This window comes from Solanum dulcamara, chromosome 3 (assembly GCF_947179165.1).
Source record: "Solanum dulcamara chromosome 3, daSolDulc1.2, whole genome shotgun sequence".
In the NCBI taxonomy this organism is placed as follows: Eukaryota; Viridiplantae; Streptophyta; class Magnoliopsida; order Solanales; family Solanaceae; genus Solanum; species Solanum dulcamara.
The window spans coordinates 47,624,939-47,769,117 of record NC_077239.1 but is presented as its reverse complement, the minus strand read 5'-3'; positions in this window follow the sequence as shown (position 1 = coordinate 47,769,117).

Below are 144,179 nucleotides of genomic sequence, written 5' to 3'. Positions count from 1 at the left end.
AACGACAAGATTATGGTTACAGGAAGACCCAACAAGTAAACTTGGGTAAAGGCAATCGAAGATTTTAGTAAGAACATGCATATAAAATTGGGTTAGACCTTTGGAAGTGGTTGATTTTATGATAGAGGTGAAGGGGGTGAAGCCAGATAGCTTCGCTATAGAGCCCATTGTTATGCTTTCCCTGGTATGTCAGAGGTAGAGACATTCGATGCTGTTATCACAGGTACTCTTCTGGTCTGCGATAGCTTGGCCTTCATATTATTTGATCCTGGATCCACATTTTCTTATGTATCTTCCACGTTTGTCGATGGACTCGATTTACATTGTGACTTACTTGACATGCCTATTCGTGTTTCTACTCCTGTTGGTGAGTCTGTGCTAGTTGAGAAAGTGTATAGGTCTTGCCTTGTGACTTTTGTGGGGAGCAGAACTTATGTAGATTTAATTATTTTAGAGATGATTGACTTTAATATAATCTTGGGTATGACTTGGCTCTCTCCAAATTTTGCTATATTAGATTGCAATGCTAAGACTGTGACATTAGCCAAGCCTGGGATGGATCAGTTGGTGTGGAAGGGTGACTATCTTCCCGCTCCAGTTTGGATTATCTCTTTTCTTCGTGCTAAGAGGTTGGTGAGTAAGGGTTGTTTAGCCTTCCTGGCACATCTCAGGGATGACAGTTCTTGAGTGCCATCGATTGAGTCTATTTCGATAGTGCGCGAGTTTATGGATGTTTTCCCCACAGACTTACCTGGTATGCCACCTGATAGGGATATAGATTTTTATATCGACCTGGAGCCCGGCACTCGCCCTATTTCCATTCCACCTTATAGAATGGCCCCGGCTGAGTTGAGGGAGTTGAAGGCCCAACTTCAGGAGTTGTTGGGTAAAGAATTTATTAGACCGAGTGCCTCTCCTTGGGGTGCTCCAATTTTATTTGTGAAGAAGAAGGATGGTAGCCTTCGTATATGCATAGACTACAAGCAGCTGAACAAAGTGACTATTAAAAATAGGTATCCTCTTCCTCGCATTGATGACTTATTCGATCAGTTGGAGGGTGCTTATGTTTTCTCAAAAATTGATTTGAGGTCTGGTTACCATCAGCTGGAAATACGGGCAGCAGATGTACCGAAGACTGCTTTTAGAACCAGGTATGGACACTATGAATTCTTGGTAATGTCTTTTGGGCTTACAAATGCGCCTGCTACTTTCATGAGTCTGATGAATGGAATCTTTAAGCCATATTTGGACCTCTTTGTTATTATCTTTATTGATGATATATTGATCTACTCAAAGAGCAGAGAAGAACATGAAGAGCATCTGAGGATTGTTCTGGGATTATTAAGGGAGAAAAGGCTATATGCCAAATTCTCTAAGTGTGAGTTCTGGCTTGATTCAGTATCCTTCTTAGGGCACGTTGTTTCTAAGGATGGAGTGATGGTGGATCCCCAGAAGATTGAAGTAGTGAAGAGTTGGGCAAAGCCCACTAATGTCTTAGAGGTAAGGAGCTTTGTTGGTTTGGCTAGCTACTATTGCCGGTTCGTTAAAGGATTTGCTTCCATTGCTTCCCAGCTGACTAATCTGACCAAGCAGAAAGTTCCATTTGTGTGGTCATATGAGTGTGAAGAGAGTTTTTTGAAACTCAAGACTTTATTGACTACTGCACTGATTCTTGCCCCGCTAATAGAAGGTAAGAATTTCATTGTTTATTAGGATGTATCATATTCTGGCTTAGGTGCAGTGCTAATGCAGAAAAAGAAGGTAATTGCCTATGCTTCAAGGCAATTGAAGGTGCATGAACGTAATTACCCCACTCGTGATTTGGAGTTAGCTGCGATTGTATTTGCATTGAAGCAGTGGAGACATTATCTATATGGGGTGAAGTGTGAAGTGTATACAGATCATCGCAGCTTGCAACATGTGTTCACTCAGAGAGACTTGAATTTGAGGCAGAGGAGGTGGATGGAATTGTTAAAGGACTATGATATCACTATTCTTTATCACCCGGGAAAAGCTAATGTAGTGGCTGATGCCTTAAGCAGAAAAGCAAGGAGCATAGGAAGTTTAGCTCATTTGCAGGTTTCTAGACGTACGTTGGCTAGAGAGGTTCAAACTCTGGCTAATAACTTTATGAGGTTGGAAGTAACTGACAAAGGAAGGTTTTTGGCCTATGTGGAGGCAAGATCTTCCTTCCTTGACAAGATTAAAGAAAAGCAGTTTGATGATGAGAAGCTGAGCAGGATTCGTGATATGGTCTTGCAGGGAGAGGCCAAAGAGGCTGTGATCGATGAAGAAGGCGTCTTGAGGATTAAGGGGTGGGTATATGTGCCCCGTATTGATAATTTGATTCAGACTATTCTTGCAGAGGCTCACAGTTCGAGGTACTCTATACGTCCTGGTGCAACCAAGATGTATCGCGATCTGAGACAACATTATTAGTGGAGCAAAATGAAGCGTGACATTGTGGATTTTGTTGCCCATTGTCCAAATTGTCAGCAGGTAAAATATGAGCACCAAAGGCCTGGAGGGACACTTCAAAGAATGCCCATTCCTGAATGGAAGTGGGAAAGGATTGCAATGGATTTTGTGGTCAGCCTTCCAAAGACCTTGGGTAAGTTTGATTCGATATGGGTAATTGTTGATAGGTTAACTAAGTCTGCTCATTTCATTCCAGTCAAGGTGACTTATGATGCTGGAAAGTTAGCCAAACTCTATATCCACACGATTGTTCGACTACATGGAGTTCCGATTTCTATCATATCAGATAGAGGTACATAATTTACTTCTAACTTTTGGAGGACCTTGCATGCTGAGTTAGGTACTAGTTTGGATCTAAGTACTGCATTTCACCCTCAGACTGATGGGCAGTCTGAGAAGAAAATTTAAGTGCTAGAGGATATGCTTCGTGCATGCGTGATAGATTTTGGTGGTCATTGGGATCAATTTCTACCCCTGGCAGAGTTTTCGTATAATAATAGCTATCACTCGAGTATTGATATGGCTCCATTTGAGGCATTGTATGGGAGGAGATGTAGGTCTCCTATTGGTTGGTTCGATGCGTTTGAAGTGAGACCTTGGGGAATTGATCTTTTGAGGGAATCACTAGAGAAGGTGAAATTTATTCAGTAGAAGCTTCTAGCAGCTCAGAGTAGGCAGAAGGAATATGCAAACAGAAAGGTCAGGGGACATGGACATTATGGAGGGAGAGCAAGTATTGTTGAAGGTTTCACCTATGAAGGGTGTGCTGAGATTTGGTAAGCGAGGTAAGCTCAGCCCGAGGTATATTGGGCTATTTGAAGTCCTTAAGCGTGTTGGAGAGGTGGCCTATGAATTGGCTTTGCCTTCAGGTTTATCTGGAGTGCACCCAGTGTTTCATGTGTCTATGCTAAAGAAATATCATGGTGATGGAAACTATATTATTCGTTGGGATTTGGTCTTGCTTGATGAGAATTTATCTTATGAGGAGGAGCCTGTAGCTATTCTTGATAGGAAGGTCCGCAAGTTGAGGTCAAGGGAGATTGCATCTGTGAAGGTCCAGTGGAGGAATCGTCCTGTTGAGGAGTCCACTTGGGAGATTGAGGCTGATATGCGTGGGAGATATCCGCATTTGTTCGTCGAGTCAGGTACCCATTTCTATCCTTGCTCTTCTTTTGACCGTTCGAGGACGAACGGTGGGTAAATTGGTATCTATTGTAACGACCCATTAGGTCGTTTTGAGAACTAAAACTTTTTATTTCATAAAGGACTCACCCCGTAAATTTTTAATGGGTACTTTGGACTAATTGATAACTAAGGTTATTTAATTGAGGGGTAACTTTAGATATTTAATTTAATTGGTGGGTTAAATTTATAATTTAATTAATACACTGTACCACTTATTCCATATTTATTAAAATAAGTTAGTAGGGTTATAACTTTTAAATACCTAATTAATAAGAAAGGAAAAGAAAAAGAAAAAGAACCTTACCTGCGGCGGAAGAGGGCAAACGGAGAGGAGCACCATGTAAGAATACCTTTATTCTTTCATTAAGTACTTAGCATTAAATGATAGTAGGTATATGTGGTTTAAAGAGTTGTAATATATTATAATATATAGATTAGATAGGAAGAATTGACTTGGAAGGTGATAGTGTGTGCAGGTGGTGATTTTAGGATATATATATAAGCATAAACAATTATTATACGTTGGTGTGTAAATAATTGGTTTTCAAATTGGTTGAAAATTGTGTCTTTTCAACCTATGGGAGGAGACTAACTTTTAGTATTCATTATTGGTAGTGATGTCAATGAGTGGCATTTGATTTGGTAGTAATTGGAAATTATATACGTAATAGATTTACAATAGGTTCATGTTTGTATATTATTTTCGTAGTTGCAGTTTCTAGATATGTTTTGAGTTTCGGTTATGGGAATCTCTTGTGCTTATTATATTATATTTTAAGTTTTGAGATATGTAATTAAATATTAGGAGTAGTGCTTATATGAAATCCATCAAATTTATATTATTTAGAGGAATTACCTCTTAACCCTAGGCTTGAGTTTTAGGGAATTGATAATAAATTTGAGTGAGTTGTTGGGTTTAGGTTAAACATATATATATATATATATATATATATATATATATATATATATATAGTATGGATATCCACGAACTCGTCTACTTATGAATATTGTATATTTGATAGATTGGAAAAGTCCTGAGGCATTGAAGAAAGGAAAAGTGTTGGTCAATTAGCTTGCTTGATTTTGGTTCTTCGATTGAGGTAGGTTATGGTTTTATTCTATATCATAGATAGACTCTTAACAGTGATTGATATTCATTGAGTAATATGTGTGAAGTTTACTACGCATTTAATTGTTGTGGTTTGGATGGTTGATATGTTGTTGTGATTGGTCTAAAATCCCGAGGCCATGAAATCCATAATCTTGAACTTGTCCTATCAAAAATGGTGCCTTGAATAAAGAAGGCTTGATGAAATATTGTTAATGAAGTGGAATGTAATCATAAGGAATGATAAATTAATTATATTTGGATCGGGTGTCACGTTCCGACACGGTATATTTGGATCGGGTGTCACGTTCCGGCATGGTAATATTAAACAAAAATAAATTAAAATTACTTAATACTACCCAATCTCCAAAAACTCATATTTCAAAAGAGTGTGATGTGGAGGCTTGAGTCCTTATGTGTGATCTTGATATTGTTGACTGGTTATGTAATTGTTCATTGGTTGCCACCTGTTAAGTGTTGTTGTTGATTTTCCACTATTATTTTATGTATATTAATTTCTATTTTGAGTCGGCCGATGATACCTACTCAGTACATGTTGTCCTGTACTGACCCCTACTTGTATCTTTTCTTGTTTTATTTTTTGGAGTGCAGCGAGTGTTCCACAGACTTCGACTCGACCTCAGCTCTAGTCCATCTCAAGTTCATCGGATTTAAGGGTGAGCTATCCTTCTAGCTCGTGATGGATTCTCTTAGTCATGACATGATGTCCTAGTGTTCGAACACGAACTATGTCACTTATTTTATTTTAGTGTTTGACATTCTAGACTTAGTATTTAGAATTATATGTCCTTGATGTGATGACTTTCAGATTTTGGGGAACGTTATGTAGTAAACTCTTGTGGATTGTTATTTCTTACTTTATAAGTTTGAGCTTCCGCGTTATTATTATACTTTATAAGTTGGGGTTCACATCGTTGGTTCTCCCACCTAGGAGGTTAAGTGTGGGTTCCACTCATGGCCCATTTTGGGTTGTGACATTATTTAGTTGTATAATTCTTCTAAATTTATCATTTCTTCGATATCTTCATCGATTTCTATTTTCTTTTTATTATTAGCAAATATTTTTGGGCATCTATTGGCATAGTATCCTATATCTTTGCAGTAGTAACATCTGTATTTTTTTGAATTTTTTCTATTACTATTCCTTTTGTAAAAAGGTTTTTAATATTGTGTATATCCTTTCTTTTTGTAATGTCTAGCCTCTCTTTTTAAAATATTTTTTCTTAAAAAGTTTCTTTTTCTTATATTTTCTTTTAATCTTTTTGTAATAATAGGGACTTTCACATCCAATCATTATAGGCATGTTAGGATTATCACAACATAGGCTTACTTTCTTTCTTAATTCTTTTGTTGATTTAGCTAATATGGCATTTGCACACCATGTACTAAGCCTATCTTTTAAATGAGTTATTCTTTTTCCTAAAGTATCGGCTATTCCGGGATTATAAGTATCTATTAACTTTTTACCCCAAGGGTCTGGTATCTTAGTGAAAAACATAGGTAAATACATTTCTGTATTTTTAACTCTGTTATAAACATAGTAATAATAATCTTGAAAGACACAAATATATTTATCTATTTCACACATATCACATAATTGTAATCTTAACAAAGCAATTTCGTATTTTTTAATCGTTGCAGGGTCTTTTAAAATATTACCTTCTCCGGCAAATTCTAATCTTATAGCTTCAGTAGCTCTTGTAATTAAATTAGAAATATTATCATCGGCACCAAAAATATCATTTCAAGTGGCATCATTTAAGTTTTACCAAAATCTTAACACACTATTTAATAGACTTTGTTCTATAAAATGTTTAGTGGTGTCATAATCCATTTTGTTTACTGTTACTGTTATCCTTAAAGTAGTTTCCCATTTATCTATAGCTTCATCAATATTATTAATACAATCTAAATCCAGATATATTCCAAACGGATTAATCGCTTCAGTTTTCATTGATCCTATGGGTGTGTGACTATCTTTTGTTCTTAATACAACATTTATACCTGCATAAGCCCTAGTGGGTTTATTAAAACTTATTCGGCTGGTTCCAGCCTGCGTAGAGAGATCAGTAATATTAGGATTAAAATCTACTTCTTCTAGTTTGATGGTATCTATTTTTAAATTAATCATATCGCCTTCATTTTTAACTGGGTTCCTTTTATATTTATTACAAGATTATCTAGTTCTAAATTTTCTGAATTGGAACTTACCATTTTAGATTATTTCCTCCATATCCTTCAGGTATTTTTATTTTTGAAATATGGGATCCTATGATATCTAAGGTTTTATTTATAGGTTCTTTATCAACATTTATTTCATTTTGATTTAGTATATCTTTCAAAGTTTGAATTTCTTTAACTATTATATTTCCAAAGTAAATTATTGGTTTTTGTATTTCGTACAAATCTTGTTTTACTTTTAGAGGATCTTCTTCATTAAGTAATTTTATAATTAGATTTATTTTCCATTTTATCCTAGACTAGCTATCTGAGTTTTGAAATAATAGTTTTTTAGTGAGTTAGTTATCCTAATAATAGAATCTTTTGTTTCTTCGTTATTATCTTTTAACCTTAAACATAACAATCTTTCGCATTTTTCTTTACCTTTTGGGGTATCTTTTAAGTGTTTTCTAAACTTTCATAAATAATTATTATCTATTTTTACATCTGCAAAAGTAGGATGTCTTTTCATTCTATACTTATATCATTAAAATTTTCATCGCACCTTAGCGAGTTAGTTATTCTATCAAATTTATCTTCACTGCTTTCTTGTCTAATCTTTATCTCGAAAGTTGACATATTTTGTGTAATATCTACTTCCACATCTTTAACATCTATCATGGCTCTGATACTAATGGGGAGAGGGGGTCCAGAAAATTGCTGGTTCGATAAGTCAAGTATCTGGATAGGTATATTTTCATATCTAATAATATTATCATCTTGTTTAACAAGTAAAATAAAGCCTCCTGAGGAGGAATATGTTATGTCTAAAATTAACATAATAATTAAAGTTGAGTAACTTTCAAGAGCATGGTAATATTATAACAGTATAATACTTTAACTTAAATAAAAAGAAAATGGTCCAACACGCTTCCATACATGTCCCGCTTTGATCAAAATTACACCAGGTATCCGATGATACTTTTATCAGACATCGCAATCCCAACCTGAAAACAGGTAACTTTTACCGCCCCAGCAGTGTTCTAAAGCATCCGTTTCTAAGACTAAATTATCACTATCTTTTGGTAATTGTAACTTGGGCAATATGTTACAAATGGATTTAATATCTTTAACTTTTTTCATTAAAACTTCATTAAACTCAAAGCTCTTATTTTTTTTTAATAATTCTTGAAATGGCTTTTTTAGTTCAGCCAAATTTTGAATATAATCCAAAGCATAGTTAAGTATTCTTAAAAAGCTTTGTACTTGCTTTTTATTGACTAATTTATCTGGAAAAATAGATATCTTTTCGATGATATGACTTTGTAATTTTATACCATTTCTGTCAATTATCATTCCTAAAAATTTTATCTCATTTTTTAATAAGCTTGCTTTTTTTTAGAAAGTGCTAATCCATTTTTTAAGCATAAGTTAGTAAACTTATTTAGGTGTATCAGGTGTTCTTCAAGAGTATCAGACAAAACTATAATATCATCAACATAGACAAATATATAGTCATAGTCTTTAAAGATATTATCCATCTTTCTTTAAAATATCTGCGGGGCATTTTTTAATCCAAATGGCATAACTAACCATTCATATTGCCCTTATAGTGTAGAGAATGCAGTATAATAAATACCATCTTTATTCATTTTTATTTGCCAAAATCCGCTTTTACAATCAAACTTAGAAAATATCTTTTTGTTAGTAGTTCTATTCATTAGGCTTTCTTTATATGGTAGGAAATATCCATCAAATAATTATAATAATAATAGTAATAATAATAATAATAATAATAATAATAATAATAATAGTAATAATATTAATAATAATATTAATAATAATCATAATAATAATAATAATAATAATAATAATGATAATAATAATAATAATAATAATAATAATAATAATAATAATAATAATGATAATAATAGTAATAATAATAATAATAATAGTAATAATAATCATAATAATAATAATAATAATAGTAATAGTAATAATAATAGTAATTATAAGATATGAGGGAAGTTACTAGATCTTATTATTCTAAGACTTAATAATTCCTTAAATATAATAATATTAATAATAATAATAATAATAATAATAGTAATAATAATAATAATAATAGTAATAATAATAATATTAATAATAATAATAATAATAGTAATAGTAATAATAATAATAATAATAATAATAGTAATAATAATAATAGTAATAGTAATAATAATAATAATAATAATAATAATAATAATAATAATAATAGTAATAACAGTAATAATAGTAATAGTAATAATAGTAATAATAATAATAGTAATAATAGTAATACTAATAATAGTAATAATAATAATAATAATAATAGAAATAATAGCAATAATAATAATAGTAATAATAGTAATAATAGTAATACTAATAATAGGAATAATAGTAATAATAGAAATAATAGTAATAATATTATTATTATTATTATTAATATTATTAATAATAATAATAAATATAATAATAATAATAATAATAATAATCGTAATAATACTAATAATAATAGTAATAATAATAATAATAATAGTAATACTAATAATAATAATAGTAATAGTAATAATAATAATAATAATAGTAGTAGTAGTAATAATAATAATAGTAATACTAATAATAATACTAATAATAATAGTAATACTACTACTACTAATAATAATAATAGTAATAATAATAGTAATAGTAATAATAATAATAATAATAATAATAATAATAATAATATATACCAATTGGAATAACGTAAAAAGATTATAAAGCATAATATTTTATTTCCTATATAGACAATAGATTGAAAAAATATTGCTGCAAGCTAGAAATATTTCCCAAAGAGTACCATCAATATTTACCTATTACCAGAGAAAGAGATATATCAAATAACATTGTAACAATGTCTAGAGGAATTGCTCAACTGATTATACTATTAGGATATTTTTTAATAAAATGTCCTCCATTTTATTTTTATAATGCCGGACAAGATGTCCTCCATTATACTTGGTCATCTGGGTTGTATCTCATTATCCTATACTTGAAGGATGAGTTTCAATCTCAATTTTAATAAGTTTTATATTATCCGTTAGCCCTTTTATGACATCGTCGTAATCTTCTAAAATTTGTTTTGTCCTAATAATAGAATCTTTTGTTTCTTCGTTATTATCTTTTAACATTAAACGTAACAATCTTTCGCATTTTTTTTACCTACTTGGGTATCTTTTAAGTGTTTTCTAAACTTCCATAAATAATTATTATCTATTTTTATATCTGGAAAAGTAGGATGTCTTTTCATTCTATATCTATATCATTAAAATTTTCATCGCACCTTAGTGAGTTAGTTATTCTATCAAATTTATCTTCACTACTTTCTTGTCTAATCATTATATCTAAAGTTGACATATTTTGTATAATATCTACTTTCACGTCTTTAACATCTATCATGGCTCTGATACCAATGGGGAGAGAGGGTCCAGAAAATCGCTGGTTCGATAAGTCAAGTATCTGTGTGGGTATATTTTCATATCTAACAACATTATCATCTTGTTTAACAAGTAAAATAAAGCCTCCTGAGGAGGAATATATTATGTCTAAAGTAAACATAACTTTTTGAATTAGAGTAACATTCAAGAGTAGTGTAATATTATAACAATATAATATTTCAACTTAAATAAAAAGATAAGGGTCCAACACGCTTCCATACCTGTCCCATTTTGACCAAAATTATATCGGGTATCCGATGAGACTTTTATCGGACATCACAGTCCCAACCTGCAAACAGGTAACTTCTCTGTCGTTCCTTCAGTATAACTCAGCACAACCTTAGTTCATTTTCTACTCTAAGGCGTAAGGGTGATATGGAAGGGAAGACTTGTCTTTTTATAAAAGGAAAAAGATTATAACAGTAATAATAATATTTGCTCAAGAAAGTAACTCAAAAACTTCTTAGTTTTTATTCATAACTGGTAAACTGGGATATATTACAAAGAGCGAGGTTTCAAGAATCGATTTTTTAATAGATGTTTTTCGATTGATTCCTTCGTTTACAGACTACTGCCTCTTATATAGACTGAGGCTACGACGGACTTCAAGACTTACATTTCAACATGTTTAAATAAACTTGAAAGTGACCTTTACCTAATACTTGAAAGTGACTCTACCTAATACTTTACAATAGAAAAAGAAAAGAAACTTACATACGTTTCTTTCTTTCATTATTAGAAAAAACAAGCTAGATGGGCCCCTCTTTCTTTACATTATTAAAACATGAAAAAAGGGGTCATTATCTCATGTCTCTATCATCTTCTTTATCCTTATTTTTTTGCTTCTTCTCTTATCTTCTACGTTTTCCCTTCAGCCTTATCTTCTACATCTTAATCCTTATCTCTTTTCCACACGTCAGAACTTTATTCGGATGATGTGGACATGGCATCTTCAATTATCTTTTCCTTTCTCGGAGAGCAGAATTCACACGTCTCTTTGGAGTGCTTTTGCATCTCACATAATCGTTGTTGTGCCTGCGGACTTGATCTAATAATTCCCTTATTAATCAGGTCTATTTTGGTTTGCATATATCTTTTTGCTGATGGTGGTGTAGTTTTAGCAGGGGCAATCATAATGGAGGAGTGTATTTTCGTTCCTCCGTAGGTCCTGAATCCTCTTTTGAAACTATGTTCCATGTTTTGAAGAACTATCCTTAAACCGATTGCTCATCGGTAATGAACATCTTTTTCTGCGAAGCGTACAAAAGATCTTTCTTGATAATTATTAATAATATTAAAATCATCGACTTTGCCAATTTACATAAAGTGATATACAGGGTATCTTTCTTCTTTATAATAATCAGGTCCAGACGAAAAAACTTAAGGACCAGTATATCTTTCACCGTAATCATGGAATTATTCAAATAACAATCTTTTACGCCATCTTGAACCCAAGATGGTAATCGGCTAATTTCGGGAAAGTTAGGAGTTGTTAAATAAATGGAATTAACAACTCCGAAATCATATCAATATCTAATCTCCTGAGGAGAAGAATCTTGTAGATAATTAATTCTGGAGTATATTCCAGTATAATCAATGTATCGATTTGGTATCATTTTAAGAGAAAATAAATCTCGCATTATCTTTTCCTGGTTTTCACCATCAAAGGGGAGTAATTTATCAAACTTCTCTTTCATTGTTCCCAATGTAATTCCTTTTTGAGGTTTCTGGGGTCTGAAACATATTTTATTATACTTATCTGTTTGTGTCTCTACTGTAGAGGTATCATCTTTTTGAATTTTTATCAAATTTGGCATAGTATCATGTGCATCACTACAGTGACCTATCCTGAAAGTTATTCGAGCACATATGCTGAGTAATTTATCAGCAATCAGTTATTCGCAATCAAAATTGGCTATTTCGATTTTATTAGAAACAACGATTTGTATATTTGAGAAGCCTTTATCAATTTCTTGGAGATGGGTTTTTATTTCTTCCATCTCTGGTAAGAAAATCTGCTGCAATATTTTTGTCAGTACGAATAATTTTAATATCAAAAGAATATTCGGACAAAAGTATTTGTCATCTAATAAATCGTTTATATTCTGGTTTTGACAAAAGATTGTTATGAACAAAAGCCTTTACTTGAGTATTATCAATTCTAAGAGTAAATCTTCTTGGTAGTAAAAAGTAATATAATTTTGACAACTTTTTACTATGGCTAACAATTCTTTTTTATTAATATGATATCTAGTTTGTATATCTGAAAAAGTTTCGGAACAATATCTAAATAGACTTTCTCCTATCTTAATTTTATTAAGATCATAATCTATTTTTTTAATAATCCGCTCCAGCACTGTTCCGAAGCATCTGTTTCTAAAATTAAGTCATCACTATCTTTTGGTAATTGTAATTTTGGTAAGTTTTTACAAATAGATTTAATATCATTTACTTTTTTTATTAAGACTTCGTTAAATTCAAAGCTCTTATTCTTTTTTAATAATTCTTGAAATGGCTTTCTTAGTTCAGCCAAATTTTGAATATAATCCGAAGCATAGTTAAGTATTCCTAAAAACCTTTGTACTTGCTTTTTATCGACTAATTTATCTGGGAAACCAGATATCTTTTTGATTATATGGCTTTGTAATTTTATACCATTTCTTTCAATTATCATTCCTAAAAATTCTATCTCATTTTTTAATAAGTTTGGTTTCTTTTTAGAAAGTGCTAATCCATTTTCTAAGCATAAGTTAGTAAACTTATTTAGGTGTATCAGGTGTTCTTCAAAACTATCAGACAAAACTAAAATATCATCAACGTAGACAAATATATAGTCATAGTCTTTAAAGATATTATCCATCTTTCTTTGAAATATCTGCGGGGTATTTTTTAATCCAAATGGCATAACTAACCATTCATATTGCCCTTGCGGGGTAGAGAATGCAGTATAATGAATACAATCTTTATTCATTTTTATTTGCCAAAATCCGCTTTTACAATCAAACTTAGAAAATATCCTTTTGTCAGTAGTTCTATTAATTAGGCTTTCTTTATGTGGTAAGAAATATCCATCTAGTATAGTATTATTATTTAATTTTTTATAGTTAATAACCATCCTTGGTTTATTTCGTACTATATCTGCATGGTTTCTAACCATAAAGGCTGGTGAACTATGAGGAGAGTTACTAGGTCTTATTATTCTAAGACTTAATAATTTCTTAATCTATTTTTGGAACTCTTCTTGGTCATCTGGGTTGTATCTCATTGGTTTTACTCTAATAACTTTATCTTTATCCTTCATTTCTAACAAGGCTTCTATCTTATTTTTATCCCAAAATTCTAAAGGATTTTCTGAAAAATATTGTTCTAGCTTTTGTTTAATCATGTCTAAACTTTCTTCTAATTTATTAATAGTTATTTGATATTCTAACAAGTTGTTAGATTGTTTATTTATGGTTTGAAGGTTGTTTCAATCCGTATCGTATTGAAGTAAAGGAGTACTTTTTGGAAAAATCGATTTATTTGGATATCTTATATCATCACGCAGGGCTGTGCGGGGTTTAAAGTGAATAGGTAATCTTTTGGAGTAAGAAGTTTTAAATAATTTTACCACAATAATATGTTGCCAAGGAGTTTTGAATTTTATTTGAAATAAAACTCTATCATATAAAACAGTATGAAACATTTCTAAAAAGTTATTTCCTAATAAAATATCTTGTCCGGTATTATGGAAATAAAATGGAAGATATTTTATTAGAAAATATCTTAGTAGTATAATCGGTTGAGCAATGCCTTTAGACATTGTTACGATATTATTGGATATATCTTTTCCCTTAGTAATGGGTAATCCTTGATGGTATTCTTTGGGGAATACTTCTGGTCTACAATAATACATTTCTAATCCGTTATCTATATAAGCAGCAAAATATTCTGCTTTGTAATCTTTATAAGTTATTCCTATTGGTATATAAATACTATATGGACTTGTCATTTTGATATAAAAATTATCTTATCATCGTAAGTAATCTTGATACCATGATCAAGTATATCATATGGTTTTACACTATCTAGGAAAGTGGTTCCTAGCAGTATTTCTAACATATCATTATTTCCTTCTGGTTCAACCAATAGTCTTACAGGTATAGTGTTATCTTTAAATTTTAAAATGGTTTCTATCATGTTTGTTATTTCATGTCTTTTTCCATTAAAATCAGTATAAAGATGATTATCTTTTAGCTTATATTGTTGGAGATGGTTACATAACCTAAGGCTAATGTAATTTCCACTATCTCCTGTATCTAATAGGATGTTAATGAAAACAAATTGTATACCATTAAAATATTCTCCTTTTATCTTATAATTTTTTATTTCATCATTTTTTGCTTTTAAGATAGGTTGTCTAACTCTTTCCGATTGTGTTCTTCTTATCATCACTTTAGGATTTAGGACTCCAGTTTCCTCAAAGGATAATCGAGATGTGGAATCTTGTTGATTGTACAAAGGTTTAGATTGTAAATCTAAATCTAATGGTGTATCTTTTATTTCTTGTATCTGTATTATACTAGGCATTTGTATCTGACTAACTTCTTCAAATAGATGGAAATAATCTATTGTCTCTTTTATGGCAAAGCAATCAGAATGATGTGTATTAGAAATAGCATATGAGATTACATATGTTATCGAATAGGGTCTATTGTATTTATAAAAGAAATCTTTTCTTTTAAAATCTTGTATTAAGCTTAAAGTTTTATCAAAGTCTTTATCTAGAAGATGGTATGAAATTCTAGGATAAACATTAAATTTAATCTTTCCGTATTGTAAATTTCCTCGTAGTATTCCTAAGCAGGCTTTTTCCTGTTTATTATCCTATTATCTATAATAGTTAAATCTATTGGGGTATCTAGCCCTTCTCTAAATGTGGATTTTATTATTATTTGGATTGCTCCTATATGTATCCATCCTAGAGTATTTCGAATTTCTGCTTTTATTTTTCATAATTTATCTTGAATATCTTTTTTGGATAATAAATGAATCATTATTTTATTAGAAGTAACTGAAATTTCTAACGCTCTTTCTTGGATATTTAATCCATAAAATAAATGATGTTGGCTTTTTCTTAATCCGAATCTATCAAGTATATTTACGTTAAATCCTGAGTAGTTGGTTAAAGAAAACTTTTCTTTTTGTATTTGTTTTAATTTTCTTTTATCAATAAACATAATTTGTTTATATTCTCCAACTTGTTCTGTCGTTTCTTCTATTATATCAATTTCTATTTCATTATTCATTTTGATTGTCTTCTTCTGACGAAGAATAATAATCAGTATCAGTTAATGTAAATATTGTATCATCTGATTCAACTTCTTCAAAATTATTTAGTTGTATAAATTCTTCTAAATTTATCATTTTTTCAATATCTTCATCCATTTCTATTTTGTTGTTATTATTAGCAAATTTCTTTGGACATCTATTGGCATAGTGTCATATCTCTTTACAGTAGTAACATCTGCATTCTTTAGGATTTTTCCTTTTATTATTTCTTTTATAAAAAGGTTTTTGTTATTGAGTATATCCTTTCTTTTTATAATATCTAGCTTTTCTCTTTTTAAAATATTTCTTTTTAAAGAGTTTCTTTTTCTTATATTTTCTCTTTATCTTTTTGTAATAATAGGGACTTTCACATCCAATCATTATAGGCATTTTAGGATTATCACAACATAGGCTTACTTTCTTTCTTAATCCTTTTGTTGCTTTAGCTAATATGGTATCTGCACACCATGTACTAAGCTTATCTTTTAGATGAGTTATTCTTTTTCCTAAAGTATCGGCTGTTCCGGGATTATAAGTATCTATTAACTTTTTACCCCAAGGATGGTTATTAACTATAAAAAATTAAATAATAATACTATATTTGATGGATATTTCTTACCACATAAAAAATCCTAATTAATAGAACTACTAACAAAAAGATATTTTCTAACTTTAATTGTAAAAGCGGATTTGGGCAAATAAAAATGAATAAAAATAGTATTCATTATACTGCATTCTCTACCCCGCAAGGGCAATATAAATGGCTAGTTATGTCATTTGGATTAAAAAATGCCCCACAGATATTTTAAAGAAAGATGGATAACATCTTTAAAGATTATGACTATATATTTGTCTACGTTGATGACATTTTAGTTTTGTCTGATAGTCTTGAAGAACACCTGATACACCTAAATAAGTTTACTAACTTATGCTTAGAAAATGGATTAGCACTTTCTAAAAAGAAATCAAGCTTATTAAAAAATGAGATAGAATTTTTAGGAATGATAATTGACAGAAATGGTATAAAATTACAAAGCCATATCATCAAAAATATATCTGTTTTCCCAGATAAATTAGTTGATAAAAATCAAGTACAAAGCTTTTTAGGAATACTTAACTATGCTTCGGATTATATTCAAAATTTGGCTGAACTAAGAAAGCCATTACAAGAATTATTAAAAAAGGATAAGAGCTTCGAATTTAACGAAGTCTTAATGAAAAAAGTAAATGATATTAAATCTATTTGTAAAAACTTACCAAAATTATGATTACCAAAAGATAGTGATGATTTAATTTTAGAAACAGATGCTTCGGAACAGTGCTGGAGCGGAGTATTAACAATTTATCAGATGTCAAATGCTTTTGTTTGAATATAAACAATTTATCAGATGGCAAATGCTTTTGTTTGAATATTCCTTTGATATTGAAATTATTCGCTCTAATAAAAATCTTGCAGCAGATTTTTTCACCAGAGATGGAAAGAATTAAAGACCATCTTCTAGATATAGATAAAGAATTTAAAGATATTCAAAAGGTAGTTTCAGATATTATCGAAATTGCTAATTTCGATTGTGAACAACTGATTGCTGACAAATTAATCAGCGTATGTGCCTAGATAACGTCCAAAATTGGACAATGCAGTGATTCTTATGATATTGTTAATAGCTTGATAAAAGCTCAAAAAGATGATAATACCTCGACAAATACGGAGGAAAAACATAAGTATGAAAAAATATCTTTTAGACCCCAATTGCCTCAAAAAGGAATTACTTTGGGATATAAAGAAAAATTCGATAAGATACTTCAAGCCATTGGAGATCAAGAACAGATAATGAGAGATTTATTTTCTCTTAAAATTACTCCCAACAGGTACATCGATTTTACAGGGATATATCCTCGAATCAATTACTTGCAAGATTCATCCCCCCAAGAAATTAGATACTGATATGATTTTGGAGCGATAAATTCTATTTATCTTACTTCTCCAATTTTTCCAGAAATTAGTAGGTTACCGTCATGGGTACAAGACGGAGTTAAAAATTGTTATCTCAATAACCCAACGATTACCATAAAAGATATTTTGGTCCTTAAGTTTTTTATTTCTACCGGACCAGATTTCTACAAAGAAGAAAGATATCATGCCTACAATTTTATGCAAATTGGAAAAGACGACGATTTTAATATTGTAAATAATTTTTAAGAAAAGATATTTCAAAGATTCACCAACAAAGATGTCCATTATAGACGTGCTATTGGATTAAGAATTGTGTTGCAAAATATGGAACACTGTTTCAAAAAAGGATTTAGAATTTATGGAGGAACCAAAATACATTCCTCTATTTTGATTGTCCCGGCAAAGAACACTCCGTCGACAGTTAAAATATATATGGAAACAAAGATAGATTTAATTAATAAATTTATTATTAAATCCAGCCCACAGGCTCAGCAATAATTATGCGAAATGAGGAAGTACGCCAAAGGCACATGCGAATTTTGCTCCCCAAAAAAGAAGATAATTGAGGATGCCATGTCCACATCATCTGAATAGGAGCAAGACAAATGGACGAAGGATAGAGAAAGATAGGGAACGAAGAGTTGATAGAAGAAAGAAAAAGATGAAAGCGACTGATATCTAACTTTTGTCATGAAGATAGAAGAATTGGAAGAAGATAAGAAGATGAAAGTGACTGATAGCTAATTTTGTCATTTTGTAATAAGATATGATAATGACTAATAGCTAACATTTTTGTCTTTTTGTTTAGGAAGATAAGTATGCGTAGAAGATAAAGTTGACATTTTTGTCTCTTGTAGAAAAGTTATATTTCTTAAATATTTAGATATAAAGTCATTGTCAAGTACTATTAGACATGTAAATGTAAATTTTAAGTCCGTCACTTGAAGTCCATCTCCTTCGTCTATAAAAGGAGACAGTCTGTAAACGAATAGGGCATCGAGAAATCATCAGCCTTCTTTTTCTTTGTACAAACAAAATCATTATGAATAATAACTAAAAAGTTTGTGAGTATTTTCTGGAGCAAGATTTTATTATTTCTGTTATAATTACTTTTCTTTCATAAAAAGAATAGTCTCCCCTTCCATATCACCCTTACGCCTTAGAGTAAAAAATAAACTAAGGTTATGCTGAGTTATGCTGAAGGAACGTCAGAGAAGTTACCTATTTTCAAGTTGGGATTGCAATATCCGGTAAAAGTCTCGATGGCTACCCGATGTAATTTTGGTCAAAACGGGACAGGTATGGAAGCGTGTTGGACCCTTATCTTTTTATTCAAGTTAAGATATTATACTGTTATAATATCTTGTTGCTCTGGAAAATTACTCTAATTCAAAAAATTATATTTACTTTAGACATAACATATTCCTCCTCAGGAAGCTTAATTTTACTTGTTAAACAAGATGATAATGTTGTTAGATATTAAAATATACCCACACGGATACTTGACTTATCGAATCAGCGATTTTCTGGACCCTTGTCCCTGTTGCAATATTTCTAACTGGGTTCCTTTTAAATTTATTATAATGCTATCTATTTCTGAATTTTCTGAATCGGAGCTTACCAGTTTAGATTATTTCCTTTATATCCTTCTGGTATTTTTATTTTCGAAATATGGGATCCTATAATATCTAAGGTTTTATTTATAGGTTCTTTATCACCAATTATTTCTTTTTGATTTAGTATATCTTTTAAAGTTTGAATTTCTTTAACTATTAAATTTTCAAAGTAAATTATCATTTTTTGTATTTCGTACAAATCTTGTTCTATTTTTAGAGGATCTTCTTCATTAAGTAATTTATAATTGGATTTATTATCCATTTTATCCTAAACTAGCTATCTGACTTTTGAAATAATAGTTTCTTAGTAAATTTATATTATATTTTTCATTTATTATATCTTTATTATTAGCAAGTATTTTTTCTTGTACTCTCTTTATCTGTTCGGGCATAGTAGGATCTAATCTTTGTGAATATCTTTTAAGAGCCTCATCTTTTATCTTAACATTTTTTAAATTTCTTTGAGATGTCCAATATAATCGGTTATCTATCCTTATCTCTACGAAGGAGGGTTGTCGTTTCATTATCCTATACTTGAAGGATGAGTTTCAATCTCAATTTTAATAAGTTTTATATTATCCGTTAGTCCTTTAATGACATCGTCGTAATCTTCTAAAATTTGTTTTGTCCTAATAATAGAATTTTTTGTTTCTTCATTGTTATCTTTTAACATTAAACGTATCAATCTTTTGCATTTTTCTTTACCTTTTTGGGTATCTTTTAAGTGTTTTCTAAACTTCCATAAATAATTATTATCTATTTTTATATTTGCAAAAGTAGGATGTCTTTTCATTCTATATCTATATCATTAAAATTTTCATAGCACCTTAGTGAGTTAGTTATTCTATCAAATTTATCTTTACTACTTTCTTGTCTAATCTTTATATCTAAAGTTGATATATTTTGTGTAATATCTACTTTCACGTCTTTAACATCTATCATGGCTCTGATACCAACGGGGAGAGGGGGTCCAGAAAATCGCTGGTTTGATAAGTCAAGTATCTTGGTAGGTATATTTTCATATCTAATAATATTATCATTCAAGCCTTGGAAACAGCCTCTGGCAGAAATGCAAGGTAAGGCTGCGTACAATAGACCCTTGTGGTCAGGCCCTTCCCCGGACCCTGCGCATAGCGGGAGCCTTAGTGCACCGGGCTGCCCTTTAATAATATTATCATAATGTTTAACAAGTAAAATTAAGCCTCCTGAGGAAGAATATGTTATGCCTAAAATTAACATAATTTTTTGAATTAGAGTAATTTTCCAGAGCAACAAGATATTATAACAGTATAATATCTTAACTTGAATAAAAAAATAAGGGTCCAACACGCTTCCATACCTGTCTCGTTTTGACCAAAATTACACCGGATAGCCGTCAAGACTTTTATTGGATATTGCAATCCCAACTTGAAAACAGGTAACTTTTCTGACGTTCCTTCAGCATAATTCAGCACAACCTTAGTTTATTTTCTACTCTATGGCATAAGGGTGATATGGAAGGGGAGACTATTCTTTTTATGAAAGAAAAGTAATTATAACAGAAATAATAAAATTTTGCTCCAGAAAATACTCACAAACTTTTTAGTTATTATTCATAATGATTTTGTTTGTACAAAGAAAAAGAAGGCTGATGATTTCTCGATGCCTTATTCGTTTACAGACTATCTCCTTTTATAGACGAAGGAGATGGACTTCAAGTGACGGACTTAAAATTTACATTTACATGTCTAATAGTACTTGACAATGACTTTATATCTAAATATTTAAGAAATATGACTTTTCTACAAAAGACAAAAATGTCATCTTTATCTTCTACGCATACTTATCTTTGTAACGACCCATTAGGTCGTTTTGAGTATTAGAAATTTTTAGTTCATAAAAGACTCATCCCGTAAATTTTTAATTGGGTATTTTAGACTTTTCGATAATTACAGTTATTTAGTTGAGGGCAAAACTTTGATAATATATTTAATTAGTGGGTTAAAGTGTTAATTTAATTAATACTCTACACCAATTATTAAAGAAAAAGGATAGGGTTTATAAATTTTTATACGTAATTAGTTGGAGAAAAACGAAAGAAAAAAAATGAAGAGAACAGAGACAAGAACAGAACGCAGAAACTGGGGGAAAAAAATACGGAGGAAGAAAGAAAAGAAAGGGGAAAAGAAAAATAAAGGAGAAGAGAAAAATAAGGATTTTCATTCCAAAGCATCAAGGTAATTATTCTCATCCTTTCCATTAAATTTTTATGCGATTATGAACATATTTTTAGGGTATATTAGTGGAGAAATAATGCTAAAATAAGGAAATATGACCCTAGGGTTCTTCACATAAAATCTTGATTTGGGGGTCGAATAACGATCCGTTTTAGCTGAAATTTGACATGTGAATTTATTTTATCATGAGTGAACATAATCAGAAAGAAAATTTCATATTTGACTTCAATGACTCGGGATGACTTTTTGATCCAATTTTTTTATCCGAAAATAAATATAGCTATATGGGTGTCATTGGATTTGTATTCTTATAAAGATTATGTATTTGAACATATTTTGATCATTCGGAAGCGTTACGAGAGGCTCACGTTTTAAAGTGATTATTTAATTTAATTGAGGTTTAACCCTAGTTTTGAAATTCATAAAATATGGGAGTTGACATGTTAAGTGTCATCAAGATTAGGAACGTGTTTATAGAATTGAGTGACTTATTGGGGCTAGGTTAAACATATATATATAATATTGGTGTTTACAGATTAGTTTACTTATAAATATTATATATTTGATAGATTGAGATTGGTCTGAGGCATTGAAGAAGGGGAAAGACATTGGTGGATTAGCTTGCTTTACTTCGGTTCTTTGGTTGAGGTAGGTTATTGTTTTTATTCTATATCATAGATAAACTCTTAATAGTGATTGATATTCATTGGGTAATGTGTGAAGTTTACTACGCATTTAATTATTGTGGTTTGGATGGTTGATATGTTGTTGTGATTGGTCTGAAATCCCGAGGCCATGAAATCCATAATCTTGAACTTGCCCTATCAAAAATGGTGCCTTGAATAAAGAAGGCTTGATGAAATATTGTTAATGAAGTGGAATGTAATCATGAAGAATGATAAATTAATTATATTTGGATCGGGTGTCATGTTCCGACATGGTATATTTGGAACGGGTGTCACATTATGACACAATATATTTGGATCGGGTGTCATATTCCGACATGATATATTTAGATCAGGTGTCACGTTCCGACACGGTATGTTTGGATTGGGTGTCACGTTCCGGCACGGTAATTTTAAAGGAAAAAAAAATTAAAATGACTTAATACTACCCAATCTCCAATAACTCATTTTCCAAAAGAGTGTGATATGGAGGCTTGAGTCCTCATGTGTGATCTTAATATTGTTGATTGGTTATGAAATTGTTCATTGTGTTGTCACTTGATCTTGATCTTGTTGGTTGCCACCTGTTAAGTGCTACGGTTGATTTATCTCTATTACTTATTGCATATTGATTCCTATTTTGAGCTGGCTGATGATACCTACTCAGTACATATTGTCCTGTACTGACCCCTACTTGTATCTTTTTTTGTTTTATTTTATGGGGTGTAGCGAGTGTTCCACCGACTTTGACTCGACCTCAGATCTAGTCAGTCTCCAATTCATAAGATTTCAGGGTGAGCTATCCTTCTAGCTGGCGATGGAATTTCTTGTCATGGCATGGTGTTCGTAGTTTTCGGTTACGTTATGTTATTTATTTATTTAGTGTTTGATAATTCGAGACTCAGTTTTAGAATTCAGATGTCCTTCATGTGATGACTTTCAGGTTTTGGGGAAAATATATTTATTTGAGCTTCCGCATTATTGTTATATTTATTAGTTGGGGTTTGTATCGTTGGTTCTCCCACCTAGGAGGTTAAGTGTGGGTGCCACTCATGACCCAATTTGGGTCGTGACAAACTTGGTATCATAGCTTTAGGTTCGGTGATCTCATCACACAAGGACATGTCTAGTAGAGTCTTGCGGAATGGTATGGGGACGCCTTTACTTTTCTTTGAGAAGCTACCGGACTTTAGGAAAACTCCATTCCTTCTTTCTTTCGTGTTACTTGAATCCAATTGGTATCTATGTGATACAAATTGGTAACTGACCTTCTTCACTCTATTTTTGTAAATGTTCAGAACTAAAATAAGAACATCGCATGAGCCAGCCATTAGGGCTATAGCTAGAGGGGGTTAGTGATGAGAGATCATGGTAGAGGTCACAGGAGAAAGCCCACCAGGGGCAAAGATCAGGCAGCTAGGCAACGTCTTCTGACTTCTTCATAGAAAAGTATATCCCCCGGACCTAGAGGGATAATAGGGGAGATGAGTTCTAAAATATAGAGCAAGGAAAGATATTCGTTATAGCCTGTGAGACCAGGTTTCGTGCCTTATCCAAATATGCTAACAACTTTGCTTTAGTCCAGAAGAGCGGATTTTGCCACTTTGTGAAAGGATTGTGGTTAGAATCTCTACTACAGTTTCATAGATTGAGTGTATATCAAAGAGGGTCAACATATTACTACTATAATGATATCAATGCTTACTTGGTTAGATTATGGATTGTGTTACTTCTGATAGCAACCTGACCTACGAAAAAATATATATCGCTTGGGATAGAGATAGAATGAATTGAATTTGGTAATGTTTTGTAATTATTCAATGGGTAAGAAGGTGCGGGTCATTTGGGGTACAGTTTTCTCGATAGGTATAATATGTTCTAGGGGTATATCTTAGATACGATTAATGCATTTAGGTTGTTGAGTATATTTCAAACATTCTAAATAAGTATCGGTGACTTTATCGTAAGCTCCAAGAGAGTGAATCGATATAGGAATGACAAGATTATGGGTACAGGAAGACCCACCAAGTAAACTTGGGGAAAGACAATCAAAGATTTTAGAAAGAACATGCATATAAAATTGGATTAGACCTTTGAAAGTGGATGATTTTGTGATAGAGGTAGAGGGGGGTGAAGCCAGATAGCTTCGTAATAGAGCCCATTGTTATGCTTTCCTCGGGAGGTCAGAGGGAGAGACAGTCGATGCTATTATCACATGTACTCTTATAGTCTGCGATAACTTGGCTTTCGTATTATTTGATCCTGGATTCACATTTTCTTATGTATCTTCCGCATTTGCTGATGGACTCGATTTACATTGTGACTTACTTAACATGCCTATTCATGTTTCTACTACTGTTGGTAAGTCTGTGCTAGTTGAGAAAGTGTATAGGTCTTGCCTTGTGACTTTTTTGGGGAGAAGAACTTATGTAGATTTGATTATTTTAGAGATGGTTGACTTTGATGTAATCTTGGGTATGACTTGGCTCTCTCCAAATTTTGCTATCTTAGATTGTAATGCTAAGATTGTGACATTAGCCAAGCCTGGGATGGATCAGTTGGTGTGGGAGGGTGACTATCTTCCCGCCCCAGTTTGGATTATCTATTTTCTTCGTGCTAAGAGGTTGGTGAGTAAGGGTTGTTTAGCCTTCCTAGCATATCTTAGGGATAACAGTTCTGAAATGTCATTGATTGAGTCTATTTCGATAGTGCATGAGCTTATGGATGTTTTCCCCACAGACTTATCTGGTATGCCACCTGATGGGGATATAGATTTTTGTATCGACCTGGAGCCCGGCACTTGCCCTATTTCCATTCCACTTTATAGAATGGCCCCGGCTGAGTTGAGAGAGTTGAAGTCCCAACTTCAAGAGTTGTCGGGTAAAGGTTTTATTAGACCAAGTGCCTCTCCTTGGGGTGCTCCAGTTTTATTTGTGTAGAAGAAGGATGGTAGCCTTCATATGTGCATAGACTATAGGCAGCTAAACAAGGTAACTATTAAAAATATGTATCCCCTTCCTCACATTGATGACTTATTCGATCAGTTGGAAGGTTCTTGTGTTTTCTCAAAAAATGATTTGAGGTCCGGTTACCATCTGCTGAAAATACGGGCAACAAATGTACTGAAGACTGCTTTTCAAACCAGGTATGGACACTATGAATTTTTGGTAATGTCTTTTGGGCTTATAAATGTGCCTGCTGCTTTCATGAGTCTGATGAATGGAATTTTTAAGCCATATTTGGACCTTTTTGTTATTGTTTTTATTGATTATATATTGATCTACTCAAAGAGCAGAAAAGAACAAGAAGAGCATCTGAGAATTGTTCTGGGATTGTTAAGGGAGAAAAGGTTATATGCCAAATTCTCCAAGTGTGAGTTCTGACTTGATTCAGTGTCTTTCTTAGGGCATGTGGTTTCTAAGGAGGGAGTGATAGTGGATTCCCAGAAGATTGAAGCAGTGAAGAGTTGGTCAAGACTCACTAATGTCTCAGAGGTAAGGAGCTTTATTGGTTTGGCTAGTTACTACTGTCGGTTTGTCAAGGGATTTGCTTCTATTGCTTTCGAGCTGACCAATCTAACCAAGCAGAAAGTTCCATTTGTGTGGTTGGATGAGTGTGAAGAGATATTTCTGAAACTCAAGACCTTATTGACTACTGCACCAGCTTTCTGAAACTCAAGACCTTATTGACTACTGCACCAATTCTTTCCCTACTGGTAAAAGGTAAGAATTTCATTATTTATTGTGATGCATCATATTCTGGTTTAGGTGCAGTACTAATGCAGGAGAAGAATGTGATTGCCTATGCTTCGAGACAATTGAAGGTGCATGAACGTAATTACCCCACTCACGATTTAGAGTTGGTTGCGGTTGTATTTGCATTAAAGCAGTGGAGACATTATCTATATAGGGTAAAGTGTGAAGTGTATACAGATCATCACAGCTTACAATATGTGTTCACTCAGAGAGACTTGAATTTGAGGCAGAGGAGGTGGATGGAATTGCTAAAGGACTATGATATTACTATTCTTTATCATTCGGGAAAAGCTAATATAGTGGCCGATGCCTTGAGCAGAAAAGTAGGGAGCATGGGAAGTTTAGCTCATTTGCAGGTTTCCAAATGTCCATTGGCTAGACAGGTTTAAACTCTGGCTAATGACTTATGATGCTGTGAGATTATTCGATTACATGGAGTTCCGGTTTCTATCATTTTAGATAGAGGTACGCAATTTACTTCTAACTTTTGGAGGACCTTTCATGGTGAGTTAGGTACTAGATTGGATCTTAGTACTTCATTTCACCCTCAGACCGATGGGCAGTCTGAGAAGACAATTCAAGTGCTGGAGGATATGCTTCGTACGTGTGTAATAGATTTTGGTGGTCATTGGGATCAGTTCCTACCCTTAGCAGAGTTTTCGTATAATAATAGCTATCCCTCGAGTATTGATATGTCTCCATTTGAGTCATTGTCTGGGAGGATATGTAGGTCTCCTATTGGTTGGTTTGATGCGTTTGAGGTGAGATCTTGAGAAACTGATCTTTTGAGGGAATCATTAGAGAAGGTGAAATTCATTTAGGAGAAGCTTCTAGTAGCTCAGAGAAGGCAGAAAGAGTATGCAGAAAGAAAGGTCAGGGACATGGAGTTTATGGAGGGAGAACAAGTGTTGTTGAAGGTTTTACCCATGAAGGGTGTTGTGAGATTCGGTAAGCGAGGTAAGCTCAGTCCAAGGTATGTTGGGCCGTTTGAAGTCCTTAAGCGTGTTGGAGAGGTGGCCTATGAATTGGCTTTACCTCTGGGTTTATTTGGAGTACACCCAGTGTTTCATGTTTCTATGCTAAAAAAATATCATGGTGATGGAAATTATATTATTAGCGGGGATTCGGTCTTGCTTGATGAGAATTTATCTTATCAGGGGGAGCCTGTAGCTATTCTTGATAGAGAGGTCTGCAAGTTGAGGTCAAGGGAAATTACGTCTGTGAAGGTCTAGTGGAGGAATCGTCCGGTTGAGGAGTCCACTTGGGAGACTGAGGTGGATATGCGTGGAAGATATCCACATATGTTCGTCGAGTCAGGTACTCTTTTCAACCCTCGCTCTTCTTTTGACCGTTCGGGGACGAACGGTGGGTAAATTGGTATCTTTTGTAATGACCCATTAGGTCGTTTTGAGTATTAGGAATTTTTAGTTCATAAAAGACTCATCCCGTAAATGTTTAATTGGGTATTTTGGACTTTTCGATAATTACGGTTATTTAGTTGAGGGCAAAACTTCGATAATTTATTTAATTAGTGGGTTAAAGTGTTAATTTAATTAATACTCTATATCAATTATTAAAGGAAAAGGATAGGGTTTATAAATTTTTATACATAATTAGATGTAGCAAAAACAAAGAAAAAAAAATGAAGAGAACAGCGACAAGAGCAGAATGCAGAAACTGGGGAAAAAAATACGGAGGAAGAAAGAAAAGAAAGGGAAAAAGAAAAATAAAGGAGAAGAGAAAAATAAGGATTTTCATTCCAAAGCATCAAGGTAATTATGCTCATGCTTTTCATTAAATATTTATGCGATTATGAACATATTTTTAGGGTATATTGGTGGAGAAATAATGCTAAAATAAGGAAATATGACCCTAGGGTTCTTCACATAAAATCTTGATTTGAGGGTCAAATAATGATCCGTTTTAGCTGAAATTTGACATGTGAATTTATTTTATCATGAGTGAACATAATCAAAAAGAAAATTTTAGATTTGACTTCAATGACTCGGGATGACTTTTTGACCCAATTTTTTTATCTGAAAATAAATATAGCTATATGGGTGTCATTGGATTCGTATTCTTATGAAGATTATGTATTTGAACATATTTTGATCATTCGGAAGCGTTACGAGAGGCTCAAGTTTTAAAGTAATTATTTAATTTAATTGAGGTGTGACCCAATCTTATCTTCTTCTAATTCTTCTATCTTCATGACAAAAGTTAGATATCAATCGCTTTCATCTTTTTCTTTCTTCTATCAACTCTTCGTTCCCTATGTTTCTCTATTCTTCGTCCATTTGTCTTGCTCCTATTCGAATGATGTGGACATGGCATCCTCAATTATCTTCTTTTTTGGGGAGTAAAATTCGCACGTGCCTTTGGCGTGCTTTCTCATTTCGCACAATCGTTGCTGAGCCTGTGGGCTGGACTTAATAATACCTTTATTAATTAAATCTATCTTTTTTTCTATATATCTTTTAGTTGTCGGCGGAGTGTTCTTTGCCCGGACAATCAAAATAAAGGAATGTATTTTGGTTCCTCCATAAGTTCTAAATCTTTTTTTGAAACTGTGTTTCATATTTTGCAACACAATTCTTAATCCAATAGCACGTCTATAATGGACATATTTATTGGTGAATCTTTGAAATATCTTTTCTTGAAAATTATTTACAATATTAAAATCGTCGGCCTTTCCAATTTGCATAAAATGGTAGGCAGGATATCTTTCTTTTTTGTAGAAATCTGGTCCGGCAGAAATAAACTTAAGGACCAAAATATCTTTTATGGTAATCGTTGGGTTATTGCGATAACAATCTTTAACTCCGTCTTGTACCCATGACGGTAATCTACTAATTTATTGAAAATTTGGAGAAGTAAGATAAATAGAATTTATCGCTCCAAAATCATACCAGTATCTAATTTCTTGGGGGGATGAATCTTGCAAGTAATTGATTCGAGGATATATCCCCGTAAAATCGATGTACTTGTTGGGAGTAATTTTAAGAGAAAATAAATCTCTCATTATCTGTTCTTGATCTCCAATGGCTTGAAGTATCTTATCGAATTTTTCTTTATATCCCAAAGTAATTCCTTTTTGAGGCAATTGGGGTCTAAAAGATATTTTTTCATACTTATCTTTTTCCTCCGTATTTGTCGAGGTATTATCATCTTTTTGATTTTTTATCAAGCTATTAACAATATCATAAGAATCGCTGCATTGTCCAATTTTGGACATTATCTGGACATACGCTGATTAATTTGTCAGCAATCAATTGTTCACAATCGAAATTAGCAATTTTGATAATATCTGAAACTGCCTTTTGAATATCTTTAAATCTTTTATCAATATCTTGAAGATGGTCTTTAATTCTTTCCATCTCTGGAGAGAAAATCTGCTGCAAGATTTTTATTAGAGCGAATAATTTCAATATCAAAGGAATATTCAGACAAAAGCATTTGCCATCTGATAAATCATTTATATTCCGATTTCGACGGAAGATTATTATGAACAAAAGCCTTTACTTGAGTATTATCAGTTCTAAGAGTAAATCGTTTTGATAGTAACATACAAATCTATCCAATCGTTCCTCCATTCATTTAACAAATCAATTGGGACTCACCACAAATCCAAGGTTTTAAATCAACAATTCAAGATAAACAACATATTTAAGAAAATTAGCATTTTTGTCATAATTCACATAGTTAAGAAAAATCAATGAAGCATGTTTAACAACTCATCTTCATCGACTCATGCTGACAAGAAGATTTTAGAAATTTCTTAGCTCAACAACATCAACATAACAAGAATCACATTAATGGATGACAAGACTCCTTTGGGCATAGGATTATCAAGAAACTCTATTCTTATGAACATTTAACCTCAAAGAAAGTGTAGGGCACATGGGTGGACTCAACCCATGTTTTGAGAAGCCTTACATACCTTAGAGAAGAATTGAAGAAAACCTTGTTGTTGGGTCTTCAATGGAAAGCTTGAATCTTGAAGCTCTTGGAGGCACTTCTTGTTGGAGAAGGATTTGGAGAAGAAGAAGAAGAAGAGAGGGAAATTTTCTAGGGATTTTAGAGAGAGAGAGAGGCTGAAAATATGGTCCAAAAATGTTCAAGGCTTGATACATATATAATTTGGCATAATTCCCAAATTGCCCTTTCTCCAAATTCTGAAAAATAGGCTAAAAATGCTCTTGGCGCGATAGTGGCGCATCGCGCCATTGCAGCGCCAGGTCGATTAGGCCTAAAACCTGCACACCTGTTAGTGGCGCGCCGCGCCAAGGACCAAACTACTGAGGCATGTTCTTGGCGCGATAGTGGCGTGTCACGCCACTGCAGCGCCAAGCCCAGATTTCCATGCACCCCAGGCCTGAAATTCCTGCCGTGCCAGTTCATCTTAGGATCATCTGATCTTTTGACTCTGAACTCAAAAAATTACATTCTTGGTGGCATTGGAAAGAAGACTCGACGACCTTTAATTTGGTAGGTCGTGGGCCACCCAGATTGTCGTCTTTCAAAAGGTAGGGTGATTAGAAGTTGACCTCTTATAAAAACTCATCCTAAAACTTAGCCACGACGAACCTTTTTGACTTAGCTTAGTCCTAGGGGTCCTTTGTGACCCCACATCACCTCAAAAACTCTTCAATTACTCAGGCACTGATCTTAACTCAAGCATATACTTAACAATAAATGAGTTCGACCCTGCACGTATACAAGAAAGGTCCGAATCTTAGGGAAACATTTGGGGGGGGTGTTACAATATCTCCCCCTTGGGATCATTCATCCTCGAATGACGAGTAAACCACGAATGGAAATCGAGGTACAAATCACAATCAGAATTCAGTCATTCAACCAATCAAATTCTCAAACAAATTACCAATCAAGCTTAAAATGCACAAACGAATTCAAGTCAAGAAAATGGACATTACCTTCAACATTCTCATCGGTAGGCACGAATAGATGTGGATATTTAGATTTCATGTCTTCCTCCGCTTCCCATGTGGCTTCCTCAACAAATTGATTTCTCCACAGGACTTTGACTGAGGTAATCTCTTTGTTCCTCAATTTGTGAATTTGGCGATCAAGAATTTGGATCAGAACCTCTTCATAGGACAAGCTATCCTTAACTCCAATACTATCAATGGGGACTACCAACAAGGGATTGCCCAAGCATTTATTCAACATCAAAACATGAAATACTGGATGAATGACAGCTAGATCTGAGGGTAACTCCAGTTCATAAGCGACACTTTCTATCTGCCTCACAATCTGGTAAGGACCAATGTATCGAGGACTAAGCTTTCCCTTCCTTCCAAACCTCATGACACCCTTCATGGGTGACACTTTCAAATACACCTAATCATCCACCTCAAACTCTAAGTCTCTCTTCCTCACATCGGTGTAAGATTTGTGGTGGCTTTGGGCTGTCTTTAGCCTATGTTGAATAACACTCACCTTCTCCATGGCTTGGTGAACAAAATCAGGCCCAATCAACTCAACTTCACCAACTTCAAACCATCCAATTGGCGATCTACACCTCCTCCCATACAAAGCTTCATAAGGAGCCATTTGAATGCTTGCATGATAGCTATTATTATATGCAAACTCCATGAGAGGTAAGTGATCATCCCAATTTACCTTGAAGTCAAGCACACATTCACTCAATATATCTTCCAATATCTGGATAGTGCGCTCTGCTTGGCCATTTTTCTGGGGATAGAAGGCCGTACTCAGGTTCACCTTCGAACCTAATCCCTTCTGAAAGGATTTCCAAAATTGGGAAGTGAATTGAGCTCCTTTGTCTGAGATGATAGACAAGGGAACCCCATGCAATCTGACGATCTCTTGAATGTATAACCTTGCATAATCTTCTGCGGTGTCAGTAGTCTTAACTGCCAAGAAGTGGGCTGATTTCGTCATTCTATCCATAGTCACCCAAATCGAATCATGTTGTTTTCGGGACCTCGGCAAACCCGTAATAAAGTCCATGTTGATCATCTCCCACTTCTACTCCGAAATTTCTATATTTTGAGCCAAGCCACATGGTCGTTGATGCTCAACTTTCACCTGTTGGTAATTCGGGCACTTGGAGACAAATTCCGCAATATCTCTCTTCATCCCACTCCACTAATAGATTTCCCTCAAGTCATGGTACATTTTTGTAGAGCCAAGATGAATAGAGTATCTGGAACTATGCGCTTCTGTCACGCCCCGAGAGGGTACCCTAGGCGTTGCCGGCACTCAGAAACCATCTCTGGCTTCCGAGAGAACCACTTGGTCTCATTACTCATTTGTTCATTAGCGGAAAACTTAAGAATACTAATTTGGGCTTATCATCATCAACATCAAAGAAAAAATAGATAATTCTTAGAAAAAGTAGTTTCTAAGGAGAACTACTCCGATTACATCATCAAACTCTGTCTATGAAGCCTCTAATACTCTTAGATGGTGCCAATGACATGTCCATGGCTACCTTAAAAGAAACATAATACTCAAAAGTAATAAAAGGATAGAGAGTTCCTCCGAATACAAGAAGGACTCACCAAATAGCTGAAAAATAATGATCTTTAACGATGCGTCTATTGAGGATCTCTAACACCTGTATCTGCATCATAAAATGATACAGGTCGAATGACGTCAGTACGTGGAATGTACGAGTATGTAAAATGGCATGAAGGTAAGGACATATATCAAGAAATTTTTCTTAGGAAAACTCAGCTCAGAACTCAACATCATCTCAACATTAATATGTAATGCAAATTTAAAATAACAATAAGAAATGCTTACTCAGTTGGGAGTTTCTCTAACCGACAACCATCACTTATGAGCTAGAGATGATACAACGAAGCGATGTCATTGCCATATCCATCCAATACCTTGCCAGGGTAAAGGACATCACCATTTTGGATCCACTCATCAAAGTCCTCTTTTTGGGACTTAAGAGGCATAGCCTCCATCCTATGCTAGCTACGTAGTTCTGGGGTTTGAGTCAATCAAACTCTTACCCAACTCGGTGCTCAATACTACTCCCAAAATATGTGCTCATATTAATCTCATTATCTACTCTCATTGGACTTTAATTTAAATCATCAAACTCATCTCATTACCTCTTCATCAATCATTATACTTCAAAAAAACATCATTTACATCTCATCAAAACATCTTACTCAAAACATCATTTAATCAGATTCATTTAAACTCAACTCTTTTTCTCTTTCAAAACTCAATAAAATACATATATAGTATTAATTCATATTATTATTTTTATCAATGAAAATATTAAAAAGCCAACATCTTTACTCAAAACATGTGTAAAAATATTAATGAACATCAAATCAATTAGGATTCATGGGAAAGTAGCCATGAACAATAATTCCAATAATAATAAATAAATATATCTAACTCAATAGAAGAAGAATTAATTTATTCAGAATTCAAGATTTGGATAAAACTCAACTATAACTCAATTATAATGAATTTAAATATTAGTCACATGGACGAACTCAATCCAATGCTATGAAAGCCTTATATACCTTAAATCCGAAGCTTTACTCCGAATTGGAACACTCTTGGACCCCTAGCATTTTCTTCTCGCCGGAGCGTTTTATGTACTACCCAGAGTATAAAAATCACCAGAGTAGTATTTTTATACTACTAAAATTAAAACTATATTTGAGAATGAGTAAAGAAGTATATAGAGAGAAAAGTTTCTTAAGAAAGCTTGATGAATAAAATGAGGAAATAAGGTAGGTATTTATAGGTGGGAAAGAGGGACCAAACAATAAATAAAATAATTATAAACAAAAATCTGAAAATTTAATGGAATATATTGATGTCATGGATGATGTCAAATGGAGGGCAATTGATGTCATTAGTGATGTCAAATGTATCTAGATCTTTCTATGGTAGGTGAGATGAACTCTCATTTAACGAAATTTCCGTTTTTGAAGCTGTGTTTGAACAAAATACATTCCTTATTAGGATTTGGTGTCTTCATAAGAATTGTATATATACAAGTCTAGTTTCATGTCGTTCAAGAATTATCCAATTTGGATCAACCTACAGTGAGATATGAATTTTTCTTCTATAAATACTCTATTCCATCATAGCACTATGTCTTGCAAAGATTAATTTATTTGATATGGTCGTCATGGAAGTTGTAGGTAATGACGTTGTGGTTACTCAGCAATTTGAATCACATAATTTGGACAATCCTATGAAAAGTTATGCCCAAAATATAGAGGCTGTATTATTTTCATCGAGAATTGAAATACCTACGTACAACATTTTAGGGGGTGTTACAATATCTCCCCCTTGGGATCATTCGTCCTCGAATGAAGATGAAAATATGAGACATCAAGAATGAATATCATTAATACATCAATTTCTCAAAACTCCGATACTCAAATGGTCAATGACTCAAACTCAAGAATGCACATCGACTCAAAGGTAGAAGTAAGGAATATTACCTATAACATCATCGTCGGAAGGCACAAATAGATGAGGATATTTAGCCTTCATATCTTCTTCCGCTTCCCATGTAGACTCTTCAACAAATTAATTCTCTATAGGACTTTGACAGATGCCACTTCCTTAGTTTTTAATTTGCGAACCTGACGATCAAGAATCTGAACTGGAATCTCTTCATAACTCAGACTCTCTTTCACCCCAATTCTCTCAGATGGGACAACAAGTGAAGGATATCCCAAACACTTCTTAAGCATAGAGATGTGAAACACGGATGAATAGCGACTAATTCTAGGGGCAACTCCAATTCATAGGCTATGTTACCTACCCTCCTGAATATCTAATAAGGACCAATGTAGCGGGGACTAAGCTTCCCTTTCTTTCCAAATCTCATCATACCCTTCATGGGTGAAACTTTCAAGTATACCCAATCGTATACTTCGAACTCGAAATCTCTCCTTCTAACATCAGTGTAGGATTTCTGGCGACTCTGAGTAGTCCTCAACTTCTCTTGGATGGTTTTCACCTTCTCCATAGCTTGGTGAACCAAGTCTGGTCGAATCAACCCAGCTTCACCAACTTCGAACTAACCAATTGGTGATCTACATCTCCTCCCATACAGAGCTTCATAAGGACCCATTTGAATACTCGAATGGAAGCTATTATTGTATGCAAACTCAATAAGAGGTAAATGATCATCCCAGTTACCTTTGAAGTCAATGACATAGGCTCTTAACATATCCTCCAAAGTCTGTATCGTACGCTCTGCCTGGCCATCTATTTGCAGATGAAAAGCAGTACTAAGGTTCACTCTTGAACCCAAACCCTTCTAAAATGACTTCCAAAATTGAGCAGTGAATTGAGCTCCCCTATCTGAGATGATAGACAAAGGAACTCCATGCAGTCTAACAATCTCTCTAAGATATAGTTTGGCGTAATCCTCTGTAGTGTTTGTAGTCTTAACATGTAAGAAATGGGGCGATTTGGTCATCCTATCCACAATCACCCAAATAGAGTCATGTTGTTTGTGGGTTCGTGGTAAACCAGTAATGAAGTCCATATTGATCATTTCCCACTTCCATTCCAGGATCTCTATATTCTGAGCCACTCCACAAGGCCTTTGGTGCTCAACTTTAACTTGTTGGTAATTCGGGCACTTGGACACAAACTCTGCAATATCTCTCTTCATTCCACTCCACCAGTATACTTCTCTAAAGTCATGATACATCTTTGTTGAACCTGGATGGATGGAATACCTAGAATTATAGGATTCTTTCATGATTCTCTCCCGAATGCCATCAACACTTGGAACATATAATCTTCTTTGATATCTCAACACTCCATCTCCCCCTTTGGTAAAAGCCATTACCTTCTGCTTGTGAACCTTATCTTTCAATTAAAGAAGAATGGGATCCTGATCTTGCTTTTCTTTCACCTCTGCAACTAGAGATGATTCAGCTCCATTTCGGACTATTGTACCACTCTCACTAGAGTCAATAAGCTGAACTCCCAAACGTGCAAGTCTATGTACTTCCTTTGCCAACTCTTTTTTTCTTCTTCTACATGGGCCGTACTCCTCATGGATAACCTACTAAGAGAATCGGCAACTACGTTTGCTTTACCTGGGTGGTAGAGAATGCTCATGTCATAATCCTTGAGCAACTCTAGCCATCTCCTCTGCCTCAAGTTCAGCTCCTTCTGGCTGAATACATACTGAAAGCTCTTATGGTTGTGAACACATCCATATGTACACCATAAAGATAGTGATGCTAGATCTTAAGAGCAAATACCACAGCTGCCAACTCAAGGTCATGAGTGGGGTAGTTCCTCTTATGAGTCTTAAGTTGTCTGGAGGCATAAGCAATGACCTTACCTTTCTGCATCAATACACATCCCAACCTAACTCTGGAAGCATCACAATAGATTACAAAACCATCCATTCCTTCGGGTAGGGATAATACTGGAGCAGTAGTCAATCTAGCTTTCAACTCTTGAAAACTTTTCTCACAAGCATCAGACCATTGAAACTTAGCCTTCTTCTAAGTCAGCTTAGTCAATGATGAGGATATGGATGAAAATCCCTCAACAAACCTTCTGTAGTAACTAGTCAAACCTAAGAAACTCCTTATCTAGGTTGGAGAGGTGGGTCTAGGCCAGTTCTTAACTGCCTCAATTTTTGAGTATCAACTTGAATTCCATCACCAGATATAATATGGCCTAGGAAAGCTACAAACTCAAGCCAAAACTCATACTTCGAAAACTTAGCATACAACTCCCTCTCCTTAAGAGTTTAAAGGAAAATCCTAAGGTGATTAGTGTGCTCACTCTTACTTCTAGAGTAGACCAAAATATCATCGATGAAGACAATTACAAATGTATCCAAGTATGGCTTGAATACCCGGTTCATGAGGTCCATAAAAGCTGCAGGAGCATTTGTCAATCCAAAGGACATAACAAGAAACTCAAAATGACCATAGCGGGTTTGGAAAGCCGTCTTTAGGATGTCACATTCTTTCACTTTCAACTGGTGATAGCCTGATCTGAGGTCTATCTTAAAGAATTAAGTGGCACCCTGAAGTTGGTCAAATAAATCATCTATTCTGGGGAGAGGGTACTTGTTCTTTATGGTGACCTTGTTTAGTTGTCGGTAATCAATGCATATTCTAAGGGACCCATCTTTCTTTCACACGAATAGGACAGGAGCACCCCAAGGTGAGATACTTGGCCTAATAAACCCCTTATCTAGGAGGTTTTTTAGTTGTTCTTTAAACTCTTTCAACTCAGTGGGAGCCATCCTATAAGGAGGAATGGAGATAGGTTGTGTATCAGGAAGGACATCAATACCAAAGTCTATCTCTCTATCAGGAGGGATTCCGGGTAGATCCTCAAGAAAGACTTTAGGAAACTCATTCACAATGGGAACAGACTCAAGAGATGAAGCCTGATCATTAATATTTTTGACTCGGACTACATGATATATACATCCCTTAGAGATTAATTTTCTGGCCTTAAGGTAGGAAATAAATTTACCCCTAGGCACTACAAAACTCCCCTTCTACTCTAACATAGGCTCATTTGGAAATAGAAACTTGACAATTCGATTCCTACAATCCACTGAAGCATAACAAGAATAAAGCCAGTCCATGCTAAGAATCACATCAAAATCAACCATGTCCAACTCAACTAAGTCAGCCATGGTATCCCTGTGATAGATTGACATAGTACAATCTCTATAGACCCTCTCAGCTAAGATAGACTCACCAATAGGAGTAGACATGCTGAAAGGCTCAAGAAGACACTAAGGAAGGATCTCAAATTTACTAACCAAGTAAGGAGTCACAAAAGATAACGTAGCACCCGGATCAAGTAATGCATACACATCAAAAGAAAGGACTCGGAGCACACCAGTAACAACATCGGGTGCATTTTCTTGGTCTTGGCGACTACCCATAGTATACAAATGGTTGGTTCCCCAGCCTGCACTTAAAGCTGCATCTCTATGATTACCTCTATTCTGTGGAGCTATAAAAGAAAACTGAGCTCTACTACTTCCATCTCCCTGTCTCTTTAAAGGACACTTATTCTGGAAGTGACCTGTCTTTCTACATCCGTAGCAAGCATTGGTGACCATACGACACTCTCCCAAATAGAGCCTTCCACATCTAGCACATGGTGGTTTCCCTCTAGAACCTTGAGCCACACTTAATTGGGACTGAGAACCCTGAGTTCGGAAGTTTTGGTGACTCAGCGACCTCTGATCATACCTGGTATTAGGTGTAAAAGCATTTGTTGAGGAAGGTACATAATTAGAAGACCTCTTATGAAAAAAGGACTTGTTACCCTTTCCTTGCTTTTGCTCATTCTCATGCCCACCAGACTTAGCCTTCTTGCTTAGGTATTCCTCTCGGTCCTTTTTCTTGTCCTCCTCAACCTGCTGAGCATACACCATCAATCTAGAAAAATCCATGTCAGAAATCATTAGTATTGCCTTACATTCTTTCTTTACATGTTTGCCCAGGCTAGAGACAAACTTCCTCATCTTGGACCTCATATGAGGAATCATTTCTGGGGCATATTTGGACAACTGAATAAACTTCAAACTATACTCTTTTACAGTCATACTCTCCTGCTTGATGTTCATAAACTCCTCAATTTTTGCTTCACGTAGCTCTTGGGGAAAGAAGTTATCAAGGAATGCTCTTTCAAACTCATCCCAAAGAGCAGGCTCTGCATCCTCACCTCTACTTTCTTCCCATTGGTTATACCAAACATTTGCCACATCATTGAGCTGATAAGACACCAACTCAACCCCCTCAATCTCTGTAGCATGCATCGCTTTTAGTATGTTCCACATCTCATCAATGAAATTTTAAGGGTCTCCATCAACCTTGGAACCCGTGAAAATCAGCGGATTCATTCTCAGAAAATCTCTAATCCTCGTGGCAGCAGACGACTCTTGATAACTAGAGTTAGGAGTTGGTGAATTCTGGCTACTATTTCGGGCTGCCACCAACTAGGTGAGCATAGCTATCGCTCCTCGAAAATCTTCCTCTAGAGTAAGAGTGGTCTGAGTAGTAGGTATTTGGGGTACCTCCGTAGACCTTGCAGGTCGTCCCTTAGTTCTTCATGGAGGCATCTCTGACTATGGAACCTCAGTGCTGGCGGCGTTCCTCTGACTGGTTGAATGTTTAGGAGGCATTTCTATAACATGTAAACGCACGAATTAGAAAGGAAGTTTTTATAGAGTGAAACTCTATCGCACGAACTCAGATTATGAAAGAAGTGAAATAATTCCTAATGTCATATAGCCTCCTGATTATAAGTGTGGTGCACGACACACCCATAAGCAAGACTCTACTAGACACGTCTTCATAGACACCCTAGGACTCTTGAACTCTGTGCTCTGATACCAAGTTTGTCATACCCCGAGAGGGTACTCTAGGCATTGTCGGCACTTAGAAACCATCTCTAGCTTCCGAGAGAACCACTTGGTCTCATTACTCATTTGTTCATTAGCGGAAGACTTAAGAATACTAATAAGGTCTTGTCATCATCAACATCAAAGGAAAAATAGATAATTCTTAGAAAAAGTAGTTTCTAAGGAGAACTACTCCGATTACATCATCAAACTCTGTCTATGAAGCCTCTAATACTCTTAGATGGTGCTAATGACATGTTCATGGCTACCTGAAAAGAAACATAATACTCAAAAGTAATAAAAGGATAGAGAGTTCCTCCGAATACAAGAAGAACTCACCAAATAGCTGAAAAATAATGATCTTCAACGATGCGCCTGTTGATGATCTCTAACACCTGTATCTGCATCATATAACGATATAGGTCGAATGACGTTAGTACGTGGAATGTGCGAGTATGTAAAATGGCAGGAAGGTAAGGACATATATCAAGAAATTTCTCTTAGGAAAACTCAGCTCAGAACTCAACATCATCTCAATATTAATATGTAATGCAAATTTAAAATAACAATAAGAAATGCTTACTCAGTTGGGAGTTTCTCTAACCGACAACCATCACTTATGAGCTAGCGATGATACAACGAAGAGATGTCATTGCCACATCCATCCAATACCTTGCCAGGGTAAAGGATATCACAATCTTGGATCCACTCATCAAAGTCCTCTTTTTGGGACTTAAGAGGCATAGCCTCCATCCTACGCTGGCTACGTAGTTCTGGGGTTTGAGTCAATCAAACTCTTACCCAACTCGGTGCTCAATACTACTCCCAAAATATGTGCTCATATTAATGTCATCATCTACTCTCATTGGACTTTAATTTAAATCATCAAACTCATCTCATTACCTCTTCTTCAATCATTATACTTCAAAAAAAAACATCATTTACATCTCATCAAAACATCTTACTCAAAACATCATTTACTCAGATTCATTTAAACTCAACTCCTTTTCTCTTTCAAAACTCAATAAAATACATATATATTATTAATTTATATTATTATTTTTATCAATGAAAGTATTAAAAAGCCAACATCTTTACTCAAAACATGTGTAAAAATATTCATGAACATCAAATCAATTAGGATTCATGGAAAAATAGCCATGAACAATAATTCCAATAATATGAGAGATAACAATAATAATAATATTAATGCATAAATATATCTAACTCAATAAAAGAAGAATTAATTCATTTAGAATTTAAGATTTGGATAAAACTCAACTATAACTCAATTATAATGAATTTATATATTGGGCACATGGACGAACTCAATCCAATGCTATGAAAGCCTTACATACCTTAAATCCAAAGCTTTACTCTGAATTGGAACACTCTTGGACCACTAGCATTTTCTTCTCGCCAGAGCGTTTTATGTACTACCCGGAGTATAAGAATCACCGGAGTAGTATTTTTATACTACTAAAACTAAAACTATATTTGAGAATGAGTAAAGAAGTATATAGAGAGAAGAGTTTCTTAAGAAAACTTGATGAATAAAATGAGAAAATAAGGTGGGTATTTATAGGTGGGAACGAGGGACCAAACAATTAATAAAATAATTATAAACAAAAATCTGAAAATTTAATGGAATATATTGATGTCATGGATGATGTCAAATGGAGGGCAATTGATGTCATTAGTGATGTCAAATGTATCTAGATCTTTCTATGGTAGGTGAGATGAACTCTCATTTAACGAAATTTCCGTTTTTGAAGCTGTGTTTGAACAAGATACATTCCTTATTAGGATTTGGTGTCTTCATAAGAATTGTATATATACAAGTCTAGTTTCATGTCGTTCAAGAATTATCCAATTTAGATCAACCTACAGTGAGATATGAATTTTTCTTCTACAAATACTCTATTCCATCATAGCACTATGTCTTGCAAAGATTAATTTATTTGATCTACTTACACTCCGAATCTTAAGATATGGTCGTCATGGAAGTTGTAGGTAATGACGTTATGGTTACTCAGCAATTTGAATCACATAATTTGTACAATCTTATGAAAAGTTATGCCCAAAATATAGAGGCTGTATTATTTTCGTCGAGAATTAAAATACCTACATACAATATTTTAGGGGGTGTTACAGCTTCGGCCATAATCCTTCCTCGAATATCATCGACATCTGGAACACACAATCTATTTTGGTACCTCAACACACCATCTCCCCCTTTGGTAAAAACCATCACCTCTTGCTTATGAACAACTTCCTTCAATTGGAGAAGGACGGGATCTTGGTCTTGTTTCTCCTTTACCTCTGCCACAAGTGAGGATGTAGACCCATCCTGAATAGTAACTCCGCCTTCATTGTTTTCTTCAAGATGAACTCCCAATCGGGCCAATCTATGTACCTCCTTCGGCAATTCTCTCCTTCCCTCCTTCACATGGGCAGTGCTACCCATAAACAACCTACTAAGAGCATCAGCAACAACATTAGCTTTACCTGAATGGTAGAGGATGCTCATATCATAGTCCTTGAGTAGCTCGAGCCACCTCCTTTGGCGCAGGTTGAGTTCATTCTGATTGAATACGTATTGTAAACTCTTGTGATTAGTGAACACATCAACATGCACTCCATACAAGTAGTGGCACCAAATTTTTAGAGCAAATACCACAGCTGCTAGCTCAAGGTCATGAGTTGGGTAATTCTTCTCATGAACCTTAAGCTGTCTTGAAGCATAGGCTATCACCTTTCCCCTATGCATCAGCACACAGCCCAAACCAACTCTATATGCATCACAATAGATCACAAAACCCTCTGTTCTATAGGTCAAAGTTAGAACAAGAGTAGTGGTTAGCCTGGTCTTCAATTTCTGGAAACTCTCCTTACAAGCATCGAACCATTAGAACTTAGGCTTCTTTTGGGTCAGCTTGGTCAATGGTGATGATATGGATGATAATACCTCTACAAATCTTCGATAATAGCCGGCCAAACCCAAAAAGCTTCTTATCTCTATCGGGGACGTTGGTCTGGGCCAATTTTTCACTACCTCAATCTTCTGAGCATCAACCTAAATACCATCTCCAGATACAATGTGGCCTAGAAAAGCCACTAATGCAAGCCAAAATTCACATTTAGAGAACTTTGCATACAATACCTGGTCTTTCAAGGTTTGTAAGATGACTCTAAGATGATGGGCGTGCTTCTCCTCATTCTTGGAGTAGACTAAGATATCATCTATGAATATAATCACAAACATATCAAGATATGGTTTGAATACTCGGTTCATGAGATCCATAAAAGTTGTGGGGGCATTTGTCAACCCAAAGGACATGACCAAAAATTCAAAGTGGCCATAACGGGTTCGAAAAGCTATCTTTGGGATATCACACTCCCTCACCTTCAACTGATGGTAGCCCGATCTTAGATCTATCTTTGAGAAACAAGTGGCACCCTGAAGTTGATCAAATAAATCATCTATTCTGGGTAGAGGGTACTTGTTCTTTATGGTTACCTTGTTCAATTTCCTGTAATCAATATACATTCTAAGGGACCCATCTTTCTTTCGCAAAAATAGGACCAGAGCACCCCATGGTGAGACATTCGGCCTAATGAATCCCTTATCTAACAAGTCTTTCAACTGTTCTTTCAACTCAGCCGGAGCCATCCTATATGGAGGGATAGAGATAGGTTGGGTATCAGAAAGGACATTAATCCAAAAGTCGATCTCCCTATCAGGAGGGACTCTAGGCAGATCTTCAGGAAAGACGTCAGAAAACTCGTTGACAATCGGAACTGGCTCAAGGGATGGAGACTCAATATTTTCATCTTTCACTCAGACAAGGTGATAAATGCACCCTTTTGAGATTAGCTTCTTGGACCTAAGGTAGGAAATAAACTTACCCTTAGGCACGACAGGACTCCCCTTCCACTCTATGACAGCCTCATTCGGGAATTTGAACTTAACAATCTGAGTCGTACAATCAATAGAAGCATAACAGACATAAAGCCAATCCATGCCAACGATCACATCAAAATCAACCATGTCCAACTCAACTAAGTCAGCCAAGGTATCCCTGTGATGAATTGACATAGTGCAATCTCTATAGACTCTCTCAGCTAAGACAAAATCACCGACAGGAGTAGCTATATTGAAAGGCTCAAAGAGACACTCAGGGATTTTATCAAACTTACTTGCCACGTAAGGAGTCACAAAAGATAGTGTGGCACCCAGATCCATCAAAATATAACAGTCAAGAGAAGACACTCGAATCATACCTGTCATGACGTTTGGAGAGTTCTCCTGATCTTAACGACTACCCATGGCATATAGTCAGTTTGTACCTCCGCTCATACTTGAAGAAGTGCCCCTCTGATTACCTTTAGCTGGTGGTGCGGTGGTAGAATAGTGGGCTATGTTCCCCCATGGTGGACACTCCTTCTGAAAATGGTCTATTTGGCCGCATTTATAACAACCAACCCTTCCCGCTATGCACTCTCCCAAGTGGAGCTTACCATACTTGACGCATGGTGGCTTCCCTTGCAAACCTTGACCCACACTAGCTTGGGATTGAGAACCCTGGGGTCTGAAATTCTGTCAACTCTGCCCCTGCGGATCATACCTGTTTTGCGGCATAGGTACACTGGCGGTAGATAAGGCATAGTTGGAAGGCCTCTTCTGGAAGAAGGACCTGTTGCCCTTGTTTTGCTTCTGTTCATTCTCCTGCCTAGCTGATCTTGCCCTCTTGCTCAGATGCTCTTCTCTATCTTTTTTCTTCTCATCCTCCACCTGTTGAGCGTACACCATTAATCTTGAAATATCCATATCGGAGATTAACAATGCCGCTTTGCACTCTTTCTTCACATATCTTCCCAAACCGTAGACAAACTTAATCATCTTTGACCTCACATCTGGGATCATCTCTGGAGCATACCTGGATAGTTGGATGAACTTCAGGCTATACTCCTTAACAATCATGCCTTCTTGTTTCAGATTTACAAACTCCTCCAGTTTCGCTTCCCTCAATTCTCGGGGAAAGAAGTGGTCAAGAAAGGCTCTCTCAAATTCATCCCACATAACAGGTTTGGCATCTTCACCTCTACCTTGTTCCCATTGGTTATACCAAATGTTTTCCACATGCTTGAGTTGGTAGGACACTAACTCAACCCCCTCAATCTCCGTAGCATGCATAGCTTTTAGTATTTTCCACATCTCATCAATAAAATTTTGGGGATCTTCATTAACCTTAGACCCCGTCAATGCCGGTGGATTTATTCTCATAAGGTCTCTAATTCTGGTAGCAACAGATGACTCTTGGGAACTAGAGCTAAGAGTTTGCGAACTCTGGCTACCATTTCAGGTAGCCACTAATTGAGTGAGCATGACAATCGCTCCTCTAAAGTCTGCTTCCAAAGTTGGTGCAGGTAGAGTAGTAGGCATCTGAGGTACCTCTGCATACCTCGCCGGTCGGCCTCTAGCCCTCGATAGGCATACCTCTGACTGTGGCATCCCTGCGTTATCAGCATTCCTCTGGCTAGCAGTACATTTAGGAGGCATTATCTGTAATGTATAAATGCACGAATTAGAAAGGAGTTTTATAGAGTTTAACTCTAGCGCACGAATTTAGAGTATGAAAGAAGTGAAACAATTCTTAATGTCTTATAGCCTCCTAATTATAAGTATGGTGCACAACACACCCATAAGCAAGACTCTACTAGACACGACTTTATAGACTCCCTAGAACTCTTAAACTCTGTGCTCTGATACCATGTTTGTCATGCCCCGGGAGGATACCCTAGGCGTGGCCGTCACTCGGAAGCCATTTCTGGCCTCCAAGCGAACCACCTGGTCCAGTCACACATTCATTCAAACACATTTTCTCAGCGGAAGGCTCAATCAATAATGTACTATTCATAATTTAGGGCCAAAGGACAAATAACTATCAAATCAACAAGCAGTTATAGAAAAACTACTCAAAAGAACTATCCAACATTTCTACACTCCGGTCTATGAAGCCTCTATCAACAATCTGGGAGGTGCCAATGACAAGTCCATGGCTACCAACAATCAAAATAAAGGAAACAACACAAAACTATACAAGAAACTCAACATCCTCCAGAAACTAGGAAGACTCACCAACTAACTGGGAGTGTGTGGATCTTCAACGGTGCGCCGGTTGATGATCTCTGGTACCTGTTGCTGCATCATGAAATGATGCAGGCCAAATGGTGTCAGTACGTGGAATACACGAGTATGTAAAATGGCCGAATGAAACAACATCAGAAGGAACCAAATCAACTTGGGGATCTCAACTCAGAAAGAAATACAACTCAACAAGCGTCCTGAGTCTAAGAAAGAATATAGTTTAGACAGGACCTGTCACGACCCAACCCCATAGGCCTTGACGGGTGCCCAAACCGGACATACACGTATACCCCTGCCAACTATACATAACCTGTCTCCTATTTATACCACAAATGCATCAACATATAAGAAACATACAAGCCGACAAGGCTGTAGTAACGTATAAGGTCATTCCGTACTACATACATACGCGAGCCGACAAGGCCGCCACAATACAGGGAACGCCCTAAATCATAAGTCATATCAGTACAGCTGTACATACATACATATACAACTCATGTACCACTAATATAAAACTCATATACAGATCATACACAACTCATATAAAACTCATATACAGCTCATACACCACTCATATACACGTACAACCTACATACGTATACCACCCATATATGTATACAACCCACCTATGCATCCACAGACCTCTAAGAGTAAGAAAACTGTAACATAAGGCAGGACAGGGCCCCCGCCGTACCCGTGAACAAAACAAATATGTACAATAAGGTGTAGTACCCAAAATTCAGTCTCCAGCACAATGGAGCACTTCCGGACCGCTGAGTGGGACTCCTACACTGGTGGATCCCAAAACTGTGTACCTGTACCTGCGGACATGAACGCAGCCCCCCCGGAGAAGGGGGTCAGTACGACATATGTATTGAGTATGTAAAACATAATATAACATAACCGAAACCATATCTGAAACCGTGAAGCAGGGGATAACATATCATATGAGAAACCTGTACCTGTACCTTGTGAATTATAAAAGCATGCATGTTCAAATTATATCATATAGACGGCCCTTAGAAACACACATCCCAGCACCCTAACAACTCACCACATGACCAGTAGTCACACACCACAAGCGCGAGGCATTATTCGATTACAATTAACTATAGCGATTCCAATTTCGCTTATTTCGAACGCCGAACTTTTGAAGCCTTTTCCCCAACTTCCAGCAGCTCCTAAGGTGTATAATACACCCTAATTTAACATAATAAACTTCAAATTAGAGGGGAAGAACTTACCTTTCCCAAAATTGGCTAAAACTAGCCGAAATTGTGCCTCGGAACTTCTTCAACGTGCTGAAATTGAACGGGCTGCTTGTGGTACTTCCTCGCTGCCCCAAATTGAATTTTTAGGTTATAAAACACCAATATACAAAACCCGGAAGCTTACCCAAAAAGGGTCAAATCCGTAGCCCTCTCCCTTGCCCCTTTTAACGTTTTCTCTCCCTTTTTCCTTCTAAATTTCAGTTGCAACGCTGGAGTTTTAGTTCCATGAACGTCTTAAAACACATATATACGTATCCACATACTTAAGATACACCGTATATAATTAATTCACGGAAGAAAGTTGAAAAACTCACCTTTAATCTTCAAGAACCAAGGCTGCCTCTTTTTTCTCTCTTTTCACGTTTTTTTTTCTAAGTTTAGCTACTGTTTTGGATAAATGAACAACTGAAGTATTACATATACATATATATATGAGGTGACACGTGTCAGCCCTTATGGATGACACGTGTCAGGCCCTCATTGGGCCACCACAACCATGCGGCTAATGGGGTGCTGCCACGTGGCAGCGGGGTCCACCTCCCCCAAGCAGGTGGGTCACCTACTTGACCCCATGTAGGTGGGTAACCTGCTTGCTTAGGGCTGCCACGTGTCACCCTCCTATTGGCTGCCCCGCGAATTTTTTTTCTCTTCCTCGTGGGTTCGTAATCTCATCTTAGTTTAAGAGCCTATGTCATTCATGCTATGAAAGCTTGGTATGTACTCAAATAGCTTAGGTAAGTAAAACTTCTAAGTTAGAGGCGTACGTAAGAAAATCAAGCCCTACGACTCATCGCTTGGCCTCCAACTTCTTCCGACTTCTCTTGACCTTATTTCCAATCTTCCCTACTGTAGAGTGTCACACTCTCCCTCCTTGGAGTTGTTTAATGGTGTCGTAACTTAGGCGGCTCACATGATAGCTTTTAAGTAACTTTAGGAACCTTTCGAGTTCAAGAATATGGGGTGTAACATCCTTCCCCCCTTTAGAACATTCGTCCCCGAATGTTAAATGCAACTTTCCTTAAGACCTTACCTAAGTTATAAAGAGGTTCCTTTCTTTTATGATATCACATAAATTTCCATCTATATAATTAATCTACAAGTTCTCAAGAATCAGCGTTACTTGTAGATATTGGGAACAGGTACGGATATTTGTTTTTCATGTCCTCTTCAGCTTCCTATGTCATCTCTTCACGATTCCTTTTTCACCACAACACCTTGACAGAAGGTACGTCCTTAGTCCACAATTTTCTGATTTGCCGATCTAGGATGGCGATAGGTTGCTTTTCATAGGCTAACTCCTCTGTGACCTGGATATCGTCTACGGGATGTACCCGGTATGGATCACCCACACATTTACGAAGCATTGACACATGGAAGACTGGATGTACGGCTTCTAGATCCGCTGGTAAGTTTAGTTCAAACGCCACTTTGCCTATTCGGCGAAGAATCAGGTAAGGGCCAATGTACCTCGGACTCAGCTTTCCTTTCTTGCCGAACCTCATTACCTCTTTCATGGGCGATAGTTTTAAGAACACCCAATCACCTACTTCAAATTCCAAAGGTCGATGTCGATTATCTGCATATGATTTTTGTCGATTCTAGGCAGCTAATAATCTTTCCCGAATAAGCTTCACTTTATCTACCGCCTGTTGGACCATGTCTGGGCCTATTAGTTGTGTTTCGCCAACCTCAAACCAACCGATAGGTGACTTGCACTTCCTGCCGTATAAAGCCTCAAACGGCGCCATCTGGATACTGGAGTGATAGCTGTTATGGTAGGCAAACTCAATAAGTGGTATATGATCATCCCATCTACCTTTAAAGTCAATTATGCAGGCCCGCAACATATCCTCTAGCGTTTGAATCATACGCTCAGCTTGCCCATCAGTTTGAGGATGAAATGCTGTACTAAGGCTTACCTGTGTCCCCAAGCCTTCCTGGAATATCTTCCAAAAGTGGGTTGTGAACTGAGCTCCTCTGTCCGAGATAATAGATGTGGGAACTCCATGAAGTCGTACTATTTCCTTGATGTACAGTTTTGCATAGTCCTCGGCTGAGTAAGTAGTCCGGACTGGAAGGAAGTAGGCTGATTTTGTCAGGCTATCCACAATAACCCATATAGAATCCTACTTTCGAAGAGTCCGAGGCAAACCTGTAATGAAGTCCATATTAATCGCTTCCCATTTCCAAGTTGGAATCTCCATCTCCTGTAGTAGCCCACCCGATTTCTGATGTTCAACTTTAACTTGTTGGCAGTTTGGTCATTGGGCTACGAACTCTGCTATATCTCTTTTCATACCGTCCCACCAATACAGATATCTGAGGTTGTGATACATCTTGGTTGACCCCGGATGAATAAAATAGCGAGCGTAATGTGCCTCTCCTAGTACTTGCTGTCGTAGTCCTGCAACCTCCGGTACACAGACTCTGCCTTGGTATCGTAATACCCCACCGGCTGTAAGGTCAAATGGAGTCTTTTCCTTTTGGAGAGTTTCATCTCTATACTTCGTTAGAACAGGGTCCTGGTATTGACATCGTTTTACTTCCTCCATGATGGAGGATTCAGCAATTCCTCGAACAGAAACCCCGTCATCACCCGAATCAACTAAGCGGACTCCAAGACTGGCAAACTGGCAGATCTCATAGATCATTTCCTTCCGTCCCGGTCATACCTCTACTAAGCTACCTATTGATTTACGGCTGAACGCATCCGCCACCACATTCGCTTTCCCAGGGTGGTATAAGATGTCAACATCATAATCTTTCAGCAATTCCAACCACCTTCTCTGTCGTAAGTTCAGTTCCTTTTGTTTGAAGATATACTGGAGGATTTTGTGATCTGTATAGATATCCACATGTACACCATATAAATAGTTCCTCCATATTTTCAAGGCATGAATCACCGCTGCTAATTCTAAGTCATGAGTTGGATAATTCTTTTCATGTTTCTTGAGCTGCCGGGAGGCATAAGCTATAACTTTACCCTATTGCATCAACACACATCCAAGTCCAATACCGGAAGCATCACAATAAATAACAAGACCATTAGGTCCTTCTGGAAGGGTTAGAATAGGAGCCGTAGTCAATTTTTCTTTTAACAACTGAAAGCTCCGTTCACAAACATCAGTCGACTGGAACTTAGTCGCCTTTTGAGTTAGCCTTGTTAAAGGCGCCGAAATGGAAGCAAACCCTTCTATGAACCTTCTGTAATATCCTGCTAACCCCAAAAAGCTACGTACCTCCGTAGGAGTTGTAGGTCTTGTCCATGCCTTCACGGCCTTAATCTTCTGCGTATCTACGCGAATACCATCGATCCCAATAATATGCCCCAGAAAAGCCACTGAAGTTAACCAAAATTCACATTTAGAAAATTTAGCGTATAATTTCTGGTGTTATAGTATTCCCAGTACTGCCCGCAAATGATCCGCATGTTTCTTTTCTGATCGTGAATAGACCAAAATATCATCAATAAATAAGATCACGAACAAATCTAGAAATGGTTTGAACACTCGGTTCATCAAGTCCATAAACACCGCTGGAGCATTTGTCAACCCAAAAGACATCACTTTGAACTCATAATGTCCGTATCGGGTTCTGAATGCGGTCTTTGGGATATCCGCTTCTCTTACCCGTACCTGATGGTAGCCTGACCACAGGTCTATCTTCAAAAAGCATTTAGCACCCTGCAACTGGTCAAACAAATCATCAATCCTGGGGAGGGGATATCTGTTCTTAATTGTTACCTTGTTCAGCTGCCTATAGTCAATGCACATTCACAGCGATCCATCTTTCTTTTTAACAAATAATACCGGCGCTCCCCATGGGGATGTACTGGGCCTAATGAAGCCTTTTTCCAGCAAGTCCTTCAGTTGCTCATTTAATTCCGCGGGTGCCATTCTATATGGGGGAATAGAAATAGGCTGAGTATCTGGTGGCATGTCTATCGTGAACTCTATCTCCCGTTCGGGAGGAAGACCTAGAATTTCATCTAGAAACACATCCAGATATTCATTAACCATGGGTACCGACTGAAGAGTTGGCACCTCTGCTTCCAGATCGTGCACGCAGACTAAATGATAAATACACCCCTTCCTGATCATTTTCCGTGTTTCCTGCCCACTCAACAATTGATTCACCTGGAAACCGGAACCGAACTACTTTATTTCTATAGTCTACATTGGCACGACAAGAAGCTAACCAATCCATACCCATAATAACATCAAATTCCACCATATCCAATTCTATCAAATCAGCCAAGGTACGATGACTATATACATTAACCAGGCAATTTCTATATACTTGTTTCACCACAAGAGAGTCTCCTACTGGTGTAGCCACCTCAAATTCTTCTATTAATTCAGACTTAATACCAATTCTATTAGCAACAAAAGGAGATATATATGATAAAGTAGAGCCGGGATCTATTAACGCATATACATCCCGAGAGAAGATTGATAATGTACCTATGACTACATTTGGCGACGCTTCCTGATCTTGTCTACTGGCCAACGCATACATACGGTTAGAAGGGCCGCCAAAACTAGAAGTTCCACCACGACCTCTACCACGGCCTGCCGGTATCTGCATACCCCGCCCTATCGGGAGCATAGCCACAGAAGAAGAAGAACCTGCAACTGACCCAGTTGGCTAAGCCATACCACTAGGAGTACTTTTAAATGGATATTCCCTCGCAATATGGCCTTGGCGGCCACAAGAAAAACAGGCACCTGTACTTCGGTGACATTCCCCAAAATGAAGTCTATTACAATGGGGACACTGTGGTACTAGTGGTCTTGACTGTTGAGAACTCTGGTCCACCTGTGTACCCGAAGCTCTGGAGCTTTGACTAGGCCCCAAATATCTGGTGCTCTCAACTCTTCCACCTGGAAACTATGGAGGTACACTCCGAGCTGGCTGGAAGAGATACCTACCAGATTGCTGAAATCGCCCGCTGCGAAATTCCCCTGGATAACCAACTGACCTAGCCCTTTTTGGCTGACTTCTATCAAAACCTCTGTCGGGCTGTCGCCTTCTATGTCGCTCTTATACCCCTTAAGCATAGGCTTGCACCCGAGCAATATCCATGCCTGGCTGAGAAGCCATAGCCATGCAGCTATCAACCAAATAAAGGTCCAAGCCCATAATGTACCGATACACCCTGTCTGCCATGTCTGCTACAACTGTGGGGGCATGCCTCGCCAATGAGTCAAACTCGAGGCTATAGTCGCGAATACTCCTGCCGTTCTGCTTTAACTGCAAAAAATTTATCAACCCTAGCTCATTTTATTTCTGGAGGCAGGAAGTGGCTAAGAAAGGATTCTGTTAATTCATCCCATTCAGTTGGAGGATCACCCTCGCCCCTCGATAACTCCCAAGACTCGTGCCAGTTAACGGCCACATAACGCAGCCGATAGGAGGCTAATTCCACCGACTCAGTCTCCGAGGCCCTAATGATTCGCAGTGTACGCTGCATCTGTCTAGTGAACTCCTGTGGGTCCTCTACAAGTCTCGATCCATGAAATTCTGGGGGATTGAAGGCTAGGAAGTCACGAACCCTCAAGCTATCTTGTCTATTTGCATCATCTGGGCCATGCCTCCGAGTTTGTCCTGCCATCAGTCCAGTCAGCAACTGCACTGCATCTCTCATAGCTCTGTCTTCCTACCCATGCTGTGGGACTGGAGGCTCCTGTACTGGAGGTTCGGGATCTGCAGCTGATGCTGTCCTAAACTCCTCTGGGGTAGCAACGTAGTAGAACTTGCCGACTGAAGTACAATCCTCGGCATAGACTGGGCACGTGCCCTGGTAATTCTTGGGGTCTGACTAGTTTCCCCAACTGCTAACTTATCCTTCTGGGCAGTGGTTGCTTTCCGTGGAGGCATCACTATAAACATAAAGGTAGGTTAGTGAAGGGTCATCCTAAAACATAGCTCTATCGCACGATCTATGATAAGAAAGAAAGTAACATCCTAAATGTCCTGTAGCTTCCTGTTTATAGATGTGGTGCACAACACACCGATAAACAAGCCTCTATTAGACACGATTTGTGGACACTCTAAGGACAAACTGCTCTGATACCACTTCTGTCACGACCCAACCCCATAGGCCGTGACGGGTGCCTAAACCGGACATACACGTGTACCCCTGCCAACTATACATAACTCGTCTCCTATTTATATCACAAATGCATCAACATATAGGGTCGTTCCATAATACATACATATGCGAGCCGACAAGGCCACCACAATACAGGGAATGCCCCAAATCATAAGTCATATCAGTACAGTTGTACATACATACATATACAACTCATGTACCACTGATATACAACTCATATACAGATCATACACAACTCATATACAACTCATACACCACTCATATACACGTACAACCTACATACGTATACCACCCACATATGTATACAACCCACCTATGCATCCACAGACCTCTAAGAGTAAGAAAACTGTAACATAAGGCGGGACAGGGCCCCCGCTGTACCTGTGAACAAAACAAATATGTACAATAAGGTGTAGTACCCAAAAGTCAGTCTCCAACACAATGGAGCACTTACGGACCGCTGAGTGGGACTCCTACATTGGCGGATCCCCAAACTGTGTACCTGTACCTGCAGACATGAACGCAGCCCCCCCGGAGAAGGGGGTCAGTACGACATATGTACTGAGTATGTAAAACATAATATAACATAACCGAAACCATATCTGAAACCGCGAAGTAGGGGATAACATATCATATGAGAAACCTGTACCTGTACCTTGTGAATTATAAAAGCATGCATATTCAAATTATATCATATAGCCGGCCCTATTAGGGGTCTGGTGGATACATCTGTAATATCATCACAACCCCGTGCCATCATCATCTTATTACCATACATCGTCATATAAATATATATACACGTATCCCGACCCTCTAGTGAGGGACTCGAGGAATAAGGCAGTGAACTGCGCACGAGAACATACCCCGGCCCAGGACTCGGTGAAATATGTGTCACTGTATACACGAGTAGAGTAATGAGCAACTATATGCAATTTAAATCATTATCTAAGACTCGACCGTAGAAGCAAATTAAGCTATCGTCTGAGAATCAAGATTGTAATGTAATTGCCTTAAATGCCCTCTAAATACCATTAGGTCTATACTAGTTAGTGTTTTGGGGTCCTTAGACACGTACTAAGGTAATGCTAACCGCTTAAGGACTCTAGAATACATGTTTTCATATAGTCCTTACAACTAGGAGCCCGTATATTCATTAAGTCCTTAGTATAGATAAGGTTCAAGGAAAGTAGCTTAACTGTTATAAAAGTTCATTACCCAGAAGTGAATAAGAGACACTTAGGAATGGAATTACTTCAGAGATCGCATCATTGTTTACTTACCTCTACGACATGCCAAAAGAAGAGAAAGAATAGGCTTTACATACCTCTTATGGATTCCCCGTAATTGTGTCCACGTCGTTGTCCTCGAAACCTATTTAACACGGAAGTAAGGCAAGTATTAACAACCTTATACTTTTCAGCAACTTAGACTACCTACGAGTATTCATCGAGCTCGTCCCCTCGCTCGCATCCTCGACTAGTTCCTTAACCAGTTAAGAAGTTAACGAAAATCGGACAGCACCTCCCCTATAATGTGCCCTATCCGAATCCACAACCATGTACTTAGCACCTGCAGATAACCAAAAATACAACTATCAGCCAATACATATACATATTACGACAACATTACACAATATAAACCCTCAATAATTCACTCGAAACTAAGATACCAAAACTAGAGTTTTTAATCTTTCTTTCGCGAATTCTTTAATTGCAAAGCGAAGGGTCGTGTAGATGCAACTAGAATACCCCCAATCCCTTAGAAACACACATCCCATCACCCTAACAACTCACCACATGACAAGCAGTCACACACCACAAGCGCGAGGCATTATTCGATTATAATTACCTATAGCGATTCCAATTTCGCTTATTTCTAACGCCGAACTTTTGAAGTCTTTTACCCAACTTCCACCAGATCATAAGGTGTATAATACACCCTAATTTAATATCATAAACTTCAAATTAGAGGGAAAGAACTTACCTTTCCCGAAATTGGCTAAAACTAGCCGAAATTGTGCCTCGGAACTTCTTCAACGTGCTGAAATTGAGCGGGCTGCTTGTGGTACTTCCTCGCTGCCCCAAATTGAATTTTTAGGTTATAAAACACCAATATACAACTTAGGGACATGTAAATTAACTAATTTACGGAACGAAACCCGGAAGCTTACCCAAAAAGGGTCAAATCCGTAGCCCTCTCCCTTGCCCCTTTTCACGTTTTCTCTCCCTTTTTCCTTCCAAATTTCAGTTGTAACGATGGATTTTTAGTTCCATGAACGTCTTAAAACACATATATACGTATCCATGTACTTAAGATACACCGTATATAATTAATTCACAGAAGAAAGTTGAGAAACTCACCTTTAATCTTCAAGAACCAAGGCTGCCTCTCTTTTCTCTCTTTTCACATTTTTTTCCTAAGTTTAGCTACTGTTTTGGATAAATGAACAAATGAAGTATTACATATACATATATATATATATGAGGTGACACGTGTCAGCCCCTAAGGGTGATATGTGTCAGGCCCTCATTGGGCCACCTCAACCATGCGGCCAATAGGGTGCTGCCACGTGGCAGCGGGGTCCACCTCCCCCAAGCAGGTGGGTCACCTACTTGACCCCATGTAGGTGGGTAACCTGCTTGCTTAGGGCTGCCACGTGTCACCCTCCTATTGGCTTCCCCGCGAAGTTTTTTTCTCTTCCTCGTGGGTTCGTAATCTCGTCTTAGTTTAAGAGCCTATGTCATTCATGCTATGAAAGCTTGGTATGTACTCAAATAGCTTAGGTAAGTAAAACTTCTAAGTTAGAGGCGTATGTAATCAAATCAAGTCCTACGACTCATCGCTTGGCCTCCAACTTCCTCCGACTTCTCTTGACCTTATTTCCAATCTTCCCTACTGTGGGGTGTCACACTCTCCCTCCTTGGAGTTATTTAATGGTGTCGTAACTTAGGCAGCTCACATGATAGCTTTTAAGTAACTTTAGGAACCTTTCGAGTTCAAGAATATGGGGTGTAACAGGACCAACTCATATACAAATCAACTCAATCCGACTCAGAGTACTACCACGACCTATGTGGGAGTTTCTCTTATCTGACAACCATCATTTATGACCTAATGAAAGTACAACAAACTAACGTTGTTGCCGCATCCGTTCATACTTTGCCATGGTATGAACGAATCAACCAATCATGGATCCAATCCAACCAAGTCCTATAATGTCAGGACAATAATTTTGGGGAAACATCCGACTTTAACGGTTCAATCCCCTCCTACGTTTGGCGACGTAGTTATTGGGTTCGAGTAATACTCTTGCTGAATTCGGTGCTCGATACTCCTCCCAAGACTCAATTCTCATAAAACTCCATCCAATCAACTCAATCAAATCATATCGACAAGTCTTATTACAACCTTGTCAACTCATCAACTCTATCACAATCAAACCTCTCCCAATCATACAATCCGATCAATCCCAATCATATTTTTCAAGAGTAGATTAAATATGCCTTTATAACAACATACAAATCTATCCAATCATTCCTTCATTCATTTAACAAATCAATTGGGACTCACCACAACTCCAAGGTTTTAAATCAACAATTCAAGATAAATAACATATTTAAGAAAATTAGCATTTTTGCCATAATTCACATAGTTAAGAAAAATCAATGAAGCATGTTTAACAACTCATCTTCATCGACTCATGTTGACAAGAAGATTTTAGAAATTTCTTAGCTCAATAACATCAACACAACAAGAATCATATTAATGGATGACAAGACTCCTTTGGACATAGGCTTATCAAGAAACTCCATTCTTATGAACATTTAACCTCAAAGAAAGTGTAGGGCACATGGGTGGACTCAACCCATGTTTTAAGAAGACTTACATACCATAGAGAAGAATTGAAGAAAACCTTGTTGTTGGGTCTTCAATGGAAAGCTTGAATCTTGAAGCTCTTGGAGGCACTTCTTGTTGGAGAAGGATTTGGAGAAGAAGAAGAAGAGAAGGAAATTTTCTAGGGCTTTTAGAGAGAGAGAGGGGCTGAAAATATGGTCCAAAAATGTTCAAGGCTTGATACATATATAATTTGGCACAATTCCCAAATTGACCTTTCTCTAAATTCTGAAAAATAGGCTAAAAATGCTCTTGGAACGATAGTGGCGCGTCGCGCCATTGCAGCGCCAGGTCGATTAGGCCTAAAACCTATACACCTGTTAGTGGCGCGCCGCGCCAAGGACCAAACTATTGAGGCATGTTCTTGGTGCGCCATTGCGGCGCCGAGCCCAGATTTCCATGCACCCCAGGGCTGAAATTCCTACCGTGCCAGTTCATCTTAGGATCATCGTATCTTTTGACTCCGAAATCCAAAAATTACATTCTTGGTAGCCTTGGAAAGAAGACTTGATGACCTTAATATGGTAGGTCGTGGGCCACCCAAATTATCATCTTTCAAAAGGTAGGGTCATTAGAAGTCGACCCCTTATATGAACTCATCCTAAAACTTAGCCACGACGAACCTTTTGGACTTAGCTTGGTCCTAGAGGTCCTTTGTGACCCCATATAACCTCCAACACTCTTCAATTACTCAGGGACTCATCTTAACTCAAGCATATACTTCACAATAAATGAGTTCGACCCTGCACGTATACAAGAAAGGTCCGAATCTTAGGGAACTTTTTACATTCTAAAAAGTTGTTAGATTGTTTATTTATTGTTTGAGGGTTGTCCCAATCCGTATTGTATTGAAATAAAGGAGTATTTTTTGGAAAATCTATTTATATTGATATCCTATATCACCACGCTAGGCTGTGCGGGGTTTCAAGTGAATAGATAATCTTTTTGAGTAAGCAGTTTTAAATTGTTTGACCATAATAATATGTTGGCAAGGAGTTTTGAATTTTATTTAAAATAAAACTCTATCATATAAAACAGTGAAACATATCTAAAAAGTTATTTTCTAATAGAATATCTTGTCCGGTATTATGGAAATAAAATGGAGGACATTTTATTAGAAAATTTCCTAGTGGTATGATCGGTTGAGCAATGCCTTTAGACATTTTTATGATATTATTAGATATATCTTTTCCCTTAGTAATGGATAAATCTTGACGGTATTCTTTGAGGAGTACTTCTGGTCTACAACAACATATTCCTGATCCCTTATCTATATAGGCAGTAAAATATTCTGCTTTGTAATCTTTATAAGTTATTCCTATTGGTATATATATACTATATGAACTTGTCATTTTGATATAAAAATTATCTTATCTTCGTAAGTAATCTTGATACCATGATCAAGAATATCATATGGTTTTACACTATCTAGGAAAGTGGTTCCTAGCAGTATTTCTATTATATCATAAACTTTCTTCTAATTTATTAAAAGTTATTTGATATTCTAACATGTTGTTAGATTGTTTATTTATTATTTGAGGGTTTTCCCAATTCATATCGTATTGAAGTAAAGGAGTAATTTTTAGAAAAATCAGTTTATCTTGATATCCTATATCACCACGCTGGGCTGTGCGGGGTTTAAAGTGAACAGGTAATCTTTTGGAGTAAGTAGTTTTAAATTGTTTTACCACAATAATATGTTGTCAAGGAGTTTTGAATTTTATTTGAAATAAAACTCTATCAAATAAAACAGTATGAAACATTTCTAAAAAGTTATTTTCTAATAGAATATCTTGTCCGGTATTATGGAAATAAAGTGGAGGACATTTGATTAGAAAATATCTTAGTGGTATAATCGTTTGAGTAATGCCTTTAGACATTATTACGATATTATTGGATATATCTTTAACCTTAGTAATGGGTAATTTTTTATGATATTCTTTGGGGAATACTTCTGGTCTACAACAACATATTCCTGATCCGTTATCTATATAAGCAGCAAAATATTCTGCTTTGTAATCTTTATAAGTTATTCCTATTGGTATATAAATACTATATGGACTTGTCATTTTGATATGAAAATTATCTTATCTTCGTAAGTAATCTTGATACCATGATCAAGTATATCATATGGTTTTACACTATCTAGGAAAGTGGTTCCTAGCAGTATTTCTAACATATCATTATTTCCTTCTGGTTCAATCAATAGTCTTATAGGTATAGTGTTATCTTTGAATTTCAAATGGTTTCTATCATGTTTGTTATTTCATGTCTTTTTCCATTAAAATCAGTATAAAGATGATTATCTTTTAGTTTATATTGTTGGAGATGGTTACATAGCCTAAGGCTAATGTAATTTCCACTAGCTCCTGTATCTAATAGGATGTAAATGGGAACAAATTGTATACCATTAAAATATTCTCCATTTATCTTATAATTTTTTATTTCATCATTTTTTGCTTCTAAGATAGGTTGTCTATGTAATAACTCGTTTGGTCATTTTAAGAATGAGTCATCTCTCTTCCATAAAATACTCTCTCCGCAAAAAATTAAATTAGAAATTTGGACTATTCGATAATCATGGTTATTTAATTGAGGGGTAAATTTAGATAATATATTTAATTAATGGGCTAAAGTGGTAATATATTTAATACCCTATACTTTTTTGTCCCATATTTATTAAAATAAAGTAGAATAGGGTTTGATTTTTTTTTGGTGAGCTGGTGCGCACGAATACGAATTAGGAAGAAACACTATTTTCAGGATAAAACTAATTCAGCCTCGAATTCTTAAACTTGATACTGAGATTTGTGACACCATGCATACAATTGTATATTATAATTTAAATTTGAAAGGATCTAAAACTATTTCGTGGTTGTTGTTCATAGAGTTGGCCAGTGTGTCGCCCATTATTGCTAACAATAACAAAGTTAAAGAATCTTTTAGCTAATAGTTAATGATGACAACAACCCTTTGGAATTATTTATTAGGTATTATATCTACTATATATATATATATATATATATATGTTTGCAGAAAGATAATGGTCTAGAATGTCTTTTTGAAGCTAAGGTATTAGGTGTATAGTTCGGCGAAGAGAAATCTCTCGTTGTTTATCACATTATACTGTAAATTTTGGCATAATTATATAGGTAATTAAATATTAGGTGTATTGTATTACATGAATATCATTAGATTTAGTTATTCAGATAAATTGGGGCTTAATCCTAGGCTTGAAATTTATAAAATATAATATTTAGTTTATTAATTGACATCAACATTGGGAACTTGATTATAGATTTGGGTAGATTTTGGGTCTAGGCTAGACATATAATAATATGAGTGTTGTTAGTTTCAAAATCTTATTGTGGTTATTTATTTGATTAGATTATACTTATTTGGAGGCCCAAAGAAAAAGGAAGGCTAAAGTCCCGAAGTGATTAGTTGATTATTTGAGGCACGTGAATTTCTAAACCTTAGTTTAAGCTTATAGATGCTTGTATTTCCGTGTTATGTGTACTGGAGTGTAATGAAAATTGGACTGGATTATTGGCTGTATGATTGGACTTAAAAATGGAGATGAGAGATATGAAATGGTGATTTAATGACATATATTGGTGTAATTGATATATTGTGATTATAAGTTTATTTTGGACATGTGAAATGACTATATTGATGTGAGATAGTAAAAATTATTAGTGTTGTCATGTTATTATCGTGAATTATATGAACATGAATTGATTGCATTGGTTCTGACATATTGTGTTGAGGCTGAAAATGATATAAAATAAAAAGGGTCGGGCCACATGCTCCGTGGCAGGTATTATGAAATAAAGGGGTCGGACCACACGCTTCGTGGCAAGTATTATGAAATAAAAGGGTCGGGCCACACGCTTCGTGGTAAGATATATATGTTGAGGGGACGGAGCACACATTCCGTGGCAGGTTACATGGACATAAATTTCCCCTATGGGTTCTGGACTGTGATTCAGCGGAAGTGTACCGATAGGACAGACATGCATCATTTCATTGCATTGCATTGCACCTTTCTGATATTTGTGAATTTGTGTTTACCCCTATGTTGCTATGTATATGTTGACTTGACTTGATATGATTCATTGATGAGATTATTGATGAGTATTCGTGGACTATATTGTTGTTGTTATTGTACAAGTGTAGAGTTGTGCTGGTTTTATGCAGGTTGTCGTTAAGAAGGTTCGATTGGAAAGATAGGAGTACTTGTATCTATTAAGTTTAGCTTAGTTTTAGTTATCCATTTACGGAGTACCATGTTATTTGGTACTCACCCCTTGTTTCCACACTTGTGTAGGTTATGAGCCCAGACCTGCTTGATCTTCTAGTGTTTTCTACCACTTCCGAGGCTATCATTCTGAGTGTTGAGGTAGCTGTTACATCCATCTAGCGGACACCTCTTACTCTTTTAATATGTTTTGGTCCTATTCTAGAGACAAAGACATTATGACTGTATTTTCTTTCATATTTCGGAAATGTATTAGTGACTTGTATACATGACAACCAATCTTGGGGGAGTTTGAGTTTGTTTTACTTATTTTTGGTTAAGTTAAATTTAGATTTATTTCTTTTTCTTTTGCATCTATTTTCCATTGGGTATTAGGCTGAGTTGTCTCGGTGGGTTAAGATGAGTGCCATCACACTCGAATTCGGGTCGTGACAAAAATGGTATCAGAGCAATATGGTTCATAGGTCTCACGTGTATACAAGCCGAGTCTAAGTAGAGTCTTGAGGATCGATACGGAGACATCTTTACTTATCTTCGAGAGGCTATGAGGACTTTTATGAAATTTTCCCTTTGTTCTTTCACTTTGTATCATGCGTATAGTTGAAATGTCATCACGTTGTCTAGATCTAATTTATAGGTGGAAGTAATAAACTTATGGAAAAGGTGTATGGTTAGACTTGTAATGCACGGTGATTTTAAAAGAGTGAGCAAGGTTATGGTTCAATAAGGTACTTTGAGGATAGGGTATAGGAAGAGGAACAATGGTTTATAGGATTATATGAACGTCTTATATTTCTGGATAGTGGTTAAGCATCGAGAATGATGCTTGTTTAGCCTACCCAATGTTTGAAGTGGTTCTACAATTGAGAATGGTATAGTTAGGGGAATGACTATTTTGTGAGCATTGTGCCCTCGGAGACTACAGACTGTGAAGTTCATCGTGAAAGAATAAGTTACATAATGTGTGATGAGGATGATTTTATGCTAATCGAGATCAAAATCTCTACAGCGGTTTGATAGGGTAGATGTATATCAGGAAGGGTTATTATAAGTCTACTACCGTGGTACTTGTGATTATTTGGTTAAGGTTATGGGTTGTGTTACTTCTGCTATTGACCTTACCAATTGAAGGGTGATATCGATTTTGAGTGGAGACTAAAATGCGTTGGTAATGTATGACAGTTACGCAATGGATTAGAAGGTGTAGACTATCTAGGTATGATCTTTACGGTGGCTATGATGTATTCTAGTGCTGGATCTATCAAAATTTTACAGTGTGGTACTATTGGTGTACAAAAACAAATACATCGATTATCAAATGTGATTACTAACTACTTAAGGAGTTATCAGTTGTATCATCTTCTCATATGATGAGATTTGATGTTGCATTCACATTTGAAAAACAACCCAACTAGTTTGTTACTAGGGACGCTTGGGGTAAGTATTGTTTATAAGAAAGATCTTAGTGGTGGATTTTGGTATGATTAATATGTTTAGGTTGTGAAGTGTATTACTAGAATTCTAACTGAGGACTTATAATTTAACCATAAACTCCAAGGGAGTGGATCGATATCAGAATGATAAGCTTATGGATAAAGAAAGTAGCAGTGAGTATACTTGTGTGAATGTAATTTAGAATTTTAGTGAGAGTGCGCATAAAATTGGGTTATTCCATTAGATTTGGTTGGTATAACTGGGTTTAAGGTGTCTTGTCAATTAAGAAGGTTGACATCGAGATAATGGCAATGGTTATTGAGCATAACGGTAATAAGAATTTATGATGAATTATGATCCGGACACAACCATACTTTAAGGATATTTGGTTAAATAGATTCGATATGATAATAATGACTTGCAAGTATCTAAATTGCGGTTTTCTACTATTTGGTGAGTGGCGTGGTGGTATGGAAAGTCGTAGAATGTATTGAAACACCGCTCGAATAGAATTGAAAGAATCTAGATTCATAAAAGAAAATAATTAGTGAAATGTAGTTTAGCCATAAAACCAAGGCGAGAACAATTATATTTACTCTAGTTGTAAGGGCCGAATGTATCTTCAGAGAGAGTGGAGAATTAAATTTAGTGACACGTGGTTCTGTTTATTTTGCTCTGTTTATGATGGCAGTGTTATGTATTATTCATATGGGTTAATAATTATTGGATAAGATTTGAGAAATAACTCTATAGGCGTTTGACTCGAGTGTGGTAATAAGTTCTTTTGTGGTTTCGAGTTTGGTAACTAGTATAATTAAATTTTAACAAAGGATACAATAAGATCAATGGAGAGGTGATCAATGATAGCTAAGATACGTGAATTCATAAAGGTCTTCAATGTATGAGCTAATGTTGATAGATAATTAGTTACATGGATGGAATTCGAAATTCAAGCTATTCATTTTAAGTCTAGATTATGGCGGTAGGTTTCGTTTAAGTATAGAACGACAACATGAATAGAGTGTTTTGCCTGTACTTAGATTCTTTTGTGATAGTATTCATTGATAACATCTTGGTGTATTCCAAGACTGAGGCAGATCATGGACGTTATTTGAGGTTGGTACTTCAGAACTTGAGGGAAGAAAAGTTGTATGCAAAGTTCTCCAAGTGTGAATTTTGGCTTGATTCTGTTACATTTTTAGGACACGTAGTGTCCAAAGAGGGGATTAGAGTGGATCCAGCTAAGATTGAGGCAGTTAGAGGTTGGACAAGGCCTATTTCTCCTACTGAGATTCATAGTTTTGTAGGGTTAGCCGGTTATTATAGATGGTTCATGCAGGGTTTCTCCACTATTGCATCCCCTTTGACTAGATTGACTCAGAAGGCTATGGATTTTCATTGGTACGACGAGTGTGAAGCGAGCTTCCAAAATCTAAAGACTTTATTGACTTCGGCTCTTGTATTGACGCTACCCGAGGAAGGTGTGGGGTTTACTATATACTATGATGCTTCCGGTTTTGGTTTCGGTGGTGTGTTGATGCAAAAGGGGAAAGTGGTTGCCTATGCCTCGAGATAGTTGAAGGCATATGAGAAAAGCTATCCTACTCATGATTTGGAGTTAGCGGTTGTGGTTTTCATGGTTAAGTTATGGCATTATTACCTATATGGTGTGCATTGCGAGGTCTTCACCGATCATAGGAGTCTTCAGTATATATTCAGTCAGAGAGATCTGAACTTGAGGCAACGTAGATGGCTTGAGTTGCTGAAGGACTATGACATGACTATTTTGTATCACCTAGGAAGAGCCAATATGGTGGCAGATTCCTTGAGTAGGAAGTCCTCTAGTATGGGGAGTCTTGCCGCGATCCGAGTTGAAGAGAGACCATTGGCTAGATATGTTCAGAGGTTGGCTAATAGTCTTGTCCGGTTGCAGATTTCAGAGGATGGTGGTGTTCTTGCCTTTGTAGAGGCACGTTATTCCTTGGTTGAGCAGATTCAGGAGAGATAGTTTGAGGATGAGAAGTTATGTATCATTCGAGACAAGGTATTAAGAGGTGAAGCTAAGGAGGCAGTACTTGATTTGGTGGCAGAATTTGTGTGCCTAAGGTGGGTGACCTCACTAGACTTATTTTGGAAGAGGCTTATTGTTTAAGGTATTCCATCCATCCGGGAGCAGCCAAGATGTATCATGATCTGGGCCAGCACTATTGGTGGTATGGGATGAAGACGGACATCGCAGAGTTTGTGTCCAAGTGTTTGACTTGCCAATAGGTAAAGTGTGAGCACCAGCGGCCTGAGTGTATGAGTCAGAGGATGCCTATTCCTACTTGGAAATGGGAAATTATCACCATGGACTTCGTTGTGGGTTTACCTCTCACCGTGGGTGGCTACGACTCTATATGGGTAGTGGTTGATAGATTGACCAAGTCCGCCCATTTTATTCCAGTTAAGGTGAGGTACACAGCGGATAAGCTAGCCCAATTATATATTAGTCAGATCGTTCGGCTTCATGGTGTCCCAGTATCCATCATTTCGGATCGAGGTTTAGTTTTCGCTTCGCACTTTTGTGTCACGACCCAAAATGGGCCATGAGTGGCACCCACCCTTAACCTCCTAGGTGGAAGAACCAACAATGTGAACCCCAACTTACAAAGTATAACAATAATGCGGAAGCTCAAACTTATAAAGTAAGAATTAACAATCCACAAGAGTTTACTACATAACGTTCCCCAAAATCTGAAAGTCATCACATCAAGGACATATAATTCTAAAATACTAAGTCTAGAATGTCAAACACTAAAATAAAATAAGTGACATAGTTCGTGTCCGAACACTAAGGACATCATGTCATGACTAAGAGAATCCATCATCAGCTAGAAGGATAGCTCACCCTGAAATCTTATGAACTGGAGACTGACTAGAGCTGAGGTCGAGTCGAAGTCGGTGGAACAGTCGATGCACCCCATAAAATAAAACAAGAAAAGATACAAGTAAGGGTCAGTATAGGACAATATGTACTGAGTAGATATCATCGGCCGACTCAAAATAGGAATCAGTATACAATAAGTAATAGCGGGAAATCAACCTTAACACTTAATAGGTGGCAACCAACAAGATCAAAATCAAGTGACAACACAATGAACAATTTCATAACCAATCAACAATATTAAGATCACACATGAGGACTCAAGCCTCCATATCACACTCTTTTGGAAAATGAGTTATTGGATATTGGGTAGTATTAAGTCATTTTAATTTGTTTTCCTTTAATATTACCTTGCTGAAATGTGACACCCGATCCAAATATACCGTGTGGGAATGTGACACCCGATCAAAATATATCTAGTTGGAACGTAATTCCTGAGCCAAATATATAGTTTCGGAACGTGACACCCGATCCAAATATACCGTGTCGGAATGTGACATCCGATCCAAATATAATTAATTTATCATTCTTCATGATTAAATTCCACTTCATTAACAATATTTCATCAAGCCTTCTTTATTCAAGGCACCATTTTTGATAGGGCAAGTTCAAGATTATGGATTTCACGGTCTCGGGATGTCAGACCAATCACAACAACATATCAACCATCCAAACCACAACAATTAAATGCATACTAAACTTCACACGTTACTCAATGAATATCAATTACTATTAAAAGTCTATATATGATATAGAATAAAAAACAAAACCTACCTCAACCGAAGAACCGAAGTAAAGCAAGCTCATCCACCAATGTCTTTCCCCTTCTTCAATGCCTCAGACCAATCTCAATCTATCACATATATGATATTTATAAGTAAATTAATCAGTAAACACCAATATTATATATATGTTTAACCTAGTCCCAATAACTCACCCAATTCTATAAACACGTTTCTAATCTTGATGCCACTTAATATGTCAACTCCCATATTTTATGAATTTCAAAAGTAGGGTTAAACCTCAATTAAATTAAATAATCACTATAAAACTTGAGCCTCTTGTAACGCTTTCGAATGATCAAAATATGTTCAAATACATAATCTTCATAATAATACGAATCCAATGACACTCATATAGCTATATCTATTTTCAGATAAAACATTAGGTCAAAAAGTCATCCCGAGTTATTGAAGTTAAATCTAAAATTTTCTTTCCAATTATGTTCACTCATGATAAAATAAATTCACATGTCAAATTTTAGCTAAAACGGATCGTTATTCGACCCCCAAATCAATATTTTATGTGAAGAACCCTAGGGTCATATTTTCTTATTTTAGCATTATTTCTCCACCAATGTACCCTAAACATATGTTCATAATTGCATAAATATTTAATGAAAAGGATGAGAATAATTACCTTGATGCTTTGGAATGAAAATCCTTATTTTTCTCTTCTCCTTTATTTTTCTTTTCCCCTTTCTTTTCTTTCTTCCTCCGTATTTTTTCCCCCAGTTTCTACGTTCTGTTCTTGTCGCTGTTCTCTTCATTTTTTATTTTTTTTCTTTCTTTTTGCTCCAACTAATTATGTACAAAAATTTATAAATCCTATCATTTCCCTTTAATAATTGGTATAGAGTATTAATTAAATTAACACTTTAACCCACTAATTAAATAAATTATCGAAGTTTTCCCTTCAACTAAATAATTGTAATTATCAAAAAATCCAAAATACCCAATTAAAAATTTACGGGATGAGTTTTTTCTGAACTAAAAATTCCTAATACTCAAAACGACCTAATGGGTCATTATAATAGATATCAATTTACCCACCGTTCATCCCCGAACGGTCAAAAGAAGAGCGAGGGTTGAAAATGGTACATTACTCGACGAACAGATGTGGATATCTTCCACGCATATCCGCCTCAGTCTCCCAAGTGGACTCCTCAACCGGACGATTCCTCCACTGGACCTTCATAGACGCAATCTCCCTTTACCTCAACTTGCAGACCTCCCTATCAAGAATAGCTACAGGATCCTCCTCGTAAGACAATTTCTTATCAAGCAAGACTGAATTCCAGCAAATAATATAGTTGTCATCACCATGATATTTCTTTAGCATATACACATGAAACACTGGGTGTTTTCAAACAAACCCGGAGGTAAACCCAATTCATAGGCCACCTCTCCAACATGCTTAAGAACTTTAAACGGCCCAATATACCTCGGACTGAGCTTACCTCGCTTACCGAATCTCACCACACCCTTCATGGGTCTCTATAAATTCCATGTCCCTAACCTTTCGATCTGCATACTCCTTCCGCCTGCTCTGAGCGGCTAGAAGCTTCTCCTGAATGAATTTCACCCTCTCTAATGATTCCCTCAAAATATCAGTTCCCCAAGGTCTTACCTCAAATGCATCAAACCAACCAATAGGAGACCTACGTATCCTCCCATACAATGCCTCAAATGGAGTCATATCAATACTCGAGTGATAACTATTATTATACGAAAACTCTACCAAGGGTAGGAACTTATCCCAATGACCACCAAAATCTATTACGCACGTACGAAGCATATCCTCCAGCACTTGAATTGTCCTCTCGGGTTGCCCATCTATCTGAGGGTTAAATGCAGTACTAAGATCCAATCTTCTACCTAACTCAACATGCAAGGTCCTCTAAAAGTTAGAAGTAAATTACGTACCTCTATCTGATATGATAGAAATCGGAACTCTATGTAATCGAACAATCTCGCGGATATAGAGTTTGACTAACTTCTCTGCATCATAAGTCACCTTGACTAGAATGAAGTGAGCAGACTTAGTTAACCGGTCAACAATCACCCATATCGAATCAAACTTACCCAATATCTTTGGAAGGCCGACCACAAAATCCATTGCAATCCTTCCCCACTTCCTTTCAAGAATGGGAATTCTTTGAAGTTTTCCTCCAGGCATTTGGTGCTCATATTTTACCTGTTGACAATTTGGACAATGGGCCAAAAAAACATCAACAATGTCATACTTCATTCTGCTCCACCAATAATGTTGTCTCAAATCGCGATACATCTTGGTTGCACTAGGATGTATAGAGTACCTTGAACTGTGGGCCTCTACACGAATAGTCTGAATCAAATTATCAATACGGGGCACACATACCTTCCCCTTAATCCTCAAGACACCTTCCTCATCGATCACAACCTCTTTGGCCTCTCCATGCAAGACCATATCATGAATCCGGCTCATCTTCTCATCATCAAATTTCTTTTCTTTAATCTTGTCAAGAAAAGAAGATCTTGCCTCTACACAGGCCAAAAATCCTCCTTTCTCAGTTACTTCCAGCCTCCTAAAGCTATTGGCCAGAGTTTGAACCTCTCTAGCCAATGGACGTCTGAAAACCTACAAATGAGCTAAACTTCCTATGCTCCCTACTTTTCTGCTCAAGGCATCAGCCACTACATTAGCTTTTCCCTAATGATAAGAAATAGTAATATCATAGTGCTTTAGCAATTCCATCCACCTCCTCTACCTCAAATTCAAGTCTCTCTGAGTCAACACATGTTGTAAGCTACGATGATCTGTATACACTTCACACTTTACCCCATATAGATAATGTCTCCACTGCTTCAATCTTCTGGGGATCCACCTTACTCCATCGTTAGAAACCATGTGCCCTAAGAAAGAGACTGAATCAAGCCAAAACTCGCACTTGAAAAATTTGGCATATAGCCTTTTCTCCCTTAACAATCCCAAAACAATCCTCAGATGCTCTTCATGTTCTTTTCTTCTCTTTGAGTAGATCAATATATAATCAATAAAAATAATAACAAAAAGATCTAAATATGGCTTAAAGATTTCATTCACCAGACTCATTAAAGCAACAGGTGCATTTATGAGCCCAAAAGACATTACAAAAAATTCATAGTGTCCATACCTAGTTTGAATTGCAGTTTTTGGTACATCTGCTACCCGTATTTTCAGCTGATGGTAATCAGACCTCAAATCAATTTTTAAGAAAACACAAGCACCCTCCAACTGATCGAATAAGTCATCAATGCGAGAAAAGAGATACCTATTTTTAATAGTCACCTTGTTCAGCTGCCTGTAATCTATGCACATACGAAAGCAACCATCCTTTTTCTTTACAAATAAAACTGAAGCACCCCAAAGAGAGGCACTCGGTCTAATAAAACCTCTACCCAAAAACTCCTGAAGTTGGGCCTTCAACTCCCTCAAATCAGCCGAGGCCATTCCATAAGGTGGAATAGAAATAGGGCGAGTGCCGAGCTCCAGATGGATACAAAAATCTATATTCCTATTAGGTGGCATACCAGGTAAGTCTGCGAGGAAAACATCCATAAACTCACTCACTATCAAAATAGACTCAATCGATGGCACTTCAGAACTATCATCCCTGAGATATGCTAGGAAGGCTAAACAACCCTTACTTACCAACCTCTTAGCACGAAGAAAAGAGATAATCCAAACTAGAGTGGAAAGATAGTCATCCTCCCATACCAATTGGTTCATTCCAGGCTTGGCTAATGTCACGGTCTTAGCATTGCAATCTAATATAGCAATATTTGGAGAGAGCCAAGTCATACCCAATATTACATCAAAGTCAACAATCTTCAGAACAATCAAATCTACATAAGATCTGCTCCCCACAAAAGTCACAAGACAAGACCTATACACTTTCTCAACTAGCACAAACTTACCAACAATAGTAGAAACACGAATAGACATGTTAAGTAAGTCACAATGTAAACCGAGTCCATCAACAAATGCGGAAGATACATAAGAAAATGTGGATTCAGAATCAAACAATATGAAAGCCAAGCTATCACAGACTAGAAGAGTACCTGTGATAACAACTTCGAATGTCTCTGCCTCTAACCTCCCAGGGAAAGTATAACAATGGTCTCTGTAGCGAAGTTATCTAGATTCACCCCCTCCACCTCTATCACAAAATCAACAACTTATAAAGGTCTAACCCAATTTTATGTGCACGTTCTTACTAAAATCTTTGATTGCCTTTACCCAAGTTTATTTGTTAGGTCTTCCTGTACCCATAACATTGTCGTTCCTATATCAATCCACTCTCTTAGAGCTTACGATAAAGTCACTGATCTTTATTTAGAATCTTTGGAATATACTCAACAACCTAAATGCATTAATCATATCTAAGATCTACCCCTAGAACACATTATACCTATCGAGAAGACCATACCCAAATGACTCACACCTTCCTACCCTGAATAACTGCAAAACAATACCAAATTTGACCTATTCTGTCTCTATCCCAAGCGATATACATTGTTTTGTAGGTCAGGTCGCTAGCAGAAGTAACATAATCCATAATCCAACCAAGTAAGCATCGATATCATTGTAGTAGTCATATCCTGACCCTCTTCTATATACACTCAATCTATGAAACTGCAGTAGAGATTCTGACCATAATCTTTTCACAAAGTAGCAAAATCCGCTCTTCTAGACTGAAGCAAAGTTGTGTAGCATATTTGGATAAGGCACAAAACCTAGTCTCACAGGCTACAACGAATATATTCCCTTGCTCTACATTTTGGAACTCATCTCCCCTCTTGCTACAGCCCTAATGGCTGGCTCAGGTGAAACTATTGTTTTAGTTCTGAACATTTGCGAAAATAGAGTGAAGAAGGTCAGATACCAATTTGTATCACCAAGATACCAATTGGATTCAAGTAATAGCATTAAATAAAGAAGGAATAGAGTTTTCCTAAAGTCCTGTAGCCTCTCGAAGAAAGATAAAGGGTATCGTTCTGCAAGACTCTACTAGACCTGTCCTTATGTGATGAGATCACCAAACCTAAAGCTCTGATACCAAGTTTGTCACGACCCAAAATGGGCCATGAGTGGCACCCACCCTTAACCTCCTAGGTGGAAGAACCAACGATGTGAACCCCAACTTATAAAGTATAACAACAACGCGAGAGCTCAAACTTATAAAGTAAGAATTAACAATCCACAAGAGTTTACTATATAACGTTCCCCAAAATCTAAAAGTCATCACATCAAGGACATATAATTCTAAAATACTAAGTCTAAAATGTCAAACACTAAAATAAAATAAGTGACATAGTTCGTGTCCGAACACTAAGGACGTTATGTCATGACTAAGAGAATCCATCGTCAGCTAGAAGGATAGCTCACCCTGAAATCTTATGAACTGGAGACTGACTAGAGCTGAGGTCGAGTCGAAGTCGGTGGAACACTCGTTGCACCCCACAAAATAAAACAAGAAAAGATACAAGTAGGGGTCAGTACAGGACAACATGTACTGAGTAGATATCATCGGCCGACTCAAAATAGGAATCAATATACAATAAGTAATAGCGGGAAATCAACCGTAGCACTTAATAGGTGGCAACCAACAAGATCAAAATCATGTGACAACACAATGAACAATTTCATAACCAATCAACAATATTAAGATCACACATGAGGACTCAAGCCTCCATATCACACTTTTTTGGAAAATGAGTTATTGGATATTGGGTAGTATTAAGTCATTTTAATTTGTTTTCCTTTAATATTACCTTGCCGAAATGTGACACCCGATCCAAATATACCGTCTTAGAATGTGACACCCGATCCAAATATATCATGTCTGAACGTAATACCTAAGCCCAATATATTGTGTCGGAACGTGACACCCGATCCAAATATACCGTGTCGGAATGTGACACCCGATCCAAATATAATTAATTTATTATTCTTCATGATTAAATTCCACTTCATTAACAATATTTCATCAAGCTTTCTTTATTTAAGGCACCATTTTTTATAGGGCAAGTTCAAGATTATGGATTTCACGGTCTCGGGATGTCAGACCAATCACAACAACATATCAACCATCCAAACCACAATAATTAAATGCATTGTAAACTTCACACGTTACTCAATGAATATCAATCACTATTAAAAGTCTATCTATGATATAGAATAAAAAACAAAACCTACCTCAACCGAAGAACCGAAGTAAAGCAAGCTCATCCACCAATGTCTTTCCCCTTTTTCAATGCCTCAGACCAATCTCAATCTATCAAATATATGATATTTATAAATAAATTAATCCGTAAACACCAAAATTATATATATGTTTAACCTAGTCCCAATAACTCACCCAATTCTATAAGCACGTTTCTAATCTTGATACCACTTAATATGTCAACTCCCATATTTTATGAATTTCAAAACTAGGGTTAAACCTCAATTAAATTAAATAATCACTTTAAAACTTGAGCCTCTCATAACGCTTTCGAATGATCAAAATATATTCAAATACATAATCTTCATAAGAATACAAATCCAATGACACCTATATAGCTATATTTATTTTTGGATAAAAAATTGGGTCAAAAAGTCATCTCGAGTTATTGAAGTCAAATTTGAAATTTTCTTTCCGATTATGTTTATTCATGATAAAATAAATTCACATGTCAAATTTCAGCTAAAACGGATCGTTATTCGACCCCCAAATCAAGATTTTATGTGAAGAACCCTAGGGTCATATTTTCTTATTTTAGCATTATTTCTCCACCAATATACCCTAAAAATATGTTCATAATTGCATAAAAATTTAATGAAAAGGATGAGAATAATTACCTTGATGCTTTGGAATGAAAATCCTTATTTTTCTCTTCTCCTTTATTTTTCGTTTTCCCTTTCTTTTCTTTCTTCCTCCGTATTTTTTTTCCCCAATTTCTGCGTTCTGTTCTTGTCGCTGTTCTCTTCATTTTTTATTTTTTTTCTTTCTTTTTTCTCCAACTAATTATGTATAAAAATTTATAAACCCTATCATTTTCCTTTAATAATTGGTATAGAGTATTAATTAAATTAACACTTTAACCGACTAATTAAATAAATTATCGAAGTTTTCCCTTCAACTAAATAATTGTAATTATCGAAAAATCCAAAATACCTAATTAAAAATTTATGGGATGAGTCTTTTATGAACTAAAAATTCCTAATACTCAAAACGACCTAATGGGTCGTTACATTTTGGCAGGCATTACAGCATGGTTTGGGCACTAGATTTGATATGTGTACTCCTTTTCACCCACAGACCGATGGTCAGTCCGAGCGGACGATCCAAGTGTTGGAGGACATGCTCCGAGCTTGTGTTATTGATTTTGGTGCTAGATGGGATCAACATTTGCCCCTAGCGGAGTTTGCTTACAACAACAGTTATCACTCCAGTATCCGGATGGCACCATTTGAGGCTTTGTATGGTAGACGGTGTCGATCTCCTATTGGATGGTTTGATTTAGCTGACATAGACTCCTTAGACACAGACTGTAACAACTCATTAGGTCGTTTTGAGTATTAGGAATTCTTAGTTCATAAAAGACTTATCCCATAAATTTTTAATTGGGTATTTGGGACCTTTCCATAACTATGGTTATTTAATTGAGTGATGAATTTAGATAACTTATTTAGTTAATGGGCTAAAGTAATAATATATTTAATACCCTATACCACTTATTATATATTCATTAAAATAAGTTAATATGTTTTATCACTTCAATACATAAGGGTTTTAGAAAAGAAAAGAAAGAAGGGAGAAACTAACCTTGCGGCGAACTTGCACGAATTGACGAGAAAGTTCTGTGCTCCAGGTAATAACTTAAACAAAGACCAATTTAATTCTATGTGCATAAGTTTCTGGGAGGTTGGTTATATATATATATATTATATCACCTTTATTAGTTTGTGAAAAAGAATCTAAGTTTTTAAAATTCCATCGTTGAGTCAGTACTGCTAAGAATGTGCAAGGTAGTTTTCTTTTTAAAAGGAAACTAATGTGAAAAGGAAACTAACGATTGGTTGATGATAGGATGGCATTGACAATTAGGTTTATTTATTATTTTTTTAAATTGCTTTTGCATGCCGAAATTGGGTGAGTGATCCTTGTAATCTAAGTTTGATATATTAATACAGATGATCGAATAATATGTGTATAATATTATATAAACATCATTAAAATTATGTTCTTTAGAGGAGTTAAGACTTAACCATAGGCTTAAGATTTAAGAAATTGATTATAGATTTGGATAAGTTGGTGGGTATAGGTTAAACGCACACACACACACATATATATATATATATATTATGGATGTCTACGAACTCGTTTACTTATAAATATGGCATACTTGATAGATTGGAAACATTTTGAGGCATCGAAGAAAGGGAAATCACCGGTGAATTAGCTTTCTTGACTTTGGTTCTTCGGTGGAGGTAGGTTATGGTTTTATTCTATATCATAGATAGACTCTTAATAGCGATTGATATTCATTGAGTAACGTGTGAAGTTTACTACGCATTTAATTGTTGTGGTTTGGATGGTTGATATGTTGTTGTGATTGGTCTAAAATCCCGAGGCCATGAAATTCATAATCTTGAACTTTTCCTATCAAAAATGGTGCCTTGAATAAAGAAGGCTTGGTGAAATATTGTTAATAAAGTGGAATTTAATCATGAAGAATGATAAATTAATTATATTTGAATCGGGTGTCACGTTCCGACACGGTATATTTGGATCGGGTGTCACGTTCCGACAGAATATATTTGGATCGGATATCACATTACGACACAGTATATTTGGATTGGGTGTCACGTTTCGGCACGGTAATATTAAAGAAAAATAAATTAAAATGACTTAATACTACCCAATCTCCATAACTCATTTTCCAAAAGAGTGTGATGTGGAGGCTTGAGTCCTCATGTGTGATCTTGATATTATTGACTGGTTATGTAATTGTTCATTGGTTGCCTCCTATTAAGTGTTATGATTGATTTTTCACTATTATTTTATGTATATTAATTTCTATTTTGAGTCGGCCGATGATATCTACTCAGTACATGTTATCCTGTACTGACCCCTACTTGTATTTTTTCTTGTTTTATTTTGTGGAGTGTAGCGAGTATTCCACCGACTTCGACTCCACCTCAACTCAAGTCACTATCAAGATCATCGGATTTCAGGATGAGCTATCCTTCTAGCTCGTGATAGATTTTCTCGGTTACGGCATGGTGTCTTTAGTTTCAGACATATTTTGTTATTTGTTTATTTTAGTGTTTGATACTTCCAGACTTAGTTTTAGAAATTAAATGTCCTTAATGTGATGACTTTCAGGTTTTGGGAAAAACGTATTTATTTAAGCTTCCGCATTATTGTTATATTTATTAGTTGAGGTTTGTATCGTTGGTTCTCCCACCTATGAGGTTAAGTGTGGGTGCCACTCACGGACCATTTTTGGGTTGTGACAAACTTGGTATCAGAGCTTTAGGTTCGGTGATCTCATCACACAAGGACAGGTCTAGTAGAGTCTTGCGGAATGGTACGGGGACGCCTTTACTTTTTTCGAGAGGCTATAGTACTTTAGGAAAACTCCATTACTTCTTTCTTTCGTGCTATTACTTGAATCTAATTGGTATCTAGGTGATACAAATTGGTATCTGACCTTCTTCACTTTACTTTCGCAAATGGTTAGAACTAAAGCAACAAGAGCACCTGAGCCAGTCGTTGGGGCTGTAGGCAGAGGAAGAGTAGCAATGAGAGGCTGTGGTAGAGGTCGCGGAAGAAATCCCACCAGAGGCAGGGTCCAAACAGCTGGGGCAGCCAGGGAAAGAGCAGCGACTCCTCCACTGGATGATGAGGTAGTTAGAGATGATATTGAGGTGGAGGAGGAGCAGGTTCATGAGAGGGAAGCACCACTCCAGCCTACTCCAGAGATGATCCACCAGGTTCTCACCTATCTTAGTGGGTTATCCGATCAGGGATAAGCTCCCCCAGCACCTCATATTCAAGGAGTTCAACATGCAGCTATTATGGCTCCCCGCATGATTGCGTCCTTGGGGAAAAGCATGTTTCCTCAATTGACTATAGGGTCGGTAATGACAAGTGACCAGCATGATCTCTTTGTTAAGTTCTTGAAGTTGAAACCCCCAGTCTTCAGGGGTACTGAATCTGAGGATGCCTATGATTTCCTTATTGATTGTCATAAGCTGCTTTATAAAATGGAGATAGTAGAGCGATTTGGTGTTGAGTTTGTGACATACGAGTTTCAAGGAGAGGCCAAAATGTGGTGGCGGTCTCACATGGAGTGCCAACCAGCAGAGGCATCACCTATGACCTGGGCAACCTTTTATGACTGTTTTATGGAGAAGTATATTCCCCAGACCTTGAGGGACATGAGGAGATACGAGTTCTTGAATATAGAGCAGGAGAGGATGTCTGTTGCCGCTTATGAGGCCAAGTTTCGTGCCTTAGCCAGATATGCTACTCAGTTTTGCTTCAGTCCAGAGGAGCGAATTCGCCACTTTGTGAAGGGATTGAGGTCAGATTTGCGAATTCCAGCTTTACAGGTTACTGCTTCAGCAAAATCCTTTCAGGAAGTGGTTGATTTTGTGATAGAGGTAGAGGGGGTGAAGCCAGATAACTTTACTAAAGAGACAACATTCAAGAAGTTTTGTAAAAGAGGTTAAGTGTGGGTGCCACTCACGGCCCATTTTTAGGTCGTGACACAGACTTGCTTAGAGATGCTATGGATCAAGTTCGTAGGATTCAGGATAGACTCTTGACAGCCTAGAGTAGGCAGAAGAGTTATGTAGACCAGAGAGTTCGACCATTAGAGTTCATGGTGGGCGATCATGTTTGGCTTCGAGTGTCGCCCCTGAAGGGCGTGATGCAGTTCGGGAGGAAGGGCAAGCTCAGCCCTCGATTCATTGGCCCATTTGAGATTTTGGCACGAGTTGGAGAGGTGGCTTATAGATTGGCCTTGCCACCTAGCTTATCTTCTGTGCATAACGTGTTTCATGTTTCTATGCTTCACAAGTATGTTCCAGATGAGTCTCATGTGTTATCACTCGATTCAGTGGAGTTGGGTCCAGACTTGACATTTGAGGAGGAGCCTATAGCCATTTTAGATAGGCAGGTTCGTAAGCTTAGAACCAAGGAGATAGCTTCAGTGAAGGCACAATGGAAACACCGTTTAGTCAGAGAGGCGACTTGGGACACAGAGGCTGATATGCGTGCCAGATATCGCCAGCTTTTTGAATCTTCAGGTATATTCCTTTACTTTATGTTCGGGGACGAACATGATTTTTAGTGGTGGATAATGTAATGACCCATTTGGTCATTTTAAGAATGAGTCATCTCTCTTCCATAAAATACTCTCTCTGCAAAAATTTAAATTAGAAATTTGGACTATTCGATAACTATGGTTATTTAATTAAGGGGTAAATTTAGATAACCTATTTAATTAATGGGCTAAAGTGCTAATATATTTAATACCCTATACTTTTTTGTCCCATATTTGTTAAAATAAAGTAGAATAGGGTTTGATATTTTGTTTTTGGTGAGCTGGTGCGCACGAATACGAATTAGGAAGAAACGTTGTTTTCAGGTAAAAACTAATTCAGCCTCGAATTCTTAAACTTGATACTGAGATTTGTGACACCATGCATACAATTGTATATTATAATTTAAATTTGAAAGTATCTAAAACTATTTTGTGGTTGTTGTTCATAGAGTTGGCCAGTGTGTCGCCCATTATTGCTAACAATAACAAAGTTAAAGAATCTTTTAGATAATAGTTAATGATGACAACAACCCTTAGGAATTATTTATTAGGTATTATATCTATTATCATATATATATATATATATGTTTGCAGAAAGATAATGGTCTAGAATGCCTTTTTGAAGCTAAGGTATTAGGCGTATAGTTCGGCTAAGAGAAATCTCTCGTTGTTTATCACATTATACTGTAAATTTTGGCGTAATTATATAGGAAATTAAATATTAGGTATATTGTATTACATGAATATCATTAGATTTATGTTATTCGGATAAATTGAGGCTTAATCCTAGGCTTGAAATTTATAAAATATAATATTTAGTTTATTAATTGACATCAACATTGGGAACTTGATTATAGATTTGGGTAGGTTTTGGGTGTAGGCTAGACATATAATAATATGGGTGTTGTTAGTTTTAAAATTTTATTGTGGTTATTTATTTGATTAGGTTATACTTGTTTGGAGGCCCAACGAAAAGGGAAGGCTAAAGTCCCGGAGTGATTGGTTGATTATTTGAGGCAAGTGAATTTCTAAACCTTAGTTTAAGCTTGTAGATGCTTGTATTTCCGTGTTATGTGTACTAGGGAGTAATGAAAATTGGACTTGGTTATTGACTGTATGATTGGCCTTAAAAATGGAGATGAGGGGTATGAAATGGTTATTTAATGACATGTATTGGTGTAATTGATATGTTGTGATTATAAGTTTATTTTGGACATGTAAAATGACTATATTGATGTGAGATAGTAAAAATTATTAGTATTGTCATGTTATTATCGTGAATTATATTAACATGAATTGATTGCATTAGTTTTGACATATTATGTTGAGATTGAAAATGATATGAAACAAAAGGGGTCAGGCCACACGCTCCATGGCAGGTATTAAGAAACAAAGGGGTCGGGTCACACGCTCCGTGGCAAGTATTATGAAATAAAGGGGTCAGAACACACTCTCCGTGGCAAGATATATATGTTGAGGGGATGGGCCACACGTTCCGTGGCAGGTTACATGGACATAAATGTCCCCCGTGGGTCCTGGACTGTGATTCAGCAGATGTGTATCGATAGGACAGACATGCATCATTTCATTGCATTGCATTGCACCTTTCTGATATTTATGAATTTGTGTTTACCCCTATATTGCTATGTATATGTTGACTTGACTTGATATGATTCATTGATGAGATTATTGATGAGTATTCGTGGACTATATTGTTGTTGTTATTGTACAAGTGTAGAGTTGGGATGGTTTTATGCAGGTTGTAGGTAAGGAGGTTCGGTTGGAAGGACAGGAGTACTTGTATCTATAAAGTTTGGCTTAGTTTTAGTTATTCACTTACGGAGTACCGTGTTATTTGGTACTCACCCCTTTCTTCCACACTTGTGTAGGTTATGAGCCCTGTAACATCCCCTAAAAACGTTGTATATGATATTTCAATTTTCGCCTAAACATGATACAACCTCTGTATTTTGGGCATAACTTTTCATAGAAATATCCAAATTGAGTGATTCAAATTTCTAAGTAACCACAAGATCATTACCTACAACTTTTATGAAGACCATATTTTAATATTAGGAGGTTACGTAGGTCAAATAAATTAATTTTTGTAAGGTAGGATGCTGTGACGGAAATGAGTGTTTATAGAAGAAAAATCATATTTCACTATAGCTTTATCCAAATTGGTTGATTCTTGAACGATATGAAACTAGACTTCCATATCTACAATTCTTATGAATACACTAAATCCTAATAAGGAATTTATCTTATTCAAATGCAGCTCCCAAAAAGAGTATTCTGTCAAAAATAACTCATTTCACCTACCATAGAAAGATCTAAATACATTTGACATCACTCATGACATAAATTGTCCTCCATTTAACATCATCCATGACATCAATATATTCCACTAAATTTTCAGATTTTTTTTTATAATTATTTTATTTATTGTTAGGTCCCTCTTTCCCACCTATAAATACCCACCTTATTTCCTCATTTTATTCATCAAGCTTTCTCAAGAAAATCTTCTCTCTATACACTTCTTTACACATTCTCAAATATAGTTTTAGTTCTTAGTAGTGAAGAAATACTATTCCGGTGATTCATATATTCCGGGTAGTACACAAAACATTCCGGCAAGGAGAGAAGCTAGGACTCAAGAGTGTTCATTAAGTCTTCCGGTACCAACTAAAACTTCGGTTTCCAGGTATGTAAGGCTTCAATGAGAGTATTCCTTCCACTCTCATGTCTAAATTATTTTGATTATATGATAAATTATAATTATTTTCTTTAAGCTTTACTCTAAGTTATGTTGGTGTTTATCCATGAGTTCTTCCATCCATATAGTCTAAAAACTCTTTCAATTAAGTCTCTTGATTTCAAGTAATATTTTCTTATAGTAATTCTTATTTTTTACTTAATAGTATGAATTATGGTTAAATTAATGATTATTGATCTATTTTGATGCAAAATAATTTCATATATATGAATTGATAGTTTGCAAGTAATTCCTCTATTTATCTATTTAAAGGTTCTTGAAATTCATGGTGGGTTGTTTAAAGAATAATTTTTAATTAATGAATTTTAAAGTATTTGTGTATATTTATTTACATACATATTTGCAAGTTGAAGTGATTTGATCCCACCTAGTTTTACTATGTTTTTAATAAAGTTTGACTTGAAAGCTTTGACTCCAAATAAATGTTTATGAAAACAATATCTATGATCAAAAAGGGAGTCTTATGAAATGAAAGAATGATGAAATGATATGAATGATAGATTCTTTATGCAATAAGGACAATTCTTGCATATTTGAATTATCAAATGTTTTAATGAGCTATTCTACCGAATATGATGTTTGAATTCTCAAGTTATATGCTATGAATATTTTGAAGTATTAAACTATTCCGTGGGATTGACTTAGCACCAAATGAGGCATTGAGGTGGGATTCGGTAAGGGAATCCTAGTAGCAACCCCTTGTCTCATTAACTATGTGCCAACATAGGAGCCCTTGTAGGCTTAGGCTAATGGATCCATAAATAGCCCTTAAAGTTAAAGTTAAATAAATAAATGAAGTTGACGGAGTTCTACCTGGAAAGTAGTCTCCCCGGCCAACGTAGGGGGTTATGTTGGATTCCATGTAATAGCTCGCATGGTCTTAAATGTCGGTTATGGTTAATTTCCCACAAAATGAATGTTTTAAAGGATATCTATATGATTTATTATGCATACATTAAATTAAGTTTCATATTACATAAATATTTTAATGTTTCCTCAATGTTCATGCATCCTTACATACTTAGTACATTCAAAGTACTAACGCATACTCTTTTGCCTACATGATATCACTATGTAGGGATCGGTGCTCCTCCTCGTTCTCCTCCACGTGGCTAGTTGATATTCCATTGGAGACTACTTTTGGTGAGTTCCCATATTTCGGGAACAATACTCCTTTATCTTTCTAGTTTATGATATATTAAGATATTTTACTATGACATTTCTTCTATTATGATTGAGGGTGAGCTAGGGACTTGTCTTAGCCCCGTTAAATCTAATAGTTAGAGGTATTGTTAGACATATGTAAGTTGAAGATTTACTATTATGATTTCCGCTTGTTTATTTATCATCATTACCTATGAAAGGCTAAAAAAATGCTAAGAGGCTTGATTGAGATACTTTCGGGTTCCTCATTCGCCATGTCACGTCTAGGCCCTAGGCTTGGGTCGTGACAAACTTGGTATTAGAGCCCGAGGTTTTGAATTATCCTTGGACGTCCAACATGCCGCGTCGAATAGGTTCTTGTTCATGGTTGTGAAGCGCGCCACAATTATGAATAAGAGACTATGAGGCGTTTAGGAAAATTTTCACTTCTTTCAAATTCATATCGTGCCTTAGAGTGTCCTAAGCTTTCCTTTAACTAACGACCCATTTTATGTTCTCTAGATAATGACTCGTGGAAGACCACTTCGAAGAGCAAGGGTTGACAATGAGGACCAAACTCCTTCGATTCCTAATGCCCAACATCATGAGGATGGGGTAACCCATGCCGAGTTTTGCAGTGTTATTACTTTGTTAGCTCAAGTCGTAACTAACCAAGGGAATCTAGGTGTTCCTCCTCCCCAAATGCAAAATCCAGCCTCTAGAATTCGGGATTTCCAAAGGATGAATCCACCTGAGTTCGATGGTTCTAAACTAGATGAGGACCCTATGGAGTTCATTAATGAGGTGTACCGGATTGTGGCTATCATGGGTGTGCCACCAAATGAGAAGGCCGAGCTAGTGGCCTATCAACTCAAAGGTGTAGCTCGAGTGTGGTACGAACAATGGGTTGTTGAGAGGGATGAAGAAATAGGATCGATAGGATGGGAAGAGTTCAAAGGTGCCTTCCTAGACCGCTTCTTCCCATTAGAGCTAAGGGAGGCCAAAATCCAAGAGTTCATCAACCTCCGTCAAGGGAGTATGAGCGTGAGGGAGTATGCTCTCAAATTCACTAAGTTGTCAAAGTATGCTCCTTTTATGGTCTCCGACCCAAGAGCTAGGATGAGCAAGTTTATTTCCAGTGTCTCAAGTTTGGTGTCCAAGGAGTGAAAAACGGCCATGTTGGTCAAGGAGATGGACATCTCTCGGTTAATGACTTACGCAAAACAAATCGAAGAAGAGAAGCTTAGAGAGAGATCAAGGGGGTTCAAAAAGGCTAGAATGGATGGTGGAGGGTTTAACCCTCAAAGGTTCGATCATGGTAACAATGGCAAAGGTAAAGGTGGGCAATGATTTGTGGGACAAGGTTCCACCAATACTCCTCCTCCAAAGTTCAACAAGGACAAAAGTGGTAAACCAATGATTCCAAGAGAGAATGTTGCTACTCAAACTTTCCCCACTTGCAAGATGTGTGGAAGGACTCACAAAGGGGAATGCTTAGTCGGCTCCAATGCATGCTTTAAGTGTGGCAAGCTGGGCCACCATGATAAGGATTGTAGAGATGGTGGTGGTAGGACTCAAGGACAAATTGCTCATGGTCAAAAAGTCCAAGGAGGTGTCCAACGCACCAACCACTTTTACGCCTTGCATAGGAGACAATAGGTTGAGGATGCACCCAATGTCATTACCGGTATGTTAAAGGTCTTTTCTTTTGATGTGTATGCACTATTAGATCCGGGTGAAAATTTATCTTTTGTTACTCCATTCCTTGCTAATAGATTTGATGTTTTACCTGAAATGTTATTAGAGACTTATTTGGTGTCTACCCCTGTTGGTGAGTCAGTTATTGCTAGAAAGGTCTATAGGGGTTGCCTTGTGTCTATCTTGCATAAAGTTATTCCTTGTGATCTCATTGAACTTGATATGATAGATTTCGATGTCATTCTTGGGATGGATTGGTTACATGCATCTTATGCTTCCATAGATTGTAGGAATCGTCGAGTCAAGTTCCAATTTCCAAATGAGCCTGTTATTGAATGGCAGGGTCGTGATTTGGTGGTTAAGGGTCAATTTATTTCTTATCTTAAGGCTCGCAAAATGATTTCTAAGGGATGTATTTACCATATTGTGAGGGTTAGGGATGTCAACTCCAAAAGTCCTTCTCTTGAGTCAGTTCCTATAGTCAATGAATTCCCCAATGTCTTTCCTGATGACCTTCCCAGTGTCCCTCCTGAAAGGGAAGTTGATTTTGGTATTGATCTCCTCCCCGATACCCAACCTATCTCTATTCCTCCTTACCGCATGGCCCCAACAGAATTGAAAGAGCTGAAGGAACAATTAAAGGACTTGTTAAAGAATGGGTTCATAAGACCGAGTATTTCGCCATGGGGTGCTCCCGTTCTATTTGTAAGAAAGAAGGATGGGTCACTTCGAATGTGCATAGACTACCGGTAATTAAATAAGATGACCATTAAGAACAAGTACCCACTCCCTAGAATAGATGACTTATTTGATCAATTACAAGGGGCAAGTTACTTCTCCAAGATCGACCTTCGGTCTGGCTACCACCAACTACGGGTAAGGGAGTGTGACATTCCCAAAACAGCCTTCCGAACAAGGTATGGTCACTATGAGTTTGTGGTGATGAGTTTTGGGTTGACGAATGCACCGGCGATGTTTATGGACTTGATGAATAGGGTGTTCAAACCTTACCTTGATACCTTTGTAGTAGTCTTCATTGATGATATTTTAATTTACTCTCGGGGTGAGGAAGAACATAAAAATCACTTGAGAGTTGTGCTTCAAACATTGAGGGATAAACAATTATTTGCAAAATTTAGTAAGTGTGAATTTTGGTTAAAGGAGGTAGCATTTCTTGGTCACGTAGTGTCCGGTGATGGAATCAAGGTTGATCCTAAGAAAATAAAGGTAGTCAAAAATTGGCCTAGACCATTATCTCCTTCAGACATTAGGAGCTTCTTAGGTCTAGCTGGGTACTATAGACGGTTCGTCAAAGGCTTTTCTTCCATATCATCTCCTATGACAAAATTGACCCAAAAGAAATCCAAATTCATATGGACAGATGAGTGTGAGAAGAGTTTCAGACCTTAAAAGATCGACTTACCTCTGCTCCTATTTTGACTCTCCCAGAAGGATTAGAAGGGTTTGTAGTTTATTGTGATGCTTCAAAGATTGGTTTAGGTTGTGTCTTAATGCAAAAAGGCAAGGTAATAGCCTATGCTTCTAGGCAATTAAAGGTGCATGAGCGCAACTACCCTACCCATGACCTTGAATTGGCGGCCGTTGTTTTTGCTCTGAAGATTTAGAGGCATTACCTCTATGGGGTGCATGTGGATGTGTATACTGATCATAAGAGTCTTCAATATGTGTTCACCCAAAAGGACCTTAATCTAAGGCAAAGGAGGTGGCTAGAACTCCTTAAGGACTATGACATGAGTGTGCACTATCATCCGGGTAAAGCCAATATGGTTGCTGATGCACTTAGTAGAATGTCTATGGGGAGTGTGGCCCATGTGGATGAAAGGAAGAGGGAGTTGGTAAAAGATGTTCACCGATTAGCTAGATTAGGGGTGAAGTTGGGTAGTACTAATGATGGGGGTATGGTTGTTCAAAATAGGTCTGAATCCTCTTTGGTGGTGGATGTTAAATCAAAGCAAGATCTTGACCCAAAGTTTATCGAGTTAAAGAAGTTGGTAAAGGAAAAGAAGATAGAAGTCTTTTCCCAAGGGGGAGATGAGGTTCTATACTACCAAGGTCGGATATGTGTTCCAGATGTTGATGGCCTAAGGAGTTTGATCTTGATGGAGGCTCATAATTCTAGATACTTCATTCATCCTGGTTCAACAAAAATGTACCAAGACTTAAAGGAGTTGTATTGGTGGGGTGGCATGAAGAAGGACATAGCAAGGTTTGTGTCCGAATGTACAAATTGCCAACAAGTGAAGGCCGAACATCAAAGACCAGGTGGCCTAGCCCAAGACATTGAAATCCCAACTTGGAAGTGGGAAGATGTGAATATGGATTTTGTAGTGGGTTTGCCTCATACCCGTAAACTTCATGACTTAATTTGGGTAATTGTTGATAGAATGACTAAGTCAGCTCACTTCCTACCGGTTAAAACTTCCTATAATGCCGAAGACTATGCCAAGTTGTATATTCGGGAGTTGGTGAGGTTGCATGGTGTGTCATTATCCATTATTTCGGATCGTGGTACCCAATTCACTTCTCACTTCTGGAGATCATTTCAAAAAGGCCTCGGTACTAAGGTAAAGTTGAGCACAACATTCCATCCTCAAACGGATGGGCAAGCCGAAAGATGATTCAAACACTAGAGGATATGTTAAGGGCTTGTGTGTTGGAATTTAAAGGGAATTGGGATGATCATCTACCTCTCATCGAGTTTGCCTATAATAATAGTTACCACTCAAGTATTGAGATGGCACCATTTGAGGCTTTGTATGGGAGACGATGTAGATAAAAGGTTGATTGGTTTGAAGTAGGTGAGATGACCTTGTTGGGCCCCGATTTGGTACTTGATGCTTTAGAGAAGGTGAAGATCATTAGAGAAAGGTTGAAGATGGCTCAAAGTCGTCAAAAGTCCTATTCTGACACTAGAAGAAGGGATCTTGAGTTTAATGTGGATGATTGGGTGTATCTGAAGGTTTCACCCATGAAAGGTGTGGTTCGATTTGGTAAGAAAGGGAAATTGAGCCCTAGGTATGTAGGGCCTTATAGAATCGTGAGACGTGTTGGTAAGGTTGCATATGAGTTGGAATTACCATTGGAAATGGTCATGGTTCATCCGGTGTTTCACGTGTCTATGTTGAAAAAAAGTGTGGGTGATCCTAGTTCCATTGTACCTATGGGAGTAGTGAATATTGAAGAAAACTTGACCTATGAAGAAGTTCCTGTGGAAATTTTGGATCGGCAAGTTAAGAGATTGAGGAACAAAGAAGTTGCATCTGTTAAAGTCCTTTGGAGGAATCAACAAATAGAAAGTGCAACATGGGAAGCGGAAGCGGATATAATTAAGAGATACCCTCATCTTTTCCCCTCTACCCAAACCTAAGGTATTAAGTTGTCCTTGCTCAATTACTTGAAATCTTTACATCTCAACTTTTCTTGTCATATGCTTGCAAAATTATGAAATATGTTTTAAACGATATTTTAAATTACACTGTTGCATTAATGATAGGTTGTTTGTTAACACTCTAGTCTACTCAAGCCAAGTCTTTACTCATTCGAGGACGAATGTTCCCAAGGGGGAGAGCCCTGTAACATCCCCTAAAAACGTTGTATATGATGTTTCAATTTTCGCCTAAACATGATACAACCTCTGTATTTTGGGCATAACTTTTCATAGGAATATCCAAATTGAGTGATTCAAATTTCTGAGTAACCACAAGATCATTACCTACAACCTTTATGAAGACCATATTTTAAGATTAGGAGGTTAAGTAGGTCAAATAAATTAATTTTTGTAAGGTAGGATGCTGTGACGGAAATGAGTGTTTATAGAAGAAAAATCATAGTTCACTGTAGGTTTATCCAAATTGGTTGATTCTTGAACTATATGAAACTAGACTTCCATATCTACAATTCTTATGAATACACTAAATCCTAATAAGGAATTTATCTTATTCAAACGCAGCTCCCAAAATGAGTATTCTGTCAAAAATAACTCATTTCACCTACCATAGAAAGATCTAGATACATTTGACATCACTCATGACATAAATTGTCCTCCATTTAACATCATCCATGACATCAATATATTCCACTAAATTTTCAGTTTTTTTTTTTAATTATTTTATTTATTGTTAGGTCCCTCTTTCCCACCTATAAATACCCACCTTATTTCCTCATTTTATTCATCAAGCTTTCTCAAGCAAATCTTCTCTCTATACACTTCTTTACACATTCTCAAATATAGTTTTAGTTCTTAGTAGTGAAGAAATACTATTCCGGTGATTCATATATTCCGGATAGTACACAAAACATTCCGGCAAGGAGAGAAGCTAGGACTCAAGAGTGTTCATTAAGTCTTCCGGTACCAACTAAAACTTCGGTTTCCAGGTATGTAAGGCTTCAATGAGAGTATTCCTTCCACTCTCATGTCTAAATTATTTTGATTATATGATAAATTATAATTATTTTCTTTAAGCTTTACTCTAAGTTATGTTGGTGTTTATCCATGAGTTCTTCCATCCATATAGTCTAAAAACTCTTTCAATTAAGTCTCTTGATTTCAAGTAATATTTTCTTATAGTAATTCTTATTTTTTACTTAATAGTATGAATTATGGTTAAATTAATGATTATTGATCTATTTTGATGCAAAATAATTTCATATATATGAATTGATAGTTTGCAAGTAATTCCTCTATTTATCTATTTAAAGGTTCTTGAAATTCATGGTGGGTTGTTTAAAGAATAATTTTTAATTAATGAATTTTAAAGTATTTGTGTATATTTATTTACATACATATTTGCAAGTTGAAGTGATTTGATCCCACCTAGTTTTACTATATTTTTAATAAAGTTTGACTTGAAAGCTTTGACTCCAAATAAATGTTTATGAAAACAATATCTATGATCAAAAAGGGAGTCTTATGAAATGAAAGAATGATGAAATGATATGAATGATAGATTCTTTATGCAATAAGGACAATTCTTGCATATTTGAATTATCAAATGTTTTAATGAGCTATTCTACCGAATATGATGTTTGAATTCTCAAGTTATATGCTATGAATATTTTGAAGTATTAAACTATTCCGTGGGATTGACTTAGCACCAAATGAGGCATTGAGGTGGGATTCGGTAAGGGAATCCTAGTAGCAACCCCTTGTCTCATTAACTATGTGCCAACATAGGAGCCCTTGTAGGCTTAGGCTAATGGATCCATAAATAGCCCTTAAAGTTAAAGTTAAATAAATAAATGAAGTTGACGGAGTTCTACCTGGCAAGTAGTCTCCCCGGCCAACGTAGGGGGTTATGTTGGATTCCATGTAATAGCTCGCATGGTCTTAAATGTCGGTTATGGTTAATTTCCCACAAAATGAATGTTTTAAAGGATATCTATATGATTTATTATGCATACATTAAATTAAGTTTCATATTACATAAATGTTTTAATGTTTCCTCAATGTTCATGCATCCTTACATACTTAGTACATTCAAAGTACTAACGCATACTCTTTTGCCTACATGATATCACTATGTAGGGATCGGTGCTCCTCCTCGTTCTCCTCCACGTGGCTAGTTGATATTCCATTGGAGACTACTTTTGGTGAGTTCCCATGTTTCGGGAACAATACTCCTTTATCTTTCTAGTTTATGATATGTTAAGATATTTTACTATGACATTTCTTCTATTATGATTGAGGGTGATCTAGGGACTTGTCTTAGCCCCGTTAAATCTAATAGTTAGAGGTATTGTTGGACATATGTAAGTTGAAGATTTACTATTATGATTTCCGCTTGTTTATTTATCATCATTACCTATGAAAGGCTAAAAGAATGCTAAGAGGCTTGATTGAGATACTTTCGGATTCCTCATTCGCCATGTCACGTCTAGGCCCTAGGCTTGGGTCGTGACAAGCCCGGACCTGGTTGATCTTCTAGCATTTTGTACCACTTCCGAGGCTATCATTCTGAGTGTTGAGGTAGCTGTTACATCCATCTAGCGGACACCTCTTACTCTTTTAATATGTTTTGGTCCTATTCTAGAGACAAAGACATTATGACTATATTTTCTTTTATATTTCGAAAATGTATTAGTGCCTTGTACACATGACAACGAATCTTGGGGGAGTTTGAGTTTGTTTTACTTATTTTTGGTTAAGTTAAATTTGGATTTATTTCTTTTTCTTCCACATCTATTTTCCATTGGGTATTAGGCTGACTTGTTTCGGTGGGTTGAGATGAGTGCCATCACACCCGAATTCGGGTCGTGACAGTCTAAGTCTTTTTGATTGTGTTCTTTTTATCATCACTGTAGGATTTATGACTCGAGTTTCCTCAAAGGATAATCGAGATGTGGAATCTTGTTGATTGCACAAAGGTTTAGATTGTAAATCTAAATCTAATAGTGTATCTTCTATTTCTTGTATCTATATTATACTAGGCATTTGTATCTGACTAACTTCATCAAATAAATGGGGATAATCTATTGTCTCTTTTATGGCAAAGCAATCAGAATGATGTGTTTTAGAAATAGCATATGAGATTACATATGTTATCGAATAGGGTCTATTGTATTTATGAAAGAAATCTTTTCTTTTAAAATCTTGTATTAAGCTTAAAGCTTTATCAAAGTTTTTATCTAGAAGATGGTATGAAATTCTAGGATAAACATTAAATTTAATCTTTCCGTATTGTAAATTTCCTCGTAGTATTCCTAAGCAGGCTTCTTTCCTGTTTATTATCCTATTATCTATAATAGCTAAATGTATTGGGGTATCTAGTCCTTTTCTAAATGTGGATTTTATTATTATCTGGATTGCTCCTATATGTATCCATCCTAGAGTATTTCGAATTTCTATTTTTATTTTTTTCATAATTTATCTTGAATATCTTTTTTGGATAATAAAAAAATTATTATTTTATTAGAAGTAATTGAAACTTCTAACGCTCTTTCTTGGATATTTAATCCATAAAATAAATAATGTTGTGTTCTTCTTAATCCGATTCTATCAAGTATATTTACGTCAAATCCTGAGTAGTTGGTTAAAGAAATCTTTTCTTTTTGTATTTATTTTAATTTTCTTTTATCAATAAAAATATCTTGTTTATATTCTCCAACTTGTTCTATCGTTTCTTCTATTATATCAGTTTCTATTTTATTATTCATTTTGACTATCTTCTTCTGACGAAGAATAATAATTCGTATCAGTTAATATAAATATTGTATCATCTGATTCAACTTCTTCAAAATTATTTAGTTGTATAAATTCTTCTAAATTTATCATTTCTTCGATATCTTCATCGATTTCTATTTTCTTGTTATTATTAGCAAATTTCTTTGGGAATCTATTGGCATAATGTCCTATCTCTTTACAGTAGTAACATCTGCATTCTTTAGGATTTTTCCTTTTATTATTTCTTTTATAAAAAGGTTTTTGATAGTGAGTATATCCTTTCTTTTTATAATATCTAGCTTTTCTCTTTTTAAAATATTTCTTTTTAAAGAGTTTCTTTTTCTTATATTTTCTCTTTATCTTTTTGTAATAATAGGGACTTTCACATCCAATCACTATAGGCATTTTAGGATTATCACAACATAGACTTACTTTCTTTCTTAATCCTTTTGTTGCTTTAGTTAATATGACATCTGCACACAATGTACTAAGCTTATTTTTTAGATGAGTTATTCTTTTTCCTAAAGTATCGGCTGTTCAAGGATTATAAGTATCTATCAACTTTTTACCCCAAGGGTCTGGTATCTTAGTGAAAAACATCGATAAATATATTTCTGTATTTTTAACTCTGCTATAAATATAGTAATAATAATCTTGAAAGACACAAATATATTTATCTATTTCACACATATCACATAATTGTAATCTTAACAAAGTAATTTCATATTTTTTAATCGTTGCAGGGTCTTCTAAAATATTACCTTCTCCGGCAAATTCTAATCTTATAGCTTCAGTAGCTCTTGTAATTAAATTAGCAACATTATCATCGGCACCAAAAATATCATTTCGAGTGGCATCATTTAAGTTTTGCCAAAATCTTAACACACTATTTAATAGACTTCGTTCTATAAAATATTTAGTGGTTTCATAATCCATTTTGTTTACTATTACTGCTATCCTTAAAGATGTTTCCCATTTATCTATAACTTCTTCAGTATTATTAATACAATATAAATCTAGATGTATTCCAAACGGATTAATCGCTTCAGTTTTCATTGATCCTACAGGTGTGTGATTATCTTTTGTTCTTAATGCAGCATTTATACCTGCATAAGCCCTAGTGGGTCTATTAAAACTTGTTCGACTGGTTCCAGCCTACGTAGGGAGCTCAGTAATGTTAGGATTAAAATCTACTTCTTCTGGTTTGACGGTATCCATTTTTAAATTAATCATATCGCCTTCATTTTTTAACTGGGTTCCTTTTATATTTATTATAAGGCTATCTATTTCTAAATTTTTTGAATCGGAGCTTACCATTTCAGATTATTTCCACCATATCCTTATGGTATTTTTATTTTCGAAATATGGGATCCTATAATATCTAAGGTTTTATTTATAGGTATTTATCAACATTTATTTCTTTTTGATTTAGTATATCTTTTAATGTTTGAATTTCTTTAACTATTAAATTGCCAAAGTAAATTATCATTTTTTGTATTTCGTACAAATCTTGTTCTATTTTTAGAGGATCTTCTTCATTAAGTAATTTTTAATTGGATTTATTTTCTATTTTATCCTAAACTAGCTATCTGACTTTTGAAATAATAGTTTCTTAGTAAATTTATATTATATTTTTCATTTATTATATCTTCATTATTAGCAAGTATTTTTTCTTGTACTCTCTTTATCTGTTCAGGCATGGTAGGATCTAATCTTTGTGAATATCTTTTAAGAGTCTCGTCTTTTATCGTAGCATTTTTAAATTTCTTTGAGATGTCCAATATAATCGGTTATCTACCCTTATCTCTGTGAAGGAGGGTTGTTGTTGCATTATCCTATACTTAAAGGATGAGTTTCTATCTCAATTTTAATAAGTTTTATATTATCCGTTAGTCCTTTTGTGACATTGTCGTAATCTTCTAAAATTTGTTTTATCCTAATAATAGAATCTTTTATTTCTTCGTTATTATCTTTTAACATTAAACGTAACAATCTTTCGCATTTTTCTTTACCTTTTTGGGTATCTTTTAAGTCTTTTATAAACTTACATAAATAATTATTATCGATTTTTATATCTGCAAAAGTAGGATGTTTTTTCATTCTACATCTATATCATTAAAATTTTCATCGCACCTTAGTGAGTTAGTTATTCTATCAAATTTATCTTCACTACTTTCTTGTCTAATCTTTATATCTAAAGTTGACATGTTTTGTGTAATATCTACTTCCACGTCTTTAACATCTATCATGACTCTGATACCAACAGGGATAGGGGGTCCAGAAAATCGCTGGTTCGATAAGTCAAGTATCCATGTGGGTATATTTTCATATCTAACAACATTATCATCTTGTTTAACAAGTAAAATAAAACCTCCTGAGGAGGAATATGCTATGATTAAAAGTAAACATAATTTTTTGAATTAGAGTAACTTTCAAGAGCAGTGTAATATTATAACAATATAATATTTCAACTTAAATAAAAAGATAAGGGTCCAACACGCTTCCATACCTGTCCCGTTTTGACCAAAATTATACCGAGTATCCGATGAGACTTTTACCGGACATCACAGTCCCAACCTGAAAATAGGTAACTTCTTTATCGTTCCTTCAGTATAACTCAGCACAACCTTTATCAATTTCTTGGAGATGGGTTTTTATTTCTTCCATTTCTGGTAAGAAAATCTGCTGCAATATTTTTGTCAGTACGAATAATTTCAATATCAAAAGAGTATTCAGAAAAAAGCATTTGCCATCTAATAAATTGTTTATATTCCAATTTTGATGGAAGATTATTATGAACAAAAGCCTTTACTTGAGTATTATCAGTTCTAAGAGTAAATCTTCTTGGTAATAAAAAGTAATATAATTTTTGACAACTTTTTACTACGGCTAACAATTCTTTTTCATTAATATGATATCTAGTTTGTCTATCTGAAAAAGTTCCGGAACAATATCTACATAGACTTTCTCCTATCTTATTTTTATTAAGATCATAATCTATCTTTTTTAATACTCCGCTCCAGCACTATTTCGAAGTATCTGTTTCTAAAATTAAGTCATCACTATCTTTTGGTAATTGTAATTTTGGTAAGTTTTTACAAATAGATTTAATATCATTTACTTTTTTCATTAAGACTTCGTTAAATTCAAAGCTCTTATTCTTTTTTAATAATTCTTGAAATGGCTTTCTTAGTTCAGCCAAATTTTGAATATAATCTGAAGCATAGTTAAGTATTTCTAAAAAGTTTTGTACTTGCTTTTTATCAACTAATTTATCTGGGAAAACAAATATCTTTTTGACGATATGGCTTTGTAATTTTATACCATTTCCATCAATTATCATTCCTAAAAATTCTATCTCATTTTTAATAAGCTTGCTTTCTTTTTAGAAAGTGCTAATCTATTTTCTAAGCATAAGTTAGTAAACTTATTTATGTGTATCAGGTGTTCTTCAACACTATCAGAAAAAACTAAAATATCATCAACGTAGACAAATATATAGTCATAATCTTTAAAGATATTATCCATTTTTCTTTGAAATATCTGCGGGGCATTTTTTAATCCAAATGGCATAACTAACCATCCATATTGCCCTTGCGGGGTAGAGAATGCAGTATAATGAATACTATCTTTATTCATTTTTATTTACCAAAATTCGCTTTTACAATCAAACTTAGAAAATATCTTTTTGTCAATAGTTCTATTAATTAGAATTTATTTATGTGATAAGAAATATCCATCAAATATAGTATTATTATTTATTTTTTTATAGTTAAAAACCATCCTAGGTTTATTTCGTACTATCTCTACATGGTTTCTAACCATAAAGGCTGGTGAACTATGAGGGGAGTTACTAGGTCTTATTATTCTAAGACTTAATAATTCCTTAATCTGTTTTTGGAACTCTTCTTGGTCATCTGGGTTGTATCTCATTGGTTTTACTCTAATAACTTTATCTTTATCCTTTATTTCTAACTTGTCTTCTATCTTATTTTTATCCCAAAATTCTAAAGGATTTTTTGAACATCATTGTTCTAGTTTTTGTTTAATCATGTCTAAACTTTCTTCTAATTTATTAAAAGTTATTTGATATTCTAACAAGTTGTTAGATTGTTTAATTATTGTTTGAGGGTTGTCACAATCCGTATCGTATTGAAGTAAATGAGTACTTTTTGGAAAAATCCATTTATCTTGATATCCTATATCACCACGCTGGGCTGTGCGGGGTTTAAAGTGAATAGATAATCTTTTGGAGTAAGCAGTTTTAAATCATTTTACCACAATAATATGTTGGCAAGGAGTTTTGAATTTTATTTGAAATAAAACTCCATCATATAAACCAGTATGAAACATTTCTAAAAAGTTATTTCCTAATAGAATATCGTGTCCGGTATTGTAGAAATAAAATGGAGGACATTTTATTAGAAAATATCCTAGTAGTATAATCGGTTGAGCAATGCCTTTAGACATTGTTACGATATTATTGGATATATCTTTTCCCTTAGTAATGGGTAATGGGATATTATTACTGTTATAATATTTTTCCTTTTATAAAAAGATAAGTCTCTCCTTCCATATCACCCTTATGTCTTAGAGTAGAAAATGAACTAAGGCTTTGCTGAGTTATACTGAAGGAACGATAGAGAAGTTACCTGTTTTCAAGTTGGGACTATGATGACCGGTAAAAGTCTCATCGGATACTCGGTATAATTTTGGTCAAAATGGGACAGGTATGGAAGCGTGTTGGACCCTTATCTTTTTATTTAAGTTGAAATATTATATTGTTATAATATTACACTGCTCTTGAAAATTACTCTAATTCAAAAAATTATGTTTACTTTTAATCATAGCATATTTCTCCTCAGGAGTTTTTATTTTACTTGTTAAACAAGATGATAATGTTGTTAGATATGAAAATATACCCACATGGATACTTGACTTATCGAACCAGCGATTTTCTGGACCCCCCTATCCCTGTTTGTATCAGAGTCATGATAGATGTTAAAGACGTGGAAGTAGATATTACACAAAACATGTCAACTTTAGATATAAAGATTAGACAAGAAAGTAGTGAAGATAAATTTGATAGAATAACTAACTCACTAAGGTGCGATGAAAATTTTAATGACATAAATATAGAATTGTCACACCCCGAGAGGGTACCCTAGGCGTGGCCGGCACTTAGAAACCATCTCTGGCTTCCGAGAGAACTACTTGGTCTCATTACTCATTTGTTCATCAGCGGAAGACTTAATAATACTAATGTGGGCTTGTCATAATCAAAGGAAAAATAGATAATTCTTAGAAGAAGTAGTTTCTAAGGAGAACTACTCCGATTACATCATCAAACTCTGTCTATGAAGCCTCTAATACTCTTAGATGGTGCCAATGACATGTCCATGGCTACCTTAAAAGAAATATAATACTCAACAATAATTAAAGGATAAAGAGTTCCTCCGAATACAAGAAGGACTCACCAAATAGCTGAAAAATAATGATCTTCAACGAAACGCCTGTTGAGGATCTCTAACACCTGTATCTGCATCATAAAATGATGCAGGTCGAATGACGTCAGTACGTGGAATGTACGAGTATGTAAAATGGCAGGAAGATAAGGACAGATATCAATAAACTCCTCTCAAGAAAACTCAGCTCAAAACATAACATCATCTCAACATCAATATGTAATGCAAGTTTAAAATATAATAATAAAAATAATAGTAATAAGCAATGATTACTCAGTTGGGAGTTTCTCTAACCGACAACCATCACTTATGAGCTAGCGATGATACAACGAAGCGATGTCGTTGCCACATCCATCCAATACCTTGCCAGGGTAAATGACATCACCATCTTGGATCCACTCATCAAAGTCCTCTTTTTGGGACTTAAGAGGCATAGCCTCCATCCTACGCTGGCTACGTAGTTCTGGGGTTTGAGTCAATTAAACTCTTACCCAACTCGGTGCTCAATACTACTTCTAAAATATGTGCTCATATTAAACTCATCATCTAGTCTCATTGGACTTTAATTTAAATCATCAAACTCATCTCATTTCATGTTCATCAATCATTATACTTCCAAAAAACATCATTTACATCTCATCAAAACATCTTGCTCAAAATATCATTTGCTCAAATTCATTCAAACTCAACTCTTTTGCTCTTTTAAAACTCAATAAAATACATATATAGTATTAATTCATATAACTTTCTTTTTATCAATGAAAATAATAAAAAGCCAACATCTTTACTCAAAACATATGTAAAAATATTCATGAACATCAAATCAACTAGGATTCATGGGAAAGTAGCTATGAACAATAATTCCAACAATATGAGAGATAACAATAATAATAATATTAATGCATAAATATATATCAAACTCAATAGAAGAAGAATTAATTCATCTAGAATTCAAGATTTGGATAAAACTCAACTATAACTCAATTATAATGAATTTAAATATTGGGCGCATGGACGAACTCAATCTAATGCTATGAAAGCCTTACATACCTTAAATCCGAAGGTTTACTCCGAATTGGAACACTCTTGGACCCCTAGCCTTTTCTTCTTGCCGGAGCGTTTTGTGTACTACCCGGAGTATAAGAATCACTGGAGTAGTATTTTTATACTACTAAAACTAAAACTATATTTGAGAAGAAGTATATAGAGAGAAGAAATGCTTAAGAAAGCTTGATGAATAAAATGAGGAAATAAGGTGGGTATTTATAGGTGGGAAAGAGGGACCTAACAATAAATAAAATAATTATAAAGAAAAATCTGAAAATTTAATGGAATATATTGATGTCATGGATGATGTTAAATGGAGGACAATTTATGTCATGAATGATGTCAAATGTATCTAGATGTTTCCATGGTAGGTAAGATGAGTTCTTTTTAACAGAATACTCTTTTTCGAAGCTACGTTTGAATAAGATAAATTCCTTATTAGGATTTGGTGTCTTCATAAGAATTGTAGCTATGGAAGTCTAGTTTTATATCGTTCAAGAATCAACCAATTTGGAGCAACCTACAGTGAGATATTAATTTTCTTCTATAAACACTCAATTCCATCACAGTACTATATCTTGCAAAGTTTAATTTTTTTGACCTACTTATACTCCGAATCTTAAGATATGTTCTTCATGAAAGTTGTAGGTAAGACTGTTGTGGTCACCCAGAAATTTGAATCACATAATTTTGACCAACCAATGAAAAGTTATCCCCAAAGTACAGAGGCTGTATTATTTTCATCGAGAATTGAAATACTGACATACAACATTTTAGGGGTTGTTACAATATCTCCCCCTTGGGATCATTCGTCCTCGAATGAAGATGAAAATAGAAGACATAAAGAATGAATATCATCAATACATCAATTTCTCAAAAACTCTGATACTCAAATGGTCAATGACTCAAACTCAAGAATAAACATCGATTCAAAGGTAGAAATAAGGAATATTACCTTAAATATCGTCATCAGAAGGCACAAATAGATGAGGATAGTTAGCCTTCATATCTTCTTCAACTTCCCATGTAGCCTCTTCAACAAATTGATTTCGCCATAGGACTTTGACAGATGCCACTTCCTTAGTTCTTAATTTGCGAACCTGACGATCAAGAATTTGAACTGGAATCTCTTCATAACTCAAACTCTCTTTCACCCCAATGCTCTCAGCTGGGACAACAAGTGAAGGATCTCCCAAACACTTCTTAAGCATAGAGATGTGAAATACGGGATGAATAGCAGCTAATTCTGGGGGCAACTCCAATTAATAGGCTACGTTACCTACCCTTCTTATAATCTGATAAGGACCAATGTAGTGGGGACTAAGCTTCCCTTTCTTTCCAAATCTCATTACACCCTTCATGGGTGAAACTTTCAAGTATACCCAATCGTACACTTCGAACTCCAAATCTCTTCTCCTATCATCAATGTATGATTTCTGGCGACTTTGAGTAGTCCTCAACCTCTCTTGTATGGTTTTCACCTTCTCCATAGCTTGGTGAACTAAGTCTGGTCCAATCAACTCAGCTTCACCAACTTCGAACCAACCAATTGGTGATCTACATCTCCTCCCATACAGAGCTTCATAAGGAGCCATTTGAATACTCGAATGGAAACTATTATTGTATGCAAACTCAATAAGAGGTAAATGATCATCCCAATTACCTTTGAAGTCAATGACACAAGCTCTTAACATATCCTCCAAAGTCTGTATCGTACGCTCTGCCTGGCCATCTGTTAGCAGATGAAAAGCAGTACTAAGGTTCACTCTTGAACCCAAGCCCTTCTGAAATGACTTCCAAAACTGAGCAGTAAATTGAGCTCCCCTATCAGAGATGATAGACAAAGGAACTCCATGCAGTCTAATAATCTCTCGAAGATACAGTTTGGCATAATCCTCTGCAGTATTCGTAGTCTTAACCGGCAAGAAATGGGCCGATTTGGTCATCCTATCCACAATCACCCAAATAGAGTCATGTTGTTTGCGGGTTCGTGGTAAACCGGTAATGAAGTCCATATTGATCATTTCCCACTTCCATTCTGGGATCTCTATGTTCTAAGCTACTCTACAAGGCCTTTGGTGCTCAACTTTAACTTGTTGGCAATTCGGGCACTTGGACACAAACTCTGCTATATCTCTCTTCATTCCACTCCACCAGTATATTTCTCTCATGTCATGATACATCTTTGTTGAACCTGGATGGATGGAATACTTAGAATTATGTGCTTCTTTCATGATTCTCTCCTGAATACCATCAACACTTGGAACACATAATCTTTCTTGATATCTTAATACTCTATCTCCCCCTTTGGTACAAGCCATTACCTTCTGCTTGTGAACCTCATCCTTCAGTTTAAGAAGAATGGTGTCACGACCCAAAATGGGCCGTGAGTGGCACCCACACTTAACCTCCTGGGTGGGAGAACCAATGATATAAACCCCAACTAATACTAATAATGCGGAAGCTCAAATAAATACATTTTCCCCAAAACCTGAAAGTCATCACATTAAGGATATCTAACTTCTAAAATACTAAGTCTAGAATGTCAAACACTAAAATAAAATAAGTGACATAGTTCGTGTCCGAACACTAAGGACATCATGTCATGACTAAGAGAATTCATCGTCAGCTAGAAGGATAGCTCACCCTAAAATCTTATGAACTGGAGACTGACTAGAGCTGAAGTCGAGTCGAAGCCAATGGAAGACTCGCTGCACTTCACAAATAAAACAAAGAAAGATAAAAGTAGGGGTCAATACAAGACCACATGTACTGAGTAGGTATCATCGGCCAACTCAAAATAGGAATTAATATGCAATAAGTAATAGCGGAAAATCAACCATAGCACTTAATATGTGGAAACCAACAAGATCAAGATCAAGTGACAACACAATGAACAATTTCATAACCAATCAACAATATCAAGATCACACAGGAGGACTCATGTCTCCACATCACACTCTTTTGGAAAATGAGTTATTGGAGATTGGGTAGCATTAAGTCATTTTAAATTGTTCTCCTTTTATATTACCGTACCGGAATGTGACACCCGATCTAATAATACCGTGTCGGAATGTGAAATCCGATCCAAATATATCATCTCGAAACGTGACTTCCGATCCAAATCTATATCCCTATCAGGTGGCATACCAGGTAAGTCTGTGGGGAAAACATCCATAAACTCGCGCACTATCGAAATAGACTCAATCGATGGCACTCCAGAACTGTCATCCCTGAGATGTGCTAGGAAGGCTAAACAATCCTTACTCACCAACCTCTTAGCACGAAGAAAAGAGATAATCCGAACTGGAGCGGGAAGATAGTCACCCTCCCGCACCAACTGATCCATCCCAGGCTTGGCTAATGTCACAGTCTTAGCATTGCAATCTAAGATAGCAAAATTTGGAGAGAGCCAAGTCATACCCAAGATTACATTAAAGTCAATCATCTCTAAAATAATTAAATCTACATAAGTTCTGCTCCCCACAAAAGTCACAAGGCAAGACCTATACACTTTCTCAACTAGCACAGACTCACCAACAGGAGTAGAAACATGAATAGGCATGTCAAGTAAGTCACAATGTAAATCGAGTCCATCGGCAAACATGGAAGATACATAAGAAAATGTGGATCCAGGATCAAATAATATGAAGGCCAAGCTATCGCAGACCAGAAGAGTACCTGTGATAACAGCATCGAATGTCTCTGCCTCTGACATCCCAGGGAAAGTATAACAATGGGCTCTGTAGCAAAGCTATCTGGCTTCACCCCCTCCACCTCTATCATAAAATCGACCACTTCCAAAGGTCTAACCCAATTTTATATGCATGTTCTTACTAAAATCTTCGATTGCCTTTACCCAAGTTTACTTGTTGGGTCTTCCTATAACCATAATCTTGTCGTTCCTATATCGATCCACTCTCTTAGAGCTTACGATAAAGTCACAGATCCTTATTTAGAATGTTTGAAATGTACTCAAATACCTAAACGTATTAATCGTATCTAAGATATACCCCTAGAAAAAATTATACCTATCGAGAAGACCGTACCTCAAATGATCTGCACCTTCTAACTCATTGAATAACTACAAAACATGATCAAATTTGACCTATTCTATCTCTATCCCAAGCGATATACATTCTTTCATAGGTCAGGTCGCTAGCACAAGTAACACAATCCATAATCTAACCAAGTAAGCATCGATATCATTATAGTAGTCATATCCTGACCCTTTTTGATATACACTCAATCTATGAAACTGCAATAGAAATTCTGACCACAATCCTATCACAAAGTGGCAAAATCCGCTCTTCTGGACTAAAGCAAAGTTACATATTTGGATAAGGCACGAAACCTGATCTCACAGGCTACAATGAATATCTTTCCTTGCTCTATATTTTGGAACTCATCTCCCCTATTGTCCCTCTAGGTCCGGGGGATATACTTCTCTATGAAGAAGTCAGAAGACGTTTTCTAGCTGCCTGATCTCTTTCCCTGGTGGGCTTTCTCCCGCAACCTCTACCACGATCTCTCGTCACTAACCACCTCTAGCTAAAGCCTTAATGGCTGGCTCAGGCGATGCTATTGTTTTAGTTCTGAATATTTGCGAAAATAGAGTGAAGAAGTCAGATACCAATTTGTATCACCTAGATACCAATAAGATTCAAGTAATAGCACGAAAGAAAGAAGGAATTAAGTTTTCCTAAAGTCCCGTAGCCTCTCGAAGAAAAGTAAAGGCGTCCTCATACCGTTCTGCAAGACTCTACTAGACCTATCCTTATGTGATGAGATCACCGAACCTAAAGCTCTGATACCAAGTTTGTCACGACCCAAAATGGGCCGTGAGTGGCACCCACACTTAACCTCCTGGGTGGGAGAACCAATGATATAAACCCCAACTAATACTAATAATGCAGAAGCTCAAATAAATACATTTTCCCCAAAACCTGAAAGTCATCACATTAAGGACATCTAACTTCTAAAATACTAAGTCTAGAATTTCAAACACTAAAATAAAATAAGTGACATAGTTCGTGTCCAAACACTAAGGACATCATGTCATGACTAAGAGAATTCATCGTCAGCTAGAAGGATAGCTCACCCTGAAATCTTATGAACTGGAGACTGACTAGAGCTGAAGTCGAGTATAAGCCGATGGAAGACTCACTGCACTTCATAAATAAAACAAAGAAAGATAAAAGTAGGGGTCAATACAAGACCACATGTACTGAGTAGGTATCACCGGCCAACTCAAAATAGGAATCAATATGCAATAAGTAATAGCGGAAAATCAACCATAGCACTTAATATGTGGAAACCAACAAGATCAAGATCAAGTGACAACACAATGAATAATTTCATAACCAATCAACAATATCAAGATCACACAGGAGGACTCATGTCTCCACATCACACTCTTTTGGAAAATGAGTTATTGGAGATTGGGTAGCATTAAGTCATTTTAAATTGTTCTCCTTTTATATTACCGTGCCGGAATGTGACACCCAATCTAATAATACCGTGTCGGAATGTGACATCCGATCCAAATATATCGTCTCGGAACGTGACTTCCGATCTAAATCTATATCCCTATCAGGTGGCATACCAGGTAAGTCTGTGGGGAAAACATCCATAAACTCGCGCACTATCGAAATAGACTCAATCGATGGCACTCCAGAACTGTCATCCCTGAGATGTGCCAGGAAGGCTAAACAACCCTTACTCACCAACCTTTTAGCACGAAGAAAAGAGATAATCCGAACTGGAGCGGGAAGATAGTCACCCTCCCGCACCAACTGATCCATCCCAGGCTTGGCTAATGTCACAGTCTTAGCATTGCAATCTAAGATAGCAAAATTTGGAGAGAGCCAAGTCATACCCAAGATTACATTAAAGTCAATCATCTCTAAAATAATTAAATCTACATAAGTTCTGCTCCCCACAAAAGTCACAAGGCAAGACCTATACACTTTCTCAACTAGCACAGACTCACCAACAGGAGTAGAAACATGAATAGGCATGTCAAGTAAGTCACAATGTAAATCGAGTCCATCGGCAAACATGGAAGATACATAAGAAAATGTGGATCCAGGATCAAATAATATGAAGGCCAAGCTATCGCAGACCAGAAGAGTACCTGTGATAACAGCATCGAATGTCTCTGCCTCTGACATCCCAGGGAAAGTATAACAATGGGCTCTGTAGCAAAGCTATCTGGCTTCACCCCTCCACCTCTATCATAAAATCGACCACTTCCAAAGGTCTAACCCAATTTTATATGCATGTTCTTACTAAAATCTTCGATTGCCTTTACCCAAGTTTACTTGTTGGGTCTTCCTATAACCATAATCTTATCGTTCCTATATCGATCCACTCTCTTAGAGCTTACGATAAAGTCACAGATCCTTATTTAGAATGTTTGAAATGTACTCAAATACCTAAACGCATTAATCGTATCTAAGATATACCCCTAGAAAAAATTATACCTATCGAGAAGACCGTACCTCAAATGATCTGCACCTTCTAACTCATTGAATAACTACAAAACATGATCAAATTTGACCTATTCTATCTCTATCCCAAGCGATATACATTCTTTCATAGGTCAGGTCGCTAGCACAAGTAACACAATCCATAATCTAACCAAGTAAGCATCGATATCATTATAGTAGTCATATCCTGACCCGTTTTGATATACACTCAATCTATGAAACTACAATAGAAATTCTGACCACAATCCTATCATAAAGTGGCAAAATCCGCTCTTCTGGACTAAAGCAAAGTTGCATATTTGGATAAGGCACGAAACCTGATCTCACAGGCTACAATGAATATCTTTCCTTGCTCTATATTTTGGAACTCATCTCCCCTATTGTCCCTCTAGGTCCGGGGGATATAATTCTTTATGAAGAAGTCAGAAGACGTTTTCTAGCTGCCTGATCTCTTCCCCTGGTGGGCTTTCTCCCGCAACCTCTACCACGATCTCTCGTCACTAACCACCTCTAGCTAAAGCCTTAATGGCTGGCTCAAGCGATGCTATTGTTTTAGTTCTGAATATTTGCGAAAATAGAGTGAAGAAGTCAGATACCAATTTGTATCACCTAGATACCAATAAGATTCAAGTAATAGCACGAAAGAAAGAAGTAATTAAGTTTTCCTAAAGTCCCGTAGCCTCTCGAAGAAAAGTAAAGGCGTCCTCGTACCGTTCTGCAAGACTCTACTAGACCTGTCCTTATGTGATGGGATCACCGAACCTAAAGCTCTGATACCAAGTTTGTCACGACCCAAAATGGGTCGTGAGTGGCACCCACACTTAACCTCCTAGGTGGGAGAACCAATGATATAAACCCCAACTAATACTAATAATGCGGAAGCTCAAATAAATACATTTTCCCCAAAACCTGAAAGTCATCACATTAAGGATATCTAACTTCTAAAATACTAAGTCTAGAATTTCAAACACTAAAATAAAATAAGTGACATAGTTCGTGTCCGAACACTAAGGACATCATGTCATGACTAAGAGAATTCATCGTCAGCTAGAAGGATAGCTCACCCTGAAATCTTATGAACTGGAGACTGACTAGAGCTGAAGTCGAGTCTAAGCCGATGGAAGACTCGCTGCACTTCACAAATAAAACAAAGAAAGATAAAAGTAGGGGTCAGTACAAGACCACATGTACTGAGTAGGTATCACCGGCCAACTCAAAATAAGAATCAATATGCAATAAGTAATAACGGAAATTCAACCATAGCACTTAATATGTGGAAACCAACAAGATCAAGATCAAGTGACAACACAATGAACAATTTCATAACCAATCAACAATATCAAGATCACACAGGAGGACTCATGTCTCCACATCACACTCTTTTGGAAAATGAGTTATTGGAGATTGGGTAGCATTAAGTCATTTTAAATTATTCTCCTTTTATATTACCGTGCCGGAATGTGACACCCGATCTAATAATACCATGTCGGAATGTGACATCCGATCCAAATATATCGTCTCGGAACGTGACTTCTGATCCAAATCTATATCCCTATCAGGTGGCATACCAGGTAAGTCTGTGGGGAAAACATCCATAAACTCGCGCACTATCGAAATAGACTCAATCGATGGCACTCCAGAACTGTCATCCCTGAGATGTGCCAGGAAGGCTAAACAATCCTTACTCACCAACCTCTTAGCACGAAGAAAAGAGATAATCCGAACTGGAGCGGGAAGATAGTCACCCTCCCGCACCAACTGATCCATCCCAGGCTTGGCTAATGTCACAGTCTTAGCATTGCAATCTAAGATAGCAAAATTTGGAGAGAGCCAAGTCATACCCAAGATTACATTAAAGTCAATCATCTCTAAAATAATTAAATCTACATAAGTTCTGCTCCCCACAAAAGTCACAAGGCAAGACCTATACACTTTCTCAACTAGCACAGACTCACCAACAGGAGTAGAAACATGAATAGGCATGTCAAGTAAGTCACAATGTAAATCGAGTCCATCGGCAAACATGGAAGATACATAAGAAAATGTGGATCCAGGATCAAATAATATGAAGGCCAAGCTATCGCAGACCAGAAGAGTACCTGTGATAACAGCATCGAATGTCTCTGCCTCTGACATCCCAGGGAAAGTATAACAATGGGCTCTGTAGAAAAGCTATCTGGCTTCACCCCCTCCACCTCTATCATAAAATCGACCACTTCCAAAGGTCTAACCCAATTTTATATGCATGTTCTTACTAAAATCTTTGATTGCCTTTACCCAAGTTTACTTGTTGGGTCTTCCTATAACCATAATCTTGTCGTTCTTATATCGATTCACTCTCTTAGAGCTTACGATAAAGTTACAGATCCTTATTTAGAATGTTTGAAATGTACTCAAATACCTAAACGCATTAATCGTATCTAAGATATACCCCTAGAAAAAATTATACCTATCGAGAAGACCGTACCTCAAATGATCTGCACCTTCTAACTCATTGAATAACTACAAAACATGATCAAATTTGACCTATTCTATCTCTATCCCAAGCGATATACATTCTTTCATAGGTCAGGTCGCTAGCACAAGTAACACAATCCATAATCTAACCAAGTAAGCATCGATATCATTATAGTAGTCATATCCTGACCCTTTTTGATATACACTCAATCTATGAAACTGTAATAGAAATTCTGACCACAATCCTATCACAAAGTGGCAAAATCCGCTCTTCTGGACTAAAGCAAAGTTGCATATTTGGATAAGGCATGAAACCTGATCTCACAGGCTACAATGAATATCTTTCCTTGCTCTATATTTTGGAACTCATCTCCCCTATTGTCCCTCTAGGTCCGGGGGATATACTTCTCTATGAAGAAGTCAGAAGACGTTTTCTAGCTGCCTGATCTCTTCCCCTGGTGGGCTTTCTCCCGCAACCTCTACCACGATCTCTCGTCACTAACCACCTCTAGCTAAAGCCTTAATGGCTGGCTCAGGCGATGCTATTGTTTTAGTTCTGAATATTTGCGAAAATAGAGTGAAGAAGTCAGATACCAATTTGTATCACCTAGATACCAATAAGATTCAAGTAATAGCACGAAAGAAAGAAGGAATTAAGTTTTCCTAAAGTCCCGTAGCCTCTCGAAGAAAAGTAAAGGCGTCCTCGTACCGTTCTGCAAGACTCTACTAGACCTGTCCTTATGTGATGAGATCACCGAACCTAAAGCTCTGATACCAAGTTTGTCACGACCCAAAATGGGCCGTGAGTGGCACCCACACTTAACCTCCTGGGTGGGAGAACCAATGATATAAACCCCAACTAATACTAATAATGCGGAAGCTCAAATAAATACATTTTCCCCAAAACCTGAAAGTCATCACATTAAGGACATCTAACTTCTAAAATACTAAGTCTAGAATTTCAAACACTAAAATAAAATAAGTGACATAGTTCGTGTCCGAACACTAAGGACATCATGTCATGACTAAGAGAATTCATCGTCAGCTAGAAGGATAGCTCACCCTGAAATCTTATGAACTGGAGACTGACTAGAGCTGAAGTCGAGTCTAAGCCGATGGAAGACTCACTGCACTTCACAAATAAAACAAAGAAAGATAAAAGTAGGGGTCAGTACAAGACAACATGTACTGATTAGGTATCATCGGCCAACTCAAAATAGGAATCAATATGCAATAAGTAATAGCAGAAAATCAACCGTAGCACTTAATATGTGGCAACCAACAAGATCAAGATTAAGTGACAATACAATGAACAATTTCATAACCAATCAACAATATCAAGATCACATAGGAGGACTCATGCCTCCACATCACACTCTTTTGGAAAATGAGTTATTGTAGATTGGGTAGCATTAAGTCATTTTAAATTGTTCTCCTTTTATATTACCGTGCCGGAACGTGACACCTGATCTAATAATACCATGTCGGAATATGACACCCGATCCAAATATATCATGTCGGAATGTGACACCCGATCCAAATATACCGTGCCGGAACGGGACACCCAATCCAAATATACCGTGCCGGAACGTGACACTCGATCCAAATATACCATGTCAGAACGTGACACCCAATCCAAATTAATTTATCATTCTTCATGATTACATTCCACTTCATTAACAATATTTTATCAAGCCTTCTTTATTCAAGACACCATTTTTGATAGGGCAAGTTCAAGATTATGGATTTCATGGCCTCGGGATTTTAGACCAATCACAACAACATATCAACCATCCAAACCACAACAATTAAATGCATAGTAAACTTCACACATATTACTCAATGAATATCAATCACTATTTAGAGTCTATCTATGATATAGAATAAAACCATAACCTACCTCAACCAAAGAACTGAAGTCAAGCAAGCTAATTCACCAATGTTTTTCCCTTCTTCGAAGTCTCACGTTTCCAATCTATCAAATATACAATATTCATAAGCAGACTAATCCGTAGATGCTAATATTATACATATGTTTAATCTAACCCAACAACTCATCCAACTCTATAATCAATTTCCTAAAACTCAAGCCTAGGGTTAAGCCCTAATTCCTCCAATATCATAATTTAATAATACTTATATAATATAATATATCTAATAGTTAATTATCTATCTCAATATATTATAACTTAAATCATAATGTGATATACTTAGAGGTTGGCTATTCATCTTAGCCACCTGTACCGATGACACATCAAGTTCTACCAACTTGCTGTGCAACGAGAAGCACCTACAATTCAAGTAATACACCATTCATTAAATTAATCAACGAGGGTTCCACTTAAGCCAAAAAAAATAAATAGTACTAAATGAAATTTTAAGGCTAAACACTTCTTTGCTCATCACTGGCTAATCATAATTCCACTTACCTCTCAATATTATTTTATTGCCAACTAATATACTAATATATAATGTAGATCCTAGCAACTAATGTGTAGAACGAGAATGAAATTTTAGTCATTACCTAAAGTATTGATTGCTTCTCTTTGTGCCACTGAACCGTCCCTTTTAGTTTGCAGTTCATGCATAGCAGTGGGTAATAGAAATATTAAACCCTATTCCACTTTATTTTAATAAATATGGATAAGTGGTATAGGGTATTAATTAAATTATAAATTTAACCTACCAATTAAATTAAATATCTAAAGTTACCCCTCAATTAAATAACCTTAGTTATCAATTAGTCCAAAGTACCCATTAAAAATTTACGGGGTGAGTCCTTTATGAAATAAAAAGTTTTAGTTCTCAAAATGACCTAATGGGTCGTTACAAATGGGATCCTGATCTTGCTTTTCGTTTACCTCTGCAACCAGAGATGATTCAGCTCTATTTTGTACTATTGCACCACCTTCACTAGAGTCAATAAGTTGAACTCCCAAACGCGCAAGTCTATGCACTTCCTTTGCCAACTCCTTCTTTTCCTCTTCTACATGGGTTGTACTCCCTATAGATAACCTGCTAAGAGCATCAGCAACTACATTTGCTTTACCTGGGTGGTAGAGAATGCTCATGTCATAATCCTTGAGCAACTCTAGCCATCTCCTCTGCCTTAAATTCAGCTCCTTCTGGCTGAATACATACTGTAAGCTCTTATGGTCTGTGAACACATCCACATGTACACCATAAAAATAATGACGCCAGATCTTAAGAGCAAATACCACAGCTGCCAACTCAAGATCATGAGTGGGGTAGTTCCTCTCATGAGTCTTAAGCTGCCTGGAGGCATAGGCAATGACCTTTCCTTTCTGCATCAATACACATCCCAACCCAACTCTTGAAGCATCACAATAGATTACAAAAGCATTCGTTCCTTCGGGTAGGGATAGTACTGGAGCAGTAGTCAATCTAGCTTTCAACTCTTGAAAACTTTTCTCACAAGCATCATACCATTGAAACTTAGCCTTCTTCTGAGTCAGCTTAATCAATGGTGAGGATATGGATGAAAATCCCTCAACAAACCTCCTGTAGTAACCAGCCAAACCTAAGAAACTCCTTATGTCGGTTGGAGAGGTGGGTCAGGGCCAGTTCTTAACTGCTTCAATCTTTTGAGTATCAACTTGGATTCCATCCCCTGATATAATATGGCCTAGGAATGCTACAGACTCAAGACAAAACTCACACTTTGAAAACTTAGCATACAATTCCTCCTCCTTAAGAGTTTAAAGGACAATCCTAAGGTGATTAGCATGCTCACTCTTATTTGTAGAGTAAACCAAAATATCATCGATGAAGACAATTACAAACGTATCTAGGTATGGCTTGAATACTCGGTTCATGAGGTCCATAAAAGATGCTGGAGCATTTGTCAATCCAAAGAACATAACAAGAAACTCAAAATGGCCATAGCGGGTTCGAAAAGCCTTCTTCGGGATGTCACATTCTCTCACTTTCAACTGGTGATAGCCTGATCTGAGGTCTATCTTAGAGAAGCATGTGACACCCTGAAGTTGGTCAAATAAATCATCTATTCTAGGAAGAGGGTACTTGTTTTTAATTGTGACCTTGTTTAGTTGTCGGTAATCAATGCACATTCTAAGGGACCCATCTTTCTTTCGAACGAATAAGACAGGAGTGCCCCAAGGTGAGACACTTGGCCTAATAAACCCCTTATCTAGGAGGTCTTTCAGTTGTTCTTTTAACTCTTTCAACTCAGCAAGAGCCATCCTATAAGGAGGAATGGAGATAGGTTGTGTATCAGGAAGGACATCAATACCAAAGTCTATCTCTCTATCAAGAGGGATTCCGGGTAGATCCTCAAGAAAGACTTTAGAAAACTCATTCACAATGGGAACTGACTCAAGAGATGGAGTCTGATCATTAATATTTTTGACTCGGACTATATGATATATACATCCCTTAGAGATTAATTTTCTGGCCTTAAGGTAGGAAATAAATTTACCCTTAGGCACTATAGAATTTCCTTTCCACTCTAAGATAGGCTCGTTTGGAAATTGAAACTTGACAATTTGGGTCCTACAATAAACTGAAGCATAACAAGAATAAAGCCATTCCATGCCAAGAATCACATCAAAATCAACCATGTCCAACTCAACTAAGTCAACCATGGTATCCCTATGATAGATTGACACAGTACAATTTCTATAGACCCTCTCAGCTAAGATAGACTCACCAACAGGAGTAGACACGCTGAAAGGCTCAAGAAGACACTCAGGAAGGATCTCAAATTTACTATCCAAGTAAGGAGTCACAAAAGATAATGTAGCACTCGGATCAAGTAATGCATACACATCAAAAGAAAGGACTCGGAGCATACCAGTAACAACATCGAGTGCATTCTCTTGGTCTTGGCGACTACCCATACCATACAGACAGTTGGTTCCCCCACCTGCACTTGAAGCTGCACCTCTATGATTACCTCTATTCTGTGGAGCTGCAGAAGAAAACTGAGCTCTACTACTTCCATCTCCCTGCCTCTTCGAAGGACACTCATTCTAGAAGTGACCTGTCTTTCCACATCCGTAGCAAGCATTGGTGCCCACACGACACTCTCCCAAATGGAGCCTCCCACATCTAGCACATGGTGGTTTCCCTCTAGAACCTTGAACCATACTTAATTGGGACTGAGAACCCTGAGATCGAAAGTTTTGGTGACTTAGCGATCTCTGATCATACCTGGTATTAGGTGTAAAAGCATTTGTTGGGGAAGGTGCATAATTGGAAGATCTTTTCTGAAAGAAAAACTTGTTACCCTTCCCTTGCTTCTGCTCATTCTCATGCCCAGCAGACTTAGCCTTCTTGCTTAGGTGTTCCTCTCGGTCCTTTTTCTTGTCATCCTCAACCTGCTGAGCATACACCATCAATCTAGAAAAATTCATGTCAGAAATCATTAGCATTTCCTTACATTCTTTCTTTACATGTTTGCCTAGGCCAGAGACAAACTTCCTCATCTTAGACCTCATATGAGGAATCATTTCTGGGGCATATTTGGACAATTGAATAAACTTTAAACTATACTCTTTCACAGTCATACTCTCTTGCTTGAGGTTCACAAACTCCTCAATTTTTGCTTCACGTAGCTCTTGGGGAAAGAAGTTATCAAGAAATGCTCTTTCAAACTCATCCCAAAGAGCAGGCTCTGCATCCTAACCTCTACTTTCTTCCCACTGGTTATACTAGACATTTGCCACATCCTTGAGTTGATAAGACACCAACTCAACCCCCTCGATCTCTGTAGCATCCATCGCTTTTAGTATCTTCCACATCTCATTAATGAAATTTTGGGGGTCTTCATTAATGTTGGAACCCGTGAAGACCGGCGGATTCATTCTCAGAAAATCTCTGATCCTCGTGGCAGCAGATGACTCTTGATAACTAGAGCTAGGAGTTGGTGAACTCTAGCTACTATTTCGAGCAACCACCAACTGGGTGAGCATAGCAATCGCTCCTCGAAAATCTTCCTCAGAAGTAGGAGTGGTCTGAACGGTAGGTACTTGAGGTACCTCAGTAGACCTTGCAGGTCGGCTCCTAGTTCTCCGTGGAGGCATCACTGACTGTGGAACCTCACTGCTGGCAGCGTTCCTCTGACTAGCTGAACGTTTAGGAGGCATGTCTAAAACATGTAAACGCACGAATTAGAAAGAAAGCTTTTATAGAGTTAAACTCTATCGCACGAACTTAGATTATGAAAGAACTGAAATAATTCCTAATGTCCTATAGCTTCCTGATTATAAGTGTGGTGCAAGACACACCCATAAACAAGACTCTATTAGACACGGCTTCATAGATACCCTAGGACTCTTGAACTCTGTGCTCTGATACCAAGTTTGTCACGCCCTGAGAGGGTACCCTAGGCGTGGCCGGCATTTAGAAACCATCTCTGGCTTCCGAGAGAACCACTTGGGCTCATTACTCATTTGTTCATCAGCGGAAGACTTAATAATAATAATGTGGGCTTGTCATAATCTAAGGAAAAATAGATAATTCTTAGAAGAAGTAGTTTCTAAGGAGAACTACTCCGATGGTGCCAATGACATGTCCATGGCTACCTTAAAAGAAATATAATACTCAACAATAATTAAAGGATAAAGAGTTCCTCCGAATACAAAAAAGGACTCACCAAATAGCTGAAAAATAATGATCTTCAACGAAACGCCTGTTGAGGAACTCTAACACCTGTATCTGCATCATAAAATGATGCAGGTCGAATGACGTCAGTATGTGGAATGTACGAGTATGTAAAATGGCAGGAAGATAAGGACAGATATCAATAAACTCCTCTCAAGAAAACTCAGCTCAAAACTCAACATCATCTCAACATCAATATGTAATGCAAGTTTAAAATATAATAAACAAAATAATAGTAATAAGCAATGATTACTCAGTTGGGAGTTTCTCTAACCGACAACCATCCCTTATGAGCTAGCGATGATACAACGAAGCGATGTCGTTACCACATCCATCCAATACCTTGCCAGGGTAAAGGACATCACCATCTTGGATCTACTCATCAAAGTCCTCTTTTTGGGACTTAAGAGGCATAGCCTCCATCCTACGCTGGCTACGTAGTTCTGGGGTTTGAGTCAATTAAACTCTTACCCAACTCGGTGCTCAATACTACTTCCAAAATATGTGCTCATATTAAACTCATCATCTAATCTCATTGGACTTTAATTTTTGAATCATCAAACTCATTTCATTTCATGTTCATCAATCATTATACTTCCAAAAACCATCGTTTACATCTCATCAAAACATCTTGCTCAAAATATCATTTGCTCAAATTCATTCAAACTCAACTCTTTTGCTCTTTTAAAACTCAATAAAATACATATATAGTATTAATTCATATAACTTTCTTTTTATCAATGAAAATAATGAAAAGCCAACATCTTTACTCAAAACATATGTAAAAATATTCATGAATATCAAATCAATTAGGATTCATGGGAAAGTAGCCATGAACAATAATTCCAATAATATGAGAGATAACAATAATAATAATATTAATGCATAAATACATCAAACTCAATGGAAGAAGAATTAATTCATCTAGAATTCAAGATTTGGATAAAACTCAACTATAACTCAATTATAATGAATTTAAATATTGGGCGTATGGACGAACTCAATCCAATGCTATGAAAGCCTTATTTACCTTAAATCTGAAGGTTTACTCCAAATTGGAACACTCTTGGACCCCTAGCCTTTTCTTCTCGCCGGAGCGTTTTGTGTACTACCCAGAGTATAAGAATCACCAGAGTAGTATTTTTATACTACTAAAACTAAAATTATATTTGAGAAGAAGTATATAGAGAGAAGAAGTGCTTAAGAAAGCTTGATGAATAAAATGAGGAAATAAGGTGGGTATTTATAGGTGGGAAAGAGGGACCTAACAATAAATAAAATAATTATGAAGAAAAATCTGAAAATTTAATGGAATACATTGATGTCATGGATGATGTTAAATGGAGGTTAATTTATGTAATGAATGATTTCAAATGTATCTAGATGTTTCCATGGTAGGTAAGATTAGTTCTTTTTAACAGAATACTTTTTTTCGAAGCTGCGTTTGTATAAGATAAATTCCTTATTAGGATTTGGTGTCTTCATAAGAATTGTAGATATGGAAATCTAGTTTCATATTGTTTAAGAATCAACTGATTTGGAGAAACCTACAGTGAGATATGAATTTTCTTCTATAAATACTCAATTCCATCACAGTACTATATCTTGCAAAGATTAATTTATTTGACCTACCTATACTCCGAATCTTAAGATATATTCTTCATGAAAGTTGTATGTAAGGATGTTGTGGTTACCCAGAAATTTGAATCACCTAATTTTGACCAACCTATGAAAAGTTATGCCCAAAATACAGAGGCTGTATTATTTTCATCGAGAATTGAAATACCGACATACAATATTTTAGGGGTTGTTACAAGAATGAAAAGACATTCTACTTTTGCAGATGTAAACATAGATAATAATTATTTATGAAAGTTTAGAAAACACTTAAAAGATACCAAAAAGGTAAAGAAAAATGCGAAAGATTGTTACGTTTAATGTTAAAAGATTACAACGAAAAAACAAAAGATTCTATTATTAGGACAAAATAAATTTTAGAAGATTATGACGATGTCATAAAAGGACTAACGGATAATATAAAACTTATTAAAATTAAGTTTGAAACTCACCCTTCAAGTATAGGATAATGAAATGACAATCCTCCTTCACAGAGATAAGGGTAGATAACCGATTATATTGGACATCTCAAAGAAATTTAAAAAATGCTATGATAAAAGACGAGGCTCTTAAAACATATTCACAAAGATTAGATCCTACCATGCCTGAACAGATAAAAAAAGTACAAGAAAAAATACTTGCTAATAATGAAGATATAATAAATGTAAAATATAATATAAATTTACTAAGAAACTATTATTTCAAAAGTCAGATAGCTAGTTTAAGAAAAAATAGAAAATAAATCCAATTATAAATTACTTAATGAAGAAGATCCTCTAAAAATAGAACAAGATTTGTATGAAATATAAAAAATGATAATTTACTTTGGCAATTTAATAGTTAAAGAAATTCAAACTTTGAAAGATATACTAAATCAAAAAGAAATAAATATTGATAAAGAACCTATAAATAAAACCTTAGATATTATAGGATCCCATATTTCAAAAATAAAAATACCAGAAGGATATGGTGGAAATAATCTAAAATGGTAAGCTCCGATTCAGAAAATTCAGAAATAGATAGCCTTATAATAAATATAAAAGAAACCCAATTAAAAAATGAAGGCGATATGATTAATTTAAAAATGGATACCATCAAACCAGAAGAAGTAGATTTTAATCCTAATATTACTGAGCTCCCTACGCAGGCTGGAACCAGCCGAACAAGTTTTAATAGACCCACTAGGGCTTATGCAGGTATAAATGCTGCATTAAGAACAAAAGATAGTCACACACCCGTAGGATCAATGAAAACTGAAGCGATTAATCCGTTTGGAATATATCTAGATTTAGATTGTATTAATAATACTGAGGAAGCTATAGATAAATGAGAAACTTCTTTAAGGATAGCAATAACAGCAAAAAAAATAGATTATGACACCACTAAATGTTTTATAGAACGAAGTCTGTTAAATAGTGTGTTAAGATTTTGGCAAAACTTAAATGATGCCTCTCGAAATGATATTTTTGGTGCCGATGATAATATTGCTAATTTAATTACAAGAGCTACTGAAGCTATAAGAGTAGAATTTGCCGGAGAAGGTAATATTTTAAAAGACCCTGCAATGATTAAAAAATACGAAATTGCTTTATTAAGATTACAATTATGTGATATGTGTGAAATAGATAAATATATTTGTGTCTTTCAAGATTATTATTACTATGTTTATAACAAGGTTAAAAATACAGAAATGTATTTACCGATGTTTTTTACTAAGATACCAGACCCTTGGGGTAAAAAGTTAATATATACTTATAATCTTGGAACAGCCGATACTTTAGGAAAAAAGAATAACTCATCTAAAAGATAAGCTTAGTACATTGTGTGCAGATGTCATATTAGCTAAAGCAACAAAAGGATTAAGAAAGAAAGTAAGTCTATGTTGTGATAATCCTAAAATGCCTATAGTGATTGGATGTGAAAGTCCCTATTATTACAAAAAGATAAAGAGAAAATATAAGAAAAAGAAACTCTTTAAAAAGAAATATTTTAAAAAGAGAAAAGCTAGATATTATAAAAAGAAAGGATATACTCAATATCAAAAACCTTTTTATAAAAGAAATAATAAAAGGAAAAATCCTAAAGAATGCAGATGTTACTACTGTAAAGAGATAGGACATTATGCCAATAGATTCCCAAAGAAATTTGCTAATAATAACAAGAAAATAAAAATCGATGAAGATATCAAAGAAATGATAAATTTAGAAGAATTTATACAACTAAATAATTTTGAAAAAGTTGAATCAGATGATACAATATTTATATTAACTGATACGGATTATTATTATTCTTCGTCAGAAGAAGACAGTCAAAATGAATAATGAAATAGAAACTGATATAATAGAACAAGTTGGAGAATATAAACAAGATATTTTTATTGATAAAAAAAATTAAAATAATACAAAAAGAAAAGTTTTCTTTAACCAACTACTCAGGATTTGACATAAATATACTTTATAGATTCAGATTAAGAAGAAGACAACATCATTTATTTTATGGATTAAATATCCAAGAAAGAGCGTTAGAAGTTTCAGTTACTTCTAATAAAATAATGATTTCTTTATTATCCAAAAAAGACATTCAAGATAAATTACGAAAAATAAAAACAAAAATTTGAAATACTCTAGGATGGATACATATAGGAGCAATCCAGATAATAATAAAATTCACATTTAGAGAAGGACTAGATACCCCAATAGATTTAGCTATTATAGATAATAGGATAATAAACAGGAAAGAAGCCTGCTTAGGAATACTACGAGGAAATTTACAATACGGAAAGATTAAATTTAATGTTTATCCTAGAATTTCATACCATCTTCTAGATACAGACTTTGATAAAATTTTAAGCTTAATACAAGATTTTAAAAGAAAAGATTTCTTTCATAAATACAATAGACCCTATTCGATAACATATGTAATCTCATATGCTATTTCTAAAATACATCATTCTGATTGCTTTGCCATAAAAGAGACAATAGATTATCCCCATCTATTTGAAGAAGTTAGTCAGATACAAATACCTAGTATAATACAGATACAAGAAATAGAAGATACACCATTAGATTTAGATTTATAATCTAAACATTTGTCTAATCAACAAGATGCCACATCTCGACTATCCTTTGAGGAAACTCAAGTCATAAATCCTACAGTGATGATAAGAAGAACACAATCGGAAAGAGTTCGATAACCTATCTTAGAAGCAAAAAATGATGAAATAAAAAATTATAAGATAAAAAAGAGAATATTTTAATGGTATACAATTTGTTCCCATTAACATCCTATTAGATACAGGAGCTAGTGGAAATTACATTAGCCTTAGGCTATGTAACCATCTCCAACAATATAAACTAAAAGATAATCATCTTTATACTGATTTTAATGGAAAAAGACATGAAATAACAAACATGATAGAAACCATTTTAAAATTCAAAGATAACACTATACCTATAAGACTATTGGTTGAACCGGAAGGAAATAATGATATGTTAGAAATACTGCTAGGAACCACTTTTCTAGATAGTGTAAAATCATATGATATACTTGATCATGGTATCAAGATTACTTACGACGATAAGATAATTTTCATATTAAAATGACAAGTCCATATAGTATTTATATACCAATAGGAATAACTTATAAAGATTACAAAGCAGAATATTTTGCTGCTTATATAGATAACGGATCAGGAATATGTTATTGTAGACCAGAAGTATTCCCCAAAGAATACCATCAAGAATTATCCATTACTAAGGGAAAAGATATATCCAATAATATCGTAACAATGTCTAAAGGCATTGCACCGATTATACTACTAGGATATTTTCTAATAAAATGTCCTCTATTTTATTTTTATAATACCGGACAAGATATTCTATTAGGAAATAACTTTTTAGAAATATTTCATACTGTTTTATATGATAGAGTTTTATTTCAAATAAAATTAAAAACTCCTTGCCAACATATTATTGTGGTAAAATGATTTAAAACTGCTTACTCCAAAAGATTACCTATTCACTTTAAACCCGTCACAGCCCAGCGTGGTGATATAGGATATCAAGATAAATCGATTTTTCCAAAAAGTACTCCTTTACTTAAATACGATACGGATTGGGTCAACCCTCAAACAATAAATAAATAATCTAACAACTTGTTAGAATATCAAATAACTTTTAATAAATTAGAAGAAAGTTTAGACATGATTAAACAAAAACTAGAACAATGCTTTTCAAAAAATCCTTTAGAATTTTGGGATAAAAATAAGATAGAAGCCAAGTTAGAAATAAAGGATAAAGATAAAGTTATTAGAGTAAAACCAATGAGATACAACCAAGATGACCAAGAAGAGTTTCAAAAATAGATTAAGGAATTATTAAGTCTTAGAATAATAAGACCTAGTAACTCCCCTCATAGTTCACCATCCTTTATGGTTAGAAACCATACAGAGATAGTACGAAATAAACCAAGGATGGTTATTAACTATAAAAAATTAAATGATAATACTATATTTGATGGATATTTCTTACCACATAAAGAAAGCCTAATTAATAGAACTACTGATAAAAAAATATTTTCTAAGTTTGATTGTAAAAGCGGATTTTGGAAAATAAAAATGAATAAAGATAGTATTCATTATACTGCATTCTCTTCCCCACAAGGGAAATATGAATGGTTAGTTATGTCATTTGGATTAAAAAATGCCCCGCGGATATTTCAAAGAAAAATGGATAATATCTTTAAAGATTATGACTATATATTTATCTATGTTGATGATATTTTAGTTTTGTCTGATAGTCTTGAAGAACACCTGATACACCTAAATAAGTTTACTAATATAACAACCCCTACAATGTTGTATGTCGGTATCTCAATTCTCGACAAAAATAATACAGCCTCTGTATTTTGGGCATTACTTTTCATAGGTTGGTCCAAATTAGGTGATTCAATTTTTTGTTTAACTACAACATCATTGCCTACAACTTTCATGAGAACATATCTTAAGATTCAGAGTATAAGTAGATCAAATAAATTAATCTTTTCAAGATATAGTGCTATGACAGAATTGAGTATTTATAGAAGAAAATTCATATCTCACTGTATGTTGATACAAATTGGTTGATTCTTGAACGATATGAAACTAGACTTCCATATCTACAATTCTTATGAAGACACCAAATCCTAATAAGGAATTTATCTTATTCAAACGCAGCTCCGAAAAAGAGTATTCTGTTAAAAAGAACTCATCTTACCTACCATGGAAAGATCAAGATACATTTGACATCATTCATGACATAAATTGTCCTCCATCATCCATGACATCAATATATTCCATTATATTTTAAGATTTTCTTTATAATTATTTTATTTATTGTTAGGTCCCTCTTTTCCACCTATAAATATCCACCTTATTTCCTCATTTTATTCATCAAGCTTTCTTAAGCACTTCTTCTCTCTATATACTTCTTCTCAAATATAATTTTAGTTTTAGTAGTATAAAAATACTACTCCGGTGATTCTTATACTCCGGGTAGTAAACAAAACGCTCCGGCGAGAAGAAAAGGCTAGGGGTCCAAGAGTGTTCCAATTTGGAATAAAACTTTAGATTTAAGGTAAGTAAGGCTTTCATAGCATTGGACTTAGTTCGTCCATGCGCCCAATATTTAAATTCATTATAATTGAGTTATAGTTGAGTTTTATCCAAATCTTGAATTCTAGATGAATTAATTCTTCTTCTATTGAGTTTGATATATTTATGCATTAATATTATTATTATTGTTATCTCTCATATTATTGGAATTATTGTTCATGGCTACTTTCCCATGAATCCTAATTGATTTGATGTTAATGAATATTTTTACACATGTTTTAAGTAAAGATGATGGCTTTTTATTATTTTCATTGATAAAAAGAAGTTATATGAATTAATATTATATATGTATTTTATTTAGTTTTGAAAGAGCAAAAGAGTTGAATTTGAATGAATTTGAGCAAATGATATTTTGAGCAATATGTTTTGATGAGATGTAAATGATGTTTTTGGAAGTATAATGATTGATGAACATGAAATGAGATGAGTTTGATGATTTAAATTAAAGTCCAATGAGATTAGATGATGAGTTTAATATGAGCACATATTTTGGGAGTAGTATTGAGCACCGAGTTGGGTAAGAGTTTAATTGACTCAAACCCCAGAACTACGTAGCCAGCGTAGGATGGAGGCTATGCCTCTTAAGTCCCAAAAAGAGGACTTTGATGAGTGGATCCAAGATGGTGATGTCCTTTACCCTGGCAAGGTATTGGATGGATGTGGCAACGACATCGCTTCGTTGTATCATCGCTAGCTCATAAGTGATGGTCGTCGGTTAGAGAAACTCCCAACTGAGTAAGCATTGCTTATTACTATTATTTTGTTTATTATATTTTAAACTTGCATTACATATTGATGTTGAGATGATGTTGAGTTTTGAGCTGAGTTTTCTTGAGAGGAGTTTATTAATATATGTCCTTATCTTCCTGCCATTTTACATACTCGTACATTCCACATACTGACGTCATTCGACCTGCATCGTTTTATGATGCAGATACAGGTGTTAGAGTTCCTCAACAGGCATTTCGTTGAAGATCATTATTTTTCAGCTATTTGATGAGTCCTTTTTTGTATTCGGAGGAACTCTTTATCCTTTAATTATTGTTGAGTATTATATTTCTTTTAAGGTAGCCATGGACATGTCATTGGCACCATCGGAGTAGTTCTCCTTAGAAACTACTTCTTCTAAGAATTATCTATTTTTCCTTTGATTATCACAAGCCCACATTAGTATTCTTAAGTCTTCCGCTGATGAATAAATAAGAAATGAGACCAAGTGGTTCTCTCGGAAGCTAGAAATGGTTTTTGAGTGCCGGTCACGCCTAGAGTACCCTCTCAGGGCATGACAAACTTGGTATCAGAGCATAGAGTTCAAGAGTCCTAGGGTGTCTATGAAGCCGTGTCTAGTAGATTCTTGTTTATGGGTGTGTCGTGCACCACACTTATAATCAGGAAGCTATAGGACATTAGGAATTTTTTCACTTCTTTTATAATCTGAGTTCGTGCGATAGAGTTTAACTCTATAAAAGCTTTCTTTCTAATTCGTGCGTTTACACGTTTCAGACATGCCTCCTAAACATTCAGCTAGTCAGAGGAACACTGCCAGCACTGAGATTCCACAGTCAATGATGTCTCCACGGAGAACTAGGGGCCGACCTACAAGGTCTACTTAGGTACCCCAAGTACCTACTGTTTAGACCACTCCTACTTCTGAGGAAGATTTTCGAGGAGCGATTGCTATGCTCACCCAGTTGGTGGCTGCTCGAAATAGTAGACAGAGTTCACCAACTCCTAGCTCTAGTTATCAAGAGCCGTCTACTGCCATGAGGATCAGAGATTTTCTGAGAATGAATCCGCCGGTCTTTACGGGTTCCAACGTTGATGAAGACCCCCAAAATTTCATTAATGAGATGTGGAAGATACTAAAAGCGATGCATGCTATAGAGATCGAGGGGGTTGAGTTGGTGTCTTATCAACTTAAGGATGTGGCAAATGTCTGGTATAACCAGTGGGAAGAAAGTAGAGGTGAGGATGTAGAGCCTGCTCTTTGGGATGAGTTTGAAAGAGCATTTCTTGATAACTTCTTTCCCCAAGAGTTACGTGAAGCAAAAATTAAGGAGTTTGTAAACCTCAAGCAGGAGAGTATGACTGTGAAAGAGTATAGTTTGAAGTTTATTCAATTTTCCAAATATGCCCCAGAAATGATTCCTCATATGAGGTCTAAGATGAGAAAGTTTGTCTCTGGAGTAGGCAAACATGTAAAGAAAGAATGTAAGGCAATGTTAATGATTTCTGACATGGATTTTTCTAGATTGATGGTGTATGCTCAGCAGGTTGAGGATGACAAGAAAAAGGACTGAGAGGAACACCTAAGCAAGAAGGCTAAGTTTGTTGGGCATGGGAATGAGCAGAAGCAAAGAAAGGGTAACAAGTCTTTCTTTCAAAAAAGGTCTTCCAATTATGCACCTTCCCCAACAAATGCTTTTACACCTAATATCAGGTATGATCAGAGATTGCTAAGTCACCAAAATTTTCGATCTCAGGGTTCTCAGTCCTAATTAAGTATGGCTCAAGGTTCTAGAGGGAAACCACCATGTGCTAGATGTAGGAGGATCCATTTGGGAGAGTGTCGTGTGGTCACCAATGCTTGCAACGGATGTGGAAAGATAGGTCACTTCCAGAATGAGTGTCCTTCAAAGAGATAGGGAGATGGAAGTAGTAGAGCTCAGTTTTCTTTTGCAGCTCCACAGAATAGAGGTAATAATAGAGGTACAACTTTAAGTGCAGGTCGGGGAACCAACTGTCTGTATGCTATGGGTAGTCGCCAAGACCAAGAGAATGCACCCGATGTTGTTACTGGTATGCTCCGAGTCCTTTCTTTTGATGTATATGCATTACTTGATCCGAGTGCTACGTTATCTTTTGTGACTCCTTACTTGGCTAGTAAATTTGAGATCCTTCCTAAGTGTCTTCTTGAGCCTTTCAGCATGTCTACTCCTGTTGGTGAGTCTATCTTAGCTGAGAGGGTCTATAGAAATTGTACTGTGTCAATCTATCATAGGGATACCATGGCTGACTTAGTTGAGATGGACATGGTTGATTTTGATGTGATTCTTGGCATGGACTGGCTTTATTCTTGTTATGCTTCAGTTGATTGTAGAGCCCGAATTGTCAAGTTTCAATTTCCAAACGAGCCTATCTTAGAGTGGAAGGGGAATTCTGTAGTGCCTAGGGGTAAATTTATTTCCTACCTTAAGGCTAGAAAATTAATCTTTAAGGGATGTATATATCATATAGTCCGAGTCAAAAATATTAATAATCAGACTCCATCTCTTGAGTCAGTTCCTATTGTGAATAAGTTTCCTGAAGTCTTTCCTGAGGATCTACCCGGAATCCCTCCTGATAGAGAGATAGACTTTGGTATTGATGTCCTTCCTGATACACAACCTATCTCCATTCCTCCTTATAGGATGGCTCCTGCTAAGTTGAAAGAGTGAAAGAACAACTAAAAGACCTCCTAGATAAGGGGTTTATTAGGCCAAGTGTCTCACCTTGGGGTGCTTCTATCCTATTCGTGCGAAAGAAAGATGGGTCCCTTAGAATGTGCATTGATTACCGACAACTAAATAAGGTTACCATTAAAAACAAGTACACTCTCCCCAGAATAGATGATTTATTTGACCAACTTTAGGGTGTCACATGCTTCTTTAAGATAGACCTCAGATCAGGCCATCACCAGTTGAAAGTGAGAGAATGTGACATCCCGAAGACGGCTTTTTGAACCCGCTATGGTCATTTTGAGTTCCTTGTTATGTTCTTTAGATTGACAAATGCTCCAGCAGCTTTTATGGACCTCATGAACAGAGTATTCAAGCCATACCTAGATACGTTTGTAATTGTCTTCATCGATGATATTTTGGTCTACTCTAGAAGTAAGAGTGAGCATGCTAATCACCTTAGGATTGTCCTTTAAACTCTTAAGGAGGAGGAGTTGTATGCTAAGTTTTCAAAGTGTGAGTTTTGGCTTGAGTCTGTAGAATTCCTAGGCCATATTATATCTGGGGATGGAATCCAAGTTGATACTCAAAAGGTTGAGGCAGTGAAGAACTGGCCCCGACCCACCTCTCCAACCGACATAAGGAGTTTCTTAGGTTTGGCTGGTTACTACAGGAGGTTTTTTGAGGGATTTTCATCCATATCCTCACCATTGACTAAGCTGACTCAGAAGAAGGCTAAGTTTTAGTGGTCTGATGCTTGTGAGAAACGTTTTCAAGAGTTGAAAGCTAGATTGACTACTGCTCCAGTACTATCCCTACCCGAAGGAACGGATGGTTTTGTAATCTATTGTGATGCTTCAAGAGTTGGGTTGGGATGTGTATTGATGTAGAAAGGTAAGGTCATTGCCTATGCCTCAAAGCAGCTTAAGACACATGAGAGGAACTACCCCACTCATGACCATGAGTTAGCAGCTGTGGTATTTGCTCTTAAGATCTGGCGTCACTATCTTTATGGTGTACATGTGGATGTGTTCACAGACCATAAGAGCTTACAGTAGGTATTCAACCAGAAAGAGCTGAATTTGAGGCAGAGGAGATGGCTAGAGTTGCTCAAGGATTATGATATGAGCATTCTTTACCACCCAAGTAAAGCAAATGTAGTTGCTGATGCTCTTAGCAGGTTATCTATGGGGAGTACAACCCATGTGAAAGAGGAAAAGAAGGAGTTGGCAAAGAAAGTGCATAGACTTACGCGTTTAGGAGTTCAACTTATTGACTCTAGTGAGGGTGGTACAATAGTACGAAATGGAGCTGAATCATCTCCAGTTGCAGAGGTGAAAGAAAAGCAAGATCAGGATCCCATTCTTCTTCAACTGAAGAATGAGGTTCACAAGCAGAAGGTAATGGCTTTTACCAAAGGGGGAGATAGAGTGTTCAGATATCAAGAAAGATTATGTGTTCCAAGTGTTGATGGTATTCGGGAGAGAATCATGAAAGAAGATTATAATTCTAAGTATTCCATCCATCCAGGTTCAACAAAGATGTATCATGACTTGAGAGAAGTATACTGGTGGAGTGGAATAAAGAGAGATATAGCAGAGTTTGTGTCCAAGTGTCCGAATTGCCAACAAGTTAAAGTTGAGCACCAAAGGCCTTGTGGAGTGGCTCAGAATATAGAGATCCCAGAATGGAAGTGGGAAATGATCAATATGGACTTCCTTACCGGTTTACCATGAACCCGTAAACAACATGACTCTATTTGGGTGATTGTGGATAGGATGACCAAATCGACCCATTTCTTGCCGGTTAAGACTACGAACACTGTAGAGGATTATGCCAAACTATATCTTAGAGAGATTGTTAGACTACATGGAGTTCCTTTGTGTATCATCTCTGATAGGGGAGCTCAATTTACTGTTCAGTTTTGGAAGTAATTTCAGAAGGGCTTGAGTTCAAGAGTGAACCTTAGTACTGCTTTTCATCCGCAAACATATGGCCAGGCAGAGCGTACGATACAGACTTTGGAGGATATGTTAAGAGCCTATGTCATTGACTTCAAAGGTAATTGGGATGATCATTTACCTCTTATTGAGTTTGCATACAATAATAGTTTCCATTCGAGTATTCAAATGGCTCCTTATTAAGCTCTATATGGGAGGAGATGTAGATCACCAATTGGTTGGTTCGAAGTTGGTGAAGCTGAGTTGATTGGACCAGAATTGGTTCACCAAGCTATGGAGAAGGTGAAAACCATACAATAGAGGTTGAGGACTACTCAAAGTCGCCAAAAATCCTACACTGATGTTAGGAGAAGAGATTTGGAGTTCGAAGTGTATAATTGGGTATACTTGAAAGTTTCACCCATGAAAGGTGTGATGAGATTTGGAAAGAAAGGGAAGCTTAGTCCCCGCTACCTTGGTCCTTATCAGATTATGAGGAGGGTAGGTAACGTAGCCTATGAATTGGAGTTGCCCCCAGAATTAGCTGTTATTCATCCCATATTTCACATCTCTATGCTTAAGAAGTGTTTGGGAGATCCTTCATTTGTTGTCCCAGCTGAGAGCATTGGGGTGAAAGAGAGTTTGAGTTATGAAGAGATTCCAGTTCAAATTCTTGATCGCCAGGTTCGCAAATTAAGAACTAAGGAAGTGGCATCTGTCAAAGTCCTATGGCGAAATCAATTTGTTGAAGAGGCTATATGAGAAGCTGAAGAAGATATGAAGGCTAACTATCGTCATCTATTTGTGCCTTCTGATGACGATATTCAAGGTAATATTCCTTACTTCTACCTTTGAGTCGATGTTTATTCTTGAGTTTGAGTCATTGACCATTTGAGTATCAGAGTTTTTGAGAAATTGATGTATTGATGATATTCATTCTTTATGTCTCCTATTTCATCTTCATTCGAGGATGAATGATCCCAAGGGGGAGATATTGTAACAACCCCTAAAATGTTGTATGTCGGTATTTCAATTCTCGACAAAATTAATATAGCCTATGTATTTTGGGCATACCTTTTCATAGGTTGGTCCAAATTAGGTGATTCAAATTTCTAAGTAACCACAACATCATTACCTACAACTTTCATGAAGAACATATCTTAAGATTCTTAGTATAAGTAGATCAAATAAATTAATCTTTGCAAGATATAATGCTGTGATGGAATTGAGTATTTATAGAAGCAAATTCATATCTCACCGTATGTTGCTCCAAATTGGTTGATTCTTGAACTATATGAAACTAGACTTCCATATCTACAATTCTTATGAAGACACCAAATCCTAATAAGGAATTTACCTTATTCATACGCAGCTCCGAAAAAGAGTATTCTGTTAAAAAGAACTCATCTTTCCGACCATGGAATGATCTAGATACATTTGACATCATTCATGACATAAATTGTCCTCCATCATCCATGACATCAATATATTCCATTAAATTTTCAAATTTTCTTTATAATTATTTTATTTATTGTTAGGTCCTTCTTTCCCACCTATAAATACCCACCTTATTTCCTCATTTTATTCATCAAGCTTTCTTAAGTACTTCTTCTCTCTATATACTTCTTCTCAAATATAATTTTAGTTTTAGTAATATAAAAATACTACTCCGGTGATTCTTATACTCCGGGTAGTACACAAAACGCTCCGACGAGAAAAAAAGGCTAGGGGTCTGTCACGACCCAAAAACTGAGGTCATGATGTCACACATCTCAAAACCCAATCTGATGTGTAACCCTAAAAATAAAACTCATACAAGACTTCCAAAGGGAAAAGTGATGCCACGATTTAAATAAAAAGAAAAAAAAATAATGAAAAAATTATCCCAAAACCTGGTGTCATAAGTATAAAGAGCATCTAATACAAGGTTCGAATCTGAAGATACAACATAAGTCTCTGAATGATACAAAAGATTGAAAAATAAAGATAGACTAGTGACGATCCGAATTCTGGGACCTCACCACTAATCTAAGAATACACAATCCGCTAGAATATTAACTGACATGTAGGGTATCCCGACTAGTATCTGCATCAAAAAGGGACACAGAAGTTGGGGTGAGTACAATTCACATGTACTCAGTAGGTTTTAGCTGACTGAGTATAAGGAATTAATCAAACCTATGAAATAAACTAAGGAACACATCCACCTGCATACAGAAAAGTCCCACTTTAGCATCGGTGCCGCCAGTTTATATATATATTGAGGCGAGTAAAGTAAACCCATAATAACAGCTCATAATCACAATTAACTAGATAATTCAAGCAGTACAAATATCAATGCAATGCAATGTAATATGATAATGCAATGATGTGGTGGTACAGTGGAATCAAGACTATCGCACAGACTGTCGTATACACCTGCTGAACTGTGCTACCAAGCAGGGCCCATGGGGGTCTCGCAGACCATATACCTCAATCACAATATCTCATTATCCTTGCCACCTCCTCATGGTCAAGGATCACAATGCATCCACTACCCTGCCGGAAAACTGCCTCGGTCAGGGACTCAAGATACAAAGGTTGAGATCACAATGCATCCACTACCCTGCCGGAAAACTGCCTCGGTCAGGGACTCAAGATATAAAGGTTTAAAGGTGTTTCATTTTCTTTCTCAAAAAGAATTTCCATATTTCTCAACTTCCCATGTTTCATGATATGATGAATGAGGATGAATGCATCAAAACACATATGGCATGGAAGTAATATTCAACTCACATGTGGTATAAGGTTCAAAGTTCTCAAAACTTAACCTACACATGATATTCACCCTCAATAAATAGTAACGGGAAGGAAACACTTTCTTTTAAATATTCATCCCTTTTTCAACAATATTTCAATACTCAAGAATGCTAAAAAAAAACCAACTCAATCTCTCAGGCGGCATCACAAGTCAAATAATATACTCAAGCCTCTCTCTTAGGCAAATCACAAATCACATGCTCTCAAAGCAAATAAGATAACAAACAAGGCCCCCACACGGGCTATGTAATACGAATAAACCCCCACACAGCAACACATTAATAAATAAGCCCCCCCACGGGCATCACAATAAATATAACATTCTCAACTCATACTACAACCCCATCCCAAAGTCTATAACATATGAATGACTAATTACCCCATCTCAATCTCAAAGAAAGATAGCCAAACCTACCTCAATTGCCGAAACCGCACTCGAATACCTCCACCGGACAAGCAACTCTCGAATTCAGCGCTCGGAATGACAACCCATTATCAACAATGAAACATACACGTCACAAGGAGTCGAATGACACCCATATTGATATGTTTTGGAATCGGGGGTAAAATGGTCCAAAAATTAACTATTTTCGAAAAGGGTCAAATCTGGAAATTTATTGAACAATACCATTCTATTGGTAATAAGGAACTCATGGTTGAAAAACCCATAAAAATAGAGCTCAAAACGAGTTGGAAATCACAATTTTCCTTAAATTCGGATTAGGGAAGAAACAAAGATTTTGGGGGTTTGAAACTAAAATTTAAGAGTTAAAATCGTCAAAAACTTAATGAAAAAGGAAGGTTTTAGGTCAAAAATCACTTACCCAACACTTTGCCTCGCAAATCTCTTCTCAAATCACCTCAAGGAGTTCAAGAACTCAAACAAATGATGAAAAATATTGAAATGGGAAGAAAGGGGCATTTTCTGCCCAAAAGGTTACTATTCACGCGTGTTATTGTTCACGCGTGTTACTGTTCACGCGTGTTTTGTACAAATTTTCGAAAATCACCCTCAAGGTCATTACAATATCCACCACTAAAAAGGATGTTCGTCCTCGAACATAAGATAAAATAAAGTACCTGGGGTCTCAAAAAGCTGAGGGTACCGAGCCTGCATATCAAACTCTAACTCCCAAGTCGCCTCCTCAGCAGGCCGATGCTGCCACTGCACCTTGACCGAAGCGACCTCCTTAGTCCTGAGTGTACGAAGCCACCTATCTAGAATAACTGTCGGCTCCTCCTCATAAGTCAAATCCGAACTCAACTCTACCGCATCATAAGAAATCACATAAGACTCATCCGATATGTACTTGCGAAGCATGGAAACATGAAACACCAGATGGACAACTGACAATTTAAGGGGTAAGGCCAACTTATACGCCACTCCACCTACTCTCCTCAGGATTTCAAATGGGCCAACAAACCTTGGGCTAAGCTTGCCCTTCTTTCCGAACCTCATCACACCCTTGATGGGCGATATTTTAAGCCACATGCAATCACCCACCATGAACTCTAAGGGACGAACCCTCCTATCAGCATAACTCTTCTGACGACTCTGAGCTGTCAATAGTCGACCATGAATCAAACGTACCCGCTCCACAGCATCCCTAAGTAAGTCAGTATCTAATGCATCAATCTCAATTGAATAGTCCGCTCGGACTGACCATCGGTTTGGGGATGAAATGCTGAACTCATCTCTAGCCGCGTACCCAAACCACGTTGTAATGCCTTCCAAAAGTGAGAGGTGAACACTGAACCCTGATCCGATACAATAGAGATAGGCACCCCATGCAGCCTAACAATCTCACGAAGATAGATCCTAGCTAACTGATCCGCATTGTAGCTAGTCTTCACCGGAAGGAAATGGGCTGACTTGGTCAATCAATCCACAATCACCCAGACAGAGTCATACTTACCCAATGTCATGGGTAATCCAGACACGAAGTCCATAGTGATATGCTCCCATTTCCACTCAGGAATGGGCATCCTTCGCATAGGACCACCCGGTTTCTGATGCTCATACTTCACTTGTTGGCAATTTAAACACTTAGCCACAAAATCAATAATGTATCTCTTCATGCCACACCACCAATAGTGTTGTTTCAAGTCATGAAACATTTTTGCCACTCCCGGGTGAATCGAATACTTGGAACAATGAGTTTCCTCCAATATCATACGTACCCATTCACTAACCTTGGGCACACAAATGCGACCATTAATCCTTAAAACTCCTTCCGAATCAAGAGAGGCTGATTTTGCTTCACCACTTAATACTTTGTCTCGAATGGCCCTCAACTTTTCATCTTCAAACTGGTGTGTACGAATCTGGTCCATCAAAGTAGACCTAGCCTCCACAAAGGCCAAAATACCATGATGTGTAGAAATATCAAGTCGGACCAACTGTCTAGCCAATGACTGAACCTCCAATGCCAAAAGCCTCTCCACAGCCTTAAGAAAGGCCAAACTACCCATGCTAGATGCTTTGCGACTCAGGGCATCCGCTACCACATTAGCTTTTCCCGGATGATAAAGTATCGTAATGTCATAGTCTTTCAATAACTCTAATCACCTACGCTACCGCATGTTCAGATTCGGCTGAGAAAAGATATACTTAAGGCTACGGTGGTCAGTATAGACCTCGCAATGCACTCCATAGAGATAATGCCTCCACAACTTCAGAATAAACACCACCGCTGCTAACTCTAAATCATGGGTAGGATAGATCTTCTCATGTACCTTCAACTGTCGAGAAGCATAAGATACAACTCTACTTTTTTTCATCAATACACCACCCAAGCCGACTCCCAAAGCATCACAAAACACAATAAATGCCACGCCCTCCTCGGGTAAGGCTAGAATAGGTGCTGAAGTCAATAATTCCTTGAGCTTTTGAAAGATCGCCTCACACTCCTCAGTCCACTGAAAAGCCACGGTCTTTTGAGTTAGCCTAGTCAATGGGGCTGCAATAGAAGAAAATCCTTGAACAAACCGACGATAGTAGCTTGCCAACCCAATAAAACTCCGAATCTCGGTAACCGAAGTAGGCCTAACCCAATCACGAACTGCTGCAACTTTGGATGGATCAACCATAATACCATCCTTGGTCACTATATGACCCAAGAATGTCATGGACTTAAGCCAAAACTCACATTTGGAGAATTTTGCATACAACTTCTCCTCTCTCAATCTCTGAAGGACTGTCCTCAGGTGCCTAATATGATCCGCCTCATTCTTGGAATAAACTAAGATGTCATCAATAAACACGATCACAAACGAGTCCAAATAAGGTTGAAATACCCGGTTCATCAACTCCATAAAAGCAGCCGGGGCATTAGTCAACCCGAAGGACATAACCACAAACTCATAATGCCCATAACGAGTCCTGAATGTAGTCTTTGGGATATCAGATTCCCAAACTCTCAACTGATGGTAACCCGACCTCAAATCAGTCTTTGAGAACATCGATGCACCTTGAAGCTAGTCAAATAAATCATCAATGCGAGAAAGAGGATACTTGTTCTTGATAGTGACTTTGTTCAACTGTCGATAGTCAATACACATCCTCATAGTACCATCTTTCTTCTTTACAAATAAAATCGGTGCACCCCACGGTGATATACTAGGTCTAATCCTTTCTTCAATAAATCTTCCAATTGTTCTTTCAACTCTTTCAATTCTGCCGGAGCCATCCGATAAGGAGAAATAGAGATGGGTTTAGTGTCATGCTCCAAATCAATCACAAAATCGATATCACGGTCAGGAGGAACTCCCGGCAAGTCTGTAGGAAATACATCCATAAACGCTCTCACCAACCTCGTAGTCTCTATATGAGATGACTCCGTGGTGAGATCACGTACATGAGCCAAATAAGACAAACAACCCTTATCCATCAAGCGACGAGCACGAATATAAGATATCACCCCCTTAGGATATGAACTCGGATTACCTTTCTATACCACGCTAGGTAAACCGGAACAAGCTAAGGTCACGGTCTTTGCATAACAATCTAATATAGCATGATAAGGAGATAACTAGTCCATACCCAGTATCACATCAAAATCAAGCATGTCTAATAAAATCAAGTCTGCACGGGTCTCTCTACCCAAAAATATCACCAAACATCCCTTGTATACTCGATCCACTACTAAAGATTCACCTATTGGGGTAGAAATAGTAATAGGCACAATAAGGGACTCACTCACATAATCAATACCCACATCAAAATAAGTCGACACATAAGAATAGGTAGACCCTGGGTCAAATAATACTGAAGCAGAATGATGGCAAACTGGAACAATACCTGTAATAACTACATCAGAGGCTTCTGCCTCATATCTACCCGGTATAGCATAGCATAACTGACGGTCACCCTTAGCCTGTGAACCCCCACGAGCACCACCTCGTGCTCCACCCTTAGCACCACGGGTGCCACCTCTAGTATTCTGTGAAGAACCTCGAATAGCTGGAGCATCTATAGAACGAACAACTGGTGCCCTGGGCCGTCTAGTAGAAGGAGCACGTTTGGGGCAAACTTGGGCCTTATGCCCAAACTCATCACACACATAACAACCTCGAGGACCTAAACTCTGTGGGGAATAACTAGAAGTGTCAAAACGACCTCCGGAGCTCGAAAAACCCTGAATAGCTGCCTAGACTGGTCTGCAAGGCCTTCAAAGAGAAATGAAAGGATTTTTTGAGCATTTTTCCACTTATCCAAGGAATCATGGTTGCTGAACCTAAATAATCTCTACCCTTGGAGGAATGATCGCTGAATTGACCCTGCCGACGGAACCTCTTGGCCCCGCCCTGTCTAGCACATTGAATACTCTCTATCATCCTGGCATGATCAATAATACTCTGAAACGTACCCCCAGACAATACAAGAGAGGCTGTAGCCTCCTGGAGATAACCGGCGAATCCCTTCACTAGTTTGCGAATTTGCTCGAACTCGGTGGGAATACTAGACATAGCATAACGAGATAACTCATAGAAGCGAGCCTCGTACTCAGATACAGATAGGAAGCCCTACTCCAGTTTGTCAAACTCATCCCTACGCAGACCACGAAGGCTATAAGGAACAAATCTCTCAAGGAACACCTCAGTAAACTGTTCCCAACTCATCATAGGAGAACCAATAGGTCTACGAGAAAGAACTGACCTCCACCATTCTTTGACCACTCCCGCAAATTGATATGAAGTGTAAGCAACTCCATGTGCCTCTAAAATGCCTAGGTTGAACAACCTATCTTGGCACTCAGTCAAAAAGTCATAGGCTTTCTCTCCGGCTTTACCATCAAACCTTGGAGGCACCAATCGAACGAACCTCTCGAAACTCTTCTGCTCAGCTATCGACATGGCAGCATTAGTAGAAATCGGCAGAGCTGCAAATCTCGGAGGTGCAATAGAAGGCATTGAAGATGAACCAGGAGTCTGAAATCCTACACTAGGCCCCTGAACTAGCGGTGTTGCACCAACTATGATAGGAGAACCTACAGCACCTGAAACAATACCATAGGTAGTAGCACCATCCAGTCTAGCCAATAATCGAACCAGTAGCTCCTGAAGAATCGGAGCACTATCGGGAACCACAGGAGGCTGGGATGGCCTCTGCTCCTCAGTCTTCTTCTCTAAGTCATCCTCATGCTCATACATAGGATCAAGTGATAGCTCTCTAGCTCGTCCATGAGCAAGTGCCGCTCCCCTTGCTCGGCCTCGTCCCCTGACTCCACCACGTCCTCTACCTAGCCCGCGTACTGGGGCTCGAGCAGCAGGTGCAACCTCACCCTCAGTAATTGTGGCTCTAGTCCTCACCATCTGCACAGAAGGAACAGATCAGAGGTATACAACACTTGATATGAATAAATCGCACGAAGGGAGTAAAAAGAAAGAAATTCTCCTATTAAGTATCTTGTATCCTCTCGAAGATAAGTACGGACGTCTACGTACCAATCCGCAAGACTCTACTAGACACCCTGCTCTTTAACTTATAAGACTGGTGAACCTGGCTGTGATACCAATTGTCACGACCCAAAAACTGAGGTCATGATGGCACACATCTCAAAACCCAATCTGATGTGTAACCCAAAAAATAAAACTCATACAAGACTTTCAAAGGGGAAAGTGATGCCACGATTTAAATAAAAAGAAAAAAAACAATGAAGAAATTATCCCAAAACCTAGTGTCATAAGTATAAAGAGCATCTAATAAAAGGTTCGAATCTGAAGATACAACATAAGTCTCTGAATGATACAAAAGATTGAAAAATAAAGATAGACTAGTGACGATCCGAATTCTGGGACCTCACCACTAATCTAAGAATACACAATCCGCTAGAATATTAACTGACATGTAGGGTATCCCGACTAGTATCTGCATCAAAAAGGGACACAGAAGTTGGGGTGAGTACAATTCACATGTACTCAGTAGGTTTTAGCTGACTGAGTATAAGGAATTAATCAAACCTATGAAATAAACTAAGGAACACATCCACCTGCATACAGAAAAGTCCCACTTTAGCATCGGTGCCGCCAGTTTATATATATATTGAGGCGAGTAAAGTAAACCCATAATAACAGCTCATAATCACAATTAACTAGATAATTCAAGCAGTACAAATATCAATGCAATGCAATGTAATATGATAATGCAATGATGTGGTGGTACGGTGGAATCAAGACTATCGCACAGACTGTCGTATACACCTGCTGAGCTGTGCTACCAAGCAGGGCCCATGGGGGTCTCGCAGACCATATACCTCAATCACAATATCTCATTATCCTTGCCACCTCCTCATGGTCAAGGATCACAATGCATCCACTACCCTGCCGGAAAACTGCCTCGGTCAGGGACTCAAGATACAAAGGTTGAGATCACAATGCATCCACTACCCTGCCGGAAAACTGCCTCGGTCAGGGACTCAAGATACAAAGGTTTAAAGGTGTTTCATTTTCTTTCTCAAAAAGAATTTCCATATTTCTCAACTTCCCATGTTTCATGATATGATGAATGAGGATGAATGCATCAAAACACATATGGCATGGAAGTAATATTCAACTCACATGTGGTATAAGGTTCAAAGTTCTCAAAACTTAACCTACACATGATATTCACCCTCAATAAATAGTAACGGGAAGGAAACACTTTCTTTTAAATATTCATCCCTTTCTCAACAATATTTCAATACTCAAGTATGCTAAAAAAAAACCAACTCAATCTCTCAGGCGGCATCACAAGTCAAATAATATACTCAAGCCTCTCTCTTAGGCAAATCATAAATCACATGTTCTCAAAGCAAATAAGATAACAAACAAGGCCCCCACACGGGCTATGTAATACGAATAAACCCCCACACGGCAACACATTAATAAATAAGCCCCCCACGGGCATCACAATATATATAACATTCTCAACTCATACTACAACCCCATCCTAAAGTCTATAACATATGAATGACTAATTACCCCATCTCAATATCAAAGAAAGATAGCCAAACCTACCTCAATTGCCGAAACAACACTCGAATACCTCCCCCGGACAAGCAACTCTCGAATTCAGCCCTCGGAATGAAAACCCACTATCAATAATGAAATATACACGTCACAAGGAGTCCAATGACACCCATATTGATAGGTTTTGGAATAGGGGGTAAAATGGTCCAAAAATTAACTATTTTCGAAAAGGGTCAAATCTGGAAATTTATTGAACAATCCCATTCTATTGGTAATAAGGAACTCATGGTTGAAAAACCCATAAAAATAGAGCTCAAAACGAGTTGGAAATCATAATTTTCCTTAAATTCGGATTAGGGAAGAAACAAAGATTTTTGGGGTTTAAAACTAAAATTTAAGAGTTAAAATCATCAAAAACTTAACGAAAAAGGAAGGTTTTAGGTCAAAAATCACTTACCCAATACTTTGCCTCGAAAATCGCTTCTCAAATCACCTCGAGGAGTTCAAGAACTCAAACAAATGATGAAAAATATTGAAATGGGAAGAAAGGGGCATTTTCTGCCCAAATATTTACTGTTCACGCGTGTTACTGTTCACGCGTGTTTTGTACAAATTTTTGAAAATAACCCTCAAGGTCATTACAGGGTCCAAGAGTGTTCCAATTCGGAGTAAACCTTTGGATTTAAGGTATGTAAGGCTTTCATAGCATTGGATTGAGTTCGTCCATGCGCCCAATATTTAAATTCATTATAATAGAGTTATAGTTGAGTTTTATCCAAATCTTGAATTCTAAATAAATTAATTCTTCTTCTATTGAGTTTGATATATTTATGCATTAATATTATTATTATTGTTATCTCTCATATTATTGGAATTATTGTTCATGGCTATTTTCTCATAAATCCTAATTGATTTGATGTTCATGAATATTTTTACACATATTTTGAGTAAAGATGATGGCTTTTTATTATTTTCATTGATAAAAAGAAGTTATATGAATTAATATTATATATGTATTTTATTTAGTTTTGAAAGAGCAAAAGAGTTGAATTTAAATGAATTTGAGCAAATGATATTTTGAGCAATATGTTTTGATGAGATGTAAATGATGTTTTGGAAGTATAATGATTGATGAACATGAAATGAGATGAGTTTGATGATTTAAATTAAAGTCCAATAAGACTAGATGATGAGTTTAATATGAACACATATTTTGGGAGTAGTATTGAGCACCGAGTTGGGTAAGAGTTTAATTGACTCAAACCCCAGAACTACGTAGCCAGCATAGGATGGAGGCTATGCCTCTTAAGTCCCAAAAAGAGGACTTTGATAAGTGGATCCAAATCCTAAAACGCTAAATCATTATCTCAAGGAAGGGCATTTTAGTCACAAAAATGAAATGGGGTGGGACCCACCTCCGGATCTCGAAAAAGTTCGTTCGAAAGATGGAATCGTAGATTCTGTCGATACGAACACAACGAAAGTTACCTCACCCTCAGATTCCATCTACAGCTCCTCAAATTTGCAAAAGACTGAAGTGATCACTGTTCATTGTTCGAGTGAGGAGCTGCTGCAAGCTGAAAAAATCATATCCTTGAGAAATCATGGATTGCTAAAGGTTATAAACAATATTGGAGATGATTCTTCATCCCATATGCCAACCACAATGCAAAATTCACAAAACAATTTAGTCCCAATTGAGAGAAATGCAGAGGCGCATCAGCTCAGCATCGCCGCCAGTGCGCCACTACTGCGCCTTCAATTTCCAGCCACCTCCGGTGATATTCTAGCCCTCGCACCACCTGGGCTTTGTTCGCAAGGACAAGGCGCCCCGCTAGGAACAAAAATCTCTGGCGAAATCAACTCCGGCGAACAAATTGTTGTCGGCGCCGGAGCTCCGGCAAGCCATAACGCACAAGATGAATGCCAAAATGTTCCTCAAGCTGTTATCAATCTCCCCAGCCATGTGCGCCATCTCGAATCACTACCACACTCTTCAAATTTATCCTTGAGCTCTGACAACAATGGAGTCACCGGAGCTCCGGCGAGCCAATTCATCCAAGACCAATACCAAAAGGTGCGTAACAGTGTGGATAAGGTTTCTAACTATAACACATGTCTCGAATCTCTACAAACAAGTTCAAATTCAAAAAGTCGTCAAGACGACTTTGGTGGTGCCGGAGCTCCGGTGAACCAATTGGCAAGAGACCAATTCCAAAAGACTCATCAAGGTGTTATGAAGCTTCCAAGCTATATAGAGTGCCTCGAATCACCATCAACAAGCTCAAATTCAAAAAGTCGTCAAGACTTGCATCTCCCTGAAGAACACTGTCACAGTGTTGTTCGATCTGAAGCTGTGGCTGTTGTATTGGATCATGTTCAAAATGACCAACAAGGAAATAGAATGCTAATATTGGAAGGCATTGAAGAAAATGGTCATGCCCCAAAAGAAATTTCGAAGGGGAACTTCACTGATAAGCAATGGAACAGTGCTCCTACTGTGGCTCATCCAGGTAAGTCTTCTAACTATTTCAACCAATATCTAGTAAAAAGTGCTGATCATAGTAACAATGTTGTTCAAATGCATAGTGACACTGTCAAACCTCATGAACTTAGCTTACTTGATAATAATGTACAAAAAGGAAATTTAGCTAATGTTGCTACTGTTAAGCCTACTAATTTGCATCTTGCTGTGACCAAGAATAATGAGTAAATTCAGAATTCTACTCACAATGTTGATGCTGATCTTGTTGCTAAGCACAAGGAGCAGGGGAACATAATACTTGGTAATGTTGAAAAAAAAAACAACTTGCCCAGTTGAACAGGGGGCTCAATGTGAAATCTCAACCTGTCCATAGACCTTATGTTCCTAATAGCAATCCTATGAAAGTGTCAAATAATTTTGATGCTATTAAATCTACTAACAAACCTGCTGCTCTGAATACTGGAAGCAACCTAGGTTCCAGAAACTCAAACCAACTTAGATCTCCAAGTTTTAATACTCCTACTCCTAATAATCATGTGGTGCTTCCCAATACTAATTTACCTGCCAAACAAACCAAGCACCCCAATACTAATACTCCAACCCCTCCTAATCCTGTCATCCACCAAACTCTGGCTACTAAGTTGAGAGCCCAAGAAGCTATGAAAACAGACATTATTGATATTACACCTCCCAAAATTACCACAAAGCAAGGCTATCCAGCTGTAGTATTTACAGAAGAAGATTTCCTGGTGAAATTGGCTAGTGATTGTAAGTATACTCTAATAGGAAAATTCACAAATACTATGCCTAAGATGGAAACCATTAGAAAGGAATTCATCTTGCAAACAGAGCTCAGAGGAGGAGTGAAACTTACCCATTTTAACTCTAGGCATCTGTACATAGACTTGGACAATGAGTATGATCACTCTACTGTATGGTCCAAAGGAAGAATGTACATAAATGGCCAACTTATGAGACTCCAGCTGTGGACACCCACCTTCAAGCCTGAAGAAGAAACATCTCTAGTTCCTATATGGGCTATATTACCTGAATTACCTTGGCACTGTTATCGTCTTGAAGTGGTAACCCCATTACTATCCCCAATTGGAAAGGTGTTGTTCTTGGATTTGGCAACCTACAAGAAAACAAGGGGTAGTGTTGCAAAAGTCAAAGTACAAATTGACCTTACAAAACAAAGACCACAGCATGTATGGATGGGTTATGGTGAAGATGAAAATGGAGCAGGAAGGTGGCAATCTATCCATTATGAGGGGGTGCCAGATTACTGTCAACACTGCAAACATCAAGGTCACACTATTCATGTTTGTACTGTGAAAAGAAGGGATGAAGATAATAAGAAAAAGCAAGTTCAAGAAGAAGAAGCAAGAAACAAAGATAAGTCCAGCAATGAAAAGAATAAGGAACAACAGAACAAGGAGCTAAAACACCAAGAAGACAAACAAAATATGGAACAACAAAACACTAGCAAAGCTGAAGCTGAAAAAAGAGACCAAGAACATGCAGGTTGGCAAATTCAAAGGAGGAAAGGCAAAAAAGATGGACAACACAACCAACAACAACCACAACAACATAAAACACAAGTATCCATGACAAAAGGGGAAAGTTCAGTACCACCCCAGCATATTATCAGCAGCAGCAAAGAAGGAAAATCTCAACAGCAGGCAGGTATGCTTAATAACTCTAACTTTAATACTTGTAATATCCAAGCTTGTAATGTAGACTCTGGAGTCCAGAGCCTACTCCCCACTTCCCATACAATATTGGATCCCAGCCCCCATAATCCCATACAGCAGGTATTATATGTTAATGAAGATAGCAGACCTGCAGACAAACAAAAAGAGCAAAATTTTACTGCCAGGTGTGCACCAAATACTGGTTTGAATAATGTGGAAAGCAACAAAGCCAATGGAAAAATCCCAGGTATTGACTTAATGCTCCCACACCCCCATGGCTCCCCCAATTACTTTAATATCTTAAATAGTATTAATGTTGTGGCTGAGGAAGTCTGTGGAGGTCAGGTTGGAGGAATACAGGAGCAAATCACTAATCTGCAGGAAGGGGAAACCAAGGGGAGGGAAAGTCTATTGGTTGACCATAGGAAAGACCCTAGAGCCCCTGCCACCACTATTCCAGCAGATATAAGGTCCAACATGCCATTGCAACAAGATGATATTCAACAGTTCTCAGAGGACAGTGATAAGGGAGGTGTTGAATCTCCAAAAATTAGTGAACAAAATACAGGTGCAGTGATTCAGCTACTGAACAATAAATATACTCTTTCTTTGAGTAAAAAGAAGAGGGAGGCACTGAAGAAAGAGATAGAAAAAAAAAGTTAAAAATCTCTGTCTGAAAAGACACAACACAGAGTGAACTATGTGTTGGTTGATGAACAAGCAGGGATTCATGCTACACCTCTTCAAATTCAATCCAGCTCTACTGAGTTGTGTGTGCTTAATAAGAGAGCAATATCAGATGACTTGGAGGATGAATATAGACCTATTCAATCTGAAGATGAAGAGGACCTAGATCAAAGGGAACAAACTCATGATGAGGATGAGGAAACTAGTGCCTCTCTCATTATAGCACTGGATGATATCACAGATTCTACAACTCAGGATGAAGTGTTGCAGGTCACTGAGAAGCAGGGTTTATCACCTAGGGGTCAGCAAGCAAAGAACAAGAAGAAAAAACAGAAACAAGACATCTCCACCAGTTCAGATAATGCTACTTGTAAGAGTGGCATCAACACAAGGTCCAAATCCCTGAAACTTTGATAATAAATACAATATGCTGGAATGCAAGGAGTATTGATACTCAAGGTGCCTTGGATAGACTCCAAAAACTCAAGGATTATCACAAATTAACTATGTTGTCAATCCTGGAACCATTTGCTAATCAATCACATCTCAACCACTACAGAATTCAGCTGAGAATGGACAATGCCATTCATAATCCCAATAACAAGATTTGGTTGTTTTGGACTAAGGATGTGGACTGCTCTATTGTAGACCAAGATGAACAACAGTGTACTTGTGAAATCAAACATGTGGCTAATCCTAATTCTCATATTATTACATTTGTTTATGCCAAGTGTAAGGATTACCTGAGAAGAACTCTTTGGGATAAAATGTTGCAGTATGCTGACACAGACAAGCCATGGTGCATTATTGGAGACTTTAATGTGATCACTGATGTTGATGAAAAACTAGGAGGACAACCATACAACATGAACAAAAGCTTAGAGTTCATAAGTGTAATTGAGGCATGTGGTCTCACTGATCTGGGATTCCATGGGCAGAAATTTACATGGTGCAACAACAGGGACATGGAAGTTAGAATTTGGAAGAGACTGGATAGGGCCATGGTGAATGATAGGTGGTTAGAGATGATGTCCATGACTACTGTGGCTCATCTTGCTTCAACAGGTTCAGATCACTACCCCCTATTACTTGAATGTAAGGAGACTCACAGTAATCCTATCAAATACTTCAAGTTCCTCAACTGTTGGGTGGATAATGAGACTTTCCAGTACACTGTTAGAGTCTGTTGGGAAAGACCAGTAGAGGGTAATCCAATGAGAATATTCCACTTGAAACTTAAGAGGGTGGCTAACACCCTTAGTAGCTGGTCAAGGCAACAGTATGGGGACATATATGAAGCTGTCAAAGAGTTTGAAGAGAAGGTAAAGGAAGCTGAAGTTGATCTCATCCAAGACAAGTCTGAGGATAACAAGATCAAGCTGAATCTTGTGAATGCTTAGTACATTAAATACTTGAAGACTGAACAATCCATCCTTAAACAAAAAACTAAGCTTCAGTGGTTTAAGGAGGGAGATGCCAATTCCAAGTACTTTCATGCTATTATTAGAGGAAGGAGAAGAAGATTATTCATCCATCAGATTACTGATGAACAGGATAATACTATTCAAGGTGATCAGAATATAGCTATTGTTGCATGTGACTACTTTGAGAAGATTTTTACTGGTAAAGATGATGCTATCAATGAAGATATCCTCAGATGTATCCCCAAATCCATCACAGATAATCAAAACCAGGCTCTTAATGCTATGCCAACTAAAGAGGAGCTGAAAGAAGCTGTATTTTCCCTCAGTGATGTATCTGCTGCAGGTCCAGATGGTTTTAATGGCAAGTTCTTCCAAACTTGCTGGTATATCATCAGTGAAGACTTATTCAATTTGGTGAAATACTTTTTTTTGTGGGCATTCTATTCCCAAGTTCATCTCACATGCTTGTTTGGTCCTACTCCCAAAAGTAGATCATCCTAATAAGTTATCAGATTTCAGGCCTATATCACTAAGTAACTTCACCAATAAAGTTATTTCAAAGATCCTATGTCTCAAACTTGCTCCTATTCTTCCTCAACTGATCTCTAAAAATCAGTCAGGTTTTGTTAAGGGAAGAAGTATATCTGAAAACATTATGTTGGCACAGGAAATCACTCATAGCATTAAAAAACCAAAGCTTGGAGATAATGTTGTGATCAAATTAGACATGGCCAAAGCCTATGACAGGGTGTCCTGGGCATTTATATGTCTAGTCATGAGAAGGTTTGGATTTGGAGAAGTATTTATTGACATTGTTTGGAGACTTATGGCTAATAACTGGTATTCAGTTATTGTGAATGGAGGTAGGCATGGTTTCTTCCACTCTACAAGAGGCCTCAAATAGGGAGATCCACTATCCCCAGCCCTATTTATTTTAGGTGCTGAGGTACTATCAAGAATGCTCAATAATCTTCATCAACACTATTTGTACAAAGGTTTCCACATGGAGAAGAAAGGTCCATTGATTAATCATTTGAGCTTTGCTGATGATATAATCATTTTCACTTCAACATGTAGTTACTCTCTCAAGCTGATCATAAAGACACTGGAAGTGTATGAGCAGTCTTTAGGCCAGCTTATTAACACACAAAAGAGTCAGTGCATGATCCCTCTGAATGCTAATCCTGAGATCACTGAAAGGGTCAGTTCTACCACTGGTTTCAAAACAACTCATGGCCCTATTACTTACTTGGGTTGCCCCTTATATATTGGAGGTCAAAGGATCATATACTTTACTAGTATGGTGTCCAAAGTAACATCCAGAATTAGAGGATGGCATACCAAAATTCTCAGTTATGGGGGGAGAGCTGCTCTTGTGAAGTATGTGTTGCAGTCCCTCCCAATTCATCTCTTATCTGCTGTGATTCCAACTTCCACTACACTCAAACAAATAAAATCCCTAATAGCAGACTTCTTTTGGGGATGGGACAAAGAAAAAAGAAAATACCATTGGGCATCATGGGAGACCCTCAGCTAGCCAACAGATGAAGGAGGTGTTGGCATGAAAAATCTGAAAGATGTCTGCCTAGCAATGCAATATAAACAATGGTGGATTTTCAGGTCTAAGAAGACTCTATGGGGGAGCTTTCTGAGGGCCAAGTATTGCCAAAGGGCAAATCCAGTAATCAAGAAATGGGACACTGGTCAATCAATTATGTGGAAACACATGATGACGAACAAAGCTGAGATTGAGCCTCATATACAGTGGCACCTTAACTCAGGCTCTTGCAGTTTTTGGTGGGATGATTGGCTAGGAATTGGCCCCCTAGCTTATCACAAAGACTGTCTACCTAGACTTAACAATACCACTGTCTCCAAGTTCCTGAAGAATGGAGAATGGGATGAAGAGAAGGTGAGGCAACATGCACCACAGCATCTGATACAGAAGATTCTTAGTTTTTCCTTCAAGTATTAACCTAACATCCAGATACAGCCTACTGGAAGCTGACCTCAGATGGAAACTTCACTTGTGCTTCAGCTTGGAATAAGATCAGGCCAAAAAGGAACAAAACCATGACTGACACTTATGTATGGCATAAGAATATACCTTTTAAGATATCCTTTCTAGTTTGGAGAACTCTCAGAAGCAAGTTGCCCACTAATGAAAGTATTGAGAAATTTGGTCATGCACCTGTTTAGTGCTCTTGTTGCTACAGGTAAGGATGGGATAATATAGATCATATATTCATCTCAGGACACATGGCTAGACATATATGGAATTATTTCTCTGATTGTTGGGGTATACATCACAGCAGCAGCCCCATGAGGAGCACTCTGATGAAATGGTGGTTGGTTAAACCAAATAATGAAGTCCATAAACTATTAATGCAAGCTACCCCCATATTCATCTGTTGGAATCTATGAAAGAACAGATGTGCTAGCAAATATGGAGGAAAAAAGTCAAGCAGTACTAGAGTGAAGTTCTCAGTTATCAAAGAACTTTACATGCTGATCTTCACAGCTTTCCCTTACCTTAGCTGGCCAAGTGACTGGAAGGAGCTAA